At 39.7% G+C, this 144,179-nt stretch overlaps 4 protein-coding genes and 1 long non-coding RNA gene across 7 annotated transcripts in view; 3 read left to right on the plus strand and 2 right to left on the minus strand.

Annotated features, from left to right (window-relative positions):
* Nucleotides 1-2,703: 2,703 nt before the first annotated feature.
* On the plus strand, nt 2,704-6,904 carry LOC121948462 (inhibin beta B chain). Its single transcript, XM_042493866.2, has 2 exons — nt 2,704-3,076; nt 3,535-6,904. Exons 1-2 carry the CDS (start codon nt 2,704-2,706, stop codon nt 4,302-4,304), a joined length of 1,143 nt encoding a protein of 380 aa, XP_042349800.2. The 3' UTR covers nt 4,305-6,904.
* A 9,224-nt stretch (nt 6,905-16,128) lies between these two features.
* Nucleotides 16,129-89,782, minus strand: LOC148190218 (uncharacterized). The gene is made up of 7 exons (XR_015779017.1): nt 89,341-89,782; nt 60,990-61,065; nt 48,619-48,730; nt 26,200-26,345; nt 21,094-21,275; nt 19,142-19,174; nt 16,129-16,276 (listed from the first exon to the last, which is right to left on the minus strand). It is a non-coding gene; the product is annotated as an uncharacterized LOC148190218 (long non-coding RNA).
* On the plus strand, nt 26,711-98,435 carry gli1 (GLI family zinc finger 1). Its single transcript, XM_042505739.2, has 13 exons — nt 26,711-27,044; nt 81,115-81,224; nt 84,829-85,061; nt 86,606-86,707; nt 86,810-87,008; nt 88,121-88,289; nt 88,503-88,610; nt 91,196-91,336; nt 91,450-91,599; nt 91,735-91,899; nt 92,327-92,569; nt 92,744-93,047; nt 93,614-98,435. The coding sequence occupies exons 2-13, from the start codon at nt 81,154-81,156 to the stop codon at nt 96,178-96,180; spliced, it is 4,452 nt and encodes a 1,483-aa protein (XP_042361673.2). The 5' UTR covers nt 26,711-27,044; nt 81,115-81,153; the 3' UTR covers nt 96,181-98,435.
* Nucleotides 98,436-104,569: 6,134 nt separating this feature from the next.
* LOC121957215 (zinc finger E-box-binding homeobox 2) lies at nt 104,570-137,017 on the plus strand. Its single transcript, XM_042505750.2, has 8 exons — nt 104,570-104,883; nt 126,052-126,339; nt 129,816-130,025; nt 131,673-131,866; nt 132,006-132,117; nt 132,355-133,853; nt 133,979-134,162; nt 134,249-137,017. Exons 1-8 carry the CDS (start codon nt 104,823-104,825, stop codon nt 134,887-134,889), a joined length of 3,189 nt encoding a protein of 1,062 aa, XP_042361684.2. The 5' UTR covers nt 104,570-104,822; the 3' UTR covers nt 134,890-137,017.
* Nucleotides 137,018-139,888: 2,871 nt separating this feature from the next.
* The window catches only part of arhgap9 (Rho GTPase activating protein 9), a 62,993-nt gene continuing 58,702 nt past the window's right edge, over nt 139,889-144,179 (minus strand). For all 3 annotated transcript variants that reach the window (XM_088088943.1, XM_088088938.1, XM_042505762.2), the window contains one exon: nt 139,889-141,078. In XM_088088943.1, coding sequence (XP_087945069.1) covers nt 140,892-141,078 — 187 coding nt within the window. In that variant the 3' untranslated portion in view covers nt 139,889-140,891. The remainder of the gene's footprint in view (nt 141,079-144,179) is intronic.

The following is a 144,179-nucleotide window of genomic DNA, read 5'->3' on the forward strand; positions in this document are numbered from 1 at the left end:
ATACATCCAGTAACTGAAAGTCATGCTTGAGTAAAAGTACAGATATCTTACCAGAAAATTACTGTGATGGAAAAGTATTTAGATAGAAAAGTCACCTATTAAAATATTACCTGAGTAAAAGTCTTAAAGTATCGAGTAGGTATCAACAGTATTTTTATGATATTTAATTTACTTGAAAGTATTGAAAGTAAAAGTTCAAGTAAATGCTGTTAAAACAAAAGCAAGCAGTCAGAAATTTGGAAATTACAAAGTTTATTTCTTCCTAACATTTACACCACCTGAAAAACACACTTTTACACCTTAAAGGATTTGGAACAAAAGAACAAATTCCAGATTTTCCCTCTCCTTCCTTCATCCACCCATACCCTCCTCCCTTCTTTCCAAAAGTAACTGAAATGCGGAGGAGAGATGTAGTGGAGTAAAAGTAAAAGTTGACAGAAATCAAAAACTCAAGTAAAGTACAGATACTTCCAAAGAAATCTCATGTATTTTTTTGGCTAGGCTGTGACTCCTTTTTTTTTTTTTTACCCTTCCTTAAGTTACATTTTCCCCCTCTAGCCTCCACCAGAAATTAATTGTTAGATTTTAAGACTTACCTTTTGATGTGTAAAAGTTAAAAGTTAAAGATTAAATCCTGCAGTTAAGAAAAGCCATGGTTTTTCACTCTTTGTCATGCGTACTAGTTAGTTTGTACGAACAGTTTATTTTTGGCACAATTTTAAATGAGACATGTAGAATAAAGTGATGAGTTAAGTTATTTTTCCTGAGAATTGGTTAAGTTTTTTTGAGGGATGTGTTCAAGGACCTTCAGAAACTTGAAAATCCAATGAAAGTTTCTGTTTTTACATTTTTTGGCTACAATAAATTGTGTAATTTTGGCAATTTTAAAAGAAAACATGCCTCCCAAACCAAGTTTAAAAGGCATGTTAAAAAAGAAAAAAATAGCAGTAAAATAAATACAAGTTAGAAAACCAAGTTATATGCCACTTCCCTAAAAAAAAAACAACAACACTCAAATCACTCCCCAATAGCCTACTTACAAAATATCTGACACACCTCTCCCTTTTTGCACCACCCCGTCTCATAAATAACGAACAGCCCCTTGGGTGGCTGTGGAGTGAAATACAATTTTCCTTTAATTTGTAGATGTGTATTTTTTACATTATTCAAAGGCACCAATACATGGCCTCAGCAAGGGTTGTTGTAGTTCCAAAAGTTCCCCACAAGTCGGCAGGCAAGTACTTCTATGTCACAGTACAAGGTACAAGGTAGATTTATTAGTCATTTTTTAAATTTGAAAGACCTTGTGGCTCAACCTCATATGAAACCCCTCAGCAAAAATATATGAGTATCACTGGTAAAACTTGTATATTCTAATGAAACACTTCTGCAGTTACACATTATGGCACATTATGTGTATGTAGCATATCCAAGTTACTCCAGTCTAACTTGTAAGCAACCTGTTACATCTAACATCTTCACTACAGTGTACAGATCCAAACAACAGAAAGAACTCATTCTTACTGATTTTTGTGAAGGACTTTGTAACTTATTATTATTATTATTATTTCCCATCAATTAAAAAAATGAAAGCAGCAGATAACTGTTATTTTGACAATAATAGACAACAAATACAAACACAATTAAGACATTAAACCACAACTTAATGCAGAAAATTCACAAATTTCTGCATAAACATTGCTCCTATGCATAAAACCTCGTGAGAAAAAGACTTGTACAGGAAACTATTTGACCGAGAGCGTCACTAGTCTTTGTCTTCTTTCTTTCACACATAAACGAGGCATCTTTACACAGCAGACCTTTATAATGCCACCTTGAAGGAAACATGACGGAACGTGTTTCAAATACCGCGCTGCAGTCCCCGCCTCGTTGCCTCGAGCACTTTTGCACGTTTTAAACCACAATTCAATTGTTAGGTGTCTGTGTGGCTCGCGCACTCTGGAACTGGGTTAAAGGGCACCGAATTTCAACTTTGATCGACAGGAGTGCTGGTAACTGGTTGCGTATCCTGCTGCAATTGCCCATGTGAGGACAGCGAGGCACAAAAACTCGCTATTGTGATAAACGTAGGTGACGACCTTGTTAAAGTCAGTTTATTCTAAAAAGCACCCAAACCAATCACTCTTACAAACAGGCCTACGTCTTTATTAATGTAAAGAAAATATTGAGGTCCTGTGCCAGGTGTGGCACTGACACAAGTTTTATTGATTGGGTAACTAGTCGTGTCTTTCTTTGTGCAGGTGATCAGCAGCCTACGTGTCTGCGCATGTTTTATATGCGTTGAGTGAGTGAGTGTGTTGTCTTGTGTGTGAGAGCTAGCAGCGCGCGCGCGCACACACGTACACACACACACACACATACACACACACACACACACACACACACACACACACACACACACACACACACACACAATGCTTTTCCAGTAATTTCCCCGGTGCCCCGATGCGCTCATTGGTGCGTCCTTCCAACGTGTCACCACTTTTGGTGGATTACCCCAGATATCTTCACCATCGGGACGGTGAAACACCACTCCTTTCTCTCAACTCCAGCCCTCAAGGTGTCCAGCTGTCAACAAGGACCTCTGACGATATTTGGAGAACTTGCTACTTCCAAAGAGCACCTCGGGGAAAAGGATTTGAAGATTGTTATTTGTACTTTTTACGCACGTCTAGCACACATATGCACGTATTTACTTCAGAGTCGAGGATGACGCCGTCTTTTTTATGCCCAGTGTTTCTGTTTTTGGCACCTTTGCTGTTGGAGAGTCTCTTGGTCAGTGGCTCCCCGCCGGGCTGCGCGTCCTGTGGCTTGCCGGCGATGGAGAAAAACGCCGAGCAAACGATGATGATAGAAATCGCCAAGCAGCAACTTTTGGACAAGCTGCACCTGAAAGAGAGACCAAACATCACTCATACGGTGCCCCGCGCAGCTCTCCTCACGGCGCTACGTAAACTGCACTCGGGGCGCGTCAGGCAGGATGGTAGTCTTGAACTAGAAAACATTATACCTACCAAAGATCAAGGCTATGAAATAGTGAGCTTTGCAGATATAAGTAAGTTTGGTATTCATACTTTACACTGTAAATCTGTTTTTCACTGCTTGGCACATGAGCGCATGCTGTGTGCCGCTTTACGCACGCCTGTGCGTAAAACGGACACAAATTAGGTCATGGATTCAGTGTCCCTTGTTACTACTTTAAGTTGATGTACTGTTCCATAAAATGTCAAAGCTTAGCAAGTTAACAGTATCTGTCACCTCCTTTAGATGTAATTATAAGAATATGTCTGCATGTTGGTTGTTGTAAAGTTATATTACGGTTCAACTATAACATAATGACAAGGAAAAACGTTTGAAATGGGAGAGCCAGTTGACTTGTCTTTTATTTTTGCATTAATCTCCAGCCTCACTTTATATGCATGGTTTAAAATGATGCTTGTGTGACACATCTGGCTCCAAACTGTCCAAATTATTTACAGTCTGTTTTGTTCTCAAAATGTCATTTGTCTGTAGATGAGACAGAGAGTGGTGATGCGGCGAGTCTTACCTTCCAGTTTCTGCAGGAACATGGCCAGAGCATCCAGGTGCTCCAGTCTTCACTGTGGATCTATGCCCGCTCCTCCAGTGACCCTCACAGAGACTCCCGTCTCTCTGCCCGGGTCTTCCTCTCTGCAGAAGGCGGAAACTCTAACCGCACTCTGGTGATGGAAAAGATGCTGGAGGTCCAGCAGAGTAACTGGCACACCTTCCCCATCACCCGCACCCTGCAGGCCTTCCTGGATGGAGGCCAGCGGCAGCTGCGGCTGGAGGTGAGCTGCGACGAGGATGGGAAGAACCTTTGCTCCCTGGACGACTCTGTAGACACCTCCAACCAGCCGTTCCTGATGGCCCAGGTACGTCTTCGTGACGACCACTCCAAGCACTTACTCAGGAAGCGCTCATTGCGTTGTGGCGACGACGTGAGCGTGTGCTGCAAGAGAGACTTCTACATCAAGTTCAAGGATATCCAGTGGCACGACTGGATCATCGCACCTGAAGGCTACCACATGAACTACTGTATGGGTCAGTGCCCCCAACATCTGTCCGGCTCCCCGGGCATTGCATCCTCATTCCATGCCACTGTCTTCAGCCAGCTGAAAGTCAACGGCATCAACACGGCTGCATCTTCATGCTGTGTTCCCACTGAGCGCCAGCCGCTCTCCATGGTGTACTTCAACTCCCAGCACAGTATTGTCAAAACGGATGTTCCCGATATGATTGTGGAGTCCTGTGGATGTACATAAAGGACAGAGTATTAAAGACATGCTAGAGTTCACACAGATTTGTTTTAGCAGAGGAAGCTTAAAACAATGCGTGTGTATGTAGACAGACAAAAAGATAACCAACAAGAACAGAGGAGATGAAAATGTATTTTTCTATGTCTAGTTTGGGACAACCAACTCTAAATATGATGTCACTTGCACTCTTTTCTGATTGGAATTGAAAAAAATTTAAAAGGTTTGCTTTTTCCCATATTAGACACACAAGTGTGTTGAAATAGACACACCATTTAGCGTTTACAAACATAGGCAATGACTATAATATCAGTTTCAAATTAAGATCACATCAGGTAAATAACAGGTATAAATACAAAGCAATTCTTTTGGATTATATATTAAGGAATCACAATGTTGACACATTTTTATTTTTTATTTCATTGAAAGGTTTTGCAGTTTTTAAAGGGTTGAAGAGATAATGTTGAGTGCCTAGAACCAACTGAGTGAAATATGAATGTCTAAATGAGATTATTCACTGTGTCTGAATGCAGACACATTTTTGTCTACACACAAGAAAAGTATGATATTAATGTTAAAAAAGTAGCTCAGGCCAGGGCTGATTGAAGTCCCGCTTCTATGAAAGAAACTTAAACATACAGAGATTAATATAAAGCCTTTACTGTAGTGTACATGGCAATTTAAGCCCAATGTAATCTTCTTTGTCTTCCTTTTTTTTCATTTTTTTGTGTTATGTTGACTATTTATTTTGTATTTCATGATTGAAAATGTTTTAAGGATCTCAGGAAATTGGGAGAACTCACCGCTCTTCTAGCTCTTTTAAAACAATAGCAACAGTATTTTTTCTTGTCATAGTCACAGTGTCCACATACAATATTCTGCATGTACTTTATAAATATTTTATTTCAAAGAAATGTTAGATTTTTATGGCTTATCTACACTGTTTCTTAGCCAAACTCAATGCTGCCATTTCAGGCTTTTACATCAATGAAACAGACTGTTGATTTACAGTTTGCCTTCTTTATTAACTCATGATGACAAAATGCAACTTTAGTATCAAGTCGTCTGGGTCTAAATACCAATGAGAATCCACTGAGTATTATTGCTGACTAATGCAGTTTTTTATGTGGACCTGTAAGACAATGTTCATGTGGACTTTTATTTGTTTTTTACAACTGAACCGAAACGGTTTGAACAGGCACAATCTGTCCCGAGATCACAGCACAGCCGATGCTGCATGCAGACTTAAATATGTTTGATCAGCATCTCCACTGTATTATTTACACAGGACGGCTAATCAGTTGGGTAACTCTGTCTCCGACAGCATATGAACTCAAGGTCATTTCTCAGCAGCGTGAGCAAACATTTAGCAATTGCTTCAGTGTCAGGTAATGTGAAGGTCCGCAAGGCAGGTGGGTCAATGAGCATGTGGTGTTGCACGTTGGCATTTATAGCTCTCAAAGTCTAAAGTTTTCTGGGATGAGGTAAAATTAGAAGCTTTCTAGCTCATAGGCAATCTGGTTATCAGTTTTAGGGATTTGAAATCTTCCACGTATCCCATTAGCACATTTTATAGCCCTGCAATTTATAGCTTTGTCTTGATTATGTATAGTTCTACGTCCATACCTGGAAAATGATCAAATGAAGTATATGCCAACATACTACAATAACTTAAGTGATTGACAATGCAACACATAACAGAAATGGAGGACCTACTCACAGATGGGGAAAACAAAGAATCATAGCAATAAATTACTGTAAAACTACTGTAAATCACTTTTTGTAAGACTTTTGAAAATTGGCAGAGTCAAAGATTCAAACATTTGCCAGGACATGCCTTGCATCATTTAATATTTCTTAGTACAATAATTTCTTGTATACAAACTTTAAAAGTTTTACGCTGCTAGTACCAAAGTCGTCTATAGCATAGATGTGAGAAAAGCCTTGTCTACTTCTCGCCTATGTTTACACCAAGTGGTGTTAAGCCAAAGAGTTTTTCATCTTTCTGTATGTTTCATGGGTTTTTCCTTACTTTGTACTGCTGTGATACACGGGAAAGATTTTCAGTCAATACATTTAGGGCATTTTGCGCAGACAATATAACAAGATTTTTCATTACATTTCTGTCCAAAAATCTCACAAACTTGTTCCCCTCTCATTCTGTTGCCTCTAGAAGCTGCTCTTCCAACCTGTGTAAAACAATTTTAATGCTAGAGTTTATTGTGTATTCATTTTTTTTTATCTTGTAAGCACCCCCTGTCCCAGGACTTGATATGACAGTGAGGTGCAGTCATAACTTATTAAGCACTTTAAAACCCTACTGTATTTTTAGAGCAAATTTTGCTTGAAGGGTCTACTTATGACTCAGGTGGGCACTACCAGGAAATGTAGATACTGTAAACTGTAACTGGTGGAAGTGGAGCCAGGATTTGAATTTTGTGTCAATTCAAAGTTGTAATTATTGTCTTTATTTTTATATCATGCTATATTTTATGCAAAATTATTTGTCATAGCAATTACATTAAAAAAAAGTTTGTCACAATGCGCTGAAAGGATGTGATTACAGTTAAAGTATATTTTTTAATAAATAATTAAATATTTTAAATCAACTGGTTATTTCTGTTTTATGTCTATGTGTCTTCTCTTTGGCTACAGTGACAACAAACACTGCCTTAGAACAGAAAGAATAATGATCATTATAAAATTGTGTACAACTTGAACTGACTAGAGTAGAGAAGTGTTTAAAAATACAAACAGTGCTCTAAACAGTTGTGGCTATGAGATTCATCAGCTGGCACTTCCACTTGCTTTAACAGTGAGAATATGTTTTTTATTTAGAAAATCAAATTCTGCCTAAATGCTTTTAACTAGATCATTTCTTTTCACAAGCTGTATTAACATACAATTTACTACCTAAAGGGCGATACATGAGTAAAAGTCAGTGGTTTTCTTCTCAAACTATATTTCCAATTTTACCAAACATAAGTGACACGTTACCTGCCATGAAATCACAGTGGCAGTGTCTGTAAGGCAAAGGTCGTGTTTGCTCATACAAATAGTGGAAGTGGCGTTATGGACTGTCTGTGTTTGATGAGTCAACAGTTGTCACATTCCCTTGGTTGGCATGTTGTCATTGACACATCATGCATTTGCATCTGGATTTGATCACAATCTAAATTTGACACAATAGTATAGAATTAAAAAAAATCTATTTAAATTTATTTAGCAAAGTATGTTTGAATTTTGTCAAGCTTATCAACTGTAAGGAAAGTGATGATATCAAAACAGTAGCACACAATCACACATCATTAAAAGATGAACCATGATAGTACTTTGACCTACACAGATTTCAACGTGCTGAAATGACTGAATCAAACTTAGAACAGTGGTTTACGTATATTTTTGAGTTTACATGCTTAAAATCCACTCCTGTCCTTAGGATCAAGATTCAAGCTTTGGTTTATTGTCATTTTCTTGTATATTTGCTGACTGACAGTAGTGCAACAAGAAAGGATAAGCATTGTCAATACAAGGCAAGGCCGCTGCAAATATTGGTTGCGGCACCATGATCAATTGCCAGAATCCCTTGAACTTTCCTAAACAGTAGGCCAAAACATAATGTCCTTTTTTGCCAACGCCCCCTCGACAGCCAACAGTGGTGCTCATGTTTCACCACCCAAAATGGACTATAATCAGATCAATTAAGTTATACAAGTAAGTCATACATAATTCCTGTTAAGGTAACTAGTGATCTAATATATCAAATTCATCAGTAATAACTCATGACAGAATAGGTTTGGTCCAATGTGGTTATTTCTCTTAGTTGATGCAGTCATACATAAGGTAATAGGAAAAGGACGCAGACTCTGAATTAGTTCTGTTGTGAATCACGGTATCTGGACTTAGTCGAGGCAGACCAATCAATTATTTTTTCCCTTTTGATTTACATCTGTATGTAACCCTATCCTGAGCCATTCTCATAACCAAGCAACACATAAAGTCAGCAGATTATGTTGAATAGTGTAATTCAGGGTGAAAAGTGTGGAAATTCAAGTGTAGCAATACCTCAATGTCAATAACACTCTAAAAGACAAGAATTACAGCCTCGCGGTCGTAGGCCTCCACAAACCAGTGAAGTTGAACTTACAGTTAACATCCATGTCTGCGAAAACATGGAAGCTTCACACACATCTTCCCAACGGCAGCACGGAAGATCTATGAAATCAGCACAGTTTCAAGGTGGACACCCAAGATAAGTGTCACCAATTCAGTGTCTGACCAAATGTCTCTCTTATTCCTGAGTTATGATGATGACTAATGACCAGAAAAGTGTTTTTGCAGAACATTGTGAAGTTGGCCTTTGACATTTTGGTTATACAATGTCATCGTTTCATCATTTTTATCCAATTAGACATTTGTGTGAAATTTAGTCATGATTACCTTATGATTTCCTGAGCTTTGGCCAAAAATATTTGTAAGGTCTTTTGTGAAGTCACAGTGACCTTTGACAACCACCAAAAATCTACCACCAAATTCTCATCAGTTCATTCTTGAGCCTAAATGCTAAATTTTTGTTTGTGCTAACTTTGAGGATATTTCAATAAAGCCTTCTTGAGATATCAAGAAGACTTTATTGAGAATTTGATGGGCACAAGGTCACAGTGTCCTTTCGACCTTTGACCATCAAAATCTAATCAGATCATTGTTGGGTCCAAGTGGACATTTGTGCCGGATTCAAAGAAATTCCCTCAGGGTGTTCTTGGGATATCAAGAGAATGGAACAGATGGACAAACTGGCCGCAGCAAAAAATATGGTGGAATAAAATGCAGTAAGGCTCTGTATTGTATTGTCTCTAATGCTTTCACGCTATATTTTTCTTATAGCTCAACTTTTCTTGTTTCAAGTTATCCCTGCTGAGTCACACATGTAGGCATGACGTCTTCCCATCTCTTTTGTTTGAGGAACAAACCTAAATGTGGCACCTATTCATGTCAAAGACACATACATTTATTTTAATTAAATCATAAACCCCTGGGTTTTAGTAGCTGATATGTGTTGTCATGATCACAGCAAGTTAATGGAAAACTTGGACAAGAAGAAATCCTGTCAAGAATTTGTTCAAGTTACTGGTCGGTGCATGGTTTTGGGTCATTCATTCAAAAACACAATTGTTTTTTCCCCAACTATCCTTTTTCAACCTCACAATACACTAGTAATAATAAATATGGTTCTGTTTCTGTACGGAGCACTAGCATCAGGACTTACTATCAGTGGAAGAGACTGCACTAATTCTCACAGACGATGACGCCTGATGGACTAAGTGAACCTTGAAACCAAGCTTTCTCCAGTCTTGAGAAAGCTTGGCGGTCACTGACATTTTTTTGGAAATAAAAATGCTTAATTATAAAAACAAAAAAACAATAGGTTTATCTGCAGTGGTCTAAGGTGACCCACCATAGACACATAAATCTTGCAGACTCACTTACAAAGGAGTGATTGCCAGAGGGGCATAGGTGAGTTTGGGTTATATGTATCAAATGAAAGCTCTTTATGAGCTCTTTCTGTTACCAAATGGGTACTTGTGAATTCCAAACCAACCCAGTTCTTGATCATAAATTAAAAGATTTAACTCTGTAAACACTTTACTATTTGGTGTAAAAAAAAACTTCACTTGTTAAAAAATATTTTAAACATTGTCAAAATATAATTGTTCTCTCACTATATTACCATCCAAATGTTTCTGAAGTTTTAATATTAAAGATCAAAATCAATAAACAAACTCAGGACAAAGTATGGTCACTTCTTGTTTTGGCTGCCCTGTAAAGTTGGTCAAATGTCACTTACGCCTCTCTCCCCTATCAGCCTTGCCTACCATACAAAAGTATCAGAAACTCTTTTTTTTTTTTTTTTTAAAGATAATTAGCTTTAGGGTCATTCTAGCTTGTTTTTCTTACACGTAAGAACTTTATTTGATAAGGAGTCTTTAAATGTCAAATATAGCTCTTTATATTAATTCATTGCTGGAAAAAAACTTTCTTTATCCAGGCTCCCAGGTTTAATCAGGTAATGTGCACCCCCTTCTGGGGAGACAATGAACTGTTAAAATATGTAAATTAGCATTAATACATCACTTTTCTAACGAAAAAAGATTAATGCAAAGAAAATCATGTTAATACTTGTTCATATGGTACATAAAACTGCTCAGAAATGAATAACATAACTGGCTCTTTAGTTAATAAAATGTTCCACTGTGATCACCGACTAGTTGCTAACTTTGACTGTTTGACATTCTTGAATAACTGTGAAATAACTGTATGGTAGATAATATGTCACTTGAGACTGTTTATACTACGCACCCTTACTTCATTCCAATTAAGGGGCCACCTACAAATAAAGTGACCGACAACGTGGTACGGCAACATGTAAGGAGCAAAAATGAGTTATCCAAGATTGTTAACTTTGCAGGGAAAATGATTGTCAAGTCACAGAAATAACTCTAAATATATTTGTGTACATGAGTATGACACATGTTTGAGCAGCTTGAAACTGATTTTTGGGAACCAGCCACAAAACATATAAGAGATCCTTTGTCCTCTGTGCCATACATGCAGTGAACACAGAATGACTGCATCATTATTCATTATCAATATTATTTTATAAGATTTGGTCTCTTATTGTTTATTTAACTTACTGATACAGCCTGCCTATTTGCAATATTACACCTGTATCTTTTTACTGTATAGTTGTATGTTTTTAGGGGTTTAATGGTGTTATGTGTTTGAATGTTGATTTGCTGTGTTTGGGAGAAGCCAAAGACAAATTTTCACTGAGGTGGTGAGGTGATTCTATTGATCTTTCTATACAGTAGATTTGGGGATAGCGACGGCTGTAATGGATACACTAGTTGGGTAAATAAAGGAAACATTTCTTAGCTACAAAGTGAATTTTTTTTTTTTTTTAAATAGCATGACCTGTTGTGATTGTACTAGACTTGTGGACCTTGAATGAGGTAGCCCCTGAAGTGGCACAGAGCAAACTCATAAAAGGTCACTTCACCCAAATCACAAAGCATATTCTTTCACTTAAATCTGCTGGTTTCATGCAGATTGTTTGTTTTTTTGTGTTTGTTTTTTTTCCCTATTTTCCAATTTCCGATAAACTTTGTGGGTTTCCTTTCACCATTGTAGTACAATGGAAGCATATAGAACTGTGTTTGCTAAAACATCTTCAAAATGACTCAAAACTCAGAATGTCTTTCCAGAAAAGACAAATCATAAACTTTTCTCATATCCTAGTGTAGCAGTTTTAATTTTAGCTTAAATCGACTGAAGAATTAGTCCCATTGGTTTTAACTGGGAACTGTTTTTTAGCAGAATAAAAAAAGTAGTGAAAACCATCCAAAGCAATATCTGTAATTTATTTAGAGAATGACATTGATAGACGATGACAGACGATGTTCCAGCCTTATGTATCTCAAAATCAGTTTAACTAAAGGTAAGATAAAGATAAGTCCTGCTGAAACATGGGCAAATAACTGCTTGCTTTATTACAATAAGAGGTGTGTAGATATATTTTTTGTGATGTGGATGGAGTGACCCTTTAACCGCCTGTTTGCCACTGTCTTTTATTAAATCTATTGTTTATTAATTTCTCACACTTCACTGTAACTTTCATTCTTTTATCTTAGCTTGTTTTTATATTCTCTTGGCTCTTAAATGACTCGGATTAGTTTTATTTAAATGTCCTTTTAAAATGTGATTATTTTGTACTTTGTATTGGGGCTTTTTATGTTTTATGTAGAGCTCTCTGAATTGCCTTCTTGCTGAAGTGTGCTATATAAACAAACTTGTCTAACCATGCCTCTGCTCACTGGTTCCTGCTGGTGCAATGTGCTTTGCATTCATTGCAGCTTGCAATGCCTAATTATGCAGAGACTGGTTGCATGATAACAAATGTGCTTGTAAATATCTGCACATCTGGCAATTCCAAATGTCTAAGCCTGAATGATGACATGATGTCAAAGTTATCTGGACAGCAACATATGAATGAATTAATAAATAAGTATATGTAAGACTAAATCTCAAAGCCAGGCTTTCTACCAGAGCCCAAAGAAAAGCGACTTTTTGTGTATGTTAGGAGAAGAAGATGGGGAAACAACTGCATTGGCCCCGCTGGTGGAAAGCAGATAGCTGACCTACTATTAGAAAAATAAAAGCCTACTGACTCACTGATACACTGACACACTGACCCACAGACCCACTGTTTGCCGTGTGCCACTAAAACCCTAATCCCTCACTCCACTCACAATCCCACAAATCCTCAGCGGAGGGTTAAGGTGTCAGTCAGACTCTTCACCTGCAATAACATGACGGGACAGCCTGGTAAGAAACTGCTCTCACACTCTCTCCTTTCTTCCACCTGTCCTAAGGTTAATACTAAACAATAGTGTTAAGCTGGGTTTTAAAGATAAATGCACAAACACACCACTATGATAATTTGCCATATAGTCATCATGCTATGACATATGTTCCAGTATTTGAATAATTAACATGTAAAGCTTATAGGAAAAAGTCTTGAAAAGTGAGCCTGGTTTTGATGCCAAAAATATCGCAAGACTGGCTATTGACTCGGTCAAATTAAATCCCTAAGCAGAGGACAGATCAATTATTCAACTTAGCGATCTAAGATGTTGGCCAACCTCTATCCAACAAAGTGAACTCGCAGAAACTGATTGCTGGGACATTTGCACATCGATATTATCTCAATGGCAGTCTCACATATGAGACACTTAATGCTGACATTTATGTTAAATGTATGTGCTTCACACTCATTTATTAATATTCATCTGCATGGCAATATTAAAGTTATTTATCCTATAATTACATGTTCTTAACTGTATGCATCCATCCTACAATAGAATAGACTTTATAGAATACATCATATCCAACACCTAAATTATGCCAATATGTATTAAGTTGGCCTCACTTATTAATTAGGGGTCACTATTTGTTTTTAATTTGAATCAAAATTCAACCCAATTCAGATCTTAATGACCTTTTTTACGGTTCTTGAACTGTAATGTTGTTTGCATTCTTGGTCCAGTGTACATGGCGCTTCGAATAACTTTTAAATCCACAGGATGATCCCATTACAGTAGACCTACTTACCTCTTACATCTCTATGTGTTACATCAGAGGTGCCTTGTTACAGAACAGTATCCGGCATCCTCAATGTGAACTTCGATAGAGATTTAGTTTTTACTTGTTGCTTATTGTTAAAGAGGTCATTTAATTTAGTCTTCCCTTGATAAACTAAGTTGAAAAAAGCACAAAATCAACATGGTATAATTGATGATGACAATCAAATTAAACTTTATATACTGTAAAATGTCATATATTTGCTATGCACTGTCAAATAAAGGCTGTAGTAAGCACTAGAAAACTACTTTACACTTGGCATGGCAAATCAAAATCAAGAAGAGAGTTTCAAATAACTAACTCTTTGAAATAGAAATATACTTTCAATTAATATAGATACAGTTCAATTGCATTGTTGAAATAATGTCCATGATATCACCTCTTGCCATACCTAAAAATACAATTTATCTCCTATTATGACAACTACAACTGATATGTCAGAATTATTGATTCTCTGTAGCTAACAAAAAGAAAACCACACATTTAAAATTAACTGGTGTTGATGTGATATTTATTAAATATCAAATTATTGCCAAGTACCATAAAGATCATTGATTTTTCTTCCATTATAAAAAAAGTTCTTTTTAGGTAGCCTGTCTGTAAGTGAGCAAATTTGCTGATTTACTGCCAAGGTTTACAAAACTGAACACCAGTTCTTACCACTAGGTGGCGTCGTTTATGTAATAAGCTTGTGGGTCACTTATACAGATTTACTACAGGGAAAAAAGCCAATTAAATTGACTCCTGCCTTACTGGGATTGTGCCATTAACTCAGTCACTTTCAAGAATTTCAAAATCTAAGGTTGTCTTGGGACCAGTGGAACAAAAACTAGATGGTGGGGCTGCACAGTTATTTCATTATTATCAGTATGTGCCTTGTTAAAGAAATGTATGTGATGGACGAAAACTTCCATCTTAGGGGTCCATAGTAGTCAAAACTGGACAAACATTAGTCTGAGGTGCCATAAGCGCCAAATCAGCCTGGTAATCACAGTTCTGAGACTCTAAACAGAGAATGAGGAAATATGGTACTAATGACTGCTGTTTAGGTTTTTTACAGTTTGGTCAGCAGAGGGCACAAGTGAAAACTGTGTGCAATAAAGCTGAAGATGGCAGCTATAGTTATGGACATGAAGTTTCAGGTGATCTCAAACAAATCTCTCTCTTCGGTGACTTAACTCTTAACTGATGCTAATGACAGTTCGGACCACCGAAAATCACATTGAACAGCATCTCAGACAGCGTTGTCACACGTATTTTAGCCTATTGTTGGGCAGAAAGACAACTGATGTTTGGGGATACTGATCAGAGGAAGTATTGACACTGATAATCAATACTTCCCATGAGACATGAGGACCCAATGTGATTCTATGCAGAAGCAAAAGTATCTTTGGATAAACTGCATGGACTTACTTCCACAACTTCGTGTCCCTTCATTCTTTTTATTCTTATACTACTGTAAAACACAGAGAAACTTATTTCAAGATGACATCACAGTAGGAGTACGTCTGGGCATGCTAAACTCAAATCTTCTATGCAAACATGTTGGCTTTTTTTGCTCGTGGTTAGGCGGCACCTGACTTCCAAGCCTCTGCTTGTTGCTGAAAATGTGACTGAACTATGTTTCTTCTCTCTGGGATCTGTCTTATAAAGATTATTTGTGACCATAAATCAGCAGAGGAAAAGCCTTGTAGCTAAATATCTGTGGTGTGAAGTTCAAAGAATCCTGTAGAAACAGTGATAGTTTAGATCAAACAAGAGAGGCATTGGGCTTTTTAAATGTTTGGGGTGCTTGTGCTGTGGGGACCTGCTTACAAGTAAGATTTTGTGAGACTAGGAATCATGGCTTCAGACTAAAGGCATGATAACTCTCTAAAAAGCTACTTTTGCCTTATCATAAATATTCCAACCTCCCAGCTCCCCATTGGTGGTTTGGTCGAACAATTGGACTTCTGTAAGTGCACAGGTTTTGGACAATATTTGCCCACTAATAAAGAGCAGAACACAACTTTAAGTATCTCAAGTCTAAAAAAGGCAGGGTACCAGGAATCCTTGGTAAGCCAGAAGCCAAAGGCAAATCAGGGTTGGTGCCTGAGTCACATCAAAACATATCAAAACATGCCCAACAGCAAAATCATACTCCAATATTTGGATGTACCATCGAAAGGCAGGTTTGTGGTACTAGGAACTATTAGTACCTACTTCATATCTACAGCTTTTGATTGCAAAAAGGACATCCAGTTTCATGAGACAGTCCCATCCTTTAGATTGTCTTTGGCATGGTCAGGGTCGCATAAATATGACATGACAACAGATGTATTCCTGAATACAAGCTAGACAAAAGAGCAACAGATTCATAGCTCAGTTTCTTAAGACATACAAGGCTGCCTATAGAAGACTCGATAAGAGGAAGATACCACAAAAATAAGGCATACAAAGAATAGGGCATGCCTGATGTCCTCAACGGATGGACCAATGAGAAAAGTGTTGCACTATGATCTACTTGCAACATCTCTTAACTGTTACTATGGCTTCGGATACATTGGCTATTTACAAATTATAGATAAGGTTAGTGAAGTGACTTTTAGTGACATAGAGACCACCTGGGACTTCTTGATGGCCGAACATACCTTGTTTGAGCATCTCTCCAAGACTCAGAAAACTCAGAGAAGTCGTGACTTGTCTTGTCAGTATAGAAGAAGGACTGGAAGTATCAGAAGATATAGTCTTGGACAAGTGCTATCGAAACATCCACCAAGATCTTCCTGATTTAGTTTGAGGCTCTGCAACAGTCAAAAACAAGAAGAACATAAAAATCAATTTTCAAAAGACACATTGGTTGTACCCAACAAGCCAACTCGTCCAAAAGCAGCTCAGGGATGACATGCCTGCATTGTCCTAAGTACACCAGACTGATACCAAGTGGCAGCACTTGATCAAATCCAGCTTGATTACTACAGAGGAGGGTTCATTCACAGGCCAAATTGTCCCAAGTTTGCACCCCCAGAATCATGACAAAGCTGGCGCCAAAATATTGACGATGTGTCCTATTTGGCTGGGTTGAGTTTGGGCACTGCAGAACTCAGTGAAATGTACCAGTGATCAGCTGATGAACTGGCTGTTTGGTAAGACACCATGTTAGTCAATAAAAAAAATATTGAAGGGGCACATTACAGCTCAACAACCATCTTTGGTAGTTCCCACATGGGGCAGATGTCAAGCTGAAAAGGTAAGTAGCACTGTAGTGACGCTGCTACGGCTCACCTTGCAACAGCAGTCAACTATGTGTTTAAATGTACATCGTGGTCCACTTCAAATGCACCATCTCTTCGTAAAGAGACTATGGCCATTGTTATGCCAGAGTCATTTAAACTTGTAAATCAACTTAAACAATTTTGACACGATAAGGAGGACAAGTGGATAAAAGAAGAACAAGACAGTGACACATCAAAGAGTGAGAAGACTCAGACTGTGTGTGCCTCCTGCAAAACACATAGTGTTGCCTGCCATCTTTACCTGACCCAAAGGGGCTGCACAATTAACATCTACAAAGATTCATTATTTCTGCCCAGACCACTGAACCCAAACATGAACTACACAGAAAACCTTATCAAAAAGTTGGATGATTCCTTGCTAACTTCCTACTGGAGGCTAAGCAAGGACTCTGTACCTCTAGCTTGGCCGGGTGCTGTTCAAGCTAGAGGTACTGCTGTCCAGGACATAAGTGCTGCAGCAGTGGGTAAGTATCTTGTCTCTGCTACGTGGGCATTACTACTGTGACCAATTTTCATCATTTTGTAAATACAAATTTGATCAGAGTTGATGAAATACACTGTTACACTGTTGATGCCACTGTACAGGTATGTTAACCTGTAATAACATATTTTTTGGCCTTTTGGAGGCAGCAGTAATATGCAATAAAACATTAACTCACATCACCTTTAAGTTTCTATATGATTGAATCATTCGCGTACAGTTGAGGATTTAAAAATTCAGCATTTACATATCAACATCATCATTTCTTTAAAGTCGTGTGTCTGACCACCTGGCAAAGGTAAGGCAATATTAACTCTCTTTTAGCTCAAATTTTGGTCTCTACCAACTCCTGACAGAAATATCTGGCTCTTTAGCTGCTAAATGCTCCACTATGTTGACCAACTAGATGCTAACTGTGTGTGCCATCTTTCATATACAAGTATTTTTTATCCATGGTTAATATACAATAAAAACATGTGCTTTTGTTGCTTTTAGGACTTGTTTTGAGCAGCCAGTGACCACATTTACCAAATTTAAAAAATAAAGAATACAGAAAATTAGACAAAAAATTTCCCTTAAAACCACTATGTGTCGAGATTTTAATGTGATTACAGCATGTTTTAGATGATTCCAATAAATGGGACAGTCCAAGAGGGAACTGGTGTCACCTTTGTGTTGCTTTCAGTCAGTTTATGTCAATGGTCAGATCTGTAGGTGGGATGCTGGAGAGGTCTTTTGGATATGCCAACAGAGGGAGCCAAAGTCTGTTTTTTTCTTTGTTGTAAATACTAATAAGTTGTATAGGTACACAGTCGCTTTAAAAACTCTGACCTGAAAACAGCAACAACAACTGTATATTTAGAAATTAAACTCTTCAAATAATCTGAGGTCTTCAGTAAGGATCAAGAATCATTTCATTCTACTCTTTAATTTTTGGAGCCCTGTATCTTTTGAAAACAGGTGGGTTTAGAGGAGGTGTTACAATGAGGACAGGGGCTGCTGGATTTAAATAGTTCATGATCCAACAGGAGCTTTCATGAGTACAGCTCAGGGAATTACTGTCACAGTCCTTGCTGTTCCACCTGAACTCTCACTCAGGTCTTACCACACAATTTCCTGTGGGGACCTAATTCTGTCAAGGAAGACTAAACAGAATCCATCCAATCAGGTAATTGTATGTCAGCTTCTCATGTGACGGCTTATTGAGGCGACAGCCAAGACCTACAGAATTTTAATTGAGTACTGGACGAAATTACATGAGTAAATGACTTGTTTTAATATTAATTTTAATTTGATGAGGGATGTTGCTCTATCTTCCATGACCCAATTATCTCTACTGAATATAATAATCATTAATTACTTTTTTTTTAGAGATTTTGATGTAAAAACAAAAAATGTTATAATTTTTTTTTTGTCTGCAATATACCCTAATAATGAATATAGGATGAAGAGAGTCCCTTTTTTATTAACTGAAGTTGTATCAAGTAGGCTATGTGATATATACACTTGGACAAGTGAACATATAAATATACTTCATTCAGTTTTTTTTAACACTAGAAGAATACTGTATAAATACAGGTCAATTTAACATTTTATTGCATATATACCTAACCTAGGATATAAAGAGCCTCTGCTGTCACCTAAAACAGTATTTTCTAATATAACGTGGACATTCTCAATCTGATGGAAGTGGCAGGTCTACAACAGACCCATGATAATGGAGGACATGTCTGTAAAGAGAGGTCAATATACATACAAATGAACAAAAATATTTTGACATTTGACTCTAATATTATGGAAACACAGGCTATATAAGTATGCAGGAAATATTGTTATACTAATAAAAAAATTCTGCCACTTTCAAACTAGTGGCTTCATAACTTACATCTTACCTCTGATTCTGTTTGACACCAGACGTCATCAAGCTGTCGAGAGGGAAAAAACAAACTAGTTAAGTGAATGCTTCAGTGTGCCACTGAAGATAAAGTATACGTATATATAATAGAATAAATTATGTTTCTCTATGCCTATTATAAGTATTCTGAATATATATAGGATGTGTTCACTTTGCATATATCCTCCACATAATTACATCACCCTCTGTGTGTACAGAACTCTCTCATGGTGAAGACTGAATATGGGACAGCATTGTTTTCATGGTGTTTTGGTTTGCACAGTTCTCAGGCTTGTATTATGCTGCCCTCTGGTGGTGAGATTACTAAAATAACAACCTTTAAAAAAAAATCTTAATTTTTTAATAAACAACACCCAAAGAAGAAAAAATAAAGATCTACTCAAGCAAACAGAACGAAGTGTTATTAAATGAATTTACTGCATGTTAAATAAATCATTTGTATTTACTTGCTGTCTACACATATCCTTAATCACATCACATATTTATAAATGAATATGCTGATGAGTGTCATTGTGTCACATGTACCTAGAGCTGCTGGATTCTGCTAATACTGATATATGAATAAATGAAGCCAACTGGTGATATAAATTAACACAGAAAAATATGGAACATATGTAACATAAGTGAAATGGAGGTACATTGCAAAGGGAAACTATTCCATTTATATCATGATATGATAAAAATATATAACATGTTGTCCTTATTTGACCTATACTTAACTGTTTCTGTTTCTACTTGTCTTTTTTGCAACATTGACCATAATAACTTACTTATAATAACATAACTTCAACAATTTGCACTGTTTTAAACACTACAACACACTACAACTAACAATGTCATTGTACCAGTACAATGACAATAAAGACTATTCTACACTATAGCTTCTTCACTTAAAGTCGAATGTTGTCTTAAATAAATAATACAAATGGTAAGGTGCCCTTACTCAGCCTATATCTTGTTTAAACTGTCTTACACCCTCGTCTACATAATCCATTCAAAACAGTACAGTGGATTACACTGACTTATGACTGGCCAACATGTAGTACTACCGTCAGAGAATGCTGTAAACATTTGCCACACACTTTATTTAAAACCCACACTTCAGTCTTTTGGAAGTAGATGTCTCTTTGTAATAAATAAAATATCAATCCACAGAACCTTGACAACCTGAGGAGAACAGGAGATGCCTCTGATGACAGGTACAAGCATTCTTTTTTTTTTTTTTTGGAATAATGGCAAGTCCCAAATACATATATATATTACTGAAATCAAAACAATTCAACACACATGCAGAAGTGAGACTGAATCATATTAAAGGCCAATTTATTTGATGGAGTAAATCGAGGTCAGTTTGGGAAAACAAAGCTTTTGTTCATTACTTTAAGAGCACATTAGTGTGTATCACTGGATCTCACTGTACTGGTTTTAAACATTCATCACTTCAGACAAATATGCAGTATGCTAAGTGCCTCCTTTGAGTAATCAAAGTGTTCTAAATTCTTAGTTACATCAAGGTTATGGCCAATAAAATAAATAGCCACATTACACATTTTTCTTGTAGTGACAAAAACTTTTCCAATTTCAAATTAAATTAAGGAAATAGCATGAGATTTATTCAAACATTTTGAATTTAGGGTGCAATATTATGGTCTACCACGGTAGAAATTATATATTTATTTAAAATGCTCAACTGAACAATAGTATGGTAGAAATGTTATAAAAATTAATTTAGCTTGCTGTAGTTACCTGTACAACCCTACTATACAATGCAGGATATGCATCACAAATACATGCTGCAACTACATGCAAATAGCTATTGAAATTTAGTACAATTGCAATTATACATGCACTGCAGAAACAGTTGCAAACAATAGCACAGTGCATTCGATTCTTTGATTAAACACAATTATATTTCTGTGCAGCTCTTACCTGTTCTGCAATAGCTGAAGGTGTAAGGGACTTATGCAGAAGTTTCATCTCTTCAGTGTGCAGGGCCTGTGGTGAAACCTGGTGTAGGCAGAACGCGCCCTTATATGTTGTACCTGCAGGGCTGCAGCACTGTGAGCCTGAGACCCCGGACCAATGGGAAGAAAACATGTGCAAAGGACCATCTGCAATGGAAAAACAAATCCTGTAAAAGATTTTGTGGATTTTGCTGCACCGGGGAATGGTGTCCAGCTGCCTCGAGTCTTAGTGACAGATGCTTTCTCTCCCTCTCACTCGGCTAACATGCATGATTCTCTGTATCCTCTAGTGGCCTTAAATACTTTAAACCTGGACGCTCCTTCCCCCTTACAACACTTTTTATAACTCTTTTTATAACTCTCTAGTACAGAACTGTCTTAGCAGTGAATTTCCTCTACTCTTAAATACTGCCATGTTTAACTAAGTAAGCAAAAGCACTGTTTAATCTTCATGTTATGTGTATATTCTGGAAAGACAGGTGTGGGAATATTTCATCTTGTCATATTAATGTACTGTATGTCACTCAGCAGATTAAGTAAAAGTGCAAGCAATCACTAAAACCACCTCATGGCCTCTGACCAAGGACAGTGAAAGGTTTTGTGTGCCTGCTTAGGCTAGGTTTCAAGAAATAAAGTAATGAGTAGTGAAGCTTCATCTCATTTACAGAACTTCTTGAACGCTCTTGAACTGAAAGGCCTAGAGAAGCTTTTTGCTTTAGCTTTCTCTGATCTGTCTGTAAGCCCTCTATGAGCTTTGGAGGAAGACATCTGTGGCATTTGTCCCATTCACCTTTCCTCTCTGGACTTCACTGAGACATAGATAGGGTCTTAGCATGCATTTATTTATGTATTTAACAAACTTAGACAACAAAGCTATATTTCTTTTGGGTAAATATCTCAGGAAGAATTGCTGACGTTTATCTGTTTTGGGTTTTTTTTTCTACATTTGAATGCATTTGAAAAACATCCTTGTTCTGCAATCAGTATTTATTGACAATAATTCAACTTATTATGTGTAACACAAAGAAGAAGCTCAGTTGACCAGGTATTTACAGGTGTGGGTGCTCTACAGTCAGACCTGACCCTCAACATTGTTTGCGGTTGCAGCAGACATTTTTTTTCTGCAACAAAAGTTCTAATCAATCAGCTGTAAATCACCTACCTAGCACCAAACAACAGAAAGATCTGGTGAACAAAGTTAAGCATTTAGCTGCTGAAGAGTCATTTTTCCTTCAGGAGTTGACGGAGACCAAAGACGAGCTAAAAAATGAAGTAAATATTGGACTTAAATTTGTCAGGATGAAAACACGACTTTAAATCATTACAGAGTATGATGTACATTTTCATCCAAGGGAATAAAACCTGTGATGCTGCCAAATAACAAAGTGAACAATTTATGCAGCTGTTACACAGGCATCATTCATCGTTCAGAGAACAGCAACAACCCTCTCTGCATTACTGCTGTGTATTTTTTTTTATTTCTCAATAGTTACTTTATATACTCTCATATATAAAAGCATTTTTGTGCACTGCATACATGTCATTTTACAGAGTATAATTCAAATGAATATCTGACAGAAAATACCAAAATTACATAAATGATCCAGTAAGATCATCTATACTTAGGCTCACTGTATTTGCTGCTTCACCTTTAATCTCCTCCCATTGATAATCTGGAGTGAGGCCTGTGTTGGATTCTCTCTGCAGTCAGATGAAGCATATGGCTTCAGCATCTGTGGGCCGATTTTCGTCCAAGATTTCCCTACTTGGCTGCTACAGCAGCAGCTATATTAGGACTAAAGCCCACGACTCTCATTGACAAAATCTGATTTAACCACTGGCCGTATGTTCTCAATGGACTCCTGCCTCAGCTCAGGTCACCAACTGTTCACACTCTGAATCAGCTTTCATTGTTGCTTTAAAGCTAAACTGCTTCACAGCTAAGTGTTTTACAGTACATGACAACAACAGCAATTGTTGCAAACCGTTTTGTGCCTTGATACTTAATTTTGTGGTCCACCTTGTGGTTTATGCTGGTATAAATGCAAAATGAAGCCAACAAAGAAGTGCCAAAAACTGCAATTCTTTGAATGGCCACTTGAGGCATGCTCCAGAAGCTAGTAAATCCTCAGAGACACCCATGTTAAAACACCCAAGTTTACAGCATAAATAAACATGTTTACAGCCTTGGGTTCTATAGCTAATTTCCCCCAACTTGGACAGGGGGTACATTTTTCTATAAGTCTCCCCTTTTACATTTTTTTAAGGCTAAAAGTTAAGTTAGGGCACTTTGAGTGACAGGGTGTCTGCAGATGATCATAGTCATCAGGTCACATAATAGCATCAACATGCTGTATATATCCACTGTACAAACTGCACAAATTATAAATGACAGACACTGCAACAGTGGAACATTTCAAACTGTAATTTTAACCACAATTCCTTGTGACACTTTAATATTTTATTTTGATTAACTCCTGATTACATCCATATTATATGCCACCGCATTACAAAAACATCACCATCATGATCATATGATCATATGATCCCCAGCTCAAGTGCCAACAACACAAACACAGACAATCATTGATGAATAACACAGACAGAGGTAATAACACTGGAGCCTGCTAATGTCTTAAACCACATTAGCCGGACTGAGTTATTGCATTTTATAATGCGCTAGACAACCCATAATAAATACACAAAATTATCAGTAAGTACTGTCTTACCTTGGGATGAACTTGAAAGTAATCCAAACACAAACAGTTAATCACTAAAGAGGTCCAAAACACTTAGAGGGCCAATAATTCATTGATGTACTGCCTGACTGACCTCTGACCTGTCTTGCCTCCAGGTTTCCAATAAAGAATCTCTATAAGATATTCAGAGCATTAATACAGCAGCTAACCAATACTTGCTCTCTAACGATACAGTGGAGTAATACCATACTGAACGGAGAATGAAGTCACACTCACTCTGCATGTGTTGTAATCCAAGCTCCTCTGTATGATGTCGTGGTAGATGATGCAGCCACACGCGTACATCAGTGCATATGCGTGTCCATTTGGTTAGCTAATCACTACACACATACAGCAGTAACTGCTGATATCAGGATGACAATGCCATGTAAGTGTCATGTCACTCTGTGGTTCCTCCCTGGTTAACACCATCAGCTCTGTCAACACTGTTGCCGTATTTTGTACTGGTCACGCTGATAGCTTGTACAGGTCCTGGACGCTGGCTCAGTCACCTCCATGTTAAAAATCATGCGCAGACAACCTCTGAATCACAGAAAAGCTTTAAATACTGTCATTGGTGTGATGTCACTAAGTACTAATACTTAAGTATTTATCTGGAGTATCTGTACTTTACTTGAGTTTTTATATTTCTGTCACTTTTACTCCACAGTATTTCCTAAATAAAATGTGTTAACTCCCACTCTATATACTCTATATACCCAAAGTATTTCTTTCCAGTTTTACTCCAGTATGTATGTCTATGTCCTAAGCATCTTCACTTCTTCAGAACTACAAAAAAAAAAGAAAAAAAGAAAAAGAAATTTGGTGCATCAGTGGTCCTAGTTTGTGAGTTAGATCAAAGGTTAATCAGATAAGGGCATGTACTCTCAAAGCCGCAGTTAAATTTCGATCTTTGTTCAAGCCCAGGCTGAATGTCAGATCAGATGCTACATACTAGATACTACATGCTACTCCACGATGAGACTCACTTCATAATGGAAGCAAAAGTTGCGTCCCACAGCAGAGAGGTCGAGTCCTGATTCAAGGAGTCATTTTCTGGTTAGATGTGTGTACTTTTAATCAAGTGTGAATTTCAGGGACCTAATCCACCACTGAGTATCCCAAAGAACTCCTTTAAGTGTACAGTGCACACCGCAGACTACACATGGCAGCATCACTTTATATACACAGAGATTGGGATAAAAATTAACATTGCATGCAGGAATAACACTAGCATAAGGTTCTCTATGCGCTAAATAGTTATTATTTTTGATTAAACATGTTACTATTAATGTCAATTACTACAAGAGAACAACATGGACTAGAAAAGTGCAGCTGTTAGATCAACATTTTGACATAGTCCCCAATTATTGCAAATGCAAGACCTGCTTCCATTGATGGTGTACTTATACAATTTGAAATTAATCAAATAACTCACGCACAGAATGAAAATGAAATGAAAAAAAAAACCCTAACATTTTTTCTCTTACTTATTTTGGTGTGAGTTGCTAAATATTGGAGATATTGGCCATATAGATGTCTCTCCTCTCTTAAATATAACAATACTAGAAGGCATTTGGCTTTTGGAGCTCATGTTGAGTTTTTAAAATGTTTGTGTTGTTGGTGGTGATGCTTTAAGCATCACAAACCAATTGCAGTTTAGTTCTATAACATTGGACAGAAGGCAGACATCTCTATGGCCAAACGCATAATCACAATAATGTAGCTACCAAAAGTATTAAAAGTTAAAGTACCCAGTGCAGATTTTTTTTTTTTTTAACTGCATGAAAAGGACATACGCAGATAAAGCACAAGTATTTCAAATTCATACTTAAGTACAGCATTTTAGGAAATGTTCTTAGTCCGGGGCCCTGGGGTTTTCACCCAGTGTCCTTAAATCCACAGCAAACTTCATACAATTTTGACTATGCATGACACCATAGTTCAGTTGCATCATATTGTAATGACACATGCAATATGTGATTTATATGATTTGCTTAAAACTTATTTTTTTTAGAAAAGCTTTTCATTTTAATGACTTATTTGTACATTTGTGATAAGGACATGTTATGTTTTATTTCCTTTTGCTCTGTTTTGCCCCAGTGCACATTATTATCATATCTCTTAACATTGTTTTATTTATTGTAACTGTATATTCCTTTGTTTTATTCTCGTGCACTTTGTGAAGCACTTTGTAACTTTGTTTAGATAAGGGCCATACAAAGAACGATAATATCATTATTTGATCTATTTATTGCAATTAAGCTGTTGTATTTGTACAAATTGTACGTCTCCGTGTTGTCTATGTAAAAGAGAAATAAAATGCTGCAGACCTGTGACGCTGTTCCTGGTCCTGAGCCGCAGACTCAATTCCAGTCCAGGTTTTGTGGTGGATTTTCCTGGCAAGGCGCAGCGATCTGCAGCATCCCCACACGTAGCCAGCCACACACGCTGCCCGAGAAGCTGCTATGAAGTTACACTATTAAAGTAAACAAAAACATTTATAGATAGATTATCCCAATTACTAGATAGGAACGCACTTTATATAGACACAGTCATGTCCATGCAAGTATTTCATAAACACATGCGAGCTGTAATGTCTTTATATAACTTAACTATATCGTTATACGTGTATTAGTGTTTACGCACAATGAAAAGGCGCAGAATTGAGCATGTATCAGCCTGGGTGGATAATCTGTAGCAAATGTTAACTTTGAGGGGAAAACTGAGGCAGCATGGTCCTTTTTTAAGAAAAACAAAAAGTGAACTTCCTGTTTCGGGGTGGTCCACAGACTGTGGAGAAAGGGAGGGAGGAGGGAGGAGGAGGAGAAGGGGGTGCGCATTCCCGCATTGGCTGTGCAGCCAACTCCAGGGCGCTTTGAGGGACTCCATAGCCCGAACATGGGGTTCAATTTTGTCACCGTCTGCGTAGAGTGACTCTGAAGGTTTAAAAAACGCTATGGAAAAGCACTTCTGAAAACGGGATAAAGTGTCGGTTTTCTGTGAAGAATCCAGTCATCTCCATCCGAGCGCGTCTTGCCAGAAAGTCGAGAGAAAGAGAGAAGAAGGGAGGCTTTACTGGAAACTCTCGCAGTCCTTGGACACTCTGAGCTCTTCCAAGGACTCTGGGATTCAAGTCAAAAAGTTTCATGCTGAATGTTCCCTGCATTGACCTGAGGTGAGTGCAGCTGGTGATTCATATTCGCGTTTGAAATCACAGGCGAACATTAATAACTAATTACGAGTTTATTCGTGGTTGGAAAATTGTGTTTAATTTTTCGACACTTTTGCAATCACTGTCTTACTTTCTGAAGTGGGTAAATTTGCAATGCAGTTATTAGCTAAGGTTTAGTAAGTCCTCCTTTGGCTTTATCTCTCCAGGGGATTGTGCGTGACTTTAACGCGTTGGACGCATTGATTTAAATTAATTAGGCTGGCTTACACTTCCTGTACTCTCCAAATTTCATTGAGTTGCATAATATTTCTACTAACCGACTGAAATGTGCTTCAGTCGCTGTGATACGCCGGTGTTTGTGGATTCATTCCGCCTCATATCAAAGTGGCGTCACCCCTGTCTTTTCTATCCATATGAGGAGATGTGAATAAAGCTGGCACGAGCGAGTTTAACAATCAGTAAATCCATTTCTCTTGCCTTAATATATCTCGAGTGTTTCTTTTAGGGGTCTGACCACAGTTAAAAATCATCTGGCACAGCCCAGGGTCGCAGGGCCACTCGAGAACAGCTGTTTCTAGTAACCTGAAATACTTGAGGTGCCAATATCTTTTCCAAATGTGAGTTTCTGTCAGGACACCCACAAAACATCAGTGAGCACTGTGTGAGGCTTCAGGAGGCAGAAGGCTCCTGTAAAAGCCCCATCGACTCGTGAAATATCTGCATTTATGTTCTTTTCTTTTGACTAAAATAAACATGCATGCAAACATGCTCCCATAATCCATCTCTAATCTGAGATAGATTATTGAATCTAATCTAATTATATCTCTATAAGAGGTAACTGTAGCTGCTAATGTGGGAAGATTAGGCTGCTGGTCTTCATGCAGTGGCCCTGCACTGAAGAGCGTCAACACTGGACTCAATGGAAGAGCCAAACACTTATTTATTCCACAGTGACAGTGAGAAGTGCTGAGCACACAAACTCACAACCTCCTTAAACAGTATTTGCACAGACACACTCATATACACAGAGTGTATTTGTAAGCCACAAAGGGTCTTTAGTAGATCTGCATAAACATGAGCGAGAGAGGCTGTGATTTATTTGTAATGTTTTTAAGTTAAAATTGTGGATTATGTACCAAATTATTTTTTTTTCATTGCTTGCACTCGACAAGAGGCAAAAAAAAAGTATAGTCAGAAGTTATAATTGTCTCATGTCAGATAGAAAACAAGCGTGCAAGCCCCTAATTTTGTTTGATTACAGGAAAACAGAAAAAATGATCATGCATGGATTCAGTTTCTTTTTGCAGAGAAGCACTCAGGCTCTTCTCAAGGTTGAGACGGGGGAGAGTTTTCGAGGGAGGAAAGTGCACTTGTCCTTTGGCCACGTGTGAAAAGCTCTGCAGGGGAGCTTCCTCACCCTCCCCAGTCTTTATCAAGTGTGTTAAGGCCAAAAGGCTCCTTAATGGGGATACTCTTAAACAAATAGACCATACAGGAAGCAACTGTCCCCCTTGTCCAGTTACAGGAGAGGACTGGTGGGGTTTATCAGGCACTGATAAGTCTCTATCAGGCTGAATACAATTGCATTTAGTGGGATGAATTCCCTCCCACTTCAGGTCAGCATAAATAGGGTCCCTGTTGCTCCTAAAAAATAAAATCAAGAAAATTAAGGTAAAAAAAATGGTCTTAAAATGTTCAAAGAATTTGCTATAGGTATTGCTTTTGCAGATGGTGCGTTTAAGGCTGATGGGAAAGTTGTCCTGCACAGTAGCTTGCCGTAAAACTTTCAATAGTGTCTTATTGGTTTGATTAAGTTAGTATGAGACAATAGCTGCATTTCCAGCCACCTGTTTTTATGCATATTTTTAACTGCAACAAAAAAAGTGGAAACACACAAAATTTGATAAAATCTCAAGACTGAAGATATCAGAAAAAATGGTTTCACATATGGGGGAGATGGAAAACTTGGTGTATTGATCAAAGTAAATAGTGCTTAAGTGCAATGAAAACAGATTGAGTGAATGATGACATACAGTCTTTTCATAGCCCGCTGCAAGCTCTCTGTTGTCTCTGGAGGCTTTTAAAAGGCTTACACACTCAGCACCGTTATCAGAACTCGTCCAAAAGCACATTGTTATTAAAGTGGCTATTAATTGTTTTCCTGCAGTGTGTAATGGCACCTTATTGGAGATCTAGTGCCACCTACTGCTTATCTCAACGATCCAACCCTAAATATTAGCATAACGGTAGAGGACGAAAATTTAGCTATTTTTCTGAAAATGTAAAAACAAAATCACAACATTTGGATGGAGCTTTACGTTACCTTTATGTTACATGGATGTTGGCGCCTGGCTGGGTGCCACCTTTTATTATCATCAAGCTAGAGTTAAACCAAGATGGATAGCTGCTGCGTTAATGACAAATGTTCTGAGGAAGATAAGTTTGGAAGATAGCTGGTACTGGTAGGAGATGAAGCAAGGTGTAATTTAAGCTGAAGGACTTTTGTGCCTTTGTTTTTCAACTTTTTGGCTTGAGACAGGCTGTTTTGAGGTCTTTTATTACCAAGCTCATTAGTATGCTTGATCTGCTCTATGATAGGAGACGCAAAGACGTAGGTTTTATTTCAACATTGGAGGGGAGACATGAAAGAGGGGGTTTTAGAACCACCCACTGGAAATTTTGAGTGTCAAATGCTTTCTTTGCTTCGTGAATTGTTATGAACCATTTTATGGTGTAAATATCTTTAACTTTGTCAAAATAAAATATGTTTGTTTGAATGGAAAAGTTTGAAATGATAGTATTCTCGGCACTGCACAAAAGAAAGGAAAACTTTTATTTTGTCATCCAAAGTAGGACTCAATAGTCTTTTTTTCCATCAGAGAAAATGTTACAAAACTTTTTAGGAGGTTCTTATATTATATTTGAGGTCTTTAAAAAGCATTAAATTCTCCCTAAAAAGTGGTGCAACAATCCTTATCAAAAAAAGTAGGCAGAGGAATTTACGGTGGATTCTATGGTTAATCTGTACACTTATGCGGAGATAATTTAAGCAATTACATTTGTTCATTAAGAGATGCATGATCTGCAATATGAAAGTCTCAACATGCACTCTTCGTAGTTTTCTCTGGCATAAATGATGCCGAAAACATTACATTTCTGTGTACTGGCCACCAGTTCTGTGACACACTGGTACCCAGAGGCAGCCAGCAACAAGTGGTGTGTTTTTGTCCAGATTCCATTTTGGTCCTCTCAGCAAGAAACATGTGTCACGTGATTCCTGCAATCCCCCCACCAACACCACCACTACCACCACCAATCCTCCTCCTCCCACCTTCCTGAGAGGGAGGTGAGGGGAGAGCAGGGGGAGAGGAGAGAGGGGGGAGAAAGACCACCCTCACTGGGATCACAGCCCCTCAATCAGACCCTTTCACACCCTGTGAACCTGAAACAATCAGGGTTTAATAGCAGCTGTCTGTCTGTGCCGGCCCTGGCTAAAACCATGTAGGCTCACAGCGCGGAGCCGATCGGCTTCGGCCCGCTCAGAGAACAGAGTAGACAGGCCTGGGGATGCTCCAAAGGACACATAAGCAAAGACACACAATCAAACACTCCTTTTCTGTCTTTTTCCCCCCGCTACTCTTTTCTCTCCTCATCTTCTAGTTTTCCTCCCACACTTCAAGGCTCATGAAGGGACGGCCCTCTCCCTCGGATTGCCGGTGTCAGGGTCTGGTATTTGAAGGTTATTTTGGTTCATCGGATTGTTGTTTTCAAACTGCTGCGAGGCTTTGTTCACGCTGTGTGTCGTCTTTCACGGACGTTGATCATTGAGATCAGAGTGATTTTGTGGGTTGTTGTTTTGGTTATCACTGAGCCAGACTTCTTACCATAGGGGCCATCTGAATATCACAACAAGACACCATGATTATTAAAAATGCCAGTTATCTGCATTTACTGAAAATTGTTGCATAAGGTCAGATTGCACTAATTGTATAACTGAAAAATCCCTTTTCCTAGAAATATAACGTTAAATGAGAATAAATGACACCAGAGGGCAAAGGCATCAGACACTTTAGACAGCTCGACTCACATTAGCCAAAGGGCACACACATAATAGGACGGGGAAATGTTGCAGTCATGGGAAATATTCTAAAAATCATTGTTCATGGTCGCTTAGAGCTTTCCCACCCATTAGTAAGCGTATCAGACAAATTGATCTACAGAGACGATCGGTTCAAAGCAGGAGAAAAACGAGAGGTCGGCTGTGTTGGACGTAATTATTTCAGTGGATGGATGATGGGAAGTGTTGACTGTACTTTTCCTGCTAATGTTGGCTATTCTGGAAAATAGGAATCCTGTAACCTTTCCCTTTTTTTCTGGCATTTTTTAGAATAACAATAGTCGGAAAACGTGTTAACAGATGAATCAATGATGGAAGTAAAAGATCATGTGCTTCATTTAATCTCATTGTGACAAGTGGCTCATCAGCTGAGACTTGGCAATAATCAGGACAGAAAAAAATAAAATGACTGCACTGCCAGAAGGAATATTATTACTGGATGAGTCTGCAAACTCCTGGATGATGTTCAATGACAACTACAGCAGGGTTAAGGTTAGCAAAAGATGGTGGTTATGGCAAATAAACTGTGGTTAAGGGTTGGTTGGGGTTAAGCAGCTAAAAAACTTGGTTATGGTTAGGAAAAGATGCTGGTTATGATTTCATAAAAAAAGCACACAGCAATGTTTGTAACATGAACTCTGGTTTTCTGTATGGTCAGATGGTCTACATTCCCACCCATCACCCTGACCTCAACCCTGTCTCCCAAGAAATTAGGAGTATATTTGAACATGTACTCAACATATCTGCAGGTTGTTCAGCGTCAATGATTTCTTGTTGCCTAAAATAGGAAGGACACTCTCGTAGTACTCATAGCAACTAAAGTATGACTAAACTTTTTTAGGTTTTGTTATGTTTAGTCCAGCCCACTTTCACAGAAGAAGCACCAATAAGGTAGGTGGGAGGGAGGGTTGGTGAATGGGTCAAACAAACACAGGACTTTCACTCAGGAGACTAGTGTTCACATTTCAAAGTTATTTTCATAAGTTACTTATTTAAATTGCAACGTAGCCTAGTATGTTAGTGTAGCATGCTACGCTAGTGACGTATGCGATGTGTCGCATTTGACATATGTCACGTGACATTTTGTTTGTGACGAAAGCACTTGATAAATGCAAAACTGTGATGTATTCCTTAAATCTTATCAGGGAGTTTTGGAGCAGAACAGTGACCACATCATGGCGCTAAGGATGCTACACGTTCTGCGAGCATCAGAACAGCAATAAATGTTGTTTTTGGGTTTGTCATTGACATTCTGTCATTTAGGTATGACATTGTTAGTTTAGGCACTCACAGCTCTTGGTTAGGAATAGAATGAGGTCTTGATTTCATACTGAAAACGTGATTTAATGCATGAGACCACATATTTCCTTAATTGATACCTTAATTAAAACCATGATCTTTCCCCAACCTGAACTAGCATACTTGCAAACTCTGGTCTCTGACCTGAAAGCCTTCCTACAAATATCATGCTTTAAAGAATTTTAGCATTTTTTTAAAATGGACAAGCATTGACAGTGTAGGAACATAATCAATGCAGCAAATGTGTGTTCCCTAAAAATGTTTATGGTAAATTAGTGGTGGGAGACGGGGTTGCTGTTCTCCACAACCTTAACTTTCCTCCTCAGTACATAAAAGGCCGTCCTCCTGTGTTGCCACTGAATGTTGCCATTGAATGTAAAGTATTTCCAAAGTAGATGTCAACCACTAAATGAATTGCAGAAAGAAAGAAAGAAAATTGTCTGGTTTCTTTGATTTCCTATGATAGTAAACTGAATATCTTTGGGTTGTGGACAAAACAAGACATCTGAGGACATGATGTTAGGGTTTGGAAAAAACTGATACAATTTTTTTTTTTTTTTTTTTTTTACAAATTTCTGACATTTGATAGACCCAACAACTAACTGAACAATCAAGAAAAAAACCAACAATGAAAATTATGGTTAGTAGCAATTCCTCTACATACCAGGCTGCAAATTACAGTTGAGAGCACAACAAGTAATAAAACAATGAAGCGCCAACCTGACAAGTCCCTGCTGCTGTCCTGATCCTAAAAAAAATAATCTCGTACCAACTGATCAATTATCCTGTTACCGAATGTGGGAATACTTCTATTTAACTCACTGCTCAAACACCTTAACACTACAAATGAAAGGTCCAGTCACATATGTTGCAGCAGGCAGCACCAGGAAAGATGCCTGTTTGTTTTTTGCAGTAAATGCAGTGTTTGTTTTTGCGCATGCCTGAGGTAATATATGTGTGTGTAATATAGATTTAATCATCTCTGCAGACAGTAAAAGGCGGAGTCATTCCCTTTAACAGCGTCCCTCCTTCGTCTTTGAATGAGGGTGGTGGTTTTTGATACATTTTTGTGTGTGTGTGTGTGTGTGTGTGTGTGTGTGTGTGTGTGTGTAAGAGCATTTAGGCACGCTGACTGTTAACTATCATCTCATGTGGTTGATATTAGAAATCAAACTGGTGCAAATAGGAACCAGGTGAGATTGGGAATTGTTTTCAGATGCACCAACAGCCCACGCTGATACTTAGTCATTTCTCATTGTAACTTTTGCTTGGTTTTTAACAATGGGTGCGTGGTTGGGCTTTCTTTGAGAGAAGGATGGAGGATGACAAAGGTCAAACTTTGCTGCATCTATGAAAGTGGCAGAGAAAAAAATGATTTTTTTGTTTTAGTTGTTTGATAAAAGTGAATCAGACTGCTGCAGGCTTAAGGAGTGCATAGAGTATTTATATTTTAGTATGATTTTGTACCTGTATGTGTGAGTATCTTTGGTCATGTGTGTGTTTCAATGTGTGTGTTCTTAGCTGCTAATGACTCACGGCGCGCTGTCCTGTCGGCAGGCAGAAAGAAAAAGAGGGGGCGGTGTTTGTTATTTCACCATGTTGCCATAGCCACACTGCATTCGGGTCTGCCATCATCAGTGTAATTACTACGCAAGTGTCTGACGGTCACCCTGCTCGCTGCTTGCATCTCTCTGACGTCCACCAATAAAAGTGGTGTTTCCCTTATGCTGCCAGATAGTCGAGGAGGGTCATCCTAAGAGTTACAGTGTGATGTGATGATTTTTCAAAGCCTTTCAAGTTAAACACAAAAAAGAACAAAAAACATCTGGGTGAAACACTCCTCCAGATTTCGTTTTCTTTCTTCCCTCTCAAAAAACCTGCCATCCCTCATTTAAACTTTAAGTATAAAAGTTAGATTACTCCTCTTTAACAGTTTGTATATAAGCCACTAAATTTTCCAGCGCTGTTTTCATGTGATAAGCTATTACATTTTACTGCTGGAATAACTATTTCCGACTTCCCCGAGGGGGAAAGTTGTGTAAGAGTGTAGAGGCATATCCATGTTGCGTGTGTTTGTGATGAGCTTTCTGGGCAACAACTCTGTTATCTGAGATTAGATAACATCAGAAGATCCTCGGCTTGCTAGATGTTCTCGGGCAACTCGCACTTCCACATACCACACACTGCCCTTAATGTACACAGAAAGTATCTAAGCATGCATTTATAAAGCATTGCAGATACTTGTGATCACTCACGTTGTGGTATGCAGCATGTTTCAGGTTTAGATTTTAGATATGAACAACGATGAACAAGAGGGTATAAAAATATTTTATTTGATGCTTTATTATTTGACACAGCACCAGTCGGTACCTGCAAGTGCTTTCCAGGGCTGGTTATTGTAATTTTATGACTTTGTGCTATGGTGATATTCTGGGTTTCAGTCCTACAAAGCAGTGCATGTTCAATAACTCAGTTTTGGAAATAAACAGGTTTTAACCTTTTGTTTCACTTAAAGGTCCTGTGTTTAGGTTTAGTAGCAACTGTTGGCAAAAATTGTATTTAAATTTATGGAACTACATTTTCTGTAGTTTATTATCATGTGAAAATAAAAACTGTTGTGTTTCCATTACCTTAGAATTAGCCATGTATATGTACAGTACATAGGGAGCTGGTTGTCTTTCACAGAGTCATCTCAAGTAGCCCAGAACAGACAAATCAAACACATACTCTTGACAGGGCCATTCACATTTTCACGTCAGCCACAGTAGTTCTCCAACAAGCTCGGCACACCGATGAAGGTTCAGTTCTGCAACCTCACTGCTACATGCCATTAAATCCTTTTAATAAAATATAGCAAAGTGTTCAACCCCTTCAACTTACTCAAAGCGTTTAAAACATGGAACTTTTCCTGAACAAAAGATAGTCTAATATGGTTTTTTATTAGATCAGGAAATATTAAAGAAAAAGTAGACAAGCATTCAATTCCAACTTTGGATATTTGACCATCTTTGACACTTGATGCCAAGGACACATTTCATTTTGATACCCAGCCTTCAGGCCAAGACAAACCAAACAACATCAAAGAATAAATGGCAATGATGGCCAACTTGCATCACCTAAAGTCACCGGTGTCTCAGCCAAAAAGTTGCACTTGAGCACACAGCAAAGCCTAAACCCAGTGACCAACTATCACATGTATTCTGTGAGAAGAAACAATTCTCCTTCGCAGCAAGTAGTCTGTATTCATTATTCAAACAGGAAACTGGAAGACCAACAGGATGGATTCGAGGTGCTAGTTAGCCAGTTAGCACAACAACAACACAACCCGATGTTGAAAGAACAAGTTCTGTTTACTGTGAGTTACTGGAAAAAAAACAACAAAATAACACAAACATTTACAAACCTTACTATCAAAGAGCCCAATAACTGGAAGAAATATTTTGTTTTGATCACATGCCCTCTTGACTTAAGTCATTTGTTTGCTTTCCTCACTTCTGCTTCTCTTCTCGTGCGCTAAACTGTACCGCTGATCAGAGTGATTTCTCTCATCACCAGGCTCTGCCTGTTTATCAACATCCTGAATGGCCGAAAAACAGCCGACAAGGACTCAGTTGTGCCAACAGTGCAGGACATACTGCAAAATCTACAGCCCAACATTGACCGACAGCCAGCCATTTACTTGGTGTGTCAGGGCCTTTAGAGTGTAGCGTTTATGTGTGTTTTGACCTCAATCTAGGATGACTAGGTGGTGGGTTAAGATTAAATTAGATCGAATTGTAATTATTTTGAGGGAAATTGCTGAGAAAATAAGGAAAAAACTTTCCACTACATCACACATAAATACTTAACCAGCTAACTGAACACACTGCTCAGCTAAAGATGAGCAATAACAAAGAATAATTTTTACAAAAAGCGGGATAAGACAAAGAACAAACTGTTGCTGACTGCTGGCACAGTGCAGGAACTGGCAACACAGGGTTAATGACCGTTAGGTGATCATGTCAAGATCATACGAGGATAAATCGAACAATCGCAATATTTCAAAGATGAAAAGTGCGAGAGCGCATTCTGAGCCATGTAAACTTTACATAAGCTTTAGTTAAGTCATTTCAGAAAGTATGTAAATGGATTTCAGATGCATCTACCCTCAACAGCTTCCACTTGTATATACTTTCAAGTAAAACTGAAGGACATCTCAATGTGTTCCAGGTTTATAGAGTTACAAGTTTTAAACAATGGATTACCCCAACCACATTCACTTCGTACTGCGTGTTCATGAGAAAAGAACAGTGTGGTCAGCCTCCTAAAACCACAAAAAATGAAGCTTCGTTTTCTTTGTGTTTCTCCCTTTTTTTGTTACTTCTCATCCAAATGTTTCCAGTTCTGTGTAAATCTCTGTCCTCGTTCTCATTCACCCCCCCACCTTCCTCCTCCTCCTCCTCCTCCACTCGGCCTCTTGCGTCTTTTTCTATTCCTGTTTCTCTGCTCTGTAAGTAAGTGACAGTTGTGAGAAGCTACAGCGGCTTGCTGATGCCACGTTAACCAGATCAGATGCCATAACAGGAAGTCCGTCCACATGCATGGACGTAGCACAGTGACACACGCACATGACTTACAACCGCTACAAGCCAAATGCAGGCTGAGGCCGTCACCGATACACTGACATGAATCTGCTGTGGGTCAAAGGTAACTGCACCCTCAGTCAAACAGCCTCACATTTACAATGACAGATCTGACATGGCATTCAGTCTGCGGAGCGCTTTGATCAGACTACGGGTTACGTGTGGAAAGTCGTAGACTCTCGCTGATGACTCAGAGAAAACTGCACCTTCACTTTAATTCACAAGTAGCATCTGCTGACTGTTTTTGTAGCAGAAACGATAAAAAAATCCTCCGTCAAAGAGAAGCGAATAAACCGAACTCATTGAGGCAGAAGAGCTCTGCAGCATGTGATTAACTAAAGCGATGTGGTGTGCTTGTTTTGTTGTTTTTGTGAAAGCCTAAACGGAATGTTTTCTTCTGTAGCATCAAATATTGTTTACAGTTATGTCCCCTGTGGTCCAGTGCCATAAAATGGAAACTAGCAGTCTAACTTCATGTTGAAGCTGTTACTGAGAAAACAATTCCCTCCAGGAAACAATAAACTATAGGAAGGTTGTGAGATGTAATTAACTTTGTTTCAACAAAGCTTCGGTGTCGTCTCCTTTACAGTAGAGGAGACGATCGTACGGTAACACAGAAAAATACAGTTCCTGTGCATTTGCTGCATATGCGCAAACTTAATTAAGCCTTAAGGAAAATAATATTATTGGCACACATTGAGAAAGAGCTTTCCATTTTCATTAACAGTGGAATTTGTTGGAAAGGAAAGAAGGGCAAAAGAGAGTAAAGGGTGAACGAGAGAAACATTTCATAGTGAGTGTGGAGGAGGGAGAGAGAGAGAGGGAGAGACGCAGATTGTTTTAAATCCGCAGCGAGTCAGGCTCTCAAATTTATGCCCATGGGCTGCTTCTTGGGTGGGCTGCAGGGAGGGCGGTGCGCTAGCTGGAGCAGGGGAAAGTTGCCGACTCCAGACTGTTCGCCTTGCTCTGAAGCTTGGCTTTTCCTGCTGGAACACATTTACAACTCAACCGTCCTGACTGGCTGACTGACTGCCTGGCCCTGCCCTGCCTGACTTCACTACACTGACTGACTTTTTCTGCCGCTTATTGAGCAAACACGTTTTTCAATGTTTTAGGTGGTTCATTTCATTTTAACTACGCCTTTCTTGCTTTTAGCATGAGAAAAGATGGCAAAAAGTTTTCACAAGCAAGAAATGATTTTCCAGTTTATGTTCTTAAAAAAAAAAAAAGAAACTTTTTATCAAATTCCCAGTGTAAACTGGTTTTCTTCAAGACGTTTTGTACTCCAAAAATCAATTCTAACTCTTGGATCAGATAAGACATAATTCTGTCTCCTTTGTATTTCATGCCAGCAATGAGTGTTTGTTTTGCCCAGCATGAGAAAGATCCGGACCCACATGCAGCCTTCAAATAGATTCCCTGATGTTTAGGATGGAGGAAAGTAGCTCACTCAACAGCCAGCTATCAGACAGCGAGTTGTTCACAGTGGAGATTCGGGGCTTGGATATGAGCTGCTCGTAGGGGTGTCACCTTAACATTACATGTATGGCCCGAAATCCAAAAAAGTCGGGTTGCTGTGTGAAAGGTATCGTAAATGAAAACAGAATGCAATGATTTACTAATCTTTTTTTGACACATAGTGAAAATAACAGGGTTCCCACACATTTTCATGGACAAAATTAAAAACTTTACCATGACTTTTCAAGAACCCATAATTTAAAAAAAATCTAGCCCAACTTGACAGGCGTTTCAGATTCAAACTCTGTTCAAACATAATTTAAGCTAGCTGAAGAGAGAGAGGGAACAGAGGGAACAGAGGTTATCCATGGAAAATTACTGTAACAATTTAACTACACACAACCAAATTCCAAAACTTTTCTGAAATTTCTAATGATTTTTACTAATTATGTGACTTTTCCAGGCCTGGGAAACATGATTGTGAAATTCCATGACTTTGAAATTTTCCCTGACTGTGGGAACCTAGAAATTAGTATTTAATGTATCAACTAATCACATTTTCAGTGCAGCTATTCACATGAGTTTTAGACCAGATATTGGTATTAACTTAATAAAACTACACTTCAAAGAAATTGTAGCATCTCTATTCATAAAAATGATGTGCAATAAAGTGTAATGACACTGGAAAAAAGGATTAAATACACTAATTGAAATTATTTTTGTTAAACAGATTTGTTAATATTTTCAGAAATTAATTTAATACTCGGGGAGCCAACTGCCAGCTTCAAAACGCTTCCTGTGCTCAAGTGGGATTTTGACTTATTCTTTGAAACAGACAAACTTTAAGTGTTGAAGATTTTCAGGCCCTGCTTGTAAATATTGAGAAATAAATTTCACTGTCAAAACTTTAACAACTTGCATATCTGTGAAAGCACAATGAATGCTGAAAGGCACATAGAGGTTTTGGAGCAACATACGCTGCCATCCAGACGTCTATTTCAGGGAGGTCCCCGCTTATTCCAGCAAGATAATGCCAAGCTACATTCTGCATGTTACAGCAGCGTAATAGTATGGGTACTAGACTGTCCTGCCTGCAGTCAAGACCTGTCTCCCCATGAAAATTTGTGGCACACTATAAAGCGTACAATATGTAAATGGGGCCCCCAGACTGTTGAGCAATGTAAGTCGTATATCAAGCAAGAATGGGAAAGAATTTCACTTTCGAAACTTCAACAATTATGGTCTCCAGTTCCCAAATGCTTATTAAGTGTTGTTAAAAGAAAAGATGATGTCACACAGTGGTTAACACGCTCCTGTCCAAACTGTTTTGGAACATGAGGCAGGCGTCAAATTCACAATGAGTGTATATTTATATATTTATCAGCTTGAACATTAAATGTCTTGCCCTTTTTACTGTATTCTATTGAATATATGTAAAAAAGGGTTTGCAGATCATTGCATTGTTTTTATTGACATTTTGCACAGTGTCTCAACTATTTAGGAATCAGGATTGTAATGAAAAGTCAAATGTAGAGAGAATCTAAAAATGTTATTTTAACTTGAAATTTAACAGACTGACTAATGTTTAAACAACTTGTTGCCTTAAATAATATAAACCAGTTTAAGTTCTTCCTCACGTTGTGTTGTACTTAAACAGTGAAAGGCCTGTTTAGTGCTGAGTTTCACAAACTTTTGAAAACAGGGAGGTTCTCTCTGCTTCAGTAACAGACTGAATACACAGCAAGGGGGATGACATCAGCAGCATGTAAATCAGCCCAGCAGCCCGGGCAATAATCTAAACTTCAAATTTAGAGGCTGGTTGGTCGGTTCACCACGATAATTTACTGACTTGCACACACATACACGTCCATGCATGCATACAACAATAGCCGCTAGAGGGAAGTAAACAAGAAGTTGATGTAGTTTGAACTGGGGTCGTTTATCGTGTGATTTTTGTCAAGGCTTTAAACACAAATTTAAAAACAAAGTCACAGTATCCTTTAAGTTCAAACTCTACTCTAGAGGAGAAGAGAAAAGCATGTGAGTGTATTTCTTCATCCCAGCAGTCTCGGTTCATTCCAGCCTGTACGTCTGGCTGCTTTGTGAGCTAATTTGCTCTGAAGGTATTACGGTTATTGGAAGGCTTGTAAACCATTAAGTCTTTATTTACAAGAGAAAGAAAAGAGGGTCTGGGTAACTGCATGGGGGCGAGCTAGGTCTTGGTACGGGCGCTGACCCCACTGTAAGTGATCAGGACAAGTTTCTTTCTCGGCCCGTGGGACATCTGGTCCTATTTGCAGCACACTGCAGACCACTCCTCAATTACATAATTGTGCCCATTAATTACATGAGGAGGGCCTTCATTTCCTGGTAGCCAATAACTAACAAAAAAAGAGCCAGTAAAGAAGGACTCTAAGACACACATGATTATAGTGTGTGTGGTGAAACATGAAACATGGCCTCCCATGTGTGAGAGCAACCCAAGGTTAAAAAAGCCACACAGTATATTGTATTTACAGCGTTATGCTGTGTGAACATCCATAGAGCACACGCAGATTTTAATTGTTATTGTCGAATTTCAGAGTAAAGCAGGAGTGAGGTGACGTGGCAACACAGCTGTTGGTTTAACACATGTTCTTGATGTTAAAATCTTCAGACAGCTTGTTGTTTCTTTAGCATCAGTGGCCACTGTTGTTGGCCACACACAAAGCTCCCTGCGGGTCATTTCTCCTGGAGAACGCTCGGAGAAACACCTACATGTTGTGACTGGGTGAATGCAGGTGTGGGGGCTATGGTGGGTTTCACACCGTTACTGTGCTGCAAAGAAGAGCTTCTGTTTTAGTTGGATAGTTAAAATCACCCTATGACACTGGATAGTGACCTAATTGGTTTCCAAATGGCCAAATATTGCAGAGTTAAGCTCAAATTAAGGGTAGAGTCACATCTTTTCAAGTTAATCTAAAAACAATACCCTTACACTCACTGAAAGAGTCATTAGTATGCATGTTGTTTTTCCTGTCCACATTGGTTGTGAAGATAGTTCCCCAAAGCTTCTTTAAAGCACTTGAAGTGATGGTATCAGATCCTCACATTTAAGAAGATACAAACGTCAAACGTTTGACATTTTTGCTAAAAGATCTTTTCTGTTCTGTCGATCAGCTAATTAACAATTTACTAATTGATCGATCCTAACTCCTGTCCCTTTTAAGTGCTGTCATTAGGTCAGGCAAGCATGACTTTGTATATATATATATATATATATATATATATATATATATATATATATATATATATATATATATATATATACATATAGTATGTATTCTATATACAGTTCAGTTATTCATTGCACCACACTCTCGAAGCAAAGAGCACACTCTGTGAAGAGACGGAGCAGCAGAATGCCATGTATTACAAGCCTAGCAGCCAGCTGAGTTTTAAGCAGCTGTAAAACAATGGACATTTAATTTCCTACAAGTTCTTCACAGTAAAAGTCCCTCGTTGTTTTGTTATTTAATAGGTTTTCATGCATAGGGAGATGGGAGCAAATAAATTGTCGTAATTTAGAAATGAGATCGCATGGACTTGTGAATTGAGATGTATGGAGTAGTCAAGCAGCCCTAGCACAAAGCTTGTTCAACTGTTGTTGGAGCGCAAGGCAAAAAGGGGCACGGCTGCGGAAGGGTCGATATTGCAGCTGTAAACAATATTTAAACTTTCCTTTGAGCTGAGGATGCAAAACGTCATTAGTTCTCTGGTTCCCATGCCGTGAACTGACCTGCTGCTGCACTCAGCATGAAACAAATGTTGGAATGACAATGTAGCTGTCACAGCTGTTGTTTTTTCAGGTCCAGACCCGTTGTTGTCCTCTCCTCCTCCTCCTCCTCCTCTTACTTTACTTCTCTCTCTTGATGCTCCTCTTGTCATCATCACTGCCCTTATGCCAGGGGGTACAGAGCGGGTAAGACAGCAGCTCACACAGTAACGCACCTGCTCAGCAGAAGTTTGAGAGGAGCGTGGGACAACGGAAGAGTAACTGGCGGGGGAGAGATACTGTCTTTCTTTGAGTGTTGGAGAGACAGAGAGAGGGCAGCGTACAGTGAAAAGAAGAGGCTGTGAGAGTGAGTCTCTCCGTCTTTGGACTGCGGGGAAGATCGAGGTACCATGCTGGGCATTTATGCCGAGGCTTATAGGACCAGACTCAGCTGAATGCACAGAGGGTCAACAGGGATCCATGCTCACTTTTCTTTTCACACAGAGTACGGTGCTGTGTGTTCGCACTGTGATAGAGTGGCGACCTGTGCAGGCTGGTTCTCTGCCTTTCGCCCAGTGCATGCTGGAAATGCTCCAGCTCCTCCTCCACACCCTCCACGGGATGAATGAATTGAGAAAGGCCTTCAGGATGTGTTGTTTAATTCTTTACACATCATGTCACATTTTTACACAAACTGGGATGAAAATATATTAGATCATTTTAAACTTCTAGAAATTAAAGCTGAAATAAGAGTAAATAAGTTGATGAGTTGAGTGCCAGAAAATTAAGTGGCAGCTATTTTTATTATCAATTAATTGTTTAAGTAATTGTTACTGATATCACTAATATTTTGCTGTCGAAATATATGAAAAACTGTTTTCAATTTCTCAAATATGAATATTTCCTATGATAGTTTTTGGATTATGGTTTGGGCAAAAAAAAAAAACGTTATTTAAAAAAAAAAAAGAAAAACAAAGCAAAACACATAACCATGGGCTCTAGGAACTTAAAATGGCCATTATTTTATATTTTCTTACATACTTAAGACCAAAGCATTAATGCATTCATCAAAAAGTATTAAGTCAGTTAACTGATGATGAAAATAGTTTACCAACGTTTACCAAACTTCCTGGTATTCTTGACCAATCCTCTGACGACAATATATTTATCAGTCTGAGCTTTTTTGGTTGTTTGATGTGTTTAAAGGAATACTTAACCCCCAAAATGACCATTTGTGTATCAGTTACTCAGTCCATGTTATGATGAATCCATTAAAAAAAAAAGTTTTCCTATGAATTGAAGTCGTAGGCAGCAGGGTTTAATGGCAGCAAAGCCGTAATAAAACATCTATTTAAAAAACTCTCATGCAACTTATGCAGTATAATACACATCTCATGTGTCCAGTCATAGGCCTTGCATCAGGATGCATGCATTTTCACCTAAAGTGTTTAAAACTGAAACTGTAAGGGAAACATATCCATGCTGTCTTCAAAGCCAGACTCTGTTGACAAAAACAGGAATTTGACCTCGCTGAACATGGGAGCTGCTGGACTACCGCTGCTTCAATCAGTTTATTTGTGGTTTTGAATGACTTTGGTGAATTTGAACTAACCCTTTAAAACACCAAAGTCACACAGTAACACAAACAAACCAACTGATCAAAGCAGTGGTAGACCAGCAGTTACAGTGTTCAGTGAGGTAAAATGACTGTTTCCCAGTGGAGTATGGCTTTGAAGAGAGCATAAGTTTCGCTTTCAGGTCAATTTTATTGCAAGGTTTTAGCTAAAATACATGTGTTTGGGACTGGATAAATGAGTCTTGGATTATACTGCTAGGGTTGTGTGAGAGTGTGGCAATGAATGTTTTGATATAGTTTTTCTGTTGTAGCAATACTCAAACTAAGTTGTATTCTCATTGTGCTGTAGTTTGTATAAACCCGGCACCACTTTCAATGTAACGTCCTTTAAAATGCGACAGTCATGAAGAATATCTTAACTCTACGAAAACAGGAAACCATACAGACTCACTATAGTTTCTCTGAATGTGATGACTCAACAGCAGGTTGTAACTTTCTTGGACTTTCCCGACTGCTGATTGTTTCCCCAGCAGTTAAACCCCCTCTGTCCATCGCACCGTTCCCGTTATTTCTATTCTGGACAGGACAGGCAGTTGTTCTGCTGTGGCACATTTATTGGCCCTTATTAGCTAGCACCTGTAGAGCATTACAAGCCCTGCTTTGCTGACAGGCTGACAGATACATACTGTCTTTTGAGTTCTCAGTGTGGTGAGAGGAACACTTCATTTGGGATATGAACGGAAATTTGTTATGCTGTAGAGAACAATCACTGCATGTTCAAAGTTTCAAACACTGAAACCCACAGGATCCCATTCAAAGGGGTTATTTATCGACTCTTGTCTTCTCGTGCAGCTGTGGAGCAGAAATGTGGTGAGCACTTGTGCGTGTCAATGTGTCTGTGTGAATGTTAAGTGTTGTGTGCATGTGCTTGGGCATGCAGTGGGTGAAGGGTCCCAGATGTGGATGTTGTGCAAGGAGGAAGTTATTGGTTATTATCTGAACTTCTGGAGCCAAGCTTGTGTCCAGTACTGTGATGTGATTGGTACAGAAAAAAAAAAACCTTGACATATGCAAAATTTAAAGCATCACAGCCACACAATGGCCACAAGTCACTATTCTGATTTATTGGTACACTTTAACAGTGGCACAAGCGGAGAGGAATCGTTGAACTATGTCTGTTACAAAGCAAGGTTACAAATAGACGGACAGATCAATATAGACCGATAGACAGATATATAGATAGAAATCACAGACAGGTGACAGTCTGTCCAAAAGCTAATCTTGCAAACTACAGGACCAAACAGCCTATTTTTGTGCACATTTATAATTATATGTTCAAGGAGTTCTTGTGGTCAAATTAATGAAAAACCCATTTTGCTGACCGTTTTATACAGTCATCGACTGCTGATTCCTAAATTCTCTTAACCAGCCATTAGGTGCCGCAAGTGATCAACATAATCAAATGGCAAAAGCAAAAAGCAAATGACCAGGCTAAAAAAAATTGAGCCTGTTCTCATTTCCAGGGCATCAGCCTTATCAGTGGCTGTTGGCATCAGATTCAGACACACAAGGCACTCTTTAGTGTCTGTATGAGACGTATTAGTTTTTCAACTAACTCCAGTATAAACCCATCTTTGGCAACGATGTAGTATAAAAAGTGGGGAAGTCTGCAGATTTCAGGAGGTCAGAATGGGTCAAAAAACACAGGACTTTCACCCAGGAGGTCGCTATTCATGTCCCATGTGAAACCAGAAGTCAACATTGTGTACAAGACTTCCCATGTCGTAAACACGACCTCACAAGTTCCATTTGAATGCAGCAGAAGTTACCATCATATGACATGTTTGTTAACTTAAAGTTAAGTAACAAATGTCCTTATTCCAAACTAATCCACGATCTTTTTCTAAACCTAATCAAGTAGTTTGGCTGCCAAAACTGATGGCATTTTTGTGTAGTAACCTGCACTTCCTGTGAACACAGAAGCTTAATTTTAAAAGACACTATGCGTGTAACAAGCAGAAATTGACATGGGCTCCCGACATCAATACAAGATTAATAAATTCCTGTTTTTTGTTTGTTATCCTGGCAGCTATAGATGCAGGGGCAGCTTTACAGGTGCCAGAGCCAGGCTAGCTGTTTACCCCCTATTTCCAGTTTTGAAGTGTTAACTTCATATTTACAGTGCAGACGTGAGAGATAGTCCAGTGGATGGTCTATACCTGATGTCATGAGCCATGGATCTCTTACCTTCTTATCAGATGCCTTTTTTTCTCCCATTGTTAAAGCAACTTTTTCTAGCAGTCAACTAACTTCAGTAGCACTAACAAAACATTGTTACAATTGATCTGATCAGGAAGTGATCAGATCCCTTCACATGTTGTTCCTGTTGGTGGTGAGTTACGTCCTTGTGGCTGCCCCCCTTCCTCCCTCCCTCGTCTTGTGTGTCCCAGCTCACACTCCAGCTTCCTGTGGGATAGAGCCGAGCCTCGGGGTAGAGGGATGTCTGTTTCCAACCAACCAGCTCTGTTACACATGCTCCAGCTTGTCAGGCTGAGTTTGCGTGGGGGTGATTGGGTGTCACAGTGAGTGTGTGCCTATACAGTTTGTCTGAGTGTGTCTGGCCGCCTCCTGCAAATGTGTGTGTATGTTTAGATGGTCAGAGATATGGGTGTTTTCTCTCTGTGGGTGGAGGTGACTGTCTAGGACATGATGAAGAACTCACATTAGCAGGAGTTCACTGTGGTCCAGGTTCATCTCAGGCTGCCTAAACACAACTTGAGTTTTATCTCAGGGACGAGACTCTGAAACATTTACTGTCTCTTGTTGCAATGGAAAATAAATAGTATGTATACATGATACTGCATACAATTAGCAGTGTTGTTTATTAGTGTACAATAGTATATTCACTTAATTGAGATAAGCACAAAAAAAAAATTGTGCATGCTCTCACAAGGCTCAGCGATGAGTTGGCAATTTGCCAAATTTAATTTAATTCTTTATGATGGGAGGTTAAGCCTGCAGAAATGTGGATTTTATGTGCTTATTGCACAGCTAAAGCTTTGCAGATTTCCTTAAAGACAATATTTTCTATGAGTGCAACCAACAATTATTTTCAAGGGATGTAATCGACTAATGTGGTCGACTGAAATCCTACCTGCTCTTTGACTCCGATAAACTGATCAGCCACAGTGCATTCTTCCTGGTAGCGTTTTGTGTCCACCAAAACGTTGTTGTTTATTTCCTGTCACAGGGCTTGACATTAAAACGTACCCAGAGCAAGATAGCTGTGCTTGGGCAAGTGGAATGCCTTGAGTGAAAAATAAATGTTATGGCCATTGTAATATTAGAATTTAAACTGTGCGCTGTGACGCTTTTCACCCTGAGCTGCACGTGTAAGCCTGTCTCACCATCCAGAACAGGACTGATCAGAAAAAATCTGACATACTGGACACTATGGAAGTATTACTAACATTAAATATCTCTGTAATGCTGCATGTGAGAAAGAGAGACTTACTATTTTAAGCCCAGAAGCTAACAATAGCCATCTTAATGTGCACCCCCAATAAGGGCTCTTGTCTGATTCCATCCCTCTCAGAAGCTTTGTAATCCAGCCTTGAACTACAATGTCTTTTTGGAGACTTAGTGAAATAAATCCAACACTGAATGTCCTCTGTGATTACTTATCCATTACCTGATTGAAACTGAAAGTTGAAACACTTTTAATTTTCGTTAAACAAATACAACAACTGATGTTTTCAGCTGGAAAAACAAACACTTGAGTGGACACTTATTAATGTGACACCAGCGATTGTCCAAGCTATGACAATCTGGACGGACAAGAGCATATCAACCAACCAACCAACCAACAAACAAACGAGCAGAATGCGACACAGCTATCATTTTCATTACCAATGAATCCACCAGTTCATTTCCTAAGTAATTGATTCATCATTTGATCTATAAAATGTCAGAAAACAGTGAAACACATATGTAATAATTTAATGAATCCCAAGTTGATGTCTTAAAATAGCTTGTTTTGTCCATCAACACTCCAAAACCCCCAAATTATTGATTTGTGATCACAAGACATTTTAAAAAAAGAAAATCTGCACAATGTAGATGCTGGAATTGTTAAATATTTGGTATCCTTGCTTTTAAAATGACACGAGAATTAATCAATCAAAATACACTGAGCAAAAATATAACACATTTTTTCTTTTGTTCCCATTTTTCATGTGTTAAAATAAAAGATCTAACAGCTCAGGTGGACAGTCCCTCAGTCAGCATGCCAGTGCCATGCATTTAGATTTTGTTGGTTCAGCTCTAATATTTACACATAAAATATTATTAAGTATTCAGTCATCATCTTTTACAGGAGTCATCCTAAAGGTAAATCTTTTTCATGAGAAGGCGTAAACATGGCGTTCTACTCAAAAACAAGTTGTCACATTAACAAATGTCCTCAATCACATTTTCTGTACTCCGTTTTTTAAACTCAGGAAACTAATTCTGTGGTTTTTTTCTTGAAAACGAACTCTTCAGTACTATAATTTCACACAGTCAGGGGTTTTGGCATGTTTATGTGGTTCCACATCATGCCTGATCGCTCGCAGTCATCATGTACGGAGACAGTCTGCGGTGTACAAACATCAACTGGATCTGTGTGTATTTCTGTGTAAGCAAAGCTGTGTGTCTTTAAGTTGAACCTTTACACACACACACACACACACAAACACAGTGGCTGGCTTTACCTCAGTGCTTCTTCCCTTGCTGGTTGGCCATCAGAGCAGCCTAGTGGTGTGTCTGAGGTGTGTGGCTTACCACCATGTCATTGCCTGGAGGGCTCTCGCTGTCTGTTGTCACCTATGCACACAGACACACACACACAGAAGTTGTATTTCTCTTCTCTGATTGACCCAGAATAAAGGAAACCATTAACCTGAACATGCAGTAAAACAGGCACACAGTTTCATAATCCAACCTGATAAACAGTTAAGACTTGCCTGGACAATATGAAATGTTACTAAAGCAGCTTTTTGTAAATTCCTTATAGAATTTCTGCTTTATGACAGCATCAGGATCACAATCATTAATAGGCAAGTTTAACATGAATGGCGTGTACTTGTTCAGGTCACTATATGAAACGTGTAGACTTAGGACAGACAATCTTTTGATTTAACTCCTAATTGCACACATGCTGTATGCAAAGCGTATTTGCTGGATATTCACAACTACAGCCATAGAAGTCGGTTGTGGAGTAGATGGATGGAGTGCTGGTCTGACTATTAAATATTAACATGGTTGTATGATTTGTTGGTTGTCGGCTGTTGGTTGTTGTTTATTTTTGCCAGGCACTGTGAGGGGAAAATAACCTTTTTATATACATGACATTAGAAAATTTGGTTTATTCTCTGTGTTCTTTGGTTTATTAGATTGAGTTTATTTTCATGATACAAAAGAGATGATAAGCGAGGGATACATTTTATGACAGCACTCTTTATTGGGCATCTACAACATGAATTTCTTTCAATGCCTGTTTTATTGTATTTAATTCAGATTTGTGCTGTGTTTGCTGTTGTGACTAATTCTGGATTTATTATTCAGACATGGATATATGTTAAATCAGCATCACGTCTACATAAATGCGTGCAGGTCTAAAAGGGGGATGGTAATTCTTTTGGCATTTTACATATAAATGTTTAATACTGCTTAAAAAATTCAGAGCTGTTACATAAGACTGCGAAAATATAAAGGGTTTTGTGAGATATGTAAAAACCAGAGTTACTGGCAATAAGAACGTGCACCGTGTGAACATGCACATGTATATGTATACATTCACACTCTCATCTTTCCCTAATGCAAACCTCTACTACACCCACAGGTCAACAAGGGAGTTGTTTAACCCCAGCCAAGTGGGGTTTGGAAGTTGAGGGGAAGTGAAATTAGCAAGTAGAAGATAATTCACTGGTCCATCCTCTCCTCTCCTCTCAGTAAACACGTTGAAGAGCAAACGTTTTTAACTTGGAGTGTAAGCGCCAGAGCTCTTCTGCTAACTGACCCGGGGCTCTGAAGAGCTGCACATAACAGGCGCCCACATTGGCTTTTGTGTGCAGGAGGGTCTTTACATAACCAAGCACACTGTCTAGCAACCAGCCGGCCACTGAAGGGCCTTGTAAATGGAGGAGGGGGTCTGCTTGAGTGGAGGCCAGTAGCTGGGTTGAGAGGCTAGTGGAGCTAAGCTAGATCATGACTAAAGGCTAGTTTGATGGCCTGTGAAGGCCCCTAAGGGTACTGATGCAATGAGCTCCCTCAGCAGCAACGGGGCTATTGAAAAGAAATGTTGAAATGAATCTGATTCAAAGATAAATTATGCCTGCTAGTACACAGAAATCTTCTTTTTCTAAAGTTGTCTTGAAAGCCCCATGTCACAAAAAGTCACATTTTTGCCACTCCAAATAATTTCTTAGTTACCTAACGGCCTTCACTGTGCTCCCTACCCCATTACTTCACAAAGCCCGGCCTTCTTCACCCTGTTTCCAGTGTTTGGGTCTGAGCCAGAATTCCCTCGGAGCTGCCCAGGATGTTGAGGTATATTTTTCCTGCCTGCTCCCAGCGATTAGTTTTTTCAAGATGTTTTCTTTTGGCAGAAGAGAAATGTTTGCATGTCTCTCTCATTGCACCGTCCAGATCACACCCAAAAGACTTTGAGATCTTAAATAAAATTAAATATTTTAGTGGTGTATCTTGTTAACAGGAAGGAAAATAAACTATTATTAATAGAAAGTATTTGCAGAAAGCATTTGTTGTAACGAATAGCCGATACCTTTGCAAAGTAAGTAAGCTCACCACTGGCACCTAGCTGTCCGACAGAAAACAGGCTAACTCTGCATCACTCTTGACAATCTTCCTCAGTGCTCATCAGCAAAGGTGAAAGTCAACCTCCAATTCACATTTCTTTTGGAACAAGCTTTGTCTGCTTGGTGTTTCAACTATATTCCCAACATCACCTTCCCACATGGCCCAAGAAAATCCCGAGCACTAGAACTTCTCTGCCCAAACCTATTTGGGCCCAACCTGCCAGGTTCAGTGGGGCTGGTCTGAAATTATTCAGTATTCATGTGGGATTAAATCAGGTCAGTTTTTGTTTTATTTTTTTAATGAAACTGGCAGTTCTTGTGCGTAAATAGCAGGAGTTGCATTTGACTGAATCAAGAGAGAAAGCGAAAGAAAGAGAAGGAAAATGATGGAACAACGTAGCAGTACATAAAGAGAGACGGGCACGTTTGAGTCTGCCTCCACAGCAGTTGGAGAGATGGGCAAAACATGCAGCGGAGAGCGTTTATCTTTATCTGCATGCTCAATCGCCATGGATGGCCATATGCACTCAAAGACAGACATACATTGAGGGGCCAAGTCCACTCTGCCAATCCTGCATGTGCAAGACACAGAGCCGAGAAAAAGCATCAGCCCTTTGCTCGAAATAAATGTTTTTACAGTTTTTCTACAGCAGAAATTTAATCGGACTTGGGCCCAAAACTGCTGCCTTGATTTGGGCTCGGGTTGGGCGTGGAGGAGATTGTGCAGTTTCACTTCTTTTTTTTTTTATTCAACGATCAAAGCTCTACCAAACACAGCCAAAATGAGAAAAATAGAAAATACAGACAGAGGGCAGAGTCCCTGCAAATGAATACACCACCACAAACTTCTCATGAGTCATAAGTGATGATTGAGACGGATTCCTTCTCTGTGAGTCTATACATTGGTTTTGAGGAAAATCCTGCAGCTTGAAGTCATGACATTACACTAAATTCTTATTATAATTTTGTAAGATTAATTTACATTATCCAGGTATTACAGTATCAAAAAATGTAATTGTCTCTGAAGAAACTTCAGTTTGACTAACATCGATTGTCCTCAAACAGCTGTGACAGTCATTTGCATGGCAGCACAACAGGCTCTTACTGGTAACTGTGATTTTGACGCAGCGACTCATTATCAGCTCCACACTTCACCTTAGATCAGATGATAATGACCCATTTATCACCGACACTTGACGCCCCTGTCATTCTTAGCAGCTCCCTGCCAGGACAGAGGAAGCTTTTACTGCTGTTCCTTGAGATGTCGCTATTGTCTCCCAATACACAAAGACAAGGTGTCCTGATGGCCCCTGCGTGAGTCCCCGGACGGCCCCTAGTTGCACCACTCAGGGTTTTCTCGCTATTGTCACCCTGGCTGCAATCACGGGGCACGGCCAGAGTGAGGAGGCGGGGGGAGGTGGATGTGGCTTGTATGGGTGCTTTGTAAAGATGTGTGAAATAGGAGTATGGGTATTAAGGGTCTTGGCTCAGTTGGGGGTCTATTGTGCTGAAGGCTGAGCCCCCTACTGGCATCCATGATCTCCTCCATTGACACAGAAGCTCTGCTCCGCTCCCTGTGTGTTTTTTTCAACCTCTTTCTCACTACTCCATCTCTCCCTCTCGCTTTCCCTCTCTCCCTCGTCTCCTCACCTCCAGCTCTCTGTCCGCTCTGAGTCAGAGCCAAAGAATCTGGAGCGTTTCTCCTGTTGTGTTAACTGGACTCACACTGTTGCCTTAAATCACCGTGAACGTCGACCATGAAGTCACTACAGCTGTGTTTCACTTCAGGCTGATTGATTATGGCAAATATGACAACCACAATTATTTTGGTCAATATTGAGATCAGGATTATTAAGCATAATACAAAATGAAACATGCATTTATTTAACTTTAAAAGAAGATATCTTTAAACAGTGGATTTTTTTTAAGTTAAAATAAAATTTTAAACCCCACACTGTTGGCAAAAGAGTCGTGCACTGCAATTACTCTAAGCAAAATACATGGAAATTAATCATAATATATAATTTTTGAAATCTATTTCTTACTAAATTTGTCACTTGTCACTTTTTTAAAAAATAAAGTGTCTTAAAAGTTGTTAGATTTAGCGAGAAAGTCGATAAGTTGTAAAACTGAGCGCCACTGTAAAAGAAAGTGGTGTACTGGTTTCACAAGACCAGAGAAAACAAGAGGATCACTGCGAAATGGAATAATCATTTGACTTCATTCATCTTGTTTTTTTTTAATTATTGGTAGCCAAAAATGTGATTGACAACGACATTTTATTAGTTACCCAGCTCTGGTTTCACTATAGTGTCAACTGCTTCTGCATTTTAGAAGCCCTGGAAGACATACACTGTATGGCCAAAAGTATACGGACACTCAAATCTTCCCACAAGAATCCTTCCCACCTACCAAAACTCTGTACCAAAAGTCAGAGGGAAATATGAAGAAAATCATGTATCAATATATTTTAACAAATACGTCAGTATCGAAATTGTGATGATATTGATAGGTTGACTACTAGTGCTTTAAAGAAATATTTACTCAATAACATTTTTCATGAATAGTCATCAGTGATGTGGATGTATTGGCTAAGTGGTTAAAGGCAAATAAAAGAACAAAACAGTCTGGTAAGTTCAGAAAATTACAGCACTTTACTGTAATGAAGGCTTTAAGAAGAGACAACACTTACAATATTACGATATTCAAAATCTAAAACAATATCTCTACCATCTCTACCAAGTATTTCTCTATCATGTTATAATACTATGGTCTAAATGTTGTTTCAAAGCCCTCAATCTGCTCTTCATGAATGTAACTCTGGTAGACAATATTATTAGAAACTCCAATTTATTTATCTATTTATTATGTACTTAGTTAGTTAGTTAGGTGTCTTAACATAGATATTTAAATATCAGAATCAGTCTGAAACAAATCTGACATTCTAATAAGTGTGTTATTAGAGAATACTAATTCCTCCTCATGTTATTCAACACTGAGTTTCCTGACGAAGGACAGCATACGTATCGTTACATATATGTATATATATACATATTTAATCGTTTAAGGTTTTTTTTGATTCAACATGAAATGCACAAAGCCAGGTCCATATAGTTGCTGGTTTTGCAGATTTTTCGTGGAAGAACACTAATGTTTTTAAATGGGTTTGAGGACAATCTCACATGGATGTAACATTTAGATATCCACATACTTTTGGTCATATAGTGTGTGTGTGACATTTAGATCTTGAGACGTCTGCTACAGGATTAATTAGCAAGTTTAAGGTATTTTCCACCTGACGTGCATAACTTGCTTTGTATTGATATGAAGTGTATTCTTCTCTTTCTAATCTCTTTTCTCTCTGTTCCACCACAATGTGCTCGGGGTGATTCGGACACAGGTTGTGAGCGTGTTTCAGACCGATTGTGAATGTGTGTGTACATACACCTATTTGCACAGCGTTATCCAGCTTGTGCGAGGCCAACAGGAGTCGTGCGATTGTCAATAGCAGAAGTCAATAAAAACTCGTCATCGACAAAGAGAGAACAAACAGCCGCGGTTTGTTCAGGATTTCCTAACAAACACTCCACAAGGAGGGCTGCGGATGGTGGAGAGAGACAGAGAGAGGGAGGCAGTGAGGACTCGACTCTCCCTGTATAACACCAGATCAAACAGAGTGTCGTCTCACTCGTCAGGTTTTTCTCTGGAGAGAAATGATTACAGCCTGGATCTGACCCTACTCATAAAAAACACAAACACACAGTGGTGAAAGAAAAGAAAAGTTGCAACACCACAATGTTAAAGTACTAAATTATAAAAAGATTCAAGTAAAAGTACTCAAGTATTATCAGAAAAATGTACTTAAATATTAAAAAACCACCTATTGTCCCAAATAACACCTTTCAAACAGCAGAACATTGTTATGACAACACTTGTCAGTTGTGTGTGTTATTAATTCTGTGCAGAAAAAAAAAAAGATTTTGGTTAAAGGAAAAACTTCAGAGTGAAATTATATATTGTACAATTGGAATACTGACGCATTAACAATCCTGCGCACCAGTGTTGTTAGATATTTATATTTGGTTGAGTTTAAGTTGTGACGTCAGGTGACCAAAATTCAACGTCAGGACAATGTCTAACGCAATTGTCAATTTGACAAAGAAGACTGACGACACTGATATTTTGCTGGATTTGAATTGTGTTGTAAAGTTACTCTGATCAAACATCTCATTCCAACGTTATGTTAATGTATAATGCAAATAATGACATTTAGTGGTTAGGTTTTTGAGAACAAAACCCAAAGTCTGCCAAAGTCATAATGTTAACGTCCACACAACGTGAAATTCATATAAAATATCACCAACCCAATTTCCATTCCTACAAAAATTTAATGTCTGCAGTCCAACGGCTTTCCGACTTCATATCGGTGTTCAGTGCCAACTGGGATGAAAGCTCTAAGTAAAAGTTTTTATGCTGCTGGTACAGTATAAACATAGGAAGTATAAAGTCGCATGAAATGAAAATACTCAGGTAAAGTACCTAAAATTTTTTAAATCCATTGACCACTACAAACGTGCTGCACATGTAATCATAACTTTACAACACAGAAAGAGAGTCCACAGTGTCTCTTTTAGTTAATCAACTTGTTCCATATGTTATTGCACAAATACAAATGGCAGACATCCTGACATCTCCATAAAAAATGAAAAAAATCGGACCCCTGTGTAACTTGTAAATGTCCTTAGCTGGTGCAGACCAGTCAGACTGGGACAAATGTACTGGCTGACCGCCTGTGGCCTGCGGAGAGAAAATGAGGGAGGACTGTTGGACCACGTAAAAAAAAAAAAAAAAAAAAATCTATCCCAAATGTCACCGCTTGGTTTGTCAGGACGTGTCTTTAGCTTTTACTGTTGACACTTGTTCTTGAATTACCTGTAATTTATTTATCTTACTTATTTCAGTGGATATTACTTGATCCGCCTGCAATAATATGCTTTTACTCTCACTTTTTTCATGCACAATGTCAAACTATCCCTGTTAAGAGCATCTGCTAATAAGTAAATGTGTGAAATGTGAATGACAACAGTGTCCCCGGCTTGCACTGTCCCTCGGGATAAGCCAGCACAATAGGAGCACAACACTAGAGCCCTTATGCAAACAAAGCGTTCTTGAATGAAGGAGGTATTTAAAAATGATCACTCTCTACAAACAGAATGCGACCCTCCTCTCTCTGTCCCCCTCCTCCTCCTCTTCCCTAAACTCCCTCTTTTTGTCGCTCTCTCCGTCTTTCTCTCACGATTCTCGTCCCCGTGCCTGTTAAAAACATTTGGCCTGTGCTAAACCTGGAGTGACAAATACTCCCTTCCTCTCGTCATCAGAGGGCTATATCTGTGTCCTCGTTTTCTAAGAGCTTTTGAGGGGCTGATCAGTGGAGGAGTGGTAAGGGGAGAAGGTGCCTCAGCGCTGGATGTAAGTTGGGAACAGGGACCGAGTGGCCAGACTGGGGACTGAGAGGGAAAAAAATGAGGGGGGACTGAGATCGGAGGTGGAGAGCGGAGTGATTAAAATTCATCCCACGGTGCAAACAAAAGGAGGAATGAAAAAGCGGGAGAATGCAGCAGAAAAGAGAGAGCGAGTGTGGGGGGGGGAGAGAAAGATTTGGGGTGAAAAGAAGATTGTAAGCCTCAGCAGATCCCTGAACAGCCCCCCTCCTCTAAATGACTGCCTTTGACTCACAGCACAATTATCCTCTGAGACATCGGAAAACAAGGAAAGGAGAGGAGGGGGGGAGTGAAGAGGAGTAGGAGATAGATAGATGAAGAGCAAGAGAGAAAGAAGGAGAGAGAACATTAATTATTCGGCAGGCTTTTCCACCCCAGATTTGCAGAGGCAGGCTGAACAGGGGGTCAACAATTGACTCAATTACAAGACAAACTCTCCAAGGGCCCTACACCGCCACTCACTGCGGACCCTGCAGCTCTCGGGCAGGCTGTTGATTTTTTTTCTCCCCTTCTTTTCTTTGCCGGTAAATGTTTGCCCCTCTTCAGGTGCCCCCGGCAGACGCAGGAACTTCAGCCCTCGGCTAGACTTTAACCTTTTCAGCCGCTGAATGATTCCCCTCTCTGTTCTCCATGAAGAGCCGAAGGGAGAGAGGGAGCGAGGGAGCGAAGAGGCAAAAGAAGGGCTAGAAGCTTTCTCTTTGTCAGGCTTTATAGCTGCTAATGAATGAGAAACGTCTGGTGACCCAAGTTTTTTTTCCCGTCGCACAGGTGGAATTTTTTCTTTTATTGTAATCGGCCCAGAGGGACACGGATAAGACGCTGAAGGAATTTAACAAATTCAACTTAACCATCCAAAATTCAAAAGGGATTTTACATGTAACGTGTTATTACATCAGCCTTAGTCACTGTGTAATGTTAGTTAACCCTTTGAACTCTGCAATAGAAATGATCACTGTTGACTACATTGGTATTTTTGCTATGAGTATCCTCATATCCCTAAAATCTGTACAACCCAAAATAAAAGGTTATATCTAAGTCATAAACCATAATAATTAATAAATCATTGAAATTATGCCAGAAATTAAAAAAAGACTTTCTAATCTAATTTAGATTTAGATTTTTTAAAAAGCACTCAAAAAATGGATCCAAAAGATTTCTAAATGAAGAAACATGAACAAAATATTGCATATATTGAGATATGCTATTTTTGATGAGCAAAATGCAAAGGCTTTTGATAGTTGAATCATTCATTCTTCTGATGCCACCACACATTTTTATGCAGTTTTGCAATGCATGTAAAGTCATCACAAGCGTACAACATAATGACACAACCTTTAGCTTTCTGTTGCTAAAAGACTGAAAGTAGCTATTGTGTTTTTTTAAATTTAGATTGATTATATATAGTATAATGCAAACACCAATCTCTTGTGACAAATGATGGTAAAATACCAGCGGAACAGCACATTGTCACTACAAATGCACTTCACGTAAGGTAAAGTAACGTAACATAACATAACATCATGATGAAATAGAAGACACAAACCTAAGCTCTCTGCTGCAAAAAGAATAAATGCTCTCGCTATTATGGCTTTTGTTTTAGATCAGTATATATAGGATTATGCAAACAACAATCTCCCACTGCATCCACAGGACGTTTGTTTATAAAAGCTTGTTTACAGTATCAGGGCATACAGTAGGCTTGTATTGGTTTTGCACCACAGTTTCTGTACTTGCAGCTGCAGTCAAACTCTGGTGGTCAGCCAAGTAAAAATGAATCAGTTATAACGCATAAACTATTCCACTGTATTAATGAGTAAATAAACACATGAATGCTGGACGGCATCATGGAATATTAGGGTGTTTGTTTTTTTTGCTAAATCACATACTTAGACACATTTGGTAATGATTCATTTAATTTAATTTTAATGATCCAATTAAAATATTTTCCAAGTTGTGAATACATTTGTATTAATTGGCAATACTTTTCTCTAAATAATATGCAGATGATGATCATTGTCATAAATAAAATCATCAGCAAATGAATTTCTTATAATCTTAAAAACTCACAAGAGACAGATTGAAAAACAAATGGTAAAAATTGAAGGAGCAGAGACAGATATACTGACTTAGTTTTGGGTCAAACTCCAGACACTTGATCCTACAGTTCCCATGATGCAACTCAGTAGCATCTTTTATGAGATGCCTCCCTGCCTCCAGTTTGTAAGTCAGGGTTGTTAAGTGTCTCACACTCCAGGCGTGATAACCCTGATGACATCATCGACATCATAATGTTATCACTAATATGTGAGGGCCAAATTATGTCATGTAAAGTTTTAGAGATACTACACCTGCGTTTTCTGTTTGCAGTGACACTGTGAACAAACAAGAACTTATGGGAGCGTTAGCTATTGTTCCTGCTGACCCTGCATTGATAAGGTCGGACAATACAGTGAGGAATGGGATTTCAACAATAGGTCTCCAGTCCCTCTCGTCTCAGTCAAAAGGACTGCTCAAGCATAGTGCCGCTCAACACTGCCTGCTCTCTCTCTCTCTTTCTCTTTCTCCCGCTCTCTTTTTTCTCCCTGTTTCTCTTCTTCCATCAACTCGCTCTTTCTTCACTTGTCCCTCTTTGTCAGTCTCATTTTCTCTACCTCTCCGTCTTTTCTCTGTCTTTCCATCCTTTCTGATTCACCCTATCCCTCCTTTGTAGAAGAGAAAGGCCAGCATGAATACCACACACGCAGACTGTGAGTCGCCCGCTGCACAGCAACATTACTGCCGCCAGATTTTTTTCCATCTCAAGTGAATCACTCTACCTCCATTTTTCCCCTCTCTACAGGAAACAGTGGTAAAAGTGTACTCTCCTTGCACTCCTTTCATCTTTAATTCCCCTTTCGTCGAGTCCAAAAGCCATGTTTTTACTCAGTTAAAGTAATGAGTTTTTATTTATTGGATATTGTAACCCAGGATAACGTGGGCCCTTTAGGCAGAGTCCATGAGAATACCAACATTTATTAAGAGATAATAAAATAATACGATAAAAACCTGTTTTTAATTACAATGAGACTATGCCATTGAGATGTTTCTAAATTTGACTAAAAACAATTACAAAGTTACACTCTTAAAGTCCTAAGCCAGCATTTATAGGAAGTTCTTGTCTCAAATACCACTTACTGAACACAGGTGTGTGTGTGCTTGTGTGTGTGTGTGTGTGTGTGTGTGTGTGTGTGTGTGTGTGTGTGTGAGCTGAAGTAGATTTACAATGTTGCTGCCTGTTTGATTGTGATATAAATCTATATCTGCACAAACACAATCAACTCTGAGTGGCGTATTGCACATTATTTGTTTCGAATTCTATATTAAATATATTTTTAGAGGATGATTGCTTCTATTTATTTCTGTATAGTGGTGGGAATAACAGTAAATTAGAAATACCCTCACTGAATGATTTTTGATATTTGAACTCAACACCCAAACAAACACATTAATTCTGTCAGGGCTAATCTCTGCCAGCCATCGTGTGCAAATATTTGCTAAATTTCCCAAAAAGTGTATTGGATTAGGATGGCAGATTGCACCTTCAAGAAACTGAGTGTCTGACTCAAGAGAAACTGTGAAATTTAACCTCTTTTTGCATAGAGGCAGTTGTTTAACAAACTTTACGTATATTCACTTTAAAAGTTAGACCAGTGGTTTTAATGTTTACTTCTCACATGACATATTTTTGCTTTTTTTTTTTAATTTTCAAATCTAACTGGGCACATTATCCCACACAGAACAAGCAACAAGAACTCCTACAAAATAAAACTGCCTCACCCAGGAGGACTGTTTGCAAAACCCTCCAGTTATAGGACAGGACAGACGCAAGGTGTGTGTGTGTGTGTGTGTGTGTGTGTGTGTGTGTGTGTGTGTGCGTGTGTGTGTGTGTGTGTGTGTGTGTGTGTGTGTGTGTGTGTGTGTGTGTGTGTGTGTGTGTTTGCGTGACTTTAGTGAGCCATTCAGAAGCTGCTGACGTAAATTGTGCCCTTCTTATTGTGCTTGTCACATCAGGTCCCTGGGTCATCGGGGCCATCAACCACCCCCTAAACTCCCTGTATGTGTGTGTGTCTGTTTGTATACGTGTGTGTGTCTATCTGTGTGTGCATGTACATCTATTTGAGTGGATGTGATGCAGTTTATGTGTAAATTAGTGAGCCTCATATACAGTATGCCTTTACATGCTTGAGTCTGTGTAGGTGTTTATGTGTTTGTATGATCTTTTCGGTGTGTGTGTGTGTGTGTCGGTGTGTGCGCGCGTGCATGCGCTCCCCGTGCATCACTGAGCACTGCACGGAGATACAGAGTGGAATTTAGGACTGAGACGCAGTGAAAGGGAGCCCCTTCCTCATGCATGAGATAGGATCAGTGTTTACATGCACAAATAGCAGAACGCTTCTGCGATTGAGAAACAACTCCTACTTTTCCGATGACATTTAAACATCTTTATCTGGATGGTCTTTTCCTGCAAGTAAATGAAAACCAGTAACACTGATTGTATGTGGACAGTGATGATTCAAAAACTGGTTATGCTTGGCAAAATTTACCAACCATTACCACTGGTTTTTGCCTATTGTTACCAAGTTTGGCCGTGTCTATGACTACAAGCAATCAAGCAAAAAATTTACTGCATTCTGTTAACTGCACTGTTTGATGGTAGTTCTGTGATCTGCTGAGCTTTTCAACCTATTATGAGTCCACTTTCAGTGAAAGTGTTTAAGTACACACCTTTGGTTTGATCTGTTCCTCCCTCTGCATCCGACATTACTGGCTCCCTGACTGACAGGTGTAACTTGACAGCATCCTGCAAAAAAACAACAACAAAAAAAGGAAATACTATGAGCCATTTGAGATTTAATGCAGGATCTGGCCCTGGTTCCAGCAGCAAAACACTCTCTGCATGGCTGTTTGTCACTCATTGTCATACTTCACATACAGTGTGTTAAGTGTACCCTGTTGCAGTATAAACAAACACAGTTTTGTTTGCATCTAACATTTCACACCAGAACACATCAAGTGTATCATAAAGGCTCAGAATGCAGGAACATTTGGGAAGATGTTTTTAAAGCTTTGAAACCTTGTTTAAGTGCGGTTTGGTTCTTCTCCTCCTCTTTTAATGCTACCTTTTACCTACCAGTAGGCCTTTCATGATAATTACGTGATTAAATAATTAAGAACAGCAAAAATGATTGAGGTCATGTCCATTAATTGCATTAGGTATATTGCCTTTGTGTTTACATGGCTGTTAGCTTCCATACTAATGTCAACATTTTAGCCGACATAATGCCAGAAGAAACGGCAGATTTTCTGACCATCATCAGACTTGAGCGCAACACGTAAGTGTTTTTTTTTTTCTTCAAAGGACCTGAGCAGAATTAACAGAAAAAAACTATGCTGAGACATTTTGGTGTCATTTCCAGTCACGCTTTTGTACTCTCAACTGCTGGCTGTCAAAGTTTTGCCGTGGAAGGGCTCAGGCAGCTCCTTCACATGAACACACATTTATTTATTTTTTTCTATTTATTTAGGACACTTAAATGATTTTTCATATTTCAGTTCCAATGTCTGAATATGAAAGAATTAAAAGTTCATTGCTCCTTGAAAGTGTTTAATTGTATTACTATACTTTTATATTATCATTATATCAGTGATATAAAATGGTCTCAAAATGCAATAGCATCAATTATCGCAATAATTTCTGGGAAACTATATCTTCCAACAAGAGTAGTTATCAATACAGGCCTACCAACAACATCACATATTTGCTTATGGCATGCATATTTTTTAATAAAAAATACAGTATGTGTCAATGAAGAATTGATGAATTGCGGATGTTGGGGAGTAAAGCTTAGTACCAGCTTGGGATTCATACCTTGAAAAATACTCATTATTAATCAGTATTCTGAATACATGCCACAAATACATAAAAGTACCTTCTATGACTCTGGTACCTGTTCTCATGTTGCCTGAAGATGACCACTTGCAGCCAATTTGTTCGCTCTGAGGGGCATTGCCTGATAAAAAACAATTCTCCTCCCTGACTTTCGTGCAGTTTGAGGTCTGTAACGATTCATTCAATCTTGACATCTTTGATACAAGGAGCATGTGTCCAGTAGTGTGTGGGAGCCAGAGACTGAATCTCAAACTTTCATTAACCAATCAGAGCCTGGCGTCTAGACCTACTGCAAAGAATTTTAATGTCGTTTCCAAATATTCTTAACATTTAGTGACAATTATATTCTTCTTAAAGCTTACTCGCCTGAAAACAAACAAAAAAGTCCTACAAAACTTAATTGCCTACACGCACACCTCCAGGTTACTCAGTCAGCCCTTTTTCACAGCCAGATTATGTTCTCCAGCCTTGTGTTTCTGTGAAACTAAACAAGTGGCTAAAGACTTCTGCAACAAGTGGCTGCTCAAAACAACCTCAAGAAAAGTTTGAGTGACAGATCTGAGGTCAGTCTGAGATCTTGTTATTGTGTAATGCGCAGTGTCTGCGCTTGAGATACAACAAGTGACACAACTGGTGAAGACATTCTTAAAGTGTGGGGTCTCCCACAACGACAAATTTAAAAAATCTTTTCAAATGTGTTCCCAATTTAAGGATTGGTTTCACAATCAATTTAACTGAGATACAGAGCGGATTGTTGAAATTCCTCATTTGATTTTCATTTCACAAGTTTGTGCATCTGTTTGTTTGAGAGAAAACCTTAAATGTGGTTATAAGTGGTATTTTTATTTTTCTGTGTTAATGAGTGCGAGCATCCGTGTGTGTGTGTGTGTGTGTGTGTGTGTGTGTGTGTGTGTGTGTGTGTGTGTGTGTGTGTGTGTGTGTGTGTGTGTGTGTGTGTTTTAAGCTCCTCACCCCCTCCAGTTCACAGCCAGCTGATTAGCTGATTTGTTGCCTTTTAGTTATGTTAATGCCACTTAATTACAGCTCTGGTGGGAACTCAAGATACTCACTCTCTCTCTCTCTCTCTCTCTCTCTCTCTCTCTCTCTCATGCACACACACACACACACACACACACACACACACACACACACACACACACTAACCATCACCTTTCTTGTGGATGTACACTTTGCGGTGAAAAAACATACTATTGCAGGATCCTCTCTCTCTCTCATCCACACTAATACATTTCCATTTTAAAATGCATAACTGTTGCTAGGTTTACGCGTAGCAAAACTGAGATCTTTCACAACGCTGCTCACCCCCTTTTAGTTTGAAAACTCTGTGGCTGAGTGGATGGAAACAGACTTTTGGAAATGATGATGCAGACAACCACATTTGCTTCCCGATCGGGTCTTATCAGACACAATGTGTTAAGCCAAAACATTATAGCCACGTCTACATATTTTTCTGATTTTATTTTATCCCTCTTGTGTGGGTTCTTCTGTCTCATTGCCATGGTATCCTCCGGCAATGGATAACACTCCTAGCCACTACAGCTCGCATATTTTGCAATAATTGCTTTGTAATAACTCCCAATCTGTCATCCACCACCTTGACTGCCTTATACCCTTTTTCCCACCAAAATTTGCATTTGTATGCAGATGTGTATGCTTTTTGGCTTTATTCTTTTATTTTTGTGTATTACATTTGACATTTGGCACTAAATAGTTTAGTAAACAATATAAAGCAGCACGGAGGACAATTAAATGGTTACTTTTCAAAATATCTATTACTTATTCAGTTGCTCTCTTAAATTTCGTGCCAACAACATTCGAGCGCTGCTGGGACGGAGACAGACGGTATTTTGTGGTGGCCTGTCATTGCATCGCATTGCCAAAAAAGCTTGAATATTTGCGTTCACCTGGGTGTCATGTTTCCATCACTGCCTATCGGAGCCAAACGGAGCCGGGGCCGATAAATACCTGCCATTACTGCAAAGTCATTCGTCCCAAGAGTGAATCATGATTATGATCCATTAAATACAAAAGCCAGATGTTACTTGGTAATCAAGTTTTTGAGTTTTTTGTCCAATGGGAAAAGAGTTTCATAGTCATGTGCTTCTTTAATAACAGTTCCACCTCATCGTTGGTACAAGCAAAGAAATCTCTGGTCTTACATTGCCGTAGTGTTTTCTGTAGCTAAGCAACCAACTGCAGCGTCGACATCCTGCCTCCTGTTTACACTGGTACGTGCTACAGTGTACAAATATGGTCACGCAATACGTGTTTTCAGGCACTTTAATATGGATGGAGATTAGTTCTGAAAACCGAGATTCTTTTCTGCGTATGTGGCCTCTCTCTCTCTCTCTCTCTCTGTAGTACTCGTCTTTTATTTCTCACTATAATAATCAGCTGGGCAGATATCATGGCCTCTGGTTGGTGCAGCCCTCAGCAGCCTGGCGTCAGTCAGTCCTGGGATCTCTACGATGCAACTCTGGGTGTGTGTATGCACATGAGTGTGTTTATATGTGTGTGTGTGTGTGTGTGTGTGTGTGTGTGTGTGTGTGTGTGTGTGTGTGTGTGTTGTCTACGTTTGTTTAGTTTGTAGACTCTGGACAGCCATGACTCGTCTCTTCATGACAGCTTATGATCCTGAACCCGGCCAAGCCTTTCATTCGTTCAGCGAAAGTGTGTGTATGCTTGTGTGTGTGTGTGTGTGTGTGTGTGTGTGTGTGTGTGTGTGTGTGTGTGTGTGTGTGTGTGTGTGTGTGTGTGTGTGTGTGGGCACTTTTGTCTCTGTGTCTATGGGAGTGTGTGTGTGTGTGTCTCCCTGAGTCACATGCTAAGCCCCAAACACCAGCTCAGGGATCCCAGCCAATTAAAAGCTAACGCGGGCCCGGATGCCTTGCCCCTACCAACATCTGGGTATTAAACTAAACGCCTGCGATATATTAGTAATGAAGTCAGCAGCTCTGAAAGGGACCACACAGGAGAAGTGCACATTTTACTGTATGTCTCTGTGTATATGATCCAAACAGCTGCTCTGTAATTTGTTCTCTGGGTAAATTGATGAGGTTTGTTTAAGTAAATGGCAAGCAGAATGAAAAAGAAGAACATCATTTTCAACCCGAACAGATCGCAGCAGTCATCAGTTCTCATATGATTTATCCTTCACTACAGATTCCCAGTGGGCTCACGAGAGAGATGAGTTGTGGGCCGAGACAAATTTCAGCACAGGAGGAAAGCATGTGTTGTTTCGCATGTTTTCCTTTAACACTTTAGGAAATTGCAGAAAGTGAGAGAAGGAGACAATGGGGAGCAAACACGTGGCAAAAGGAGGAGGTTAGAGGGAGAAGAGGCAAGTTGAGGGAAAGCACAAGCGTGAAAGTGATGATATAACACTGTATGATACAATGACCCTTATCTAGGGTGCACACACTAACACACACAGACGTGTACAACTGTAATGAAGACAAGTCTCCACATGTGCATTCAGCTGCTGGGACAAATTTAAGTACAGTTTATGTGCTGAGGACAGAGAGAGAAAGACTGGTTTGTTTGTGGTGTGCTGTTTTAATGGATGTATCAGGGATTCTGATGAAGAATCCAGAAAGAGGGCGCCTAATCCCATCGGCCACAATAGTGACCTCAAAAAATGTTTTCAGTTATCAGGCCTTAACAGTGTTACAGAATGATGCATCAGTGCATTTTCAGCAAATACTGAAAATATAAAGGAAACCTGTGTAATGTCACATGTTAAGTGTAAATTGTCACATGACCAGAGCAGTTTTCTTACTGGTTGCACCATGAGAAAAGGATGACTGCATCGAAGCTCCAAAACAAAAGGTTATTAAAGTATGTTGACATAAAGATAGGACAAGGATGTTGGGTACAGATCACCTGTAAGTTCTCTAGTATTTTTTTATGTGCATTTGCAATATCTCAGCTTTGCTCAGTGTGGTCATAAAATTGGTGAACCTGTTGATGGCAACAATAGCAACAACCGATGGAATAACAGTGCGTCTACATAGTTATACAGATATTTGCAAGCCTGGCTGTTTACATTCAAATTAATAAGTCAAATAAATTTTACCTGGTTGGTTTATGTCATTTAAGTTACGTCTTATCACACTGATTTTTTTATCAAGTGTTTATTTTTCTGATAATTTTGGTTTTAAATGGTTATTTGATGCTATAAAAGGGGGTTTGACATCATGAACGACAGCTGTGTGTGCCAATCCACCTGCTCGCCATCAATGGTGCTACTTGTGATTGGTCGGACTGGTGCACTGGCAGGAACTCAATACCACAGCGATCGCTACTGTCCAGACTTTGGCTTCAAATGATGTCATTAGTGCAAGATAGCAGCAGCCATGTTATGAGTATTTTGACTTTATTTTACGCACAATGGTAGGAAGTGGAGCCCATCTTTATATTCAGTCTATGGTTTCTTTAGTAACAATTGGTGTGTGTTGGTGTATGTGTGCGTGTGTGTGGGTGGTAAGGGTGGATGTTCGGGTGCCTTTGCGAATATGTGTGGGAATATCTACATGATTGTGTGTGTGTTGTTGCGTACGTCTAGGTGGGGGTGGGAGGGTCAGGCTGTCTGTATTTTTCTTGATTTTCATTGATGTTTTTCATTTCTGTTATTGTTTTTAATCTCTGTGAGGCACTTTGTGTTACTCTTTGTATGAAAAGTGCCATACAAATAAAGATTTGATTTGAAATAAAGATTTGAAATTAGGAAACTTTAAAAAAAAGTTAACATTTGCTTTTGTCCAATATTCATAACATTTTCTAACATTCAAAACTACAAGGCTACAGTAAGATGACATTTAACAATGATGTATTGAAAAGTGTGAGAAATGACACAAATTTTCTTAACGAATTAAGATATTTCCTCAAGGAACTAAAAAGTATCATTTTGTATATAAATAAATTTGTACTCTACATGTACGTAAGTTAGGAAATTCATAGAAAACACAGTAGTTGACAGTGTGAAGATGAGTTACAATGGGAGGAGCAGGTCTGCCTGTTAAAATGCCATTCATCTGTCCTCTCCATCGGCCAATTTGTCTGAATGTCTCCCTCTATTAGTCTGTCTGCATAACCATAACCTGCCAGTCATTGCATTCACCGTAGCTCTCTGAGGCTGACCCTGACTGAAGAGGGTAACTTCAGTGTTTCTCAACCTGGACCCTATTTTCCCATGTTTTGATCTCTAACTAATGGGACTAATGGGAACAACAATTTTTGATTTTTTTTCCATTGACAGGTTCAGATTGTTTTTCCAAATGTCTGACGATATTCTGAAAAGGATCTCTACAGAGATAGACATTTTTGTTGACGTAGATGATTTTTGTTGTTTGTTAACAGTTTATTTCAATCAAACGGGTGATCATCAGGACAGTGGAAAGAGAACCGAAATGGCTTTTTTTAAGTTTTATTTTATTTCTGAAGTATGTTTTGTGATGATAAAATTATCCTTTATTTAAATCTGGTCGAGTCTGGTGGCTTTGATGATAGTGATTTCTGGACCATTTCTGGTAAAGCAAAAAAGAACGTACTCTTAAACAAAAAGGACACAGAGTCCCCCACTGCAAACTCAACCATTTTAAAGACTCATTTGTTCCTATCTCTGTCAAACTTTTAAACAAGGCTGCCTGAGAAACCGTGTGCTATATAGTCTTATGGTGTTTTTAATAATGTGTGTGTGCAATATGCCTTAGTTGCAATGCATGTGCACTATTGTATTAGGTGTAACTGGGATTATTTGCAATGGTACATCTGATGTTGTTTTTGTTTAGACTGTTTTTAATGTAATGGTGTGATTATTGTTTTTATAGAAACTGTGGAGGCATTATCTGTGCAGCAATTTTCCTCTACTGGGACAATAAAGTATATTTTATCATATATCTTGTCAGACACATAAAATAATAATCAGAGCGTCATTGGAGGTACATTAATAGTGTGCACAGGCCCAGAGTGGTTACATGGCAGCCTGTTTCGCATTTGTCAGCTGCAAAGGTCTATCTCAATGACAAATTTCAAAAATATTTGCTCACATTAGTCACTTAAACACAAAAACATGGAAAATTGGATCCAGGTTAAAAAAATCCAACGTTTCTCTTTAAATCTATACAGCCCAGTAATGACAGATAAGCTGTCTATAAACTCCACACGACTTTCTCTTGATGAATCCTGCCCAGTCGATCTGTGTCTCGTTTCCCTTCTGTGAGAGGCTCTCAGAGCTGTGGTCACTGTGTCTGTCTGGTGGCCTGCAGGCCTCGTCTGCTGCTGTCGTCGTTTGCAGGGACTGCGCAGCGGTTTCTCCCACACACCGAACACAAACACACACATAAACACACAGCCTCATGTAGTGCACTCTCTGCGTATGTCTCTTTCTCTGAGTCTTTCTTTGCTCTTAGCCACACACATGCGTTGGGTGTCCGCCCCCACACTCTCTCCCCCCTCTGTCTCCCGGAGCCCCTCTGTCTCCCGCGCCTCTGTCTCTTTTTTCCTCACGAGTTTTCCACCTCCTCTCTCTCCTCCCTCACTTCCAGCTGTGTTATACAGCTAAGGAATATAAGTAGCAGCAGGCCGGCTATAAATATCGCCTGCCCACCCAAGACTGTTAGGATTATTATTTTTCTTATAATCACTGCGGTCTTTCTATAAACTGAACAGATTATTATCTGGTTTTTGTCCCTGTTTCAATGTGTAACAGCCAGCGCTCGTGAATTTCTGCAGAGGACATGTTCCTTTTGCTGGTGTCGGGAAGATGATTGACAGGAGAAGATTTACAAGGCCTTGATTTGCTCTTAAACTGCCTCGGTGACAGCGTAGCTTCAGCAGCAATGAGCGAAGTGGATAAAAAACAGAAGGATAATTACGTAAAGCTGCAAAAAGGATGGGAGGAAAAAGAGCAACAAGTCACTGGGTGACGTTCAGGAGTGCTTTCATAGGTGGAGAGGAGTGCTTAGCTGGATTTACAATGACAAAGCTGGGCTCTTTTTTTCTTGAAAATGGGGGTTGGGCTCATAGTTGTTTATAGATGGAGCATTTTCTACGCACTGCCTCTGCTACAGCTGGGAGCCAGCTGTGTGAATCAACCTCTCCTCATCTGCTTTATCCATCCATCCTTCCCTCCTTTTTTCCTCCCCCTGTTTCCTCCGCTCTTCTCCTTAAAAGGAGTTCAAAGAAATATTTGCGGTCAGGGCATTACCTACCTGATACACAGACATGCAGAAGTAGTAGAATAAGACAAGACAAGAGTTCGATGTAACTTGGCAGACACAGAGGGGAGGAAGGTGTGTAGGTGGGGTGGGGGGTGGGGGTGCTGGAGGTAAAGAGAGAGGAGGGAGGAGAGGCGGGTGCGGGGTACAGGAAACCACAGGTATGTGCAGGATGGCGGGTGGGTGGCCTGGAGAGAGGACAGAGAAAAAGTGGGATTGTGGAGGAGTGAAGGAACAGCGAGTTATAGCAGAGGGACTAAAGAGAGGAAGGAAACACTCACATGTTGTTAGTCTGTCTCTTGATAAAGCCGTAGGTAGAAATCCCTGAACTGACAAATGTTAAACATCTAACTGCCTTTGAGAAAGCAAAGCTGCTCAGCGGCCCGCAGCACAAAACTGTGCTTGTGCAGGCAAATGAAAGCAAGGAGAGGAGAACCGCTCCTAATCTTAAAACAAACACTATCAAGTCATCGACTGATCAGGCCAACAGTTACAAAGGTGGTAAAACAGTAATCATGACGGTGCACCAAAGGCAAGGTGTTGCTCTACAAGAAAGCCTGAGTAAATTATGGTACTTTTCGCACTAAAAGTGGTTCTTTGTCAGTGTATTTAGCTGGCACTTTACCGCCTTAGCTGTTTTCTATACCCTTAACCAGTATGCACATAACCCTCTACCCTCTGCAGCTGCTGCTCTTAGCACTCCCTGTCATCATGCGTGATAAGAATTTAGACTCTCAGCTTGCCTAAACTTAAAGGTAAAGTGCGTAAAATTTAGGGGGATTTTGTGGCGTCTGGCGGTAAATTGCAGATTGCAGCTAAAAATTCCTCGTTTTCATTATTCAGTAGTTTTTATTTATTTATTTATTTATTTATTTTATTGGGAGCCAAATTATCCAAAGAGGTCTCTTCCTCTCCAAAACAAACAAACCTGGTGATTAAACAGCTATAAACACTAAAAGCAGTTTCATATTAAAATCAGTGAATCTCCGATGTGGTTTGGCATCACGGGGACGGGCTGTTAGTCCACAACATGCTCACCTCTTTTCTCTCATAAGTTAATGTGTGCCACTTTTTTTTGTTTTTACCAAGAGGCGGACTATCTGTAGAGGTCTCTAACCTCTCCAAAACAAAAAGACACGGTCATTTAAACTGATCAAAATCAAATAAAGGAGTTTCATCTTAAAAATCCATGTATTTCAGCAGCACTTTGGCATTACACTGCAGACAGCTAGTCCAACACATGTTAATGTGACGTCAACTCTTTTTCTCCAAACTATCCACGAAGGTCTCTTCCTCTCCAAAACAAACAGATCTGGTGATTTAAACCACTAGAATCACGTATTTAAGAATTTTCCCATTACAAACCATGTCATTTCAGCGCTGCTCATTGCAGTTGGACTTGGCCGATGTGAAATGCAAATGGCCATATCTGTCACCAGTGTTTGGTTTGTCCATTTTGAGTTACGGTAGAAACATGGCGGTACAACTTGTTGATCTCCATAGACTAGGGATCCGCTCCCTACGGCTTGTACTAAGGTAACGACAACAAAAAAATTGGATTTTCAAGTGATTATACACTATAGAAAACATATTTATTATATCATATTCCATTTCTACCAATATATCCCCCTAAATATACTTGTCCTTTAAAAAAAGAAGTTCACTCATCAGGAGCGGTTTTGTGCTCTGTTTGCTCCACTATTCTTGGTGTAGCTCTGCTCCAGCTCCTACTGTTTGTAGTCATGTGGAGCTGCAGCACATGAGCCCTCCAGTGCCCTGATGTCTGTCATCAGTCACTCCGGCTGTGTAGCAACAAGGGATCAACGTTTCATTCTGCCATTTCGACAAGGTGAGAACCCCAGCAGTAAGACATCAGCACCGCAGCTTCCTCAGCACACAGTTTACAGTACAGGGATACGTGAGGTGTGAATCAGAGGGGTTGAAGACGGAGTTATGGTGTTGACTGTATTAAACCACAGCGCTAGTCTTGTAAACATTAGTTTAGGGCTTCGGGGATTCTTCTTTCTCAACATGGCCGCCAAATAGTTTTGTAATCTTCCCCTTTTGAACATGACATCATTTGAAGTATTTTTGTCATGTGAATACAGTTGCTCATTTTAGGTCCCTTGCTGTGAAGGAAACTTTTTCGGGAAGTGTCACTGATATGATCATTTATGTAATTTATTCTGCTCTAATTTAGTAATTCGATTTCTCTTTGTTTGTTTTTATTCAATCAAATCGCATTGCAGGCAAAACATTTCCTGGTTTATTTAATACATTTAAACTGTCAAACAAATCCTGAATTAACTCTTTTTGTCAGTTTTCACTCTTTTGCACACTAAACATTAGCTTTAAGGAAAACGCTTTCGTCACGTGAAGGATTATTGCGTTTGCAATAAACTCAGTGCTGACTCAGATGTGCAGAAATGTAATACTTTGTTTTGCATAATTTCATTTTCCAACACACCTGTATACTGGGTGTGAAATAATGGACAACACTGAATTGTAGTTTTGCTGTGGTTTAGTTCTAATATATTTACACACAGTAACACATCAGACTCTGATAGGACGATAAAGTCCTGGACTTATCTCATCTTTGTCCTTGATGTATAGACGGAGACAGATGGTCGATGTCATATTAATAGACATTATTAAAGTCCCTCCCAGGATGACACTTCCTTTTTAATTAATTAATTTATCATCGATTAAAAAAAAAAAAGCTGATACAGATAAGTGGCAAAATGCCAAATATCAGCCCCAATAATCGGCCAGGCTGATAATCTGTCAACCCCTAATAAATTTGCCAGGTTTTGCATGACCATGGGAACCCTGAATTAGAAAATAAAGTGACACATCACTGTAAGATACAGTATTTGCGTGGAATTGCCAATTTGGGCAGCCCAATTTTGTACAGGCTAGTGCTTTTTTTACTCAGTATCTTTGTTAAATGTCAGTTGTGGCTTAAGACTAATTAAAGCTGTTTAAATAAGACTCAAAGTAGTTGTTCAAGTAGATATGACATTAATCTTCCCAGCAGCAGGTCAGTGAATAGGGCTTATTGTACATTACAGTGATGTCTCCAGCCCTGTGGCCTTTCGGTGGTCACACCATTAGCCCCCATCACATTACAGCAGCTGTGAGGAATTCACCGAGTCTGGGTAAAAGGGGTAAAAACACAGGGAGGGCGGGTGGGGGAGAAAAGCAGGGAAGGAGGAGAGTCTGTATTGGGTGGGGGGGTTACAAAAACAAAGCCAGAATTTAAAAACAAAGTTTACCACTGAAGGAAAACAACGGGGCTAGAAAAAGTTGGTGGGTGAGGAGAGAGAGAAAGAGAGGAGAAAAAAAATGAAAAAGAAAATGAGGTAGAATCTGGACTGTGGTTGGCTGACGGCCCGAGCCCCGCCTTCGCCCCCCTCCTCTCCCTCCCCCTGCTCGGTCTCTAGCCCTAACACAACAGAATCCCCCACAAGCCCAGCCACATCAGGAACGGCTGGCTACATTATAGCTGCCATTATCGTCTCTCAAGTCATAACAGCCAGAGAACACCCACCTCGACTGCAGCTTCGCCAGGAGGGGGAGGGGCAAGGGAGAGGTCGCAAGAGCAGGAATGAGCCGGGAGAGAGGGAACGAGGGAGAGGGTGGAGGCAGCGGGGGAGAGAAAGAGAGAGAGAGGAGGAGATAGCCAGAGATAGAGCTACAGAGAAATGGAAAAGGCAGAATGAGAGGAGGGAAGTAGGGAATGAGGGAGAGGGCGGGGGACAAAATAGTTTCAGATGGGTGTTTACACTGCAGGACATGCTCTAAAGATGTGTGTTGAGTTTGATTTAGGCTGTTGTGTATTTTCTAAAGTAAGAGATTATCCAGCAAACACACAGCGTACACTCACATTCCCATCTGAGAGAGGAGGAGAAACGAGGTTAAGAGGAGAGAGGCTGTCATTAAATGCCTCTTTTTACATTGGCTAGGATACAGCAAGAGGGTGTGTGTGTGTGTGTGTGTGTGTGTGTGTGTGAGAGAGCCCCAGTTTAGTGTTACACCCCAGAGAAAAGGAGTGTAGGAGCAGAGTGGAGCAGGGCCAGATCAGGCCCTTTGTCTGACACGACCAGTGACCTGTGGAAATGTCTGTCCTCTCCGGAGACTTCCTCAGAGCGAGGAGGACCGACGCTTTATGGGAATGTCACAAATGGCCAAACCATGCACGACTAAACAATGTTTCTCTTTGTTTACCACAAACACAAACCATCACCTGAGAGCTGAAGTTTGTGGGACAAAAGCGTAGCCAAAGCCCACTAGAAAAAGTCACCAAATGAAGTCAAAGCCCTGCAACATTATGGTGTAGATTTGCTGATTTTGGGACAGTAGATATTTTTCCTCTCACCTGTAGCGCTATTTATCAATCAAGATTGTTTTGTTGAGAGTTACCGAGTGTTGGAGATATCAGCAATAGACACGTCTGCCCTCTCTCCAATATAAGGGAATTAGATGGTACTTTTGGAGCTCAAAGCGCCAAAAAAATACATTTGACAAACTCAGCAGCAATGTCACTTTTCAGAAATTCTGACCTGGTTATGCAAGATGATCCACAGATCATATTGTGAGCAGTTTTATAAAGTATCTATTTTCTTTCTTTCGAATTATACCCTCTAACCGTATCACCGTGCAGAAGGAAGTATGACTAACTGAATGAATTAATATACAAATGAAGTGTACATCTACTGCTAGCTCTCCTAGCACCACTGAGCTAGCTAACATTACAGCTTAGTTTACAGCTCAGCTCACATATTGCGCTGTCGCAAGTACGAGCCTCATGAATAGATGCACACATCCTTCTGCTTGGTTATATGGTTGCCGGATGTCGTTCCATTGAAAGAAAATAGCTCCAACATAATATTATTCAAAACAAGGTCTGTGCATTATTTTGAGTAACAGGAAAGAGACATTTCTGTTAAGTTTTTCATTTTTTTCCAATTCTTTTTTTTGTTTTGCACTTTTATGCCACAAGCAGAGTGTCATTTACTTCCATTATGTAGCGAGAAGGCAGACATCTCTACAGCCAACTCCTCCATCACTCGCCAACTCACACCAAAACAAACTAGACTAATAAAACGCAACAAAGGTAAGAGACAAAAGATGTATCTTACATTATACTTAAATGTCATTTCATAGCACTAAGACAAAATGAACACATCGTGGGTTGGTTTCTCAAAGCAAGAATATCTATTGGATTGATAAGTAATACATCCTTCCTCTTAATTATGAAACACTGAGTTAATAAGAAATAAAACACCCATCTTGCTTGACTTCATGCTCTTAAAGGTGTTGATACTAAAGCCTTACTTGGTCTGGTATGACCAGGAGCTTCTGGTGGCTGTTGTCAGCAAACTTAGTTTACTGCTACTTACAATCAATATTGCCCTGTAATTGTCACTCTAAGTGCAGTAAAGTAACATAAACCAGTGTAGATTATTTAAAACAAGCTGGTGTGTGTGTGTGTGTGTGTGTGTGTGTGTTTCCCAAAGTAAATAATATTACATAGCAGTAAAACTAAAACTGTGTAAATAGTGTATATCTACCTAAAATTTGCTAACATTAGTCACTCTAAGCTGCTGGTCATACCAGAATAAGTAAGTCTGTGGCAACAAAACAGCTGAGTGTGCTGAACTAAGTGAGTCTTTATTGCTTAAATAAAACTTTTGATTAATAGGAGGGAGAATCAGTGAGATCTGCAGTTGTAGTTGGTATCAGCTTTTGCTGAACGGTGGGTCTTTATGGTGCTGTGGTTTGGTTTCTGACAGTGTATGAGTAATAGACCATTAGGGATACAAAACCATATTTTATTTATTGGTGGTAAGCTGTCTTGGTTTGGTGAGTAAGTAGGTAAGCCAGAATGGAAATTTATTAGGCGAGTCCACACTCAGGACTTTTTAGGCTTGTTTAAAAATATCCAGTAATTGATGGAGGTAAGCTAACGTAATGTCATCCATCCAGGATATCATGCAACTTCAGGCAGAGGCTTAAAAAAGACATGCATTAGTTTGTCTGTCTGGAGAAAATAGCACAGTGCTCCACAGCCATGCATTCGTTTTTTTAAAGAGTCTTGATTGGTGATATTTCTTTAATATTTGTGTCGATGTATGACGACAATGGTGTATGTGTGACAATGTTGTTTTGTTGTTTTTTTTGGGTTTTTTTTTTCTTATTTAAAATAGAATGATTTTCAATATACTGCTAATGCACCAATACAAGACAACTCAAACACTGAAATAATTACTTAATTCATAGCTTTATTCATCGTTCATATCTATTAGACATCACTGTGGTCTGTGATCATGGTGGTGTTTTGACAGATACTTTTTTAAAATTATTTTTTATATTACATAAGTGATTGATCAATTAATTTGATTCCGTGTTTGTGATGCTACCATATACACCACAAGACCTTGAAAACTTTTAAAAGACTAAAGTCTGACTGCCTGTTTTGAGTCACACACTATAAGAGTTTGCAAAGACTAGTGATCTCGCAATAAGGACACTATTTTCAAGATTACAATTAGAGTCCTTTTGAGGTTATTTCCCATCCTGCTCCAGGTGAAAAATATTACACTAAACCTCCTTTAAGAAATATGAGAGATGAACAATTCCTTTCATATCTGCAAAAACTCATAGAAACACCAGATTAAAGGTGTCACATGTTAATAGGGATTTTGTCAGTCTGGCATCAATAAAATTCATAAAGATAAACTACATTGGTGTTCAAACCTGACATTTTGGTTTTTGTTGCCTCAACTTGCTACCAGCCTCTGTTGATTAACTGCACTCTTTCAGTGGGCAGAAGCCATGGAAATAGGAGGTGAACCATTTCAAAAATTCTGCTTTTTCATAAAATAAGTGCTGGTTTGTGGATCAGATGCACACCAAATTAAACACAAACTCGTGCTCACCCCACAGCTCCAACAGTTCCTCCTATTTTTCCACAGTAAAAGAGATTGAGACTTGTTCAACTTCTTGTGCTCTTACGACACTAACTAGGACAATATTAAACATGTTTGATTTTGTCAAGAAAGAGACTTGACAGCTCAAACTGTGTTTAAAGACCTCTTAACATAAAACAATGTAGATCATGGGAGCATGCACCAACTGAGGTAAAACTGTCATGATTTTATTCAGACATTGGAAATTTGTGAAGGTAAAATTGCTTGAAAAGTGGTTTGGTGTGAAGCAAACATTAGCTGAACTTCTACAACACACTGAACTCTTCTTTAAAAACAGCATTTTTGAAAAAAAACTACCGTTGTCATACACTAATGCTACATTCATGGCCTGATTTTTTCGCGCTGGGTTTACCATATTCGTGTGTACGGTTTATGATGTTGAGAACAAAGTGATTGTGTGAGGTCAGAGATGTCTGGCTTTTAGGTGTGGCTTATGGTGTGGTGATGTTGCCGGGTTATGAAGCTGGAGTGTTTGAATGAAGAGGTTTTGGGTTTAGAAAGTGGCTGGACATCCTGTCCTCATCCTCAGCTCCTTGGTTCCTGCCCAGCGTGCCGTGCCGCAGTGGAGTAGACTTGTTTAGTTAGCCGTTTGATTTATGGCCTTGGGGTTTTTAAAATGCTCCTGCTCCATCCCTCTAAACCCAGTACCACAAAATTACACCGGAGAGCAAACTCCCTGAGAGTTTCTCACAAGATAGTGACTTAAATAGCACAATGCCACCACACCTGTGTCAGCAGCACCATGCATTTTAAGAAATCATCATTCTATATGTGCTGACATGCTGTACAGATACACGAGTGCACATTAAGTAGATGTATGCATGCGTTTTACACATTTAGAGATGGGATTTGTTGTTGTTTGACGTTTTATAATATGTTCAACTTGGCAGAAAACTCAATCAGAAACGTTTCCCCATTATATTGATAAAACAAGTAACCTTGAAGCACTGACTGTGTAAATTTAGTATATGAACATAATTTCTAGAAGACGATGCCTCAACATTAATTCTGTTGACTTATTCAATGTTTACGCTTAGTTCACAGTAATTTACTGGATAAGAGCATACTCTATGCACCATGCAAATTAATTACACGACACACAGTTGATAGTGTGTGTACACGGAGCTACAACACTAACACTCACACACTCACTCGCTGCCCTGCTCCCTGGAGAAAATGCTCGCAAACATATTTTTCAGAAAATTCCAGCTTGCTTTTGCGCAGGTGGTCTCATACATTATTCACTCTTACTCTGAGATTCACCGCCATTTATCATGTCAAACACACTCACACACACTGCACTGCAAATACACTTGTCTCAAAAACTTCTCACACACACCTGCCACTGTGCTTACACAGGACAAATTGCTTCACTATATTCAGTCACACTCACTCTTTCTCACACACACATTCTCTGCAGACTTGGTGGCCACTGGATTGTTATGCTACCCCCTGGCGAGACTGACAGGTGTGTGTGTGTGTGTGTGTGTGTGTGTGTGTGTGTGTGTGTGTGTGTGTGTGTGTGTGTGTGTGTGTGTGTGTGTGTGTGACAGGCTGTCTGGCGACCCCCTTCTCGGTATTTATGAGTTCTGGACAGCTGAGGTGCTCGCCGAGATCTCTATTTAGCACTTCCAGCTAATTATCATACACACATCCGAAGCAGGCGCTGAATATATGCAATTAGCCCCGGACCGCCCACATCATTTAGCCGCTCGCTAACTTTGCGTATCAAATCCCCCTGGTGGCTTGTGGGCTTAAATAGGTCCCCACTGCCCTTTTAACACTTGTGCTACTACATAACAGGCCTGGCAACCTGTTACACTCAAACCACAGAGCTTTCATCTGCAGCGGACAGCAGCTTTCCCAGTTTGGGTTTCGACACTTGTCACATGAGCAGCAGCAATGTGACATTTTTACAGCAAAGATGTAAGGGTAGTTCAAAATATGGTTTAATCTAGTCAGATTTGTAAATATTTTCTTTAAAAAAATCAATGAATGCATTGGATGTTGCATTGTTAAAATATTGCTACAAACACATTGGAAAGAAAGCGACACATTAACACAAGCATGTTGTGGATTAATAGGATTAAAAAATAAATTGACACAAAAGGATTCTTTCACATTTTGATGTATTCTATATATATATATATATATATATATATATATATATATATATAGATAGATAGATATAGATATATATATATATATATATATATATAGATATAATTTTAAATAAATTACACAGAGTCTGTCATCATGATTAGCCTCAGATGTATGTTTTAAATATTTAAATCTAAATATTACTATCTAACAGCATTCCTTAAAGCTTTAATGCCTTTTTTGATAAACAGTGTAACACCTTTCAAGAAATAAAGCACAATTTTATCAAAAGGATAAAGAGAAAAGAAAATAAAAAAAGACAACATCTTCTGAGGAGGTATTCGACATGAGTATATAAGGTGATATACACTGTATATATATATACATCACATTTATAAGCATTATGTGTGAGACACACATACATGTCTCGATCATTGATCGACGAGCAGTATACTTGTCATATGTGTATCATTAACATCATATTTAATTTTTAAATGTCACAGTTATTGTCAATACCGGTATATCACAACACAGCCACCATGTGCAAAGCATGATTTTTTGCAAACTGTTTGTAAATAGGACTTTCTACATCTTAAAAACATGAAAAATGGAGAGCAGTCCTCTTAGCCATCTGACTTAAGCAAATCAAGCTTTTACGGCAGGTGATTCCAAACTCTTTAACAGTTTTGTATTTAATTTTGTTGATTTTACGAATGATCGAAATAATTGTTGGAACGGTTTTTTACTCCAGTTGTGGTAGCCTTGACATCAGCATGTACAATAATGTTTTGATCCTAATTACCTGTGTAACCATGTAAGAGCCCACAGTCCCGACTATTAGTACCTGCACTGATGTGGTTGGATGTAATGAGCAGGTGCTTGTTCCCAAAATCTCTCAGCTAGAATTACCTTACACATGCACTCTTGCTGAAAGATCTCAATACGAGTTTCACACAAAAGACCGCTTTGTTCCACTTTCCTTTTTCTCTGTTTGTGTTACTAGCATCCCGTCACTATTTGTCTTTTAAGCTTTGAGGCAAAAGCCAGACTTTCCTCTTCTGTATGTCTTTTCCACAGTGATCACTACTTTCCAGGATGGGAAGGTGCGGCAGGTTTTTAGTGTCTGTCAGCGGTGTTTGAGGTGCACGACTCTGTTTAGAGAGGAGAGATTAGAGCCAAGCCCACTGTTTGTGTCACAGGGGTTTTGTCTAATCTGTAGAAGTATGTCAGGGAACATCAGTACCATCACGACCTGCTTTAAAGTCACTAATGTGACTTTAAAGTCACTAACTCCCAATTTCCAATGCTGAGTGGTCCATTCTTTCCACCAATTCAAGTTGCCATTTAACTTCATGTAATAATATATGGATGTCATGTTTTATTTGTCCAAATATAGATTTAGCTTATATCTCTGTAAATGTGTGACAGAAGAATGCATTGTGATCCCTCAAAGTATACCATTAAGTTTAAGTTAGGACAGAGCACATTTTTCAGCTTGCTGTGTCTTTTTTTTTTTACACTCAGCTTATTTTGCTATTTTCCTGTGAGGTAAATACATAGATCTGCCCTGACTTGTCCTAAAATGTGCCTTTTAGTGCCAATATCTGCCGATACCGTTGATGTGCCAATATTATCGTGCATCTTTAATAAGATAAAATAAATAATTACATGTTAAGTTCTGCAAGTTTTGCAAAAATGAGAGGTACATGGAGCAGAAAAACATGCAAGGGCGCAGCAACACAAAAGCAGCAACACACAAGCAAAAGCAGCTTCAAAAGCGCTTCACTCTCACAAAAAAATCCAAAAATCCACCCAATGCTGCTAAAAGGTGCGCTGACTGGTTTGGCCCTGAAACAATGTCTCATCTTTCAGACAGAAATGAAAACTCCAACCACCACTCAACTGTCTTTAAACTGCATGAACTGTCAACATAGCTGAAATAAGGTTTGCCTCCAGTTTACCTGCAGACAGCACCTTGTAATGTTTAACTTGCTGAAATATTGTTCTGTTTCTGGTTGTTATTAATGTTTGTTGTTTTTTAAAATCTCTTTCTATACTATTTCTATTGTATGAAAGTTAATATCTTTGGGAGGTGTTGCTTGTATTCACGTATGACTGAGTGAATGAGTAAAAAAACATTTTGAAGTTAAGATTTTATATTCCAAATATATAACTAATCCAATAAAATGTGATGGGTATGAAACAGCACCACCATAAACATTGTTACTCAACTTTTACTTTTTATTCTGAGCAAAATTTTCCTATTAAGCTTCTGTTTTTTAATTACCGTAAGTTAAGACCTCAGGAAGTACTTTTTCAGTGAGTTTAACTTTATTTAGACTGTGCTTTTTTCTACTTTTACATAAGTAATGATTTAGTACTACATACCAGCTTTGTTTAAAATAAGTATGACTCAAGCTTTTCAGAGGGAGCTAATTTTTCCCTTCAACTGTTTTGCTTGGTTTGGTTCGCTCTGTTATTAACGTCCTACATATTCTTTTTTTTTCCCCCCAACCACAATTGTTTTTGTCTATTTGCCTTTTCATTCTAGTGTACTTTAGTTTAGTTTGGTGGGGTTTGTTTGGGTTTCCTCATGTCACCCTAACCGTGTCCTTGTCCCTGTGTGTCAGGTCCAGGGTGTACGGGGAGCACTAGGTCTCGGAGCTCCAATGCCAGTGGACATGCAGCCACACCAGGGGCTGTATCACTACGAGATCTCACCCGGCCAGCCCTCCAGAGGGTAAGACAGTCATTAACGTGTGCTCTCTGTGGCTGCATTTTAACCTCCATTTCTGTTTCAAGTGACAGAAATATAAGGAATAATTCAACATTTTGGGAATTAAGTGTATTTGCTTTGTTTCCAAATGTTCTGTCTTAACATGAGAAATGCTATAACCTTGCTTGTTTCACCCATACAAGAGTAAAAATATAAAAAAGCAAATTTTGTTATTTCATGGGAAGTTGCATGTTGAGCCCAGCCAATGCTGGATTTTTAAGGGGGACACTGATATGAATATTTGAGAGTTAAAAGAATCTCATATCAGTATATCAATGAATGCATCTTATTCTTTTTTTCTTTTTTTTTTTTTACATACGTACACATCAGCTACAAAAATCTTGAAAAGTATACCTTAAATTTAGGAAAAAGATACAAATGTATTAACATCTTACAAGTGTAAAGCAGACTTTTAGTGCTGTGATGACGACTGTCTCTGAGAAACCTCAAAAATTAGTATCGTTTCTGTATCACGGTTTATTATTTATTTATCAGCCAGCACATAAAAAAATAACGACATATCTGTGAGAGCTAATATACTGTATGTCAACATATGGGCTCAGCATTTTAATGCAGGCTTACATGCTGGAGCCATTTCTCGACAGTTCATTCTCCCACCCAGCACTTCTGTTGCGTCTGATGACAGTAGGATAACACAGTGAGGAAATTTTCCCACCAGTTAATAAACTGAGAAGAGCAGTGTTACCGATTACACCAACATTTAAGAAAAGATGTGCGTCCATGACGCTCGATACCTGCCGTGCATTTACTTTGATCTTTAGCATTAGTACTCAAGTTTTTTTTCTTTTTTTGCTGTGACTCCAGCTCAGCTTCCTCATCCCCCTCTTCTCTCACAGGATGTGCTCTCCTCTTGATCTCCTCAACATTCATACATTTTTTTTTTTTTTATTTATTTAATGAACATGGGCGCTGACACATGAAAATGAACTAAATGGGTTTTCTTTATATTTTTTTAAAAAGCAATCAGTGTTTGTGTAATCTGTGCATGCACAAACACCATGTCACACAGATCACCGTAGAGTGCTTAGTTGACAGATATGGTGGGCACAACGGTGTAAAACCTGGCATCCTCGATGTGATGTCAACACATCAAGAAGTTGTGCACAATCACTGTGTCTGGCCCAGCACGAACTATTAGCACTCACCCTGAAACCGCAAGATGTTGTTTTATGTTTCTGTAAAGGTGTGACATTATGTCCATGCATTGTAAAGGGGATGGATATTTTGTACCTTTGGACAGGGCCAGACTCACTGTTTTGCCCTGCTTCCAGTCTTTATGATAAGATTAGTCAATCTTCTCAGAGATCACAGCAGCTCCTCTCTGAAAGCGGGGATCCTACTCATCTCAGAGGCTCGGAAACTGTTCCTATTTTAATCACACAGATATTCTGAGGTTGCAGAAGCCCAGGTCTCGCTGCAATTGTTGTGGACACAGCGCTAGCTCAGCCCCTCACTCCTCCCCCTCACCTCCCTCCCTCCCTCATGCCACCCAGGTTGCGGGTGGACTCGGCCTCTCTCTGACAGCTGCTAATTACAGGCTGACCAGGCCCCGCTGCTCTCTGCATGACTGCCTCGCGCCCCGCTCAGGTTACCCAGAGTGAGGGAGAAACAGAGAGAGATGGAGAGAAAGGTGGATGGTTGGGACAGAGAAAGACAGAGGAGCAGGAGGAGGAGGAGGGAGGAAGAGGAGATAGAAAGTAAGAGGGGGGGCAGAGAGAACAGAAGGGATGAATGGGAGAAAGGAGTGAGAATGGGAGGGAGAGGTAGAGTCGGGGGGAACCAGCACAGTGGATTAGAGAGGACAGATTAAGCTCCTGTGTGGAATACACGTTGTGGTGAAAGAATTAAAGAACTGAAAGGACGACTTAGGAGAAGGTGGACAGATGAAGTCTGCCCCTTTAGGAAAGGAGCGAGAGGGGCAGAGAGAAAGAGAAGAAGAGGAGAGACAGATTTTGAACTAACCAGTAAAATTTAAGGTCAGAGAAAATATTGAAACTCTTGAGAAGGCTGGAAAGTTCCAGTGAAGTTTCCCTCTCTAGTTTGGTCGGGGAAAACCCAGATGAGTAAGTTTCCACAGTGCAGACCAACATGAGGGCTATACCCCATCTAGTGGTGAGAACCAGACATCACGATAGATTTGAGTTCAGCTCAATTCAATTTTATTTTTTGTCCTAGAGGGCAATTTGTGTTGGAGCTATGTAAAACATAGACCTCACTTGCTCCTCAGGCAGTGCTGCTTTTCTGTGCTGCTTCTGAAAGTTAGCATCAATGTTTTATCTTATGGGTAAGGTGGTATTTAAAGAAGCTTTCTAATTTGCGTAATAATCTCTTACTTATTTAAGTGTCACAGAAACACTGAAAAATGCAATCGTCTTTAAACATTTATTACCTATTTGATTATTTATTCTGAATTATCATCATGCTAATTCAAAAAGTCAAAAGTGACACAGAAACACAGAAAAATACAATACTCTTAATATGTGTTTACTATTTACATTTTTATTTATTTTTATCCCTAGTTCATCATGCTCATTTATTTATTTAATTATTTACTGTGTCAGTTTAGGGTCCTCAATCTGCTCACTTACCCCTATGGAAAATTATTCTCTGTGATGCTTTCTGGCTCTTAGTGGCTCCGTTTTTCATGCATATTAATATTGGACTATTATTCCAAAAATCATGAATTTGAAACAGGTCATGAAAACAGCATTTTCCATTTAGATATTCCAAACTGAGTCTTGTTCCAAATTTATCATTTTCAAATTAAGACGTGGGATATGTTGGTATAAGTCAGGTTTCAGGAGCATTCTTTGGAGTTTTTACTGCAGTTTCTGACACACGGCCAATTTTCTGTTTACAGTCAGCTCTGTGCTTTATTGTGAATACACAAAACAACATGCCAACAATTTTCAAGGCTGTGTCAGAGATGCATGCCCAGAAGAAATGTCCACATTACTGGCCAGAAGAGGAAACACAACTGTTTTTTGATAGACTTTCATGTCATGAGGTTTTTAGATATGCTAGAAAATCACAACAAATAGTGCAGCTCTGTCCTTTTAAAGAAGGTGGTTGAAAGAATGGAAGAGAGGCTGTGTCGGCACGGTGGAACAAATCCACCACTGGGAGAAAACACTGAAAAAATCCTATTTAGGTGCAAAGAAACAAAATAGCATAGGCGGCTCCAGCCATTCTACTTTTTTCCATATTTTGACATGATAAACGACGTGTTAGGGCACTTTAATCGGAGTATACAGGGCTGCATAAACGACAATATCAGTGGAATATTCATTTTCCTAAGTCATACAGCTGACTAGAAATAGTCTTTTTGGAATAAAAAACACTCCCTTTAAAATTTTGTTACAAAAGTACAACACTTTAAGCTAAAAGTTGCTCTTCAACATGCATTTAGATCAGGAATATGAAAGAGAGAGAACAGTGTTGCACAATATTCTAATATTTCACCAATTCATTCATTCAACTGCCATTTTTCCACATTTATTTTAGATTATTTCTCATAATTAATAACTTTGTTCTTTGATGTCTCAAGCCTAGTCCCATCAGACCAGTCTCCCTACACTGATGTGTCCTCGCTACGTGCCCCGCTCCTCAACGGCCCTCCTCAGGACTGCCGCGCTATGTATAATCCCATGACTCCCAGTATGACTCATGGATCAGGCCCAGGACAGGGGATTGGCCACTGCATGGATCAATACATGAGGCCCCCTCAGGCCCCTCCGCCACACAGTATGATGGGCCACAGGGGCATGCCGCCCACAGAGGGTGAGTCAGAGTATCTTTTACATCTCTTTAATCGCACAGCTGCTACTGATTTGGGCTTAAAGATACCTGAGAGACTGAGTAAGAAACAGAGACTGCACAGATTTCTACAAAACAAAGGATGGCAGTCAACAGAAGGCCAGTTTTACTGCTGAGATATAAATGCATCTGTTACTCTGCAGAAAAACACGCATCTTGGACTAATTAAAATTACTCAGTTAAACTGAGGTGAACTAGAGATTAAAAAATAGACCATATAAACCTAAAATATGTAAAATGTGAATCCAAGTATGAATATCAAACAGATGTCAGCTGGTGACTGAGAATTGTGGTACAATCCCTTTGTATTAATTCTACTTCATTTACTTTACCAGTTCTTCCTATTGTGTCTTTATTTGGTCTCTTTTCCTCTTAAAAAAAAACGTAGAGGAAAGAGTCTAGACTATAAAACCTCACAGGGCAGTTAATTGTCTGTCTGCCTCACTTCTCATTTCAGAACAGCAAGATTTTACAAGTGCTGTACCTACAGTAAAACTTCAAATGACATGATAGTTGTGTGGCTTTCCTTTCTTGCTCAACAAATAAGCTTTTGTAAGACGCAAGGGACTGCAGTTCAACATAATGTTTAGTTGATATCTTAAATAGTGCACACTCAGGGTTAAGTGTCATCCACGCCAAGTATAATGACTCTAAGAGCTATAAATATATCATTTTAAAAATTGTTCTATCTCAAGTAGGTGGGTCCACAACTATAATGACAATTGAACATTATCATTGGGATCACTTTCGGAGCAATCTGATGAACAGAAACACTGACAGCCAATTAAAATCCATCTAAATTTACAGGGCGTCACATTGAACATGACTTTTACCTGAGACATACTGCAAAGCAGTTCTTTGTGCTCTCTGAAATTCATTTCATCCTTACTGATGGTCTCTCTTACATCTGACAGGATACTTTCAAATTGATGTTCTCTCTCTACAACACCTGTCAATATTTATTTGCTTCTTAAACAGTGAGCACACAGCACAGCAAGGTCATTAAAGTTAACTAAAACTAGACTAAAAAGTAAAAGATGGTGTGTTAAAACATTTAAGTTAACAGAAATAAAAGGAGGCAACAGTGACTAAAATGTCTAAATGGCTGTGAGTCAACTGCCTTCACAAAGCGTAGTTTGTATTGTTAGGCTTACCTTCCAAAATACCTCCATATTATAAAAAAAGTAACCTACAACTAATACTGAAATTAATAAAGACAAAGAATTTCTCACAATAAAAACTAAACTGAAAACAAAACTTGAAAAACAGATACATAAAATAAAGAAATATACGAAGCTGTAATGACTGGCGTGCAGCACATGCTTGGCCCAACTGTTTACACAACATTATTGCTCATCAGTGTTGATGTTCACATTGTGATCATATTCATTATTGTTCTTGGTGTGGACCACCCTTTACTCTTCTGCCGCCTCAAACTTAAAAACTGTTAACATGCATCTTTGCATTGGAATATTTCAGCATTTCTGTTTGTCCTCAATGTCCAACAGGTGGCAACAGCACCCCCTACTGTAACCAGAACAACATGATGTCCTCTCATCACAACTTCTGCCAGATTCAGCCTGGCTCTGATCAGATTGGCTCAGGTGACGGTAGGTGAACACCTCCCATCATTTCCCTTAAATAGAAGTCTTTTCTCTAAAATATTTTGTTCATCAAAGCTAACCCTGCTTTTCCTCTTGCTCCCCTTTTAGGCTCGAGGTTCTCCACACCTCGATCCATGCTGAAGCTGAGTAAAAAGAGAGCTCTGTCCATCTCTCCTCTGTCCGATGCCAGTGTGGACCTGCAGACAGTGATCAGGACATCACCCAACTCACTGGTGGCCTTTGTTAACTCTCGCTGCAACCCTAACGGGGCGAGCTCTTATGGACATCTCTCTGTGAGCGCCATGAGGTCAGATATTTCACTTTTCTATTTTAAGCACAAAAACACTTTTAAAAGCCAGCAATATCCATATCTATTATCTCAAAATAGTAAAATCTAACATTCCAGGCATGGGATTCAAAGTACACACATACCCTGAATTTAAAATCACAACATGCAGTGTTTTCATTTGAAGCATAATAGTTATGACCAAGCATTTATCTACCTTCAAACACCGTCTCAGCATGAAGTAACCGCATCCCTAAAGCCACCACAGTTGGTTAAAATGACAGCAAATGTAGGTAAACTGCAATACAATAGATTCAATAATAAAACAAAACTGTGGTGAATTTCACCTGTTCGACAGTGCTTGATAGCTGCAAGTGCACTGATAATTGCCTCACAAATAGGCGATTTAGATATTTACACCAGGGGTCGACAGATTACCGACCTGGCCAATTACCTGGGCCCTTATTTGACATTTTGCTGAATCTCTGTATCTGCATTTTATTTTAATGATTGCTGATAAAATTAATTAATGAAAAAGTGTGCATATTTCACTCAACCAACACCAGGCTGTCTGCAAAACATGCAAAGAAAGCGTCAGCATATGGGGAACTTTACTTTGTAAAACCTCATGGAGCTATTTTTATTTATTCATTTTTATTTGAATTCTCACTGATCTTTATACTAAAAAATTTGCAGGGAACTTTGTATATGATGTTGAAAATTTCAAGTTTTGTGTTGAAGTTTGTTATATTTATATAATTATATATATTTATTTATATATTTTTATTGTAAATGCATATCAGCTCCACATAAGGGCTCAGGTCTCAACAAGTACTAATATTCAGTATCAGCATCAGCCCTGAAAAACCAATATTGGTTGACCCCTAATACACAGACACGTATACACATACACCAAGTCAAATAACGAAAATAATAAATGCAAAACAAGAAAAAAGGTTAGCAACGAAGTTCCAGTATTGAAAGACAACAAGATTAATAAATCTGCCTGTAATAAATGTCCATGTCCACCTCCATATTTTCAGCAAATTGGCCACTGGTTGTATTAATTTTCATTTGACCAGTTCCATCAGTTCTTATGGAGCTGTCTTATTGTTTTCTATGTTACTCCACAGCCCGTCCCTCGGCTATTCCAGCAATATCAACTGCCAATCCAGACAACAAGGCTCCATGTATGGAGGAGGTGGGGGGACACCTCTGGGTGGACACACACCAGGTCCCTGCCAAGCTTCCCGCTTACCTCCCCACAATCCTCGGCTCCACGCTCCAGCCAAACATGGACATGTAAGATGACTCAGTCACACTTTACAAATGAGTCAGAGCAATTCAGTATCAGCTTGATAATTGGTATGGTTTGATAATTCCTGGGAGGGGATGAATAGAAACCTAAGACAGGTGTGTGACAGGGAGAATTTAAGTCTAAGCTAAATGTATGAATGTGAATGACTTTGAGAGACAGAAGCAGCAGAGATGATACAGTGTGTGTTTGTTTTGCAGCTGAAGACAGAGCCGGGGCTGGGAGGTGTGATGGATGGCATGAATGTGAAGAGCCTGGAGGAGAGGTCAGAGGGAGATGTGGCCAGTCCCTCTTCCACTGGCACTCAGGTACAGAAAAAGTCTTATTCTCACAAGTACTTTTCACCTTCACACATGTACATTTTAGTTTTGACAATAGATTTGTCAGATTCACATGCAGGGAGCATTTGTCAATTGCTCCTGGTAACGTTTGGCTGATATGAGCCCATATGTGCAAGCGTTGTCTTGTTGACCACTTTCTTATCAAAAATATTGCAGTCACAGTATGTAAAGAGGGTTTTTTCAGCCTTCATGGCCTGTTTTCATGCAACTGTTGTTGGCAATGAACCTTCATCATATCAGTGGATCATGACTGATTTTTCCAATGTAGTATGTCAGGAAAAACTGTGGGACAACAACTGCTTTGCACAGATGGAAAACCATAAATGTATAATCCGACTTTACAATCTGACATACTAAGCAATTTCACATTCCAGTCATACTCAAGTTATGCAATTTCAAGACTGTTTAAGGAAATGGGCAAAAATAACACATTTAGGCTATACCGCATGCAAAAAACTTGCATGGTTGTTGCCCCAAACTGCACGCACATCCTGCACAATTATATAGGCTACATCTTATTCTGAAACAGCTATATTGCACATATTTGTTATGTTACAGTACCCTTTTTTTAAGATCTTTACATTTTTTAAATAACTTTTATTTTGTATTTACGTTCTTGAGTGTAACAGTACTTGTGCGGTTTTTATTTTTAAATTTAGACGGTTAAACACGGGTGATAATCCGACTGTGCACATACCTGTTGTCACCTTGTTGTTGCACTGCCGTGTTGTCCTGCTGTTTCCATGTTTGGTAAAGATGCATGAGATCCTGAAAGCCTGTTCTTGACCAGGTACCATCCTCTCGGAAAACACACGGAAAACACAAGAAGCGTCTTCTCTGACCAGCTAGCAGATAGTTATTTCCTCCTGCAGAACCACTGCACGTTCAATCTAATCATTTTTATCAGCGGTTTGGTTTATAACAATTCCCCAAAGCTGGTGGTCACCGAGGTGTTTCTCCTCAAGGTTTTCTTCAAACGGCAGACTTTTAACTTTGTGCTATGGTAAAAGAAACAATCCATACGTTACGATGACCGTACTAACTTCTGACAGCTGCGAGCAACAGCAGCTATTTGGCAAATCAACAATCACATTGCAGCAGAGCAACCGAGAGCAACGCGCAATCAGCCACTTCTGGTATCAAATTAGTGCCAACCATGGATGCATTATAAGGAAGTGCCAACCCCTTTCATAGTCAAAGGTTTTGGGGCATGCGCAGTGTTGTTTTCCTTGACAGGGATCTTGCTTTTTGAGCCAATTAAAACACAATTTTAAAACTATTATATCCAGTCACATAAAGGAGATAATAATGCGACAGCATTGGTTGATCTAAAATCTTAAAATGTGACAAACATTGGACAAGAAGGTTATCTTACAATAGGCTTAGGCTACAACTTTGACGTTTTTAGATCACGTGAAGAGCCACTTATGAGTTTTCAAATGCATGTGCATATGTGTGCATATCTTCATATTAAACAAATCAAAAATACCAATTTGCCCACTTAATTGTGCTCGTTCTAGTTTTTGTCATAGTACAGAATATTTAGTCTTTAAGCACATGGGACTTCAACATGATGACATAGATAACATTTAAAAAAAAAAAACTTTTTTTTTTTTTTTTTTACTTTATTGGAAAAGATGTCAGTAACAATCAGCAAGCTGGCAGGGGAAATATAAGAGATTTTTAAAAATCCCTCAATTTTATGTCTGAAAAGATCAGCAAAGTGGTAAAATGGCATCTTAATGTCATGGGTCTAATGGAGGCGGTCCATGAACCAAAGGGACCAGAGGATTCAACTACTGTAACAAAGGATAGGTGACTTGGAGCACTACTCCCATGCAGATAACTTTCTCATCACAGGGCTGGATGCTCCCAGAATGTGTGCAAAGATTTTCTTAAGTACAAGAGGGCAAATACAGTTTTAGAGGTTTTTGTCATTTCTCTGTACCAAAAACACAAAAAGAGATTAAAAGGAGATGTGGTTCTGTTGTTGGGGTTAAAATGTGGAACACTTTACACAAAATGAACACTGCTGGATTTCAAAAGAATGCTTTGCAACATTATTTTCAAGGGTGACAAGTTTGAATTATTTTTTAAATTTCCAAAATTAAAAGAATGTAGGACAGGCATATATAAGCATTTGGTCGGCCAGAGCCTTTTTAGTCACTACTTAATACATTTGATTTGATTTTGTTCAAACAGCTTGTGTCGCTTTTGCTTATGATATGTGTGATAACTGAATAAAAAAACTAATAAGAAAAACTACCTTTTCAACCAAACGACCAATTTTGAAAATTTCTTTGGATCTGTGCTTATGCATGCCAAGAAAACACATTCACTAGAGGGAATTCAAACAATAGCCGCAAGCACAAAAGGCTGAATCAAGAATCTTTTAATGACTAAATTATACTCACTGCCACTAAAATCACATTTTTTCCCCAGTTGCCAGCAGGTGTGGCTTTTCCCCACATGCCCCACATAACCCCTCACCTCTCTATGTACACTTTTTTCCCAACTTATTCCATGGACTTCTTGTCTGTATGTTTCATTAGGACCCTCTCTTGGGTCTCCTGGATGGCAGAGATGACTTAGACAAGGAGGACGGGAAACCTGAGCCGGAGGCAATCTATGAAACCAACTGCCACTGGGAGAGCTGCAACAAGGAGTTTGACACACAAGACCAGCTAGTTCATGTGAGAGTCAATACATATTGTATAATAGAGAGACAAAAAAGCAGGAAAAATAGAAATATACAGTATTCCACTTTGATTATTAACAAGTCTGTATTTATCTGTTTACTCAACAGCACATCAACAATGAGCATATCCATGGAGAAAAGAAGGAGTTTGTGTGTCACTGGCAGGAGTGCTCTCGAGAACAGAGGCCTTTCAAAGCGCAGTACATGCTGGTGGTTCATATGCGCAGACACACAGGAGAGAAGCCACATAAGTGCACTGTGAGTGTATCTTTAGTCTCCATGCATTTTACATTCATTCTCTCTATCCCTGTCCCTGTTTTGGCTCTTGGAAGTTGTTCTCTTTGTTCCAACGTGGCTGTTGTTATAAAATTGTTCTGTATATTTCTGTTTTAGTTTGAAGGCTGTAATAAGGCCTACTCTCGCTTGGAAAATTTGAAGACTCACCTGCGCTCTCACACTGGAGAGAAACCATACGTGTGTGAACATGAAGGCTGCAACAAGGCCTTCTCCAATGCTTCAGACCGGGCCAAGCACCAGAACCGAACTCACTCCAATGAGGTACTGTAGTGTTCACCACTGAAAAGTGATAAAGTAATGTAGATTGAACAATATCTCAAAAATTGAGATTGCACATTATTGAAAGTGGTACTGTTCAGAGCCATACTTTATCTTTCCAAACCTAACTGCTAAGTGATTTATGTATTTTTTATTACATACGTTACCATAAAATAATTAAATAAGTGAATATAGGGGTCTTTCAGAGTTTCACACTTCATATTTTGGATGTCCGTAATGTCAGCTGTAGCAAATCAGAAAAAAATAAACCGACAATAGTTTGTATTGGGCCAAGAATAGTAAGCTGTTACATATTAGAGGCAATTTAATTAGCAGTAAAGTTGCACTTACGTAAATTTTGGTATGCAAGACTGTGTACACAGATACAAGATTTACTTTGTTGACTTACTGGTGCTTTTCTCTTATACAGAAACCCTATGTATGTAAGATCCCCGGCTGCACAAAGCGGTACACAGATCCAAGCTCTTTGCGTAAACATGTGAAGACTGTTCACGGTCCTGAAGCCCACATCACCAAGAAGCATCGTGGGGACACGGGGCCTCGTCCCCCTGGTTCAGCAATGACCCCTGGAGGCCAGACCTCTGAACTGCTGCTGGAGAAAGAGGAGACACGTCGGGAGGACTGCAAACTGTTGGCTCCTGAGACTGCTCTGGTGAGTGATGCATTTTATTTATGGCCTGCAAGATCCCTTAAGAAAACAAACAAAGCTCCAGTGTTAAAAGCAACACATCCATAGTTATTTTCAACCCATTAGGTAAAATAAAATAAACTTAGCACATTTCCCTTTGAGATGGGTTGTAATAACACATTATATTACTGCTTTCAGAAATCCCAGCCAAGTCCTGGTGGTCAGTCATCATGCAGTAGCGAACGTTCTCCACTGGGGAGCGCCAACAACAATGACAGTGGGGTGGAGATGAACCTAAATGCAGCTGGCAGTCTGGAGGATCTCACAGCACTGGAGGATGGAGTTGCAGGTGGAGGAGGGGAGCCAGGAAGTGTAGGAACAATGGGAATGTCTGCACAGGCTTTGAAGAGGCTGGAGAACCTGAAGATCGACAAACTGAAGCAAATCCGCAGGCCGACCCCTCCTGGCCGCTGTGCCAATAACAAGCTACCTGCACTTCCTGGTATGTTCCAAGGAGGATAAAAATAGGAGAAGTCATGGGGTCGTATCACATCTTATCATTGGCTGTATTACTCCTGTGACATGAAATTTGGTCTGCAGTTGGCAAAAGGCTCAATAGCTGGTGCACTAATATAGAACATGGGGCGATTTATTCATTTCACTGTGGCATCCACAATCATTCTTGGGTCAGAATATTTTTGTTTGGAAAACAAAGATATGAGTTAGAATTATAATTCTGTAATTATTTTAAAAGTCTATAATAAAAGACCATAAACAAATGCTTTTGGCTGCTATCCAGTTGAATGTACCCAATAGTTCTGTCAAGCCAAGTGCACCCAAGGAGGTTGTAAAGCACTTGAGCAGACACCATCCCCTTATTTCTAGCGCTATCTGCTGTAATTTACATTGCGCATTTGTCATACCCCATAGCTCCCATGGGACCAAAGAGCATGTCCCAGCCTTTTTTGAGTAGCCTTGGTATGTTCTGAGTTATTGCACAAAAACATTTTTGGTCTGTATTTTTGTTGGTCTCTAAACAGTTTCCTCTTTCTGGATGTTAATTTTCAGGTCCCGGAGAGAGCATGGGAATGTGTGCACCTTCTCCACTCCTCTCAAATCGACGAGTTATGGAGCTGTCCAATCACGAGCTAGGAGGTGGTACATCCATCGGCTGCTCTTCCAATGACAGGAGAGGAAGCGGCACCAGCAGCCTAAGCTCTGCCTATACTGTTAGCCGTCGGTCCTCCATGGTGTCTCCTTACCTGTCCAGCCGGCGCTCCAGTGATGTCTCACAAATGGGAGGAACAGGAGGCGGTGGATGTCACCTCCTTGGCCCAGAGCAAAGTGGAGGAGACCCTCTCTCTCCTGAGACCACTCGCAGAGGAGCTCCATGTCCTGTAGGAGGAGGATTGCCAGGTCTTCCTAATCTAACACCGGCACAGCAGTATAGCCTAAAGGCCAAATATGCTGCAGCAACTGGTGGACCACCACCTACTCCTTTACCCAATATGGAGCAGCCAGGTACTCCAAGCAGAAGAGGAGGTGTTTTGAGTGAATACCAGGGGCAGCCGCTGCCTCCCTTCCTTCAACAAGGTGGTCCACGTAGGCACAGTGCCAACACAGAGTATGGCACTGGTGTTATCTATCCTCACCAGGCTCCAGGGAACAACAGCAGGCGAGCCAGTGACCCCGTCCGACCAGTTGCCGATCCTCAAGCAATCCCAAAGCGCTTCAATAGTCTTAATAATGTAGCTGTGATGGGCCGAAGGAATGCGCTGCAACACCGTGGCTCTGACACAAGTCTTTCCCGCCACCTGTACTCTCCTCGGCCACCTAGCATTACAGAGAATGTGATGATGGAGGCTATGGGTATGGAGCCCCACCTTGCCCCTGTTGACGCCAGGGATCGTTCTATGATGATGCCCCCTGGAGAGAGAAACTTCATGGGATACCAGCAACAGCATCAAACTCTTGGAGGAGTTGGAGGTTCTCTTGGTAACCAACTGTCCCCAAGCCATGACTCTCTGAGCTGCCCAGACCAGAGTTACATGCAGGGGCACTACCAGAACCAGGGAGGGGATGGCACGTCCAGGGCTGGTGGAAATCCAATGGGCCAAGCAAGGCCTATTCAGTCAGAGGGCATGTCTAATACACTCCTCCAACAGGCTGAGTACAGTATGAGCACCTGTCAGCTCAGTCCCTCTGGCCCCCATTACCCCAGCATAGGTCAGGGTGGTGATGCTGGAGGCCCTTGGAGTGATTCACACAACCAAATCCAAACTTCCAACCATGCTCTCCAGAACCAGCGAGGAATGCAATATTCAGATCATAGCCTGCAGCCTCAACAAGCACAGGCCCACTTCAACAATCAAACAGGCCTCTACAACAGTCCTGATGGAACCCACAAACTTACCATCAAGCCCGAGCAGCAGTTTCACCCCGGGATGGGAGGTGGGAATGCTTGTCAAAGTGCTAAGCTCCACCAGCAGCGGATGATCCTCCAGCAGAATCAGGGTTACCCCCAACAGACAGGCCAGGTCATGATGAGGAACTCCAACAATCCCAGCTGTGACTTTCCAGGGCAGAACCAGAACTCATTCCCCAGTGGAGGGGGCTTGAGCTTGGGCTGTGCTGGTACTGCACTCTCAGATGGGCAGAGGCCTGAAACCCCCATGATGCAGGTGAAGGAAATGATGGTGAGGAACTATGTGCAGTCACAACAAGCACTCATGTGGGAGCAGCAACAGGAACAGCAGCAGCAGACCGGAATAAAGCCTCCTCCTCTATCTGATAATATGGATATGAGTGCCCAGACAGCAATGATTCAGCACAGTCCACAGCACCAAAACCAGAATATGTACTCCAACCAGCCCTATACTTCCTACCCTAACCAGAACCTGGTCATGAGCCCTCCAGCCCACAGCCGAGGGCCCAGCTCTGTGACGCCTAAAGACCAGCAGCTGACAGCTCTCCAGGGCTCATGTTATAGCCAGGAAATGGTGGTCCCCAGGCCTCCTCAGGGACGGAAACCTCTCAGCCGCCAGAACAGCCTATCACAGGCAGGAGGGAGCTACCTGGGTAGTCCACCCCACCTCAGCCCTGTCCACTCCACTTCCAGCCCCAGGCGTGCAGTCCGACTTCCTCCAGTTCAGCATCCACAGCACCCGCAAAATGAAATGTTCTCTCCTTCCAATAACAACAATATGTACTATTCAGGCCAGATAAACATGGATATGGAAAAACACATGGACCCCCAGAATGGACCTTGTCTCAACCAGCAGCACAGTATGGGTCCCAACCTAGACCCAACAGCTGGCACAAAGCCTGCCCCTATGACTCCCTATCCTGAATCTGGCCCCATCTCCAATGCCTTAGAAAACCTGGACCTGGATAACGCTCGCATAGACTTCACCTCCATTATTGATGATGCTGAGTCTTCCTCATTCAGCCCGATCAACAATCCCCTTCAGGGTCAGCCAGGGTCTTCCTCCCAGGCCTCATCCCGCCTCACCACCCCTCAGACTTCTGTTACCCTGGCTGCTGGCTCTGCCCTGTCCAACATGGCTGTAGGCGACATGACGTCCATGCTTACCTCGCTGGCTGGGGAGAATAAATACCTGAACACACTGTCTTAGAAGAATACTTTGGGGCATATTTTTCCAGATAATCAATCAAGTAGAGGCCTTGACCAGTTTTTTTCTCACATAGAAATGTGTCTAGCCCAGTGTACAGAGGTTACAAGGCAGAGGTTAAGTGCTGTTGCTTATAGTGATTTTCCATGGTACATTGCAAGAAAGTTTTTTTAAGGTAAGACAGACAAACTTTTAAGTCGATAATTTCATGCCTGGGGTGTTCTATACATCCCCATATGCCTTTACACAAAAACCCAACACATTAACCCTTATTTGAGCCAGGATCCTGAACTTCCGAGGGATTTGTTGCCAATAAATACCCTTATAATAGGGATAATAATGTGTTTCGGTTGCAAGTTAAGACTAAGCTACAAATGTGATTCCATCACAAGTTTCAAAAGTGTTAAAAATCCCCACAAAACCTTAAAACCAAAGGTGCCTGATCAACCTCCCTCGCTGTATTGTTCCTTCGCTGCCTTGGTACTTGGTATTTTGTCTGTGCCTTATTGTAAGACACAGAGCTATATGCCTGATATGAACCTGAACTTTTTCCAGGCATTCCAGTCACATGGGGCTGTGGCAACAGTGGAGCAGAGAAGGATGTATGTAAATAAGTTTTATATACATTTATATATGTTGTTTATATGACAATGAGATGGTGGATAGATCATCCTCCGTCTTGTGATGGACTGCTTGGATTCTGAAGGCCAATGTTCACATGGGACTTTCTAAGATGGCTGTTCAAGGAGCAGAGTGAAGACTAAAGTTGTGCTTTTAGTGATTGAGAAATTATTTCTCGGTGCTACTAAATATTAATCTGTATTGCTAGGGATTTCTTTGTCGTCAGGAGCAACACACTCTTTATAGTGGCATATCAGTATTCCCACACATGCACAAATGCAGTCACACACATAACCTACACACAGACACTCAGGACTTGTTGGTGTTTGAATCTTTGGTGTTCAGATTACATGTATGTTGTAACTGCCTTTCCAGACAGAGAGTTTGCACTCCACATGTTTACTGTAAGTGTTCCTAAAGCAGCTGTGTACTTTTTTTTCCAGTGGTGTTTATAACTGCAAAACAGAAAGTTCTTTGCTCTTTCTAAGGTACATACATAGAGGATAACGAGAAAAGCTCAAAGATAACTTGCAAATGTCACCTATATTCATACATTAACCTGACACATGGCTTGTACATGACTCAGCTGAGGATGACGGCTATTTTGAATGAAACCCGAGTCAGCTGGTGTGTATCTGTTAACAGATCAGAAATAGTTGCCTGTGTTTGAGGTACTTTCATAGTACAGTGCTGCTGCACTTTGGCTCTAATCCCAAAGAGGAGTTATTTGGAAATTCTGCATTACTAATTCAGGAAAGGGGATCAAGACGTGGGAATTTTACTATCACTACCACTGCAGTGAAATTTACATTATCATGGCTACACTGAGGTACTTTTTTGCAACTTTTGAGCTGTATCGTACGGAAGAAGGCTGCAGCTCTTAATAGGAGAACTAATTTTACACTGTGGCTTTGCACTGACTACAGCACTGTGCGAAAGGGTCTCTGTCTCTTGTGACTATTCACATGAACCTCATTTTGATAGAAAGAATTATCACAGTATTTTTTAATAGTCTTCAAGAACACGTCTGAGCACAGCTAGACTCTATAAGGCCACATTTTAGTGTTGCTGAAACATTTCACAAGATATTTCAGAGTAAAACAGTAGCATCACTTCAAAAGTTTACTAAGCATTAGCGGGAATGAACATTTCTTCATTTCAGATAAAGTGTACAACCTACCAAAGACACCTTAAAATGACTGAGAACAAGATGCACAAATAGCCTATTCTAACATGACACTAACACTAGCAATAGGGGCATGAACATTGACTGATAGTGCTGTTCTTTAGAATGTATGAGATGTTTTGTATAAAATTATCTTTTTATATTAATGAACTTTATGGATGTTGCCTTCTATGTGTGTGTGTGTGTGTGTGTGTGTGTGTGTGTGTGTGTGTGTGTGTGTGTGTGTGTGTGTGCGTGTGTGGATTTTTTTTTTAACTGTCATCTTTTATTCTGACTTTTTTGCTGGCAAAAGACTATCACCTTTAGCAACAGAAAGCTATAATAGTAGCATTAACTACAATAGACAAAAGCCAAGTGTTATATTTTGTGTACAATTTTTCTACATTTTTATACAAATGTGCTATATTTTACCAGTTTATGAATAAAGATGTTCAATGGGATGGATGCAGAATGTTTGTCAAACCTTTCTTTCAATGTCCATTGTTGTAAACTAATGTGGCTGTGTGTTTTATTACAACACACACAAATGCTGTAAGTAGCCATATCTGTACATTGTATAGCTATATTAAGGAGGTTTAAAGTAAAGACATGGGTATGAAGCCTGCTCTGCTGGATGAAATTTGTTTCTGTACCTGGTGGGTTGTTGCAATGACTTCTTTCCTCCAACAGAGTGCAGTACAGCCTGAGAACAAAGACAAAAAGAAACAGTATTTCTCTTTCATTCACTGTAGATGAAGACCCCATAGCATAACTTGCTGCATTGCATGCTGCACACACTATAGTCTACAGTAAGCAGTAAACTAACTTATGTGACAATATTAGTGCAAGAAACAGCTAATTGTATAAACATCAAAGTCAGATAAACCTTGGTACATTTAATAAAATCATGCTTTAGATGTACCAAATTAAATATATTTCACAAATCACCCCTGTAAGCAATTAAATCATATTTTGCATAATAGTGATCCAACTATTACAAATTATTGGAAATCTAACCAACGGCCATTTATCCTAAATCATCCTTCCTTTTGTCCTCATCCTAATTGGAAAAACCTGTGTTATGGTTACAATTTAAAACCTGTCACAGCAGCCTATTGTGACCTACAGTGATCTTCTAGGTTGCTACATTAAGTATTTGGATGAGCGTTAAAGATGGCTGCTCTTGGTGACATCAGTGCCTGGACGGGCTCTCTGTGGTCAGTGGGTACAGGCCCTGCTGAATGCTGTAAGAAAGAAAAACTACACAAATCTTGCTTGTAAAATATTATCAACATGACATATCTGCTTTAAAAGACGTAAAATAAGAGAGCGGTGGGAAAGAAATGGGAGTAAAAAAGTTCATACCCATGACACTGTTTTATATGATAGTATACACCAGGGGTTTCCCAGTCTTTTTGGCTTGTGACTCCATAAAATGAGTTCATGTCTATTTGTGACCTCACATCACTGGATATGGTGGTGTGGAAGTGAGTTATGGGCAGTGTAACCAGAGAGTGATTTTTCCCCTCAGACTGAAGCATAATTAGAGGAAAGACAGAGAAAATAAAACTGAGGGACTGTTCTTCACTTATCAGAAGGTGGGGGGCGGGGGTGGGGGACTTAGGGGTTTTTTATTTTGATGCTCCCCAAATCTACTAATATTTTTTCCTTGAGTCTTCTTGAGTGAGTGGCAGAAAATGCATGACCCTCTCTTTACAATAAATTAGTTTTTTTAAATGTACCCTCTGACGTTTGAAAGTTAAAAGTTGAAAATGAAATCCAGGAGTTGACAAAGGGACTTTGCTCATGTCATGCATGTTGGTTATATTTCTATTTTGAGCTCATGCCTTATGTCTTAAGCATTCATGACACATGATGTCTCCAAGGAACATTTCTACAGTTTCTGGCCATAACAAATGGTGTAATTTTGGCACATTTTTTGTTTGTTTTGTTTTTTAATGAAAACTTGCTTTTCAAACCTACAGGTTAGAAAAAGTATCTTTTCTTTAAAATGTGGCAGTAAAATAATAATAATAATAATAATAATAAAAACATTTACATTTGCATGCCCCTCCCCTCAGCCAAAACTTAAAAAACATAAGTTCCTCCCCAGTGCTTGAAAAGTATTTGACATGCCTCCCCCTTTTGCACCACCCGTCCCCTCTCATAAATAACGAACAGTCCCTAATTTTGTGCGTTTTTTTCTCTCTCTCGTATCCTTTTAATAACCCAATGGGACCCAATGAATTATCCCTCCGCCAGGCAGAGAACTACTGCTGGACACTTACTCAGATCCATGACAGCAAACTAAAACAAGCCTAATTGTAAATAATTTTATTTAAAAAAAAAAAGGGAAAAAAAGATAAATACACCATGGCTACTGAAAATATTGATTTCTTCATGTCTTGTTGAGCTTTTTAAAGTTCCGTAACAAACATATAGTCCGTACCAAAAATCGGCTTTAGTTGCGCAAGAACGGTAACCATAGCAACATAAACCTGCTTATATCTTCTACGTGCATCCTCACTTTCAAAGAGTCGAACAATGGGTTAAATTGACTACAAGCAAACGTTAAAAGCATCCTGACGATTTGGTTACACCTATGGTAAGTGGCAATACACTCAAATATAATAAACTACCTGAATCTATATCATCTAACCTTAGAAACTAACACACTTTTTCGCCTTGTCCGTTATTTTCGTCACTTTGTATAACACTTTATCGTGTGCTAACGCTGTCATTTAATCTGCTTTTTGGGTTAACTTTAATAGTAACTTTTTAATGTGATATTTTTAAAAACGGTATCACCACCATTACTTTTTACAGCACTGGCTCGTTTTTGGTTCAGGGGCCCCAGTGTGCTTAGACTATATTGGCATTGTGGTGTTGTGGCATGGCACAGTAGACTCACGGCAGCCACTACAGCCTGGCAGGGATGCTAAAGTTGACTCATTTGCTCCAAGGCGAGGGGAAGTTCTCCTGACAGGCTACTGATCTGCAATCTGGCATATACTCTGTCCAGTTTTGTTTTTTGAAACAATAGCTGAATCCCCACAGCAGGGTCAAATGGGCGTTTGCAAGGACATCAGCTGAAAGGAGAGGAAAGGGAGAGGAATACCATGTCTCAGTTACATGTTGCATTCACACATCTTTGAAAATATTAGTGCAAGAAACAACTTGTTGACACTATAGACCCAGACCAGATTAAAGTATCACAAATGTGCAGGGGTGAATGAAGTACCTTGAAGCCACACTTAAGGAAAAGTACAGATATCTCACCAGAAAATGATTTTGATAGAAGTTAAAGTCACCTGTTTGAATAATGCTAGTATTGCTAAAGTATTGCATATTTATGGTACTTAAGTATCATATGTAATTTTATTATTTAAATGTTCTTAGAGAGGCTATTTGAAGTAAAATCACAAGAAAATGTTGGTAATGAAAAGCAAGCTGTCAGAATTCTGAGAATTATGAAGTTCATTTCTTGGCAACATACGTCACCTTAAAAACAAAGCATACATTACACTTGAAGAAAAGACTTTTTTTTCATACTTAAAGGATTTAATGAATAAAATCAGGTTTTCCATGTAGCTATTCATCCCTCTGTCTCTTCCTCCCTTCCTTCGCTATTTTGTAGTAAGTAACTAAGATGCTTTAAGGCAAATTTAGCAAAGTAAAAGTATACATTTGAAATCTAGTGGAATAAACATGAAAGTTGACAGAAATATAAAAACTCAAGTACAGATATTCCAAAAATATTCTTAAGTTCTGTAACTAAGTATTATTACTTTGTCACAGTGCAACGCTGCAAATGTGTACAAGTTGTTAGAAGTTGTGTTCAAAACGACATTTAAACTGTCATTGTTGCAGTGCGGTGCACTCACTAAAGGAAACCAGAACTTTTCTGAGGACACGATGTTATAGTAAATATGCTTGCTGTATTTGTGTAATGTTTAACTTCACTCTTGATTTGACACTACATACATTTCAGATCTAAAGCACAATGACCTTCACTAAGTCTTTTCCTGGAAACATTGTCTTGTCTCTTGCCTCAGGCTAAAGTGATTGTTATGCAAAATGACCATAGCTTCTTTATCACAAAATTAGAGTGAGCACACCTTTAAATGTTCATACTATATTCTTGAACATGTTTGAGTTATAGACTTTAATGTAAAGAGTTAGACTTCGCTGATGCAAAGACAGTGTTTTTGACTCTACACGATGTGTTCTCTTCTTTTCTGTAGAGTAACAAATGGAAATGCCAAAATAAGAGTTTTTTTCAAATGCAAAGAAGTGGGCAGCATAATGACTTTTCTCTTTTCTTGTCTTGCCATTCAGAGGGAGGCTTTTCTTTTCCTTTGTCACTTAGGTTGGCATATAATTAACTCCTGCTTAATATGCTGTTTAAGGGCTCTCCTCCCCGTGCAAGAAGCTTTGAACCCATAGACCACAGTCAGGGACAAAACCCCAGTGGGACTGCTTCCTCCATGCTCCTCCTTGTGTGTGTGCAAATGTGTGCGTGTGTGTTTGTGTAGAAGTAGTTGTTTTAACAAGACAGTAGAAAAACTATACCGCCGCAGCATTGCTGGGTCCTCATTTTACAGTGCTCAACTATTAAACTGAAATAAGACTGCACAAACATACCAGTCTTAATCGTATAGTCCATCAGTAATCAACCGAATAAACTCTTCAAACTGTATGTAATTAAGTGCTTCTTAAAGAAGTGTGGTAAAGTAAACCAAGGGCTATGCTGTGAATGGTTGATTTATTTTATCTCTGATTGCTTAAATCCATCAAAAGAAGTGCAGCATGGGGCTTTTTATTGAAGTTGAAAACACAATAAAAACTATAGCTTTAACTTTCAGGTAGCATGTAACAAACAATTACAATACTATACATTTAAATAAATCAAGAGCCAGAAATGTACAGTTTGACTGCACTCAACTGAAATTTCCATGAAAAACACTTAACCTGAAGTACTGAAATACTATGGGGTGCATATGACCATAACTAAAAAAAAAAAAAAACAGCTCCCAGGACCTCTTCAGCACCTCTGCACCTCTGTGACCCTTTTCTGTAGCAAAGTTTATTGCCCCCTCCTCATCTGCCACCTCTTCTCCCTCTCCTCTATCCATCCCACCACAAAGAGCCGTGATGACCCCTCTGTCCCTCTCTTTCTTCAGCCCTCTGCTCCCTCCCCACCGTCAGGATGCTTTCTCTTCCAGAATCCATTAAGACACAACCCCCCTCCAACAGCCATGATGGGTGAAGGAACGAAGGGGGATGTATTTAATTTATTTTTCATTTTTATTTCTTTCTGAACATGAGCTATAGCGACAAAGGACTCACTTAAGATGTGACCTTGAGCTCATGCAGTGTTGAAAAACTAACAAGGTGTTTGGAGTATTAATCATTATTAGTTTCATAGAAAAGGAAATAGATTCTTGATTATTTTATGGAGTTCTCTAAATAGTTTTATTTTTAAAATAGAAATATATGCTATAATGTCAAGTCTTTTTACTGTAGTACTCAGAGGTCCATGATGGCATTTTTGCCCATTAAGTCTTGTTTCATTATATCTCTACTGGAAGAAACAAATGTGTAGTGACTTTTTACAGTAAGGTAATATGGTCTGATAGTGCAGTTAACACCTAAATTCGTTGAAATGTCGTGGGAGATTTAGGTTTCCATTTGACTCATCTGTCTCCAAAAAGCCTATGCAGGTAATCTGCTTTTTACTTCTCTAATCTGTTTCACAGTTTCAGATCGCAGTTTGTTTACAGACTCTGTAGCAGGCCACATTATACACCGTGAAAAGCTACCCGGATCGCTTGTATTATCTCGCAGAGTTACTACAAGGTGGGGGGCACGAGAAAAGCCAAGGTGGGGGTCCTGAACGCTGCGTTAGTGTTTTATTTCGGATGTTTTTTTCAGTTGCAAAACAGATTACGGTCCAGGTTGCAACACAAAGGACTGTCAATGCACCACTTCCTACAGCCATCCAGGGGTGAATGGGGCGCAGGACGGGGTCCACTCCAGGGTACTTGAGCGCAGGTGCGACGTGTATAACAGTCAAGCCATAAAACACGAAGGGGTTGGTGGGAGGGGGATGCGCACATACCTGTTGTAATTAACCTGCAGTTAGAATAATGTCATCCTGGTCAAAATGTAGCAAAATGGAGTTAACAGGCTCATTTACACCTCGTTTAACAGCTTCGAGTTAAAACGCTGTGCTCACTGTGTGTGCGGAGTTTGCGCTGAAGCATCGACGAGATTCACAAGTTTTCTGATCAGTTATAGCTTCGATTAAATTATCTGATCTCTTAAAGGCTTTTATCCCCGAATAATTCAACAGATTCAACTGCAGACTAATTAGACAGAAACATGACGTTAAGTTCGTAAAATATAATGTGTTCTTTAGGTGATAAATGGAGGAAAAGCCCCACGTTTAGATGCAGAAAATGAGAACATGCGGATACATGGACGCTCCCGGGATTCCCTCTCTAAAGAAGAGGAGGTGCAATGTAGCGAATTCGGGACAATGTTTTGTCAAAGTATCAGCCGTGTTATAACTTGTAGGCTATTTGAGCAGTTCTCACTTACACTAATTTTGACTTCTTTTGCAAATGAGGAAGGTGCTCAGCTGACGATGCCAAGACTGACCTCAGGGCCAACCTCTGCTGCTGACATCACTCCTCCTCACGGCTCGTCGCCTCTGCTTGGAGTCCCATCAAGGTCTGAGTCTCCCGCTGTGACCGAAGGCGATGCCTCATCACCATTCATTCTCAGGCAGGCACTCAGGACAAACACACAGTCGCACCGCTCCCTGGACAACTTTTTGGAGACGAAATAAAGCGTGATGATGACAGAAGAAAGCCGGGGCAAGCGGAGGAAACAAGCCAACCCCAGGAGGAACCGAGGTAAGAAACATGCAGCGCTGCAAAGTTTGAAGTAAGTTGGTAAATGATGCAGGCAGATGTTGCTGCGGAAGTCCTGATGCGAACCGCGCTGACTCCTTCTGCATTTTGTAGAAACTTTAAATAATGTATCGCCGCTGTGTAGTTTTGCTGCACGGCAGTTTGACTACATTCATGTTTCACACACGTTTTTTTGCGTTCATGGCTTGTGATTGCCTCTCAGCGAAAGTTGCAGGGATGAGCAATCAACTTTCGTCAGGTTGGCATCCACTGGGATTATTCAACCTGTGATCACATCTGCGCAAAACCCTGAAATAAAAGCACACAACCTGTGGCTGCACCCCTTTAGTGAATCTCATGACCCTGTTATATTTTTATATATCTGGAAAAAGTTGAATCAGTGGTAAATCATCAGTGATTTAGAAGGATTCCTACTGTCTAAAACCGTCCAGTGGAGTCAGAATTAAATTTTGTTTTTTAAGTAAGAAATATTTTTGATGTGTTTGTTGTTACCGTTACTGTACTTTTGTGCAACTTTCTCCAGACTTTCCATTTGTTGCTCGTGGTGAAAGCTTTGAAACTTTCTAGGATCGTGTTCCCTTATAATCAATATTCTGTGTCCTGCTGTACAAAGTGACATGTTAAGTTCTCATAAGTTTGATACAGTTCTTGTCAACATTTTTTTTATTAAATATAAAGTAGACTGCATCAGAAGTAATATAATAAAAATAGTTTGTGAGGGATTTTTAACTGAGATTATCCCAAGGCTTTTCTTACAGTCTCAAACACTCTTATATTTTTTGTCAAATCACTTGCATTTTAAAAAACTACATAGATTGTAAAATAGCATATTTTAAAAAAGCAACTCAAATGGTTTAAGCTGTCCTTTTCTATCATATATAAAGGTTTTAATACGTGCATTTATTTATAGCAGCCTACCACATGCATGTGGAATTAATTCTGCTGCACATTTTGAATTCTAACATGACGATCAATCACCTTATCAAGAATCAGTGGACAGCCTCCCATGACCTTAAAGCTTCAGATGTCAGTTATCAGTTTCTGTGAACGCTTCCTACAACAGCACTGAGATGAACTTCTGGACAGTATGCTCTCAATTTACAGACTTTGTTGAGACTTTGTTCAACACGCATCTGGTAGTGGCTTGTTTGTGTGTGGCTCTGAACTTACAAACAAAAGAGAGGATATGCACACCTGTGCATGGATGCCTTTATAAACATTTGTTCTTGTATCCTGCTGATAAGGTCTGGAAATTTATGTTAGAGTCAAATTCCCTAACCAAAAACAAACAAAAATGATCCACATCATTGAATGCTACTCTAACACAAAAATGAATTCTCTAAAAAGACAAAAAATGACATTTAACCTTGAACCCTGTAACCTAAATAAAAGTAGATAATTCTAATACTGATGGGGTTAATGGGTGTAGCGTACCAGCCAGTGTCTTGCTGCTGGCTCTGTATTTAATGCATTTTTTGGGTGATGCAGGGAAAGCCATGAGATATCCCAAACAAGCCCAACCATTATCCCAAATGCAAACGTAGCCGTAAACCTAGAAAAAAAACACATAATTAAGTCAGTGTCTATAATGTTTTTTTGTCATCTTGTTATCACTGAGAGGTTATTTTGTCTTCAGCAACACACAGACACTGCTGGTTTTATTCCTAAGTCTTTCGACGTTCTTGAAAGCCACTGCAAACCCTGTGGCTTGCTTGTTTGTCTCTGATCTGACACACAACCGCCATAAACCTATTTGCTGCAAGAAGCCTGTTTACTTATATAGTTTATTAGTTTGCTGTAAGTGTTTCCTCATTTTATTCAGAGAGGTGTTAAGCTCAGCAGAGTGTCACCAGGGTGAGATCCTCGCTGTCTGCTTAGCGATAACGGGTACTTGTTGTGTGTGCATGCGTACACACACAAGCACACTCTCACCTTTGACTGTCACGTAGCAGTTTGTCGACCAACTACTCTGTATTCCACAAATCAGCTACATCACACTACCGTGAAAGCTGTCAGCAAAAAGACACTCTTACTGACAAGGACCTGTCACTTATCAGACCACCAGCAAAAACCAGCCCAGTTCCTTTAATTGTGACCTCAGAGGAAAGATATGCATCACCTCTGGTCAATTTCCAGTAACTTTTATCAATTAATGGTGCAATTTGAAGAAATGAAGACATTTTTAAAGTGAAGGTTAAGAGAAAAGCTCATAAATTGATATATATCTGACAACTTGAAAACTCTAAATGTCATGTTGAAGACTGTTATCTTTAATATTCTTGAGTCAGTTAGGGTGTAAGTTCGAGCTACTTATTTCCCCAATTGCACCACAAATTGTTAGTGAATCTGCATGCATGCCTGCGCTGATGGCATGCTTACACATAGCACATGTGTATGTGTGAGCGAGTGCTTGTTGCGTGTACAGTACATCCTCGTGTCAGTGTAGAAATGTGTGTTTTAAAGCTCTGTGTAGGATTTGGAATGTGCGGGGCTGGAGGCGGCTGTGCAAGTAGGGAGTTAAAGGTCCTTGATAAAACCAAATGAATTTGGCAGGCCCGACTCATAAGACAGCGATTTTGGGGATCTTTTCCAAACCAGAAGAAAGAGAAAAAACACACACGCTGACTTTTCTTCTCTCTCCAAGGCGCCTATTGATTATGTCTCTGTCTCCCCCAATAAAACTGTCAATGTTCACCAATCTTAAGCAACGTGAGGAAATTACTACCCTTCATTCCGGGTAGATTGAAAACAGTCCTGAGACAAAGGACGGAAATACATCCATTTGAAAATGATGACCTGTATTTACTGGATGTCAGTGAGAGAGATCGCAGTTTCAAAGAGTGTGAACTAATTAGCTGCACTTCAGGCCCGTATACACAGCCGGTTAAACGAACGATTTTCTGAGACCGTGGGTCATTTGGCTTTTTCCTTAATAAGAAAGATAATGGTGGAATTCATCCCGTACTTTTTAATCATCAAAAGCATTTTTTAGCTCAACTGAAGTCACACTTTTTTGTGCATGAGGCAAAAATCTCTTACATCACTGGAGGATGAATAGAGAAAATGACAAATCTATTATACTCAACAAAAAAGTATGGCATCATTATTATTTAAAAAAATAGATTTATGAAAAAATTGAGGAAAATAACTGCAGGTTCGTTTAAGTTTTTGAAGACAACTTCAATAAAGCAACCCTGCTATATCTGATCTTTCTTCTTATTAAATCAAAAAGTCACCTTGTTAGTGCAGTACTGTTAGCCCACTCAGATTTGAGTTTTTTAACATGTCATTTATCTAAACTCTTCTGGCCGTGTTCTGTACGGGCTCTCCGCTGTCCCCAAACTCAGCAGGCATCTCATCTCATGCCAGAATGACATCCGCACAACTGATCAAACTCATTCAAGCCCTTGCTCTGGAATTAAATGTAGAATTGCGTTTCATCAGCACCCTCACAAACATAATTTAGTCCCGTTGCCTTGCGCTTTATGATTTGTTAGTCCATGAAAAAAACTCGCTGTTGTTGAGCTGATGTGCCTTTTTAAGAGAGAGCTTTCTCTCTCCCTGTTTCCCTCACTCCCTCTTTCTCGTTTTTCTTCTTTTTTCAAGTGCCAATTTATTTAAACTCCTTTCCCCTTTTCTTCTTTCTCCTTCATTGATTTCCAAACCCCAGTCTTTGTATGCAGCTGGGGCCCAGCTGTGTGTCTGTGACTGTGTATGTGTGCACATACGTGTGTGTGTGTGTGTGTGTGTGTGTGTTTGTGTGGGTTTTTCTGGCACAGTGCTGCCACAGTGAGCATAGCGCACTGTACACAAAGGACTTGAGCAGCAAAAAAAGAGAGAGAAAAAGAGGAAGAGAGAGAATAGAGGGAAAACATTTGAACGTTAAAGACTGACGCGCTTGTACAGTACAGAGTGGAGGGGCCGGGCCTTTTTGGACCGGGCCTGCTTCAACGGCAGATGTATCGGCGCTCTGGGATGAGGGGTGGGGAGAGCGAGACAGCAATGAAGAGCTCAGGCACCACAGTTTATTACCAGGACTCTTCAAGGGGCTCAGCTCAGGCGTCAGAACCAGCGGGTGGGAGGGACAGAGGAGGAAGAAAGGAGTGGAGGATGACAGAGGTGGGGAACTGATGGGGTTGACAGGGCTGGAGACAGCGAAAACAGTTCCTCGGCGTGAGAAGACAAGAGATGGAGGGGCTGAGGGGCGTGAGGGGTAGAGACAGAAGAGACGGGACGGGCGACAGAGTGTGGGATAATCTAAGTGTTTCCTCATTTGTTCCTCTGCGTTCCCACAGCTCCAAGTGTCACAGATTTCTCCCATCCTAGCTCTGTGTGTTCGATGCCAGATCGGCACAGCAGTAATGGGGAATCCCTTGATTGAGTCCCTCTGGTATTTTTCACATGTTTATTCGATTATTGCTCATTCTGATGTTTCAGAGCCACAGCAGTCCCATGTCTTTCTGTACATTCCTGCCGCGTGGCTGCCACACTGTTGAGCCACTCCAGAAGGAATTATTTGGAAAGTTTTTTGGTGCCATTGCAGGATTAATGCACGCAGAGGGGTTTTCTGGCTTATTAGCTCCTGCACATGACTGTTTGGAGTTGTAGGATCTCTTTTGTGTCTTAGAAAACTTGAATCAGGCAGTACACAGAAATTCAAGTTTTATTGAAATAATCACAATTGGATCCCATAATAGATGATGGTCAAATCAGGTGTAATCATCATAAACAGTTAAACATTAAAATAAGAATTATTTTGTAGTTTTAATGCCATTCTATTGCCTTTCAGTTGTGCTCCTGTGTATTCAAATCAAAAAAAGTTTCATTTTGGTTGAAGTATGTGGTTGTAGCCTCAAAATGCTATTTTACAGAGGTGACCTCTAGGTGTCTGGGTGTCTTTCCCCTCCACTCTGCTCTTGTTCCCATCATTCTCAAGCTGTCCTACAAAAAAGGCACCACCACCAAACAATGCTATTTTCCTGAGTCCCTCTCAAAAATTAAACTAACTTTTCCCCATGTGATGTGACGTAGGTTTCTCCGCAACGTCATTACTACATTAAAACCAACTTTATGCCTTTGGACGCCGCATTAGTTTGGCTCTGAAAGTCAAGAAATAACAAACAAATGAAACGACTGAGTCAGCAGTTGACCATCTCCCTTGTGCTGTGAAGTAAAATTACTGTTTATACCAATGGAGTTTGGTGGCTCTGAAGACACCAAGGATAATAGTTTCAGCTGCTACCAGAAAGGGGTGCCTGACGGCAAGGTGAAGTGGTCACATAACGTTAATATAACGTACATTTAAACTGAGGCTGATCTATTTTACATGGTCCTAGAAGGCCAAAAAACGTGGTCCTAGAAGGCCAAAAAACGCCAAAAAAGCCACAAGACTCCTTTAACGGAAACAGTAATTTTACTTCACAGAACCCGAGGAGTTACAAGTTATCAGTGCAGCTCATCGGTTAGTTAGTTAGTTAGTGTTATTGTGTGACTTCTGGAATCTAACGTGACATCCACAGCAGTAGGCTACATTGCTTAGCTTTTATGCCCCCATAATTCTGTTTGCATCTCCAAACTGGGAACGTGCCTACCATGGGGGGTGGAGGGACAGTTTGGGGGGAGGGCAGTGTTCAAAAACACTGCATTGTCCTAAAACACTAGAATACTACAATGGTGTTCACGTCTTCATGAAAAACTTGAGAGCAAAGACTAAGGTTCACACTCCTTTGAACTGTAAGATCACACTAATAGCCACTCAGCTCATGAGGTGTGTGTGTGTGTGTGTGTGTATGTGTGTAGGTGCCTGGGTATGCACTGTTCACACATTTAACACCAACTGTATTTCTTGCGGATTCTCACTCATACACAGGCATTTCTATTTTTACATCAAAGGCGTTTTATCTGATGGAGAGGGTTTACATACTATACAGTTTGATGTTGCAAATTGATCCCCTTTCATTCTTGACATGTGCCATTTGCAGTGCTATTATTACATTCTTTGTCGTTGCTTTGGCAAGACTCCTCGTCATTAAGTCTATTTGTGGATCTTCCTTTTGTGCAGACAGTCTGGTGTATTGTGTGTTTGATACGTTGCACATGTCTGACAGAAGAAAGAGGTTAAAACTATCCAGATAGGCAGGCTCTCTGCACACAATTTATAGATATGTGCTGTTTTATCACACCTCAAATTAAATTTGGAAACCCTGCTTCAGCTGTCATGTATTACAAGGCCCAGATGGGTGGCAGAGAGAGAGAGGAGAGAAAGACAAAGACAGGGAGAGAGGGGAGAGCAGCCTGGCAGAGCCACTCTGCTGGCTGACAGTGTGCCAGTATCTGCCAGCAAAGGAGCTCGATATAGCAGAGCAGCAGGTTGAAAGAGGAACAATTTGATATGTGGTGTGTATCAGCAGCCAACAGGAGTGGCATTTGTTTAGGATCTGCCTTGGTCACCTCTGAGGCCAGAAAACCTCAAACCTGATGGTGTTTTTGGTTTCATCAGTTGTTTGAGAAATAGAAAGGATGAAAGAAAACATACATAGAGTCCAAGTTTGTTTTCTTACTGTTTTCATGTTCTGAAGTCAAATATTAGTATTGTGTTCTTTCCTGAATCTGACCTTATACTAAGCATTATAAAAATGACTGAAGGTCACTAAAAATATAGTAGAACTTAATAGCTGTATCAAAATAGAGAAGATACAGAGGAAAAAGTATGTACACAAATCCAAACTTGGCGCAGGTGCTGAACAAAACATAGAGTTAACAGTAAGAAGGCAAAAAAATGGACTTGCACACTGCAGGGCTCCATTTATCACTTATTTAATGCACCAAAGTGACGTTTCGAGCAAGACAGCTCTTCATCAGACTGATGGAGAGACTGTCGATGGAGAGCGTATCTATCAAAAGTTTTAGTTGCACGTTAGATTTACTCTCTAATGACTGACAAGCATAGGGATCTTGTTTCTCAAAACCAGAGCATGGTGCTGCATCGATGAAATCTGCGCTATTTGGATTAATAGGGAGTCCACATCAGTGGGTGATATAGATAAATTTGTCCTTTTCTGTAAATGTAGTTTTATTATATAAGTTATGATAGAGTATATTTTCTAGGAAAACAAAGAACTACATGTAGACAAGGACTGCAACTACTATTTTTTTATTATTGATTAATCTTTCAATCATATCTTTTTGATTATTTAAAAAAGAAAAGTTTAGTTACAAAGGTGTAAGCTTCATTTCAACATTTGAAGGAATACATATTAAGCGGGGGTCTGGAGCCCCAGAGAATTATGAGCATCAAACACTTTGTTCCATATATTCTGTTGAATTTTTATGTGCAAATTTGTGCTTTAAAAAATCAGTTTATGGTGGAAATGTAACAGTATTTCCTGCCTCAACCAGGCATAGTTTCTTCTCGTTAATTCCGTTTTATGGCAGATTGCAACCTTTGCTTCTGAGGTTGCATACTGCCACCACATAGTTGACCAGAGGCATTGTTGCGTCTATGTTTCAGGTTCTCGGTGTTGATCAAAAATAAATAACACTTTCATGGTTTTACTTTCATGCCCCCACAAAATCTACACCTATGGTGTAGTCTACAAAACATCAGTAAATAGTGACAAATACCTGCTACAGTTCTCAAAGCCAAGGGTCAATTAACAGTACAAACCCCACATTTATTCCATTTACAATTATATCATAAAGAGTAATGCAGCAAATCTTTACATTCGAGAAGTTGTAGGAAATGTTTTGCTTGATAAATTAGAAGATAAATATAGTATCCAAGTGGTTGACAATTAATTTTCTGTTGATTGAGTCAGCTCTAAACTAAACCTGTGGGCTAATCCATCAGGTGAAATACCTGGAAAAAAAGATGCATTGTCACAAAAAAGAAAAAAATGTAAAAAAATCAACTCTGGAGATATGCCCGCTGGTTTGCTCGCTACCCAAAACAGACAAAGGCAACCAGTTATAATAAATAGAATGCCACTCTGGTATTACCAGTATGAAAAAATGTGAGATTGGAACAACACATCTCCCTCAAACATGCGTTTGTCCCTTGCAATAAAAAATTGAAAAGTAGCAGAGGACTTTTGCGTCGACATACTGCTACAACGCGACTCGTAGATGCAACAAGGCCTCTAATAAAGTATTTGGTGACACAATGCAGCCTGAAAAGCAGCAGTTGCAATCTGCCATAACACAAAAAAATGAAGCAATATGCACAAATAAAGCATAAAAAAGTACCACCACACATGAATGCAGAAAAGACACAAATTGGTGCTTTTAGGTTCACCATGATGCAGGAAATAAAGTGTTTCGATGCTTAAAGTGTATTCAGGGAGGAACCCCAGATCTCCCACTCAATATGAATTCCCCCAAAATGTTGAAACACACCTTACATCCTTGAGGCTACCTCAAAGTATGTTTATATAAACTGTGATCAGAATTTATATCTGCCCAGGTGAGAAAAAAAGTAAAACTTGGACAGACAACAAGAAAAGCACGGGTGAGGTCAGCCAGCTAACTCCCCCTGTCTCCCTGTACCTGTGATCACCTGGCACCACCTCCATCTGACCTGCACATCCCACTCTCTGTACACACACACACACACACACGCACGCTAACAGATACTCTACATACACATAGTTACCTGTGAGGGAGTGAACACATTCCATCATGGAGCGAACACGCTTCACTGATCTTTAGGCCCACCTGTAACACTCGAGGCTTTAGGTCTTAAATTTTACACACATCTCTATCCATCTGACTCCCTTTCTCACACTCCCTCTCTCTCTGTTTCTTTTTCTGGCAATGTCTCATTTTAACACATTTCCACTTTGTCTCCACCAGACACATTTAAGGGCAGTAAAGGCATCGCCTTCTCAACTTTTTTTATTGCCAGTAAATGTGTTCATTCATTAAGTCAGTCAGTCATGTTATTTCTGGTAAAATTATGTTAAAGAAAAGATGTTACTGTTTGCTAGCAGCCTGCAATATTAGATCTGCAAAATAATCTTTGGTAGCTCAGGTATGATAAAGAACAGGATCCATACACCGGAAGTATTTTGTGCTAGAAAGGAAGCAACGCAAATGATATCAGTATACATTGGTCCACTCTGTCATTTATCACTGTGTAACAATCTAGTAAATAGTCTTATCTCATCTTTTTTGAAAGAATTTCTCATGGTATGTGACAGGTTACGATAGTATTGCAAAAGTACTGAAAATGTCAGTAACTTATAGAAAATGAAAAGGCAAGAAGAACAAAAACATTATGAAGTTGGACAGAATCAATTTCTTTTTCCTCTCCGACTGTGCGGTTGACTTCTCAGGGAAACACTGTAGTTATGATTATACGGTGCATGTGTCCAACATGCAGGAGGGATGGAAGGGGAAGTAAGTCATGAGGCAGTCTGGCAGCATATCACAGGGAGGTAACGTCATCTAAATGATACAAGTAATAAGTAGGTGTGAATGCGTCCAGGCCTGATATTGGGACGGGGCTCTGACTTTTCAGACACAGATCTGGAAGGTTGACTTCATTGACTTCATTGTCACTTTTTTTATTTGCCTCCCCTTCTCAGATTTGCAGCTTTTTCTGGCTCTCATCTGTCCTTTCTTTTCTCTCTTTTTGTGCGAGTCTCCCTTTCTTGTACTGTTTCTGTCCTCTTCTGTCTTTCTGTATCATCCCTTTGATTCCTTATTATCTCCTCCTCTGCATATCCCAACTCCTCCACCTCCCATCCCTTTCACTCTTCCATTTTTATCCACCACTTCTCCTGTTTTCTTCTCCTCTCCTTCCATCTATCAATCTGCCGCTCCTCCCAGCCCAGTCTCCCCAAGTCCTGTACGGTCGCCATCAGCCCCCCCTGCCCCCCCTCCATCCCTGAGCACCTCCCCTGTCCCACTGACACCACACGCTGCTCCCATCCCCCGAAAACCACTTCAAACAGCCAGCGCCATCAAAGCCCACAGTCAGTCAGCCAGGCAGCCAGTCAGCCAGCCAGCCTTCTGCTTCGACTTAAAATTACTGTCGTCCCAGTCGCAAGGCTGCTTTCCTCTTCTGATACACATCAAAGATCCTCTTAAACTCCCGAAGTTTTCTTTTTAAACCTTTCTTCTTGTTGAGTCTTTTTTTATATACATTATTTCGCTGGTTGAGGTTTCTCTCTCCTTCTTTTTCTTTCTCTCTCTCTCTCTCTCTCTCTTTCTCTCTCTCTTTCTCTCTCTCTCTCTCTCTCTTCTTGCCATCTTTTTTTCTCCAACTGGGCCAGGTCAGTAATGACATGCACACACTCTCTTGTGTGGTTCTGCTGTCTTTGCATTTTTCTTCATGACTTTAATTAGTTTCTTTTTCAAGGCGTTGGTTCGGGCTTCACATGCACAGCACACACGTTCTCCCTCTCACCCAAACTCACACACAACTACATGAAGCTATAACCAACAAACATATGGATGTGTGTATGTTAATATGCAATATGACTCATACATCTCCCTAATCAGGACTGCATAACCACAAAAAGACTAGTTTAATAGTGTTCGTTCCTCTTTCTGCTGCTTGTATGTCTTTATGTGTGTGTGCTTAAAGGGCAGGAGAAATGACGAAAGAAAGGCAGGGACAGAGAAAGTAATAGTGTTGTGCAGGAATGGGAGGAACGATTCAGAGAAAGACAAAGAAAATAGAAGCAGGGTGAGACATTAGAAAGGCATCTTTTCTATGTTTCAAAGCCTTGGAGGTCACATGTGGTCACTTGAAATGTTTTAGTGTATCATCATCTCTCACAAGGAGGATGTAATGTCAACGTGTACCAGAGGATGGCGCCCCGTCTGTATGTTAACCAGACAGGAACTGGCTGCATAGTGTCTTCCACAGGCTGTATCTATTTAGACAAAATTTGTCATTATAAAACAATTTAGATACAGTAACATCCTATACTTTCTGATTTTAGTGATAATTGCAGTGGATAATTGTATGTTGCTTCATGTTCTTTGCTGTCTATCAGGACAACAATACTTGTTTGTCTTTATTTTGTACTTTAAGAGGAAGAACAGCAGGATTACTATTATTATTGTCAGTTAGGCAGTAAATGCTGTAACAATTAGGGCTGCAGCTATTATTTTCATTGTCTGCTGATTAGTTTCTCAATTAATTGACTTGTTGCTTGGTCTATAAAATGTCAGAAATTGGTGAAAAATGTTGATCTGTATTTTCCAAAGCCTAAGATGACATTGTAAAATGTTTTCTTTTACTCACAACCTCAAATTATTTAGTTTACTATCATAGAGCAGAAAAGAAACCAGAAAATTATCAGATTTAAGAAAGCTGAATCAGAAATTTTTTTACTTTTGTGCTTAAAAAATTACGCAAACCAATAACTCAATTAGAAAATTAGTTGGCCATTAATTTGAAAGTTGAAAACTAATTGATTAATCATTGCAGCTCTAGAAATGGTAGTTAAATTGATGTTGCTGTGGCTGCATGTCTGGTGAATACCTACACATGTCCCTTGGTGATCTTTTCATATCTTAATGTGGTTTTCTCAGAATTCTTGTATCTTGTGTTTTAAATCTCATTTGAGTGGTTAGATGAGGACACTTTGGGGTTTTAATGCAGTATAAATTGTCCCTTTCAAGAACACCACATCACGCAAAACACCTCTAACAGATTGTGTATGCAGATGTTTGAAGTAGACAAAGTAGAGGGATACCAGGCATACTTGTTTCACCCTAAAAACAAATGTCTCGTAGTGAGTAACTGAACGTTGCAGCTCGAGCTGAACTAACCAAATCCCACATTGTATAGCTGTTAAGCTCAAAGAGAAGTTTTATTTAGCGTGCACCCCTATTAAAAAACTTCAGACCCTTTGTGCTCCGTCAGAGAATGTTTTAATATTCAAAAGGAGCCACTATTGTGTGGTTTCTTGCGCCAACGTACAAAATAAAGAGCCACATCAGAAAGCTGGAACGGTCCCTGAGCATTTTCATGTGTAAAGAAAAAAGAGGGAAAACAAATTTGGAGGGGGGAGACAGGGGTATTTATAGAGTGGTGTGAGAGTCTTTGCAATGACAGGAGCCTAATGAAGTGGAGTTTGGGTTTTGATTCACAGTGTGGTGAGCGCGTGGGTCCCTCTATGACCGTTACTGCATTCCTGCACCAATCCCTCGCTACACGGAAACCAGCACGGGCCACAGGCGGAGGCGTAGGGCCAACTCGAAATAACGTGCTCCTCTAACCAAGCTAACCTTTCTCACCAAAACCAGCCCTGTTCCCAGTGCAGCAGATGCACACGGGGCACGATTACACTGAGCTCAAACATGGTGATAAGCCTTTGTTCTAAGATACAAGCTCTCAAAGCACAGAAAAGATACGGTAGTAAAGTCAATTTGTCTCTGCTAGTGAGTCACTGACTCTCAAATGAGTCAAATGACACAATTCGGCATGACATAGTGGGAAGTCCAAAATGATATCAAGATTGTGTCTTATTTTAACTAAAGATAGATCAGTGGAAATTGTATTAGCATGAGAGTTTATTACAGATGTGCAATGAGGAAGCGAGAAAGAGATCAGAGGATGCAAGTCATCAGCGGAGCGAACTGTGTGAATGTTAAATTGCTGAAAAACTGGAAAATTCATGAAATGTCTAAACAGTTTTGTAATTTTTATAGTTTTGAGAATTTTGAAAAGAATTGAGAAAAGTTTCTGAATTTCTTTCATATAAAATCGAAATCCTTTCAAGTTCTGACAAACAGAACAAGTCAATAAATAAATAATCTAAAGAAATAATCTCCTCTGTACTGCCTATCCGTGGAGAACACTGTGTTACTTTTGCAAGCTGCCCATGAAGTTCAAAAAATGGCACAAAAGCAGAAAGCCACACGCAACTGCTTTGAAGGTAAAGGTCGGTGTCAAACAAGGTAAAAAAATTTCAATGTGGTGGACAACAGGACAGGTAAATATGGCGGCAAACACGTAGGCAGCAGCATACAGGAAACCTCCAGAGGAAGAACACAAGCAACCACAAGGGCTCTTTGCACACCTCTTCACTCACACCTTTTCTCATTTGTGCAAAGAGAAAAACTGATTGCCACATTTTCTTTTGCATGCAAATCGGCTCTATTTGGTAAACAATTAACAGTCTCAGGCATGAGCATCATCGCTTTAAGTGTTTTGTTGTTTTGGTAGTTTATGTGTTTGTTTTTGACTGTTGATGGGGACACTTCCACACAGCAGACAGGTGTAGAAATAAAACTGAAGCAGTGCCTGTGTCATACATATGAAGCTGGTTAAATGTATTCAAATTGAAATAAGAACTTTGACCTCTATACTTGTCATTTTCATCCTACTTTTTCATGTTTTCAGCATTCATGAAAACAAAAGAACCCATAGAAAATGAGACTGGGGTGCCAATCCATTTCTTACCCACAGCAGTTTGTTTTGGGTGATCTCCTATGGCTTAGATGCTGCATGTTTAAAAAACACACCCTATAGATAGAAGCCACATTAGCCAATGTAAAAGATAACAGTTATTATAATGACATACTAAATGATAAGCTTATTTTCCAGCAATGGTATCATTGCCTCTTTAAACTCTACCTGTGAGAAATGTAAAGCTATTAATTTCAACGTTCCTGTGGAGGCACTTCTCAACTCTGTAAAATCATTATAGGCTACAAAAATATATCATGGATGTCTCGAGTTGACTCACCACAATCCAAGAATACATGGCTCGGGTGGGAATCTACAAGAGGGGATGAAAGTATACCCTGTGAGTGTGTTTCTCCCTCTTCTTCACACCGCTCGCCATGTGTGTCTTTAGCTGCAGCTGAGCATACTGTACCTCCAAGTGAGTCACAGTTGCCTTACTGTTTCAGTAGCACGTATACACACCTTTGTGGTGTGATTACTGGTCTAGGCAAATTATTTAGGATCCCTTGCCTGTCTTTTCGCTCTAAGTGTTCCTATTGCTTTGTTTTTTGCCTTTCTGAATTGCATAAACGCAGACATACATCGTGGCATAGTAAAATGCTGTTTGACTGTATGTTTACAATCATGTCATACGTACGCTTTGTGCTTTTGATCACAAAACAACACATACAGGTAAAATTCCCATATGTTTGGCAAATACCCCTTAAACAAAAAAAAAAAACAAAAACAAAAGGAGCGTTCTGCCAGCCTGGTTAAGTGAATTCACACATACTCAAAGCAAAGCTGTGCAGTTCTCATGGGTAAAGAGCAGATATGAGTAGGAGGAGATTAAACCTATCAGATGTAAAAACAGAAAAAAAAAAACTTTGTCAAGGATTGAATGTGAAAGATAAAGACAATAGAAGACAAGCCATTATCCTCTCAGTTTCATCACAAGGTAGATTAGCTTGCACTGCAGCATATGGATCAAACAGTAAGTTAAAGCTTTGTTAACTATTTGGTGGTTTTGCTGTATGTTATTTTGTCTTATTTTGCAGTTAGTTTAATCAGTTGGTCTTTTGAAGTCACATGAGTGCAGGTTTCCACTCAGCAGATGTGGTTCACTGTTTGGTGCCGTGATGTGACATGTAGATAGAGAATAACAGATAACAGATTTTCAGATGCCTGGGCTCTTTTAGAGCTGCCATGGCATCTGTACACAACACCACGCAGCATGTTATAGCCGGTGTCTCGGGGGCCTGTGCTTTGATTCGCCCAAGCTCCTCTGAAATCACACTGAGAACGAGCTTATATGTGAATAATGAAACTAACACCAGAGCACAGTCATACCAGAACCGCAACTCGTTGACAAATCAACTTTGTTAGTGGTATCAGCGAATAGCTTGGTGGCTTTGAAGCTAATAAAATGCCAAAAGGGATTCTGCTTTTGTGTCACAAGGGCCCTAATTGAACAGAATCATTAAAAGCCACAGTGAACAAAGGCGAAATAGTTTCAATACATCGTTTCTTGTCAAATTTAAAGATCACTGCTCAGTGTGCAGAATTGCAGTTCGCGTCTGTCTTCGCAGAGCATTAATCAATACGAGGAAATTAGCTCAGTGTTTATTTCCCTAGCTGATTGTTGTGTGCCCCTCTGACGGTTTCAAAGTGCAGATGTTGCCACTCGGCTGCACATTCTGTGGTGGTGGTTTAAGTGCCTTGACAGGGTGGTGTCTCCTAATGAGCGGGACATCTAAAGGCGCAGAGCCGTGACTTTGCTGCTGTGGCACCACATGGGCTTTGACTTTTCTATCTCTGACTGCCTTTCAGATATCCATGGAGTATCACATACACATAAAAAACACACATCCACAGAGTTATTGTCATGTATTTCTTTGCTGTGTTTGATCATGTTGTAGTCCTCTGCAGCAACAGGCTGGTCATGCTCCCCATTTGTTCCAACAATACAAGTCGTGTTTGTTTGTTTGTTTTTCTGAATTTCTCTGTACTCTAGGTTGTGTGAGCATGCACGCACACACAAACACGCGCGCGCGCGCGTGTGTGTGTGTGTGTGTGTGTATGTGTGTTGAGGGAAATTCCCCTCTGTAGCGTGTTTTTCACAGTTCGACATCAGTTTGAGAATTTGTGTCAAGGACAGTTTGTCACTGTTGCTTTCTTTCTTTTTCTTTTCTCTTATTCCTCACCCCCTTCTCTTTTTTATCTCTCTCTTCCTCCATCACTTTATCCTCTCTTCCTCGCTCTCAGTGTAGTTTATTCTCTGTTTATGCACTGGTGTCTCTGCACCTCTGGCTCACCCCGTTTTCCTAACATACACACCACAACACTGAGTACTCAAACACACACTGCAAGACTGCACAATCACATGCTGCACCACACATCACATTTAAGCATCTCTTCCTCCACACTTATATGACCTTTACAGTCCCCATCACAGTGTCACACTTTCAGTCTCATTTATACTCGCCGGCAGCCATTTGCAGCCTTTTTTTTTTTTTTTTTTTTTGGTGGCTCGCTGCCAGCCTGCTAAGAAACGACTGTAATCAATTGAACTCAAACTTGACTGCGCGACTTAAGACTCATATCAATGTGTTTGTGGTTATTTTCACCATCATTAGACAAGAATGTTTGCACTTCCTCTTCTCTGGCCACAGAAATGCAATAAAAGTGCAGCAAAACATCACATTACCACCATTCCTATTGGTTAACATGTAATTTGGAGCATTTAATCTTCAATTTGCTGTCAGCATTCGTGATATAATCTGTAAAACATTTGGATGAATTGGAATTAAGAGTTGCATTCCTAAATGAGGCGAACACCAAGAGGTTTTCTGTAAAGTAAATTAAAGTTGCTTTGGAATATTACTGATATCATACAGTCTCTGATATTTTGAAATTAAATCTTGTATCAGAAGTTGTTTATTTATTGCAGAAGGTTTCTAGGGAATGACTGTGTTCATTATGTATTTGGTGCATGTGCAATAACACAGTTAGTTGAAACTCGATTAGCACACAAGCAGACGTGTGCCTCTCTTCCTCTCAGTGCTGTCAGGACAAGTCAGACCAAGCCAAACCAAACCAGAGCAGGCCGAGGTGCCAAAGTCAGAAGGAACTATCACCCTCAGAGACACAGAGAGAGTGAGTCGCTGCTACGATTGAGGAGATCAGGTGGGAGGTGTTTGTTCTTGGTTGCGGTCCTCCTGTGACTCATTATACAAATGTATGAATAGGAGAGCTGCCACATTGAGAGTTTTTTAAATGGCATATATGATTTCTGAGATATATTTAAAGATGGGTCATCATTATCAACACGAACGGGCTCTACAGATGAATATGGATCTACCTCGTCTCTGAACTGCTCTCGTAGGTACTGTAAAATGACAATATACACATCTTCCTGAGCTTGCTTTTTGTGTAGCTCGTGGGTGTCCGTGACCCTTGTGGTAATGTATTGAGATCAAAATATCAAGTGTTTCTTTTGACACCTGTGAAACCATGCCAGTTTGAACAGCATGGGAGAAGCATTATATCACTTTTTAATTAAAGCTAAATAACTTAGGAATAATATTTTAAAATATATTTTTAATATTACAAAGACTTCTTTGACAAAAATATGATGCTGCTGTATATTTCTCATTATGCTTCAGTGGATATAATTTATTTTGTGTAGCAAGATGATTTATCACTTTGACAAATGATTTGATTTAAAACTTAAAAAAAAGTGCCAATTTAAAAAAATAAAATAAAAACACAGTTTAATTCTAAAACTAGATAAAAAAAAACAACAACTTAAAATTAGGGTACTCTCCTTAATTTTGTGTCCATTGTATTTTTTTTTTAAGTGGAAAGGTCATTTTAATGGTATGCATATAATGTGTGGTTCTGATCTTGTGTATATAACTAAAATTATAATTTTATGAAATATTTAATTCAAACACAAAGTATTCCTAACACAGTTCAAAACCAAATCAGAAATACTGCTATTTGTGCTCAGTTTAAAAGTTACTCAAAATGTATTTATGCCAGTTACTAAAATGTCTTAAATTAAAATTTGCACTAACAGTTGTTTATCAGGTTGTTTATTATCTCATTTGAGAAAGTCCATTAAATAGCATATATAAAATTACATTACCGTTATTCTGGCTTTTATGAGGCGACCTTGAATTGTCAGAACTAACAGAACGGTAACGATTACATTGCGTGGTAAATTGGGCCTGGCCTTGTTTGTTGCCTTTAAAACCAAAAGAAACAAACAAGGTAATTTCTAGGTAATTATTCCGTGCTTACCATTTAGCCACATAATTACTAAGTCAATACCAGATCACATGTGTGTGTCGTAAAATAAACTGCAGCTTAGCGTGTTGCTGTACAGTAGATGCCCTCTGGGATATAAACAGTGCAGAATTAGACCAGAACTGAAACTCTCTGTACTGTAGTGAGCCAGTGCAAAAGAAATGTTCATTTTTTCCTTTATCTTATGTGCCTTTTTTTTTTCTTTTTTTTTTTTTTTTTTGTTGCGGTCTGTATTTTTTGTGTGGTTGTGTAAAGATTTTTTCTTTGCATGTCACGCACACATATACACTTATGAATGCATTTAGAGGTTATCTGTCTCTGTCTGGATTTGAAAAAGTCACTAAACAATGTGAATAATAAAAGACTGCAGATCATCATTTTTTAGTACTCAGATCTGATCAGAGGCCTCCAGGTAACAACAAAAGCGATGTGTTTTCTCAGGATAAAACTCTGGTGTCCCAAGCCGACTTCTCTGTGCTAGGCGGGCCGCCAGTCTTTCATGTTCAGTCACTGTCAGGCAGTGAAAGCGACAGACAGATTAAAATAGTGCTGCAGTGTTTGATACGAACACACTGTTGTTGTCAAACCATCAGAAACAGCCCCCAGAAGACAGAGTGATCGACATTGTCAAGCATGATGCAGCACAGTTTGGTTAGCACTCTCTGGATATGAGTCACATTCTTCCCACACACAACACAGTGCATGCACAACAGCAGTGTACTGTTTTCTGTGCTGCGTGTTATTCTGTGTTCAGCATCTTCCAACAAATTATACATTCGTAAAGCTCTTGCACATTGCATGAATTCATCACTCCTTTGTACCTTGACGTATCGCTTTTTACAAGCGATCCCAAAAAAAACCTCCTGCGCTGTTCAAAGATGTTCTGCTCCAACAAAAAAAAAGACCAATTTGAAGGATGCAATCGCTATCCAAATAAATAAATCAACGGGCCCGATAATGAAAGCCATCCCAGCGCGGTGCTGCTTTAATGACAGCACATATAGGCTCAGTGTCACTCACTGTCAGGGGAGAGAAAATTAGAGCCAATTTAATGCTAATCCAGACCAGATTTTTCTCTTTTTGGGCCCAGCGGTGCGTCCTATCATCCCGGGAAACTCCTGCAGGGCTGATAGGTCGACCTCAACTACATCGTATAACTTCATAGCTGTCTGCTGTAGGTAAGCTCATTTGATGACCAATTTCACCCCCCATAACAGCAAGTCATTCTGCCCCATCTTGCAGCATGGAGCAGGGGCTCGGATGACTGGCCTCGGGTGAATCAGAGTTTTGCATTAGCTCACTTTCTATAGAGGTGTAAAGAAGCCGGGGGATGAAGATGCAACAAGATGATACAAACAGATACACACGTAGGTGTTGCATTTTGAGATTAGTTAATAGACTCATCAAGTGTTATTTGTGTGTGTTTCTGGGTCGCCCCCTTCTCTGTAATGCTGGGCCCCATTCTTGCTCTTTCAGTAACAGTGTGAGTGTGTTATCCGTGTGTGCGTCTTCTGAATGTAAAGTTGTATATTTGCTGAAATGTCTCCGCCGACGTAGAAAAGCCTCTGGCCGGTGTCACAGTGAGCTGTGGGTCGTAACTGAATTTGTGTCGAAAGCAAAATACTCATCAATTATTGCATGCTTCAGCCAGTAAGGGTGTATTTGGAGCGGCTCAGACAAAATCTTTCAAGAGTGACTGAGTGTTGTTTTGACAGTTAAATGAATAAACTTTGTTTATGTTTTTTGTTTTTTTTTTTAATTTAATGAGCTGTGAAACCTTATTTTCACTCTGATCTAATGAAAAGAGGCCAAAGAGGAAAATTTATTTTAAACTAATAAGAAACATGACGTTATGTTGTTATCATCATCAGATGCTCATCAGAAACATTATTTTCACAACAACACTCAAAAGAAGAATTGGCCCTCTGTGTGTTGGCACAGTCGGTGCCCCCACCCCCACCCTCCGACAATGGTTTGGCTTTCTTCAGTGATGTATTTCAAAGGCACTGGCAAAGAGTCTATGTGTGTTCTTAAATGGTCATTACTTGGTTGTGATTAGATATTGCCAATCAGTGAGAGGAAAACACAGGGTCCTCAAAAAAAGCCTTGGAAATAAGAGCCTACAGCTGAAATCCCAGGCATGTGTTTGTGATTGTCATTTATTGTCTTTGCCATGGGAAAAAGTAGTGCGCCTTTCCAGTTGTGCTGCAGTCTGGGCACCGAGGGTACACTTTTAAATTACAGCATGTTATTTATCTTTTCTTGTTACTGCTGCTTCATATTCCTGCCGCATCACAAATCACATACTGCACGCCAAAAATGTTGACATAAAAACTAATTTTTCTACAGTCATACAAATTGTTTTCTTTTGAAACAATTACACATACAGACAGTGCCAGTACAAATTACATTTTATCATTTGATACAAATAAAAACTGAACAGTATAGTTTCAGAAAATTACAAATGAATTATTATTATTATCTAAATAAGCTGTATTTACATTTCATTAGCAAAAAAAAAAAAAACTCTTCCACAAACTTTTCTGGTTTTAGTCATGACCTTAATTAAATACAATTATTTTTATTTAATTTCTCTATTAATTTATTTTCAGTTTTAGCCACATTTCACTCTCAGTACTGTCAGAGTAAAACCATCTCTTTGGAAATCACGCTGAACTTAATGAGAAATGACTATTAACACACTGATATTTCTGTGTCTGAAGTTTTATATTGTGCTGAAAGCTCAGCGACATATTGAAATTATCATTATTTCTACTTGAGGCCCTCTTTTTACAATTCTGGATCTCCTTTGCACAAATGTGTATGTTGCACGCTGAACCTTTTTGCTTGTGTTGATCCTAATCCGCACATTAAACCACAAAAAAAACATTTTGAATATGTCATGATAAGAAACACATTGAACAACCTCACATGACACAATTTAATTCTGCTTGCTTACAGAAAGACAACACGGACAAAACATAATTTAACGAGTATCACCAGTGTACGACAATGACTTCAAAAACCATGTTATATAAACTTTAGAATTAACTAAACATACTTAAATCTTTGGTTGTGTTTTTCCCCTGTTTGCTCTCACTTCCTGGCATTTTTTAAAATGATCTAGCATTGTCTCTGGTAAACTTTGATCCTAATCTACAAGCTGAAATGATAAAAAACTCATTTGTCTATTTCCTTTTGAATCATGTTTGAATATGAATATGTATTAAGACACCACTAAATAATAATTTACATTTCATTCAATTATGATAAAACAAACACATTCGTTTGATTTTTCTTATCACATATTTGAAAATAAAATATATTACTACAAAATCATGCATCTCTAATGAGCATACTGTCTGTCTGCTGTATTGCATTCAAAAAAGAACTTGTCAGTCTGATCCGGTGTCTTTTGTCTCTCTGTCTCACAGTGGATGCTGAGCAAGTGGGTTCACTGGGATCTGAGGGGGAGGATGAGGTGGGCCTGTGGAGCCTGGAGCCCCAGGACTACCAGGAGAGCCTGGATAAGACAAGCTTGACACCTAGTGAGGGGACGGAAGAGCCTGGCAGCCCTGCTCGCTCAACACGGCCGCACAGCCTCAGCCCCGGCAGCAGGAACTACTGGCCACAGGTGGAGCAGGAGGCCGAGGCTGCAGACGACACCACTACTACATCTGCCGCTAACAGGGAGGGGGGCCAGGAGTCACTGAGGATGTACTGTAAGTTCTAACCTAAAGTATACAAAAACTGGCAAACTTTTGCTGTTTTAAGTTACTTTGTGAACTCTGAAATATCCCTGTTTTGTTTCTGAAGAATGAAAATCTGGCCAAGAAAGTAGCAAAGCTATGTGAAATTTGATCCCTATACTGTATGAGGCTGCTGTGTAGGACACCACTGTATGTGTAAACAAGTTTACAGTGTTTTTCTGATGCAAGACGCCGCCAGTCTCACGCTGCCTCTCAGAGCCCTCTGTATACACCTTCATATCAGCTCCTTGTGAAACCATGCCTTCCCTACAAGCTGTTCCTTTTTTTCACTCTTCTCTTTGAAAAGGCAGCCCTCTGAAAGCATGACAAAAGAACTCATCCCACACAATGTCACAATATTTCCATGCATCAAAGAGGTGACGTTACGGTACTGAAATCAGCACTGCGCGACGCGAGGCTTTCCCTTTTATTTAGGAGAGATCAAAGGCTCACGCGGCTTGCCTACTAACAATCACTTAGCTCCCTCGCCTCGTGTGATTTGGCCTTGCCTGATGAAGGCAAAGCTGAGTTTTTACAACACTCAGCCGCACAGGCTCTTCCCTCCACCACATAAAAAACAGCTCAAAATATGCCAACATCTGCAAACATTTGAAAAATCTTCCTCAAAGTCGCTGTAAGCTGACTGGCTTGATTCATGATAGGAGGCGCCCTCTCTTCTTCACGTGGCTTTCTTTCTCTCTCTGTCTGTCTGTCACTGCACTCAAGGACACAAATCAGAAAGAATTCTTCAATCTAGTTTCATTTCTGGCCAAATAGTTCCCTGAATGCATTGTTTTATCTGTCAGTCAAGTAAACAATTTAGTCCCATTAGATTCAGTTTCAGTCACTCTATCCTCTCTCCCTCTGCACACATGAATATTTGAACAAGACACGTACAGTTACAGTCATTAAAGCATTCGACGAACCAGTTGTAGGAGAGGTCACGAATGCCATATATTAACCTGCAGGGTTTTTTTAGACTATTTTTGGCCATTTTTTTTGCCTTTTTTCATCAATAGCACAGCTTAAGATAGACAGGACAGGTTGGAAAAAGAGAAATAATGACATGTAGCAAAGGGCTGCTGGTCAGAATCGAACCCGGGCCTCTGCAAAGGCCGTCGCCCATATTAGGCCCACAGTCTACCAAGTGAGAGCTAGAGGTCACCCCATCCTCAGCATTGTTTATGGTATTTTGTGCAGTGTGTGACACTATTCTTCTCCTATTTTTGTATTGTTTTTATTGTCATACCACAGCTTTTATGCCGCCTTCTTGGGCAGGATTTTTATTTCAGTGAAACTTGAATTAAATAAAGAAAAAAAGAATCTCATACTAATATTTTCCTTCAAATCTAACTAATAAGGCAGAGTGCTTGTATGTATCAGAATCACATACAACATTTTACAAAATCCCAGACACTGCACAACAGTTATAACGTTTTTTTGTCATAAATCAATCAGTCACGCTGCGTTACCTTAAATGTGTGAAGAAAACTAGCATGGCTCTGAGGAAAACAACAATTTGGAGACCCTTTTCAACACAGCAAAACTATATCTAAACATTCATACATAAAGTCTCACAAAACTGGTGCAGTAAAATCCAAATGTCATTAATCCAGCCGTATGCTCAGTGCTTCCCAAACACATACATTTTTTTGCTGAAAACCCTAGCATTAAACTTGTAGTGTGGTTTCATCTCCAAATATCTAAAGTAAAGTTGACACCAGACAGGAGAATTATCAAAATCTGTCACATTACAGAGACAGCCTGCATAGCTACCTTAGTTACAAAAATGCACAAGACAAAAAACAAAAACTAGCACAAATTTATTTTAATTAATTAAATCCCAATATACTGAACCTAAATAATAATCAAATTAAATGGCTATAGTTTACACTGCAATATGATGTCTCACACACAACACATCAATCAGCTCAAGAGAGCCAAGATCCAAATTCAGAATCCTGATATAAAAATCAAACGTCACTTGATGAAATAACTCAAATGAGGACCTTGAAAACACGCTGTGCATTCCAATTCCCATATTACCATACTATATACTATGGCAAAAAAAGATATAGTATCTCCCAATATATAATATGTCAAAGGCAATGTCCCACAAATAACAGGATGTTCTACTGCATCCTGTCAGATTTTGCAGTATGCAATCCAACGTGCTTTTCTGGATATTCTGACCCACAATCCTGTGCAAAGCAGAACATACATTACATCAACTGAGCCACACACAGATGGCAGCTTGTTGACAGCTGACAGGGGCCGCAATGATGAATGACAGCACATTCAAGTGACCGATGACCAATCGCATGGTAATAATAGCAGTATACATTTTTGAAGTTTAACTAAGGACACGTAATAATATAACTTACCTTGGAGAGAAGCCAGGAAAGAAACACTTGCCTTCAGGGCCCAAACAAGGCACAAAAGTCCACAGTGACATCTGACAGGTTAATGAAGTAGTTGAACAAGATTCAATTCCTGCCTCCTGCTCCAGGGATCAACACACCTCCAGCAATGCCTTGTTGTCCAGGAAGTTACAAAATCCAGCTGGTTGTAGGATCAACTCCTGCTCTGATTACTAAAACATCACATTCTCTTTGTGGGACAAAGATATCCAGAAACTGATTTAAATATCACATGATTTCCTCCTTTTATCACTCTCACTCCTCTCTGTTCTCCTCCACGCTGCATGAGTTTTTTTTTCCTCACCCAGGTGCCAGCACTAATCACCTTCTCCTCTGCACTGCCACACCCACTCCCTCACAGGATCAGCAATCCTCTGCTGTGCAGTAAAGGAGCAGTCTGCTGTTTTTTTGCCGGCTGCTACAAACTGAACTGAGAGTAAAACTAAAACTAAACTACTACTACTAATAATAATAAAGACAGGAACTCAGGGAATAATAAGATAAACATAAAAAAACATGCCAAACAGAGAAAGGTCTAGAACAAAGGGGCAAAACCAAAATGCATATACAAAAGATAAACAAGAATAAAGCAAAAAAAGGAGTAAGAGTTAAAAAAAAAAACCAAAAAACAGGCAGATCTCGAAAGGCAGTTAAAGTACTAAATTAATAAAGTTTTAGAGAATATAAGAATAACTGCAATAAAAGATGATTAAAAATAATACAAGAAATAATATAAGAAGAAGATATCACATCAGTGGGGATAAAACAAAGATAAAAAGTAAAAAAACAGATGAATAAGAGATAGATGAACAGGTAAATACATTTAAAAAATGAAAAGATGGTAAGAACAGGACATAACAAGGATACGGTACGGATAAATAGAGTAGGAGCAGTGAAATGAATATGCTCTCTTTAAAGCCAGACTTCAGTACTGAGGTGTTTTTTTTTAAGCATTAAGTATTCCTTTAATGTAGGAACTAATGTCTTTGTTATATAACAGTTCCTTTTCATCTTTTTCTTTGCTCAAAGGTAAGAACTCAGACTCCCAGAATGCCTTGGAGGACCTGGCCCACTATGAATTTCTGGCCCAGTTGAGGAAGGCCTCTACCTCAACCAGTCTGTTGGACCACCTGAACCACAATGGCACAGCAGCAGTCTACCACCCAAGCAGCAGACACGATGAGCTGCCACCCGCCATCTGGTCTCCAGGAGCTCAGCACCGCTCACCTGAGGGAGCAGGTAGGCTGACGATCGAACAGCTGCAGTGATACTGTCGCTGTTTCTTAAGTAGCAATGATGTGTGGAAGATGAAGAAACCTCCACGGACACCGACTTGGTTGCATAATAATCAATTTAGTGCAGCAAGTTCAGCATCCACCAGGCACCATGGTCTGCCTGGGAGAGGATTCAGGACCAATGCGAATCTCTCTCTCACAGCTCATACAAGTCTCTTATATAGGTACAGACATCGATAAATTTGTCAGTAAACAACTTTTCACCTGTTGTGATCAATCACAAGACCCCACAAATATCTCCTTATTTGGAAGGAGCCTCATTCCATGTTACTTTTAACCTGGGGCCGGTATTTTGTACGCGTGGCTTCAAGGTCTAACCGTCCCTAGACCTTTGACCTCGTGACCTCCTTACACAACTGAAACAGGAGCCTAAAAAAACAAAGCATAATACACCACAATACCAAATGGAAAGTCATCAAATCTGAAATGACTGCCCTTGAGCCAGGCAGCATATTGTTAGAATTGTGAACCACTCAGCTGCAGGCTGACAGTTATATAGTGGTGATACAGCACATATCAGATTGTGCATGCTAATGTTATTCTGAGAAAATGAAAGGAAAAAGCTTTTCACACTTCATCTTATCAGCCACCTATGCTACAACAAACGGCATATGACAGGATTTGACAAAAAAAAAAAACAAACAAAAAAAAAAAAAACCCACACACATTCACACATTCATGTTTAACCAGTTCATTCATGTAACAGTATAATGTTGGGTCCCACAGTTTTAATATGTTGCTTCTAATTTAATATTTTATAACAAATATACCAAGTTTATATAATTGCGAAATAGTTTAATAGATTGTCAAGTTGAATATCATAATACAAGTAAATAACACATCTTAACTCAATAAGCCACGCAATATGCCATACGCAACATAACTGTCAATGTAAATAGCTACAATTACAACATGGACATGTTACAATATTTTTAGGCGAATCAAAGCATACTTAATTAAGACTTTCTCATGTGTTCCTATATATAAAGTGAATAAAATTCCTAAATGCATGCTGGAATAGGTTCCAGCCGCTGTCAGTTTGGTGAATGGACAGATATATTTAATAAGGGACTGTTCAGAGGGGAGGAGAAGCATGTTCTTGAACTGGGGCAGGATTTTTTTTTTGTTTTTTGTTTTGGCTTAGGGGAGGGACATACATCTTTAAATGTTTGTCTTTTGTATTTATTTTAAATACCATATGAACCCCAACCCCTGTCAGCAGGTGTGAAAGACATGTTCGCTTTCAATGTTCTTTCAATTGTCAAAATTGCATCATTTATCACAGCCAGCAATTATTGTTAGTGTCGATCTGTTTGTTGCATCAGCTCCATTACCTGCATATGGTATGAATATTTTTTTTAAAATGGGTTAGGGCTTATTTATGGTGGATGGAGGGACATGCAGTTTCCATCAGTCACTCAGGGAGGCTCAAGGAAAAATATTTTTAACTTAGGAGAAGGTCAAGATAAAATAAAAATAAAAAAAGTCACATCACAGCCACCCCCCTCCTCTGATAAATAAAAAATAGTCCCTAAATATGTGAAAATGTCCATTATCTGTTTAAAATATCACCGCCTTTTCTGGACTCTAGATGCAGGAAGGATCCAGCAGGCCTGTCCATTCTGCCACAGGATGTACCAGCGAGGGGCCTCTCTGAGGGACCACATCAAGTACTGTCAGGAGAGGGAGGGGGGCCCCATGGTCTGTCCACTCTGTGGATACACTGCCACCCTAAGGGCACAGATGGAGCGACACCTGGCCCTTCACAACCAAGTACAGGACAAGGTGAGATACACACAGACAGCAAGAGAACCTTTTTAATTTTTTTTTTACTGCAGTGAGCCAAATCATCAAAGCATCCTTACACCCTGAAATTTGTCCTTAAATGTGTCATATTATAAAACTAATGGCAATGTCATTCCAGAATGTGATCAGTTTGGATCCCAGCATTGAGACCAGGAAGTTCAAATGTCTGCAGTGTGGCAAAGCATTCAAGTACAAACACCACCTCAAAGAGCATCTCCGCATCCACAGCGGTGAGACAAAATAACATCAAAACATTTATACTCACCCAGCAATTTGCTATTGTTTCCACTGTATCACCAACCCTTACTTATCCTGCCACTATGAAATTATACCTAATTTAATGTGTTGACAATAAACAAGTTAAAATAATCTACGACAGGACAGGATATTTATGCAAAAATGTTCTACTAATGTTCTGCTCTCACCATCTTCTGACTCATATATCCCATCTGCATGTCATTCTTTAGGTGAGAAACCTTATGAGTGCTCCAACTGCAAGAAACGTTTCTCTCACTCGGGTTCCTACAGCTCCCATTTAAGTAGCAAAAAGTGCCTGAGTGGTGGAGGAAATGGAAACACAGGAGGAGCCAGCGGTGCATTTAATGGACATAGCCAAAGCTCCTACCACCACTCATTTCCAACATCTCCCTCTGCAGGCGGGGGGAGAAACAGTACCGAAAAAGGCTCTCCATTGACTTCACAGACCCAAGATCATTCTGCACCTCTGGGTCGAGCACCAGAGGATCCTCATCAGCTGTCACTGCAGGACCACAACCCCACAGGCTTCCCTAGAGCATCAGACCTGGCTCGGCTCTGGGACCCCTCGGCAGAACTCTCTCTGAAGGCCAGTATCCTGAAAGGGACCACCCTGCTGCCCTACCTGCACTCTGGGACCAAGTTTGAACAGATGCTGCAGGAGATGCTTCACAGGGAGGTGAAGAAAGATGAGGAGATTGACAGAGGAGGAGCTGCAGTGGAGGAAAGGAGGGTGATTTACAACGGAGGAGGGCCTGACAGGAAGGTGTCGCCTGACAGGAGAAGAGATGCAGTGAGGTCAGGTGAAGGGGAGAGAGGTGTGCTTGGAGTGACGTGTCGCTGGTGCTCCCAGCTTTTCCCCAACATGGCGGTGCTCCTGCAGCATGAGCGCTACCTCTGTAAGATGAACCGAGAGGCGGTGGAGGCGCCCGAGGGACTTCGCAGCAAAGATCACCCATCACCACCTTTATTCTTCCGTAGATCGGGTCTCCAACCGGAGAACAGCAAACCAAGTGAAGTAACCAACGGCCTCTCTGAAAACAAATCACCATTACCGAAGCCCAGCTGGCACTCTGTACCGCAGCAGCTTCTGGTGGCCATGCACTCTCCACCACAGCCGCACCACGATGCCCTGTCCTCACGAGCATACTGGTCCAGCCAGGAAAAGGGAAGCCCAAGACAACCAGTCAACCATTCCCCGGAGCTGTCATCACCTCGTGTCAAAAAGAGGGTTCCCTCTTCAGGGTTTGGTTCTCCGGTCTGCCTCGACCTCACCAGCTGTCCTCCTGAACTGTCCTCGCCTCGGAACCAAACCGGCAGCCCCTGGTCCGCACAGAACGAGCCTCTGGACCTCTCTCTGCCCAAGCAGCTCTCAGACCAAGAGGGAAGGAACAAAACTGTAAATGGCACCTCAGCCCGGGGAGAGAGGACCCTGCAGCTCAGCAGACCAAGTCCAACTTCACATCTCCCCCTTCACCACCACCCGGTCTACAGCGGGGCCGGAGCGCCTATGTTTCCAGCTTCCTTATATAATGGATTTCCTATCTTCAATCAGGCTGGTTTAGGGCTTTCAGGACATGACGGCATGGCTGCGATTCCATTCGGTCAGCCATCTAATAACCCCGGGTTTCTCTCACCTATGGCTTACATGATGGAGGCAGACGCAGAGGCGACGCTAAAAAAGATTCATCAGGAGAGACAAGCTCTCATGGTGAGTACAGCCTGTCCTCCAGGTTTGTTTACAACAACAAAATTACTGCAGCGGCACTTACAAAAATACATGAAAACTCTACTATTATGTATATTGTGATACACATTTTCATCTTTTCTCTGTAGGGTGAGGTGTTAAGCCGTGGAGCTCTGGACTACCTCTCTCTCATGGATGAAGGTCTAGAGGGAGAAGGAGGACCGGGGAGGAAAAGACTGAGGAAGACAGACGAGGGGCTTTACGCTTGTGACATTTGCGAAAAAACCTTTCAAAAGAGCAGTTCTTTGCTCCGACACAAATACGAGCACACAGGTTTGTAACTTTCTCACGAACACTCATGTTATGTGCCATGTGCTATACATAAATTCTTTGAAACAATTTCTCTGTGTTCGTTACAGGTAAACGTCCTCATGAATGCAAAATCTGCAACAAGGCATTCAAGCATAAGCACCATCTGATCGAGCACAGCCGGCTGCACTCTGGAGAGAAACCCTACCAATGTGACAAGTGTGGCAAACGCTTCTCTCATTCCGGCTCGTACTCGCAGCACATGAACCACCGCTATGCCTACTGCAGCAAAGACCAGGATCCAGACCAGGACCAGGAGGAGATGCCTCTCACCCCAGGGGCTGGCAGTAATCTCGGGGGCCGCCTCGTTGACGACGCCCCTCTGTCCATGGAGGATAACCAAACAGCACACTCCTTTCTCAGCGACTCCAGTCTGGACGGAGCTGCAGAGGTCCTCAAGGAGGAGGAGGAAGAGGAGGAGGATAAAGAGGCAGGAGTTAGTGATGGTCCTGTGGAGGAGGCACATGTGAGTTTGTCAGGAGCGGCAGAGGAGCTGGGAGGTAGTCTCATCCACGGATCACCTACAGGAGAGAACGGAGTGCAGAATGAGAGAAATGGTTACAGTGTTGGAAACCATGTTGACGATGCAGAGAGACAGTTCTGGGGCCGAGACACCGAGGACCAGAAGGGAGACTTGGACAAATGTGAACTGAGCCTGGATTTAACAGATTTACCCAGAATCAAAACTTAAGGTGACTTTAAAAGGCCAAATACAATGCATATACTATATATATATATATATATATATATAAATATATATATAGACTTTTCCTCATACACATGTATATATAAATATTACAGTTCCACGGACTTTTTTACTCATTTTTACAACATGAAAAAAAATGCACAGAACTGTCAAAGCATAGATGGCCTTTAAGTGGATTAAGCCATTCAGAAAAAATATATGTGACAACACAAATTATAATATTTTATCATGCAAAATAGACTTGATGTACCAACAGCGCCTTTTTTTCTTTCTTTTTTGTTTGTCTGTTTATTTTTCATTGTTTTTTGTTTTCCAGGACAGCTAAAAAGCATTTGGGTTGACTTACCAGAGATCAGGTCACATATCCAGATGTGACTTTGCAGAAATCTCACTTTTTATAGGCTTGCTGCTGCTGACTGTTGCACAACCAATGAAGAAGAGGGCTTTTGTATTTTTATGTCCAGGATCCAGTTTACTTTGTTTGAAACATTTGGACTGTTTACATGTAGATTTACACGAGTGATTGGTTTAAGAAACCACACGTTGAAGGAAATGATTGATTGCTGGATTGCAAGACATCTACTGTTACTTTAAAGGAACATTTCAACCCAAACTCAAAAATACAAGTCTGTTCTCTTATTTGTAGGGCTTTTTATCAGTCTAGATTGTTTTGTTTGACTATAGGAGATATCCGTCATAGAGATGTCTGCCCTCTCTCCAATATGAAGATGGCACTTGGCTAATGGTGCTCAAAGCGCAAAAAAAAAAAAACACATTTGAAAAACTCAACACCAATGACACTTTCCAGAAATCATGCCCCAGTTACAGACAGACCTTGTTGTGAGCAGTTTCATGGCTCAAAACAAGGTCTGCGAATTTTCTTGAGCAACAACGAAACAATCTAGATTAATAAACAGTACTACAGGTAAGAGTAAAAATTTGTATTTTTGATTTTGGGGTTTCCCTTTAACATGCCATCAAAGTTAAACATTAAATGTTACAGAAGCCGCCATATTAATCAGAATCACTTGATTCTCAGTTAGTGTATTTATTCTTTCTCATAAGTATCAATTACCTGTGGTATTATTACATACAAATCCTTACCTCTATTTTAAGAGCAATAACTTGTATATGTTTTACATCAAAATACACACATGCAGCTGGTACTTTGTCCCAGAAGCAGTCCTCCTTTTATCATTCATGCTGTGAAATCAAAAGTTACAACCAGCTCATCTCTTCAGGTTCACCATGGTGCTCAGTAGCTTTGACTAATCAGCAGTCAGTTTGGTAGTTCACAACAGGCAGTAAAAAGAGGAAGAACTGATAGGTTAGTTATTTCTGAGACAAAAAACAGCAGACTTCACCTTTTTAATTGTATGCGTTATTAAGGGACAGTCCTTCCTGCATCTTTGTTTGTTAAATGGGTAAAAGATGATGTCAGTCTTTGGGGTTTTTCCTTCGAGGGAGCAGGTAAAACTTGCACTGTGTTGCTGTTTGTGTAATAATCAGTCAGAGCTGCTTTATGCTAAAACGTCTCCTGTTTCTCGGAATAATTTACATGTGCTGCAACCTATTTTCTCAATGATGTGTCACACATTTTGGGCTTTCTGTTGAGGTGTGGCAAGAAGGTCAAGACTCAGGACATATGCACCAGCTTTTAACTTCCTCTTTCTGACTGCAGTGTAGTCAACGTGAAAAGTGCCTCAGATGCACTCAGACGCTGTGAGTAATCCGACAAAGCCTTGGTACGACAAGATAAGACAGTGGTGCATGAGGTGTGACTAAGCTTGTCGCATTCATGCATACCATACGCCAAAGACTCTTCTTGGTCATAGTGTGTGTGTGTGTGTGTGTGTGTGTTCATCGCCAAAGATATGCATATGTGACACACTAACTGCCATCCCACTCGTGCATAGTTCCTTACCTGATATTTCTGAGTCAAAAAAATAGGCAAGAGGTGGGTTACTTTCACTTAGTGTCTGAACACGTTTTATATCAAGCAGTGTTTTTTATCTTTTACTGGCACTCGTGCAACTTTTGTATTAACCTTTCATATGTTTTTTGCATGTTTGTGGATATTTGTAATAAAATTGTACATAGTTTGTCATCAGAATCTTGTATTTTGTTGATTTTTCTGGTTAAAAATCAGCATTTTCTTGTGTTTTAATAGAAAAAAGTCTTGCTCTAGCCTCTGTGAGCATGTAATCATAAGATTTAAGTGTAATCGGTTCAGTTATCTTCAAGCGGCTACAAAATTAAGGTTAAATTATTAAATTTTCACTCTGCTGTCAACTGTCAATTTGCTTTTACAAATTTTCAGTCTAAACAGACAGTTCTGAAGCTCGACTGCAGCCTGGCAGCTCACACTCACTTTTTGTGGGTGGCTGCTTGTGTCTGTTTGCATGATGATTCATCAGAGGTGGCTGCTGGGTGCCTGTAAACCTGTGGATGTGGCCGGGGCATGCAGGGGCTGAGTGGCTCTGCTGGTATTTGATACACTGAGCTTTAGGTTAACGGTTGGCTGAGTAAACAATTGGCTAACCGTAACATTAACAAACCATAACAAGTGATGTAGGTCGGTTACTTTTGGGTGCCATGCATCAGCAGCATTTAGTCAACTGTTGCACCAACAATTGGTGACATTTTCTCTGATAGCTCCGCTGTTTTTTTGGCGAATAAGGTGACATTTAATTGAGGAGTGCCTTGACTTTTAAATGTGGTGCACACAAATCTCCACAGTCAGCATCACTTGCAACAGTGCAGCATGTCCCATCCACAAGCAACAGGTTGTCGGATTGGGGGCTGAGCATTTCAAAGTTTCAATTCCCCGTAGTGACGGTGCAGCAGAGCAAGCAGGCCTGTCTGTAGACGATGAACACAGATACAGACTCATTAGTGGGCAGACACACTGTTCCTCCAACATTGTACTGCACAAGTGTCTCTTCACAAATGAATTTTACACAACCTAACAAAAGACAAAAGTCATGATATACAGAATAAAAACGGCCCGTTTTTGTCACGGTTGTATTTCTTCCTGCAAGAAAAAAACAAAACTAGATTCATTAACATAAAGCTTTCCAAGCAAATTACCATAAAGTACCTACACCTTTTAAAGTGGTTTGGATGATGAAATTTAAATCAGTTACATGGATGAAAAACATGTAACATATGAAACCTTTTCAAAATTTTCTTACTTACACGTTTTTTTTAATAAATACTTACACACACTCAAAAACATTTTGTTTTAGTGTTGCAGCAAACAGAATAACTACCTACAGATGCAACATGGTCACGCTGTTTCGTCAGTTCATGTATCAAAAACTATTGTTGTGAGCTAATTTCTTTTAAGGTTTGCAGATTTTCTGCATTTGAGTTGTGCTACAGAAGCACAATTGGTATTTTGCATTGTTCTCAATTTATTAATCAATATTCAGACTGTTGTTGTAAATCAGATATGATCAAACCTGGATGGTCACCACTTTTCAGAGGGCTTTCACATGTTTTTAAACCTTTAACCTCCTAACAGCTTGGCTTGATTTCTTTCAAAAAGGCAATGAACAACTTTATATGAAATGTCCAGCAAATTGCAAGAAATGAGTAGAGTTAGACTTTGTTTTTTTTTTAAAGTGAGGGATAAATGTTAAGAAAACTATATTTATAGTTGTCATAACTATATTTTTAAAAACAGTGTACAGAATTATTAAGCACTTCTATTTTAAGCACTTCTTTCAAGGTCATTTCCTTTAAAAAGAAAAATCAGGTAAGTTTTTTGTACTTTTTTCTACTTTCTTGCTATTTTTTGAGACCTTTCTTCTTAAGTTGCTCATTGCCTTCTTCCCATGTTTTTGAACAAAATCAAGCCAATTTGCCCAGGTTTAAGGGTCAATAATACCATGAAGAAAGAAAAAAAGGAACTGAAGAACGAAAACAGGGCAGCATTAAAAGACAAAGCAATAGAGTTTGACGTTTGCTGCCAGCACACTGCTGATTAGGAGGGCGGGGTGTTTGATTGTGTCTCTGAAGGACTGATTCTATTTTAGGAAGTGATTAGCGCCATCACACCAAGTGAAATAAAAAACATCAGAGAGCTACAGGCTACAGCTGTTTAATGCAACTGGTGTTTTATTGACAGAAAAATCCCTTCTATTTCAGAGAGAACAAAAGATACAGTAAAATACTTTATGAATTAACGATTTAAGGGCCTTATATTTTCTTTGCATAATATAAAAATAAAATGTGAGGAGGCTCTGGGACACTCGGCTGTCAAAAGACCATAAAGAAACTGCAGTACTGACTGAGGGATACGTTTATAAACTGTGATGACTGTGTGCATATATGCATTTGGATCAAATAAACAAATGTGGTCGTCTATTTAAGTAAAAAATATTTCAGTGTCAATCAAACATAGGGATGACCTTGGACACACAATGATCAAAAGTTCAGACGACTCCCCATCAATCAGCCGCACGTCATGTTAACCCCTCGTCACACACTCAGATGACTTGAAATAATCCAAACATAAAAATGAATAAATACATCTAATAAAACTTCGCAAAAATCTATGAGTTCTCCTCCTGCCCCCCCTCCCCTCCTCTGTCCCTCGTCTCTGCTCTTTTTTGTCTTTTGCCAAACCCACAGTCAATATAAAATTACCAAAGCCACAGAGTGAGAGAGTGAGAGGGTTTTGGGGGAAAATCCACATTTTTTAAACATATGCATTTCCAGTTCCTCTTTTGTTCTGTTATTAAAAGCAGCATTTTGCACCAATCACAGGGGATGCCTCCGCCCGCTGCACCACTGAGGCCTCACATACCTCCACACACTTCTACTATCTCTCACGCGAACCCGACGCTCAGCACAAAACAACCTGACACACACACACACACACACACACACACACACACACACACACACACACACACACACACACACGCACACGCACACACACACACATCCTGACTAAATGTCACAAAAAAAGATCAAATCAGTTTTTATCTTTTTTTTTTATTGCAGGAGAGTTGATTAGGTCCAAGCAATATTTTAACGACACACTCTTCATTTAAAAGCAAAGTTTGATTTTGGCTAACATCCATAATGTTTAGGGTAAACACTGTATGCAAAGTGTTTCTAGCTGACAAAGGCGATATTTCACATATTTACAATTATATTTTTAACTTAATCTGAGGAGTTTGAACTAATAAAAATAGAGGACAGATCCAAATTTTTACAATAACGCAAGCTTCGAGGGTCCATACACACTACAAAGTACTATTTGGTACAAAGGAACATTTGCTGCCCTGTTGGCAGAATCATCCTATGCTTTGAAGAGTTAAAACTCCAAATATTTCTTCATTAAACACTGTATAAGTTCAGCAGGGACGCGGGCATGTTCACACGCTCAGCTAGTTTCCTGCTTGTTTGCATATTTTACAGTTTATCTTCTGCTCTCCACTGCAGGTGTGATCTGTCCATCTTTTCTGCAAGAGGTGCTGGTGCATGTGTTTTCACAGTGAGATGGTTCTGCTAAGTTTCAGTGCTACGTTAGGACACAACCTTCCTCACATTCCTTGATAAATAACCGGTCAATACTCAGCTAACCGGAGGAGATTAATCACTTTTATGGCTTTTAGATCGCGTCTTAAAACATCCAGGACAAGTGACAAGGTAGCCGTCCGCTCCAGCAGTAACTAGGGCTGCGCTCCACATCTGCAGTCAAAGACACAAGTAATGCAGCTAAAATTGGTTTGTTTTACTATTATTGTTTTAGCGTGGCTCTATATGGAGGCCAGATGTCATGATTAGCAGCTTTCTGTCCTGGTTCTTTTTACCCCGTAATTATCTTTCGATGTGAAACCCATTTTACACCACATGAGTCAACAGGCAAAGAGGACAAATACTGCAGTACTTGTGCTTTCGTCTGATCTGGAGGAGCTTTTGGGAACCCCCCCCTCCCCCTTCCCCTTCCCGGCCCCCGCTGTCCGAAAAGATCAAGAGGGGCCCCGTGTTCCAAAGATGTGGTCAAACTCGCTAAGGATGAGCTCCACCGCCTGGTTCTGGTAAACCATATTCACCGCCATGTTGCCGTTGTCTCGCTCTGGACGCATCAGGGTTGGCCCGAACACGATGCCGATGTTCTGGGTGGTCATTCGGTTCGTGTCTGAACGCTCCAGCACTCTGCAGAGAGATCAGAAAGAGGTTCAACATCGAAAATATCAACAAAAAATAAAATATAATTTTTGCAGCTTGTGGATTTTTATCTCTGGTCATGTCAGCGGGACGGCTCTCGGGATGGCAGCGTCAGTCAGTCCACCACTTTGAGCCCTGACCGAAACATGCCAGCAACTGCTGGATGGACTGCCATGAAATTTCTGCACTAACTTTAATGATCTTCAGATGATGTTTGCAAATGAGTCTTTTTGTGATCCCCTGACATTTCCCTTAAGCACCACCATGAGGTTGACATTTGTGGTTTTGAGTGAAATGTCTCAACAAGTTTAGGATGGATTGCCATAAAATTTTGTTACACACCAAGCGGTAAAACCTCCAGGGTTGAAAAATAAAGATAGAAGTCTCAGAAATTGCAGTTCTTCTAATGGCCACTTGAGGCTGGCTCCAAAACAGACTAAATCCTCATTGAACCCCCTCATTTTTTAAAATGCCAAACTTTACAGTAGAATAATACGGATTTATCTCCATCGCACATTGGTTTGTGGACTCCCGTTTTGAAGCGAGTTTGGCATTACAGCAGCTGCCATCTTGGTTTTTAGGTGCCAGAAGTTACCATATTTGGGTGAGAGGCTGGCACTGTGAAGGCGTGAGGGGTGGATCTGACTGAGAAGCTGACGACACCAACAGCAGACAGCCTGTCACTCAAAGTGGCCCTCCCTTAATTATGCCTAACTTCAGGCCTTAATAAAACATAAATAGGAGAGTTATATAAACAATTACCCCCTTATAGTTGTAATGAATATTGAAATCAGCTATAGACACAAAAACCTTTTTTGTGTCAGGCTGTAAACATGTCAATTTCTGCTGTGAAGTTGGGCGTTTTAACATGGCTGTCTACGAGGATTTATTTTGGAGCCGGCCTCAAGTGATCATTCAAAGAACTGCAGTTTTTGGCACTTCCACGTTTAAGCCCAAAATACAGTGGCTCTAAAACTATTCGGCGGGCCTCCTGGGGGAGCATAGTGCCACTGCAGGAGGCACAAAGACCAGGGTAAAACATAGTTGAATGAATATGATTTACGTAAAAAAAGAAAATGAATAAGAGTTTGCTGATGCTGTCATTGCTGACCTTAATGTCACTGAAATTCAACATGGATCATTATATTTATTCATAAGTTGCCCCCAAAATTGTTAAAGGGACACAGCACCTAAATTAACAATTCTAACATATTTTTTCCATGGCCAAGAAAAGTTCAATCATTATTTGTGAACTTGAGCTACACTCTCTCAAAGGCAAAAACCAGTGAAGTCAGTCTTAAACTTGTGATGTCATCAAATATTAAGCCTGAAGCTGCTTCATAGACGATGAATAGGAGGCTGCTTTGGTGGACCCAATGAATCATTGTTTTATATTTTATACCCAAAGGAGCTTTATTCTACAGTAGATGTCTCAGTCTTTAAACAGAAAATGTACCCATATACTAACATTTCCCCGGTGCTCTCAGTGTCATCTAGAACTTATTTCATCTTTCATTGTCAACAGAGCAGCTCCAGACTTTACACCCTATGGTGGCACAAATTTGACCTTTTACACTCCAGCTTTTGAATTTGGGAAAGAGTTGTTCATAACACATTTTGGACTGTTTTAGACCATAAGAATAACATTTACAAATTTTGAAATTTGGGCAAATTGACTTGATTTCTTTTAAAAACATTGGAGGAAGGCAATGAGCAGCGTAAGAGGAAATAACCCAAAAATTAGTAAAAAGTACAAAAAATTAGAAAAAAATGAAATGATTTAAAAAAGGCGATTAAAATTATGTTGAATATTTTTAAAAATAGAACTGTGAAAAAATGAAATAAGAATAAATGAATAAATAAAATAAACCTAAAAATCTATCTATCTATCTATCTATCTATCTATCTATCTATCTATCTATCTATCTATCTATCTATCTAGGGTTAGTTTTTTAATCTAATTTTTTTTGGTTTTTGTGGGACCAAGTTATTGATTTCCTTTTTTAAAGGAATTCAAACCAATTTGCTCAGGTTGGAAGGTTTAAATACTTGTGAAAGGCGTCTAAATGCAGCACAAGAAAAATGATATTGATCCATGTTTCAAAGGGTTAATGACTGATTAACAGCTTGTGGGGTGGCGGGGTGGGCCTGAACTTTTTAAGCTGCTGGGGCATGACAGAAAATGTTTGAGGATCACTGTGCTAAACTAAGATGGTGAACATGGTTAACATTGTACCAGCTGAATGTTTGCATTGTCATTGCGGGCATGTAAGCATGCTGACATTAACATTTAGCTCGAAGCAACACGGCCTGACGAGCGTGGCTGTGGACTCTTGTTTGAACCATCTTTGGGCCTGCAGGCACAAACAGTAGATGACTGCTAACTGCCCAAACAGCTTCATGCTTGCGGTCAGCATGTGACATCTTTATACTTTTACAAACTCAGGACAGTAACTAAAAATATCCACGTCCGCCAATGACATCTTGTTTTAGCATACATGTTCGTGCCCATGTATCTGGACTTTACAATCTAAATTTGTGCACATAAATGTCTAAATCCACCGCCTGTATCCACCTATGTTGGTGTGTGTGAGTGTGTGTGTGATCGGGGGGGACTCAGGAATGGGTTTAAGCCACAGCATGAGGCATTCTTCTAAAAATGCCATTCCCACCAAGCCACAGAAGCAGCCAGCAATTGCTCAAAACTTCCACATTAAAAAGAGAGGAGGAAAAAAGAGAGAGAGGGAAGAGGGAGAAAAAAAAAAAACGTAGCGAGCGAGGGAGAGGGCGAGGAGAGAGAAAAGAGAGAGGTTCCAGTGGTGGCGGCGGTGGTGTTGGTATGCCTTCCAGCAGACGAACCACAAGGCTCCCATGGGACCTTCGAGGCAAGGAGGAGAGCGCGGGGGGAAGGCGGAGGGAGGAGGAGAAGGGAGAAAAAAAAAAGGAGAAAGGGATGGAAAGAGGAGGAAGAGAGGAGGAAGAGGAAAAGGAGAAGAAGAGAATGAAGAGGAAGTAAAGGAAGGTAGCGAGCGAGCAGGAGAGGAGGCGACGGGGATGATTGAGCAGGGAGATAATAAATGAGAAACAGA

Source organism: Plectropomus leopardus, chromosome 2, assembly GCF_026936395.1.
Source record: "Plectropomus leopardus strain MGB_pleo_1.0 chromosome 2, ASM2693639v1, whole genome shotgun sequence".
NCBI lineage: Eukaryota > Metazoa > Chordata > Actinopteri > Perciformes > Serranidae > Plectropomus > Plectropomus leopardus.

Coding starts and splice junctions, on each gene's coding strand:
- gli1 (XM_042505739.2), top strand. CDS start 81,154: ATGCCAGTGGACATGCAGCCACACCAGGGGCTGTATCACTACGAGATC. Junction 81,225..84,828: donor CCCGGCCAGCCCTCCAGAGG/GTAAGACAGTCA, acceptor TGATGTCTCAAG/CCTAGTCCCATCAGACCAGT. Junction 88,290..88,502: donor CTCCAGCCAAACATGGACAT/GTAAGATGACTC, acceptor TTTGTTTTGCAG/CTGAAGACAGAGCCGGGGCT.
- LOC121957215 (XM_042505750.2), top strand. CDS start 104,823: ATGATGACAGAAGAAAGCCGGGGCAAGCGGAGGAAACAAGCCAACCCC. Junction 130,026..131,672: donor CCGCTCACCTGAGGGAGCAG/GTAGGCTGACGA, acceptor TCTGGACTCTAG/ATGCAGGAAGGATCCAGCAG. Junction 133,854..133,978: donor AGGAGAGACAAGCTCTCATG/GTGAGTACAGCC, acceptor TTTTCTCTGTAG/GGTGAGGTGTTAAGCCGTGG.
- LOC121948462 (XM_042493866.2), top strand. CDS start 2,704: ATGCACGTATTTACTTCAGAGTCGAGGATGACGCCGTCTTTTTTATGC. Junction 3,077..3,534: donor AGTGAGCTTTGCAGATATAA/GTAAGTTTGGTA, acceptor ATTTGTCTGTAG/ATGAGACAGAGAGTGGTGAT.